The sequence below is a fragment of the Lepisma saccharinum genome, chromosome 20, assembly GCF_977018435.1.
Source record: "Lepisma saccharinum chromosome 20, izLepSacc3.1, whole genome shotgun sequence".
NCBI classification, from domain to species: domain Eukaryota; kingdom Metazoa; phylum Arthropoda; class Insecta; order Zygentoma; family Lepismatidae; genus Lepisma; species Lepisma saccharinum.
This window is the reverse complement of record NC_139248.1, coordinates 66,572,364-66,695,333: the sequence shown is the minus strand read 5'-3', so window position 1 is coordinate 66,695,333 and position 122,970 is coordinate 66,572,364. Positions and strand designations below refer to the sequence as shown.

General features: G+C 38.7%; 3 protein-coding genes across 3 annotated transcripts; 2 read left to right on the top strand and 1 right to left on the bottom strand.

Annotated features, from left to right (window-relative positions):
* Window positions 1-23,412: 23,412 nt before the first annotated feature.
* Window positions 23,413-39,407, top strand: LOC146003674 (uncharacterized). Its single transcript, XM_083142036.1, has 3 exons — window positions 23,413-23,543; window positions 27,599-27,915; window positions 39,138-39,407. Exons 1-3 carry the CDS (start codon window positions 23,420-23,422, stop codon window positions 39,378-39,380), a joined length of 684 nt encoding a protein of 227 aa, XP_082998162.1. The 5' UTR covers window positions 23,413-23,419; the 3' UTR covers window positions 39,381-39,407.
* Window positions 39,408-45,173: 5,766 nt separating this feature from the next.
* LOC146003308 (transcription factor A, mitochondrial-like) lies at window positions 45,174-67,680 on the bottom strand. Its single transcript, XM_083141565.1, has 5 exons — window positions 67,545-67,680; window positions 62,019-62,182; window positions 54,525-54,730; window positions 46,934-47,029; window positions 45,174-46,044 (listed from the first exon to the last, which is right to left on the bottom strand). The coding sequence occupies exons 1-5, from the start codon at window positions 67,631-67,633 to the stop codon at window positions 45,808-45,810; spliced, it is 792 nt and encodes a 263-aa protein (XP_082997691.1). The 5' UTR covers window positions 67,634-67,680; the 3' UTR covers window positions 45,174-45,807.
* A 294-nt stretch (window positions 67,681-67,974) lies between these two features.
* On the top strand, window positions 67,975-89,035 carry LOC146003673 (NFU1 iron-sulfur cluster scaffold homolog, mitochondrial-like). The gene is made up of 7 exons (XM_083142035.1): window positions 67,975-68,133; window positions 70,390-70,582; window positions 76,782-76,916; window positions 79,337-79,451; window positions 83,472-83,575; window positions 85,889-86,005; window positions 88,786-89,035. Exons 1-7 carry the CDS (start codon window positions 68,078-68,080, stop codon window positions 88,888-88,890), a joined length of 825 nt encoding a protein of 274 aa, XP_082998161.1. The 5' UTR covers window positions 67,975-68,077; the 3' UTR covers window positions 88,891-89,035.
* Window positions 89,036-122,970: the final 33,935 nt, after the last annotated feature.

The following is a 122,970-nucleotide window of genomic DNA, read 5'->3' as shown; positions in this document are numbered from 1 at the left end:
TGAATGGGGGGTACGTATACTTTTTTAGTAGTCAATTCTCACTTTTATTAGGAATACTGGGCCAAAGGAGGCTTACGACACCCACCAACCCCCTCTCCTTGGGCACGCCACTGCTTACTCCCCCCTAAATACGCACTTACACGACTCCATGATAGAAAATTCTGGACTGGAGCCATTCGATTTTCATAACGTACTTGGATCCGCAGGCTCCTTATGACAGACCCTGACTTGTAATCACAAACAAAAATAATGCTTCTTGCATTATATGATACTAGCTGATTTCCCGGCGTTGTCCGGGTATTTATTTATCCCAATCTTCTATTAGACAGGAAAATAATTAATTCTAACTATAGTGAAAGATGTAGCTAATTTTATTTACAGGTATTTAAAAGTATAAATACAGTATTCAAATTATAAAGTAAATCTTTTACAAATTCACTATAAAATTAATTTAACTTGATTATAAACAACATTTTTAGATTCACCTCCAGGAGCAAGAATAAATAAATTGAATGGCATTCGGAGTGTCACTATTCATCTTAGTGACCCCGAAAACTATGGATTCCACAATAATATCGGTCGTTTACATGTCACCCCCACCGATATTAGTATGGAATCCATAGTTATCGGGGTCGCTAAGATGAATAGTGACACTTCCAATGCCGTTCAACTCCAAGACACCCCATTCACACACCCCAAAACTTGGGATATGTTGAGCTTTGACGCAGATGACATCAAAGTCACAGATTTTTGTCTAAACGGGAGGTCGCAACAGGGGCAGCCAAGGTACAGATAAATAATGTAATAGCTGCTGTTCATGTTAAGTGAATTTATCCTTCACTAAAGTTGTGAGCAAAATAATATGTGCTATCTACCTTTTTACTCTTCTCTGCAAACAAATTATACAAAATAGTTTTACCTAATGTCAAGGGGGCTGACGGCAGTGTCAGGGGAGTTCAGCCCCCCTGGCCCCTGCCTGACTACGGGCCTGGGGGTAGGATTCCACTTTAAACTGCAGGCCCAGTCCCGATACTATCTGTGCATAAAGTGACCTCAAAACAAAAACTCTAGAATCAAGTCGTGTTTGTTAAACCTGGAAAATGTTCACAAAAAAAGATAATGATGATGGTGGTAGACAATATCTTCTTCACAGTTTGAAGGACGAAGGTACAGCTCGTAGATGGATCCACTATTCTTTCTCTATCGCCTCTTCCTCTTTTCCCTCTTTTGTTCATTCTTTCTTGCTTCCTTTCTTTTGTTTCTCTTTCTTCCTCTGTTCCTTCGGTTTTTTAAGCTTTTTCTGTCTTCCATTCTTCATTCTCTCTCACACACAGACACACACGCTTCTTCTGTTCCTCTATTTCTTTCCCTGTAAGTATTTTCCCCTCTGTTCCTTTCTCGCTATTTCTATTTCTGTCTCTCAATTTAGGGGTCCCGGGTTCGATACCCGATGGGGCAGGGGCGCCGACTTGTCAAAATTATTGGGGACTCTGATCGCTGAAATAAATTAATGAATGACTCACTCCCTCCCTTTCATAAGTTTTGGCCTCAGTGTTCGGAATCTTAAAAGCCATTGAATTTCACAAAAATATCAAACTTTTCATTCACAGTTCGAATGCAGAATGTCAATTGTTCACGGATGGATGTCACGAGTTTCGTCAACCATAATAGCAAAATATTACCAACTTTTAATATCTGCTACCACGGAGCGCAAAACAGATCTCCATAATATATGAACGATTTCGTTCTGAATGTGACGTGAGAGCCATTTGTAGCCCGTACTCCCATCCACTCCCCTAGTACATGCACATCGTCTTTTGAAACTCTTTTTAGTAAAAATGTTAACAATACTCATAATTATATACTTAGTATATAGTAATAAGTCATGTGTTTTGCTGTCTCTGGTAATAGCCCCCCCCCCCAAAGTTGATGGTTTAGCGGTCTCAACCCCCCAAAGTTGATGGTATTTCAAATGTGTATTTAAAGTTAGGTTTGTATGGCAAAATAATACAAAATAATACATTAGATCCCCTTAAGCAAAATTATTTGGGGGCTCCGCCCCCTCATCGTTAACATTGTGGGGGGGGCGAGCCCCCCCAAGCCCCATGGTGTCGGTGCCTATGCGGCGGGGGTACATAGTGGTTCGGATCCCACTTTAAACTGTAGGTCCAGTCCCGATTACCTTACTGTGCATAAAGTGGACTTAAAACACCAAATCAATCAATCAATCTGTCTCTCAATTTCTCTCTCTGCCCCATATTTAATTCTTTCTTCGTGTTTCTTTGTTACCGTCTCCATATCATTCCTTCTATCTTTTTCCTTGGTTAATCCTCGCTATTTAACCTCTCTCTCTCGTTTTCTCTCTCCATACTTTATTCCTTCTTTTTCTGTTTGTTTTCCCTATTACTGTCCCTCTCTTCATATTTTATTATCTTTCCTATGTCTCTGTTTTTTTCTCTCCACATATTTACTTCTATCTTTATTTCCCTGTTTCTTCCTTGCTATTTCTCTCTCTCTTTCTCTCTCCATATATTTTCTTCTATCTTTCTTCGTATATCCGCCACTCATCTCTCTCTCTCTCTCTCTCTCTCTCTCTCTCTCTCTTGTTTTTTTCCTGTTTCCCCATATCATTTCATCTATTTTCTTCCTCTCTTTATTACTTTTTCCTCGCTCTTTCTGTCTCTCGTCCCCCACCTCTCTCTCTCTCTCTCTCTCTCTCTCTCTCTCTCTCTCTCTCTCTCTCTCCCCTCCCATATCTTTCCCTCTTTCCTCCTGTTACATTGGTTTTTCTCGCTGTTTCTGTATCTCGTTATTGTATATCTTTTTCTTCTTCCTTTCTTTATCCCATCCCTAGACGTGTCGTACAGAAAAAGAAAATAACAAAATAGAAATACAGCTAACAGTCCTCAACAAGGACCTGTTGCATCACGGTTTATTTTTTGGTTTGGATCTTGTGGTTGTGGTGAGAGAAGGTAACATGCTTTCCGTGATCTGGCCAGTGCTAATTGGATGCTGTAATCTGAGTGTCCTTAGCTTTTATCACGCCACTCTCCTAAATTTACACTAATAGTTAAAGCATACGTAACAGCTGTTATATTTCTGAGTTAGCAACTGGTCTTTTGGAGGAGGATAGGTTGATAAGAATGCGTCATTGAACGAAAATAAACAAAGTCTACACCGAGATGTAGGAATCATGCCGAAGTGAGAAGAAACTTTGTACACTTTTGGCCTTGGCTCGAAACTAAGGTTAAATCCATTCAGGCAGTGGCGTGCCCAGGATTTTCGAAAGGGAGGGGTTACGTACACCTTATCTGGCAGTCAGCCGCCTCCCCGATGGCGCAGCGGTAGCGTCGTCGCCTTGTAATGAAGGGGTCCCGGGTTCGGTACCTAGTGGAGGCATATAGTGGTTCGGATCCCACTTTAAACTGTAAGTCTAGTCCCAATTAGCCTTACTGTGCATAAAGTGGACTTAAAACACCAACTCAAGTCAAGTCTGGTAGTCAGCCATCATTTCTTTTTATCTTTTCAATACATTTCCAATTTGCAATTGCCAAATTTTCGAGTTGTGTTAAATATGGTATAAAAGTGTATTGGTAATGCTGGAATGACGAAACTAAAGCTCTTCGTAGAAGATCAAATGAATCACGAACAACAGTAATACCACCACAGAATGGAAATAGGATAATACCAAGTAATGTCAGATCACACGTCATGTTGCTTTACGTATTCGTTTCTAATTATGAGGAGTTCTAAATAAAGCCTGTCATGACAGACTGTCAACCAATCAAAGAACTTAGTGTTCGGAAAGTTACTTTGAAAATATAGTTACGGTTACAGTTAATCATTTTAAAAAGTAACTCAGTTACAGTTACATGTACTTCAAAATTAACTGTAAGTTACTTTTACAGTTACTTTCTGCTGAAAATTTTCTTGCAACCAAATTAATAATATTTCTACAAAGCATGAAAATCTGGATTTTAGTCTGCCACTTTCCTTGTATCTAAAAACATTAAAACCAATTTTTGAAAAAGACTAGATATACATATGTGAATCCATTCTGCTGTGCATTATTTTCTATGTTCTGAAATTACTTTACCTTCTATGCTAATTTTTTAAAATTATTATTATTTTCATTTTTTTCCGTTCAATACTATGTAAAGGCTATGTTCTGAACAATGAATATACGTACGGTGAGTCACATAATTATTCGGACAGATAAGATTTCTGAATATTTACTGACGTAGTCGTGATATAATACGATGATAAATGTTTAATATTTATTTAACAAACAAAACACAATATGAGCACACTGTTAATTATCTTCAATTATATTTAATATAATATATTAGTAGAATATTTTCATTAAACAAAACAAACATTTTTTGTAGGTTAAACAAAATTATTCGGACACATGGAAGGAGAAACAGAAAAACACGCTTCAAAAGCAACGAACAGAAATGTCAGTATCTGGTAGGCATCCCTTTCATTTTTAACACCTCGGATAAACGATTTGGCATACTTTCTACCAATTTTCTGGTGTACACTGGCAATATGTTGGCCCATTCATGTTGAAGTCTCTCCTTGAGGTCTGCCTTCGAGGTTATAGGTGTCTTCCTCACTTCTTTCTCCAACTTACACCAGAGCAGGCCCGTAGCTAGAATTGATCTCTAGGGGGGGCTCACGGGTTATCAGGGGGGGCTTTGTAAACCAAGACTATTTTTCAAAAGGTTAAAAGTATTAAATGAAGATGTGTGTGGGGTGTGTGTGTGTGTGGTGGTGGGGGGGGTGTCATTAACTTATATAAAATTTATAAATATCATACAGATACTAGATTTTTCAACATCTTTTAAACCATCTCTTGGAGTGTTAATTGATTGAAACTGATACCATCCCTTACAATAGAGGTTCCCAAACTTTTTCGTTTCACGGCGCCCCTAGTGTTTCAAGATTTTTCCGCGGCGCCCTGGTCAGAATGTAAGCCTGTCTAGCACTTGCAACGCCCAATTAGTTTGGTTAGGTTGCTTGCCTTAGTTAAAAAAATTATACACAGCTTTCAAATTCAGAAACATTTTACATGTAAAAAGTACTAAATGAGCAAATATTTGGAACAATATAATCATTTCATTGAAAATAATGTAACATTTCGCGGAAACCCTAAAACCCAGCCACGTCGCACCAGGGTGCTGCGGTCCACACTTTTGGGGACCACTGCACACTCAATACAACAGATGATACAGACATGTATATCACACACAAAAGAACGCACAATATTCAATCACATTGCCTACAGTATACATTTCCCGACCGGCCGAAGCAATGACACTCCCCTTTGTTTCCAAATCTTGAGAACTGTTGACCTTTGATGCAGATGCGAAGGGAATTTGCATGACGACATCGAAGTCACAGATTTCTGTCTAAACGGGAGGTCGCAACAGGGACAGTGAAGGTACAGATAAAGAAGACCCCTTATGAAAGAACTTACAAAGTCTAGATAATCTTCAAAATATTTGCAGCTACTTAGACTTCTGCTCATAAACAAGATGAGCGAATGTAATAGCTGCTGTTCATGTTCTGTGGATTTATCTTTAAAATTGTGAGCTGTCTACATTCTCACTCTTCACTGGAAACAAATTACACAAAATAGTTTTACCCAATGTCAATGGGGGCTGATGGCAGGTCCAGGGGGGGCTGAGCCCCCCCTGGCCCCTGCCTGGCTACGGACCTGCACCAGAGGTGCTCAATGACGTTCAAGTCTGGAGACTGCGGTGGAGGATGGAGCACTTTTGGGCAGTTGTACAATAACCATTCTTGTACTACGCGGGAAGTGTACTTCGGGTCATTATCTTGATAAAACATAAAGTTACAAAGAATCCCCATCATTTCAGCACTAGTCTTTAGATTTGACTTCAGAATGTCAAGGTAACGGTACCTGTCCATTGTCTGTTCGATGAAAGCCAATTTACCAACGCCTTGGGCCGACATGCAGCCCCAAACCATTACGTGACCACCCCCATGCTTCACTGTTGCTTGCAAATTTTTCCCTCGGAGCTCCTCATTTGGTTTACGCCACACTGTTACCCTCCCATCTGACTCACAAATATTGAATTTACTCTCGTCAGTGAAAATTACCCGATTCCACCATGTCTGATCCTTTCCTAAGTGTTCCTTTGCGAACACCAGTCTTTTTGTCCTGTTTGGCTTACCTACAAATGGCTTTTTCCTAGCTACACGGCCATGATAGTTTGCCCTTCTGAGCACTCTTCGTATAGTTTCAGGATGACTATGCTTTCCACACTCCTCAACTACCTCAGCACACACCATTGGAGCACTCATCTTTGGTTTTTTTAAATTTTCCTCGCGATTACTGTCTCTTCTCTGGGGGAAAAAATTCTTGGTCTCCCTGTATGACCGTGGGACTCGATCCTGTCTTCATCTTTAAATCGCTTAATAATATCTGCAACTGTACTTTTTTTCATTTTCAACATTGAGGCAATTGCACGGTAAGTTTTACCCTTAGCGTGGTGCCATATCACTAACTGACGTTGTTCAAATGAACTTTCCTTTCCTCTTCGCCCCATTTCTACATAGAAAATGTTTTATATCACAACTTTGTTAAACAAAACGCGATTGTAATTCCTATAGAAACCTACAGGAAACCAGAGTTAATATATATGAACAGAGTATCAATCAATCCGTAAATCGAAATTGTCACTGTATCGCAAACTTACGTTAACATTTACTATGTGTCCGAATAATTTTGTGGCACTATTTTTGCAACGGTAGGGATTCATCCTTCGTTATATTGTTGCTGATGTTCTTTTTTTAACTTTTTATCGTCCAATTTTGTACTAAACATGACATTTTTTAAACGAAAATCAACTTCAAAGCTGTACACAGATTTCACTCCCTTCCCGCTCTTAAACGTTAGAAATTTACTGTGTGTCCGAATAATTATGTGACTCACTGTATATGTATATGGTTGAATGTATATATGTTTCTTTCCTGTAGTACTTCACTTATTATCTTGTGTGTATAAATGCGTTTGTGTGTGTGTGTGTGTGTGTTTATATGTAATCTACACTCTTTTATGTTTATTATTTGAATTATGTAAGCTTTCCTGTAATTGGAGATTCTCTCTGTAGGAAGCAAACAAATAAATAAATCATTAACAGATCTACACCAACAACAATATATGCTCAATAAAAGTGAAACGAGAATGCAATACAAATAGTATAACTATGAAATCCAATTCATTTATGTTAATAGAAAGCAAAAACTTTAAAAAAAAAAAAAAACGTGTACATAAGAAAAACTATTTCAACTAATTTTGAAATGTATTGACATCTGTAACCAGTTATTAAAGGAATTATACATCTCTTCCTCATTCCTTTTCAAGAACCTGTCTTGAAAGGAGTTAAGCAGCCAATTCAGCAAGCATATATATATATATATAAGTTGAGTTGAGTTCGAGTTAGCGTTTCTTAAGTCCACTTTGTTCACAGTAAGGCTAGTCGGGATTGGACCTACAGTTTAAAGTGGAATCCGAACCACTATGTGCCTCCATCGGGTATCGAACCCATGACCATGGCAATAATAATTATTATTGTTATTATTTCTACTATTCAAGTTTTATCAGAGGACTGACTCCCCTGCGTGGAATTCGATATTTTGTTTCGCTGTCTTTGGCGAAAATTGCGTTGTGATATTAGAATTACCTACAGTTCAATGATTCTTCACTCTCTGACAGAATGTTAAATAGCGCCACAATCGCCACAGGCTAGAGCAAGGATTCGTCATTCTCTTAACAGAGAATATTAAACAGTGTCACAATCGCCACAGGCTACACTAAACCTGAAATCCGAACTTAGGGACAGCAAAAACTACTGAACGCCACTGCAAGTCTTGTCTCGTTCAAGTGCAAACGACATTTCTGTGTCTTGGAAAAACTTACCAAAGCACAACACATCGTGTACTAACTGTTCTATTATTGCTGTCCTAGATTTCACACAAGCTTGTGAAAGCGGGTATCGTAGCAGAAATGTGCAACCATTAGAGGTTACTGTGTTTGTGCCTCATGAGCTTTGAAGATAAGAAAAACTCAGACAACGCTCTTGTATTTTCCAACCCTTTAGATAAGACTGTGCGTGGTCATCCGTCATCCATATATTGGCCCTGAAATTTTACAATCAGGCGGGTGCGGGGCCTGTAACCAGTGGCGTCGCGTGGAGTAAATCGTTGTGTGTTCACTGTTCACAGACAGCCTAATATCAGATAAAATTACGCCCCCCAAGACCGAGGGGGCTACAAACACATATAGAAATCAATTATTGCGTAGAGAAGAAAACGGCTAACCTAAGTGACATTGGTTATTCGAGAATACAAAAGGCGAAATTTTAGCCAAGAATCGAAGCTATGACTTATTTTTTTCCAGCGCTTTTGCCAAATGACGTAGAAAACAAACATAAAAGTAAAATTAAAAAAACGCATGTTTCCATCGAGGATTCGAACCTGGGGCCTTGTATTTGTAACGCATTGTACTAGACACCCCGCCAGAGCGCTCAGCGAAAATACATTTACAAAATACAGGTTAGTTTTAATTTTATTGCAAATTATCATATCCGCTTAACTTTGTTCCTGAGATCCCAGGAAGTTAACGCAAGTAACCATTACCTTGTAAATTTTAATCAACTTGAATATTTTGTCAGGTTAAAAGTGCCCCCCTCCCTAGCCCCACCAAGTTACGCGTGTGCTGATCAAGTTTCTAGCTATAAGTGGTTGTTTAACCAAATAATAATAATTCTTTGCTACCTCCATGGAAAAAAACCATCTAGAGTGTAATTTTGTCAATCAAGATCTGCTTAATGAATAGAGTTTGTGACTAAAACTTACAAACGTTAGAGATAGTAGTAGGCTATGAACTAGACTGGTTTTAATCGCATAAATGCAAGGATATACAGGGTGTCCGAAAAAGAATGTACCCAGGGCCAGATTTACCTCTTTGCCGCCCCTAGGCCAAACAAGCTCTGCCGCCCCCATACCGTTTATCAAGAATGAAAAAATCATCATTTTCTGTATTACTACTTTTACTATTAACGGCATACAGTATTAATTAAATGATAGTTACATACAAAAAATGTAACAAAGCGATATGACATAAATTATATAAATTACATTTTAACATTGTACATTATACATTGTTGACAGAACACACACTGGGCTCATCAACGGCACTTTCCTCACTTTTTACCTGATTACTAGAGACCGGATGTTTAGGCACTAAAAACATATAAAATAGGCAGGCAAATAAGCACTTATAATTTTCAAAATAGGCAGTAAAATAGGCATTATAATACAAATAGGCAATAAAAAAGGCAATTAAAATTAACTCCAAATAATGAAGATAGACATACAAAAATAAATAGGTGTTTAAAAAATATAGAAACATAGAAACATAGTTGCCTAAAATAAACCATGAGCTCATCATTAGAGAGAGACAGCAGTCCAATATTGTACTTAATAAATCACTGCAAACAGGAGTCACGTCAGCCCAAAATGTTCCATTGTATAGTGGCTACACACAATAGTCTGACAAAAGAAATTGTTGGCTACTTCCAACCAGTACGCAAATTATTTAAATGTACACTTTATCACTGCACACAAGGTTATTTCAGTTAAAAAAATTACACTATATATTCCACACAGCAGTTCGAACTAAGAATCTGTTTAAATGCATTTCAAGTTTGTACTGTACGGTTTGACAGTCTCTGAATAAGAAGCACTAATTGAGGTTGCACATCACAACAAGGTATTTCTACAGGTGATCAACCGACAAGTTATGTCTGCGATCGGACAACACATTTTTTAGAATTGAAAAAGATCTTTCAACCTCCACAGATGTTACCTGAGCATACTTAAAGCACGCGAGAACATGTGGATCTAACTCAGTTTGTATATTTTCACCTTTCAGAACTAGTTGAATTGCCCTTAATTTGTCCAAGTCCTTATTAGCTGCAATAACTCGCTAACTGTTATTTTTAAATTTCTTGGAAGCATCGGAAACTAATCCTGGGAACAGGAAATTGTATGCACCGAGTTGTCATGTCCCAATTTTAAAGAAAATGCCTAAAATAGGCAATATCTGGCATTTACGAAATAATATAGGCAATATCGTATGAAATAGGCAAAATAGGCAAAATTAAATTGCCTTTAAATGAAGCTAATCCCTCCCCCCTGGCCTTCGCAACATTCGTTTTCATCATATCTCTACCAGGAAAGAATAGGCATTTTGCCTAACATCCGGTCTCTACTGATTACGTTTCTGTATAAAAAAGAACTGATTTTCGGAACCTTCTTCAGAAATGCTTCCTGCTGTTACGTACCCAATAGGATCAAGTAAGGTGAATAGTTTGCCAAAGACGAATAGAGATGGCAGCACCAGGCGTGCAAGGTTAAGAATTGGCATAATATATGTGAATAATTTTATAAATAAGAACAAAGCAAATTGGAAAGATGAAAAACAATAGAATATATTATAAGAAGACAAAGAATAAATATGAAAGAAGTAAATTAATATATATATCTTATAAATCAAATCAATGATCACATGTAAGTTAATATGAAAATTAAGGAAGTCAAAGCACTGATACAAATTTGTGGCTTTGAACAGATATTGCATCTGTATGATTGATTTACTATTCCTATAGGGGAAATTATGTTTACATCAGTGGCGAGCGCGTTCTGATCGACGCCCCACAGCACTTTTTGGTTGCGCGTGTAAATCGTTTGCACCAAGTATACACTCTGTTGTACCTAGTTAGTGGTGGCGCGTTCCAATTGCAGCCCCAAGGGAGGATATTAGTATTATTCCCAAAGCTTAGAGGAAAAAGTTGGAAAAGGAATTCGTTAAATAGTCAAAACCTAAATAAATTAAAATCCAGAGGGAAGTTCACAGAGAAGATAAGAAGGAAGTCCCGATCCAGACCGTCCATTGAGAAGGAAGTTCCGATCCAGGCCGTCCATCAAGAAGGAAGTTCCGACCCAGAACGTCCATTAAGAGGGAAGTCCAGATCCAGACCGTCCATTGAGAAGGAAGTCCCGATCCAGATTTGCCCATTACGAAGGAAGAAGATTGAGATGAAAATTGACTGTAAACGAGAAAATTATATATATAAAATTATTATGACGTTTTAAACTTACCCCAACAAACGCACGTCGGACACTGACACACGCGAGACGCGACACACCAACTTCTTGAATAATATTCTCGTGCAACTAACATTAGGATAGTACGTACAGTCGTATAATGCGAAAGCCCTTTAATAATGCTTGCGCCGACAGTTTAATTCTCAACAATTCAACGCGAATCACATGCTTTTGATATGCGGCCAATGCTGGCAGTTACAAGGAACGGAGTTCTTTGAACGCAGCCAAGCCGGTATTGTCTTTCAAAAGCAAGCGGCAGGCTCCACGTTCTTTCCGTAATCGCCGACCCGGGTCAGCACAATACTGTGCATTCGAAACAACAACGTCCGTAATTAAAACAACAAATTAGTAAACTAGTTCCGAGCCGTATCTTCGTTAACTTATATTTTCAATACAACTACATTAAGTCATTCTATTTGTGTGTCCGGAGAAGAAAAGAGGCAATCCGAGAATTAGGTATTTCTTATAAATTTAAAACAAACAATCGTGCCGCCGCTACCGCTCTAAGCCCGGTTCTATGAGATCTATTGGGATATCCGGGCCTGAATGTACCATTTTCAAAAAAAAATATTATCGGCCCCATGAGGTGGTATGAGCATCTTTCTGCCTCGTAATTTCTCCAAGTTTGTAACCGACCTTGACGCACCCCTTTTAAAGTTAACCCGCCCTCGCTGGGGATAAAAGGGCGGCAAGAGACGTTAACGTCTTTTCTGGGGAACGGTTGATGTGCGTTGCAGAGAAGACAGTCCGAGTCAAGCATTGATACGGTTAGGATCCGTGTTACGTTGGTTATTGGTTTCGCGGGCTGTGAAAAACTGTAATTGAACTAAGGGCCATGATCTCTGCCGGAAAGAGAGATAGTGTCTAAAGAATAAACTGTGAGTGAACTATCGCCCTGTGCAGTATCTCTACCAGAACCTGAGAAAAGGTTACTAAAGAAGAGAGGCTACATGTTAATTAGGAACCAACGACAGGAGGATTAGAAGATTGAAGACGTCGAACTCGGTATCAGCAAGATTTTTGCTTTCCCCCAACTCCCCCTAAGTGTTCACCGTTAGTGTTTTTCAGCGTGTTTATCGCCAAGTGAAGTAAATACCGAAGTAGTTACATCTAAGACGTAAGTACTCTGTGAAATAACCTCTAAGAACTAAGTTTGGTCTAATATCTCAACAAATTCACACCGGAAGCTGACTAATCTGTTTATTCCGGAATCGTTTGTAAACCACAGATGTCAGGTGCCTGGGCCTTTAATAAATATTAATACTGTATTTTGTGGTGTATAAATACTTAGTTAAATATAAAAATTCACTGCTGGTCTCCTTTGTGTGGGTGACGTTGTTCGACGGCAGAATATAAATTGCTCTAATAATAAAAGCAAAACCAAAGAAAAAACGTTATAAGTTTTGTTAACATATGTTCCTACAGGTTTATTTTCATGCGTGGCAGAGTGGTTATTCCTGCATGCTCACACCAAAGACCGAGCGAAGGACTTTGTCTGGTTCAATGAGCGCGTGCACAAATTACACCTTGTAAGCCTAGTTACAAACGCTTGAAGAGCACATTCCATACTGTAGAGTGTAGCATTTCCAATTCATGGCTCGCTTTAAGACCGAGTTCCTAGAATTGCGCTATTAGGCTTGCCGAAGTCTGTCCGCTGCCTCCACCAAACATGATGGGCGACCATTCTGTTGCATTGTCAGCACAATTTTGCACAAACAGTTCGCATGCGCACGGAGAGCATTCAAGTGAAACGTCTTCAGTCTAGTTATAATCAGTGTCTCTCCGTATACTGCTTACTTAAAACAGAAGAGAATAAATAGGTACAATCTTTTCTGGACACCCTGTATAGCGTGTGCAACATTACTGCTTGTAACGGCATGGCGTTCCAGCAGCGTATTAAGGGGATGAACGAGTCTGACCCTGCCTCTTATATTTTTATTTTCTTATTTAACGCTGATTTTCTGCAACTTTTGGTTAATTGTGACGATGAGAATGTATGATGACCAGATCAAAAGATCAAATTGAGATACTCTCGATAAACGAACTTGGGACCTGCTAGGTCAACGTCGACAATAAACACTCCCTTATTTTGTTACCGAGCTGGAAGAATATACGATTGATGAGAGCTCTATCGTCATTCATCGCTCACCGCCACTACCGCGAAAGCATGTTCTGTTGTCACAGTCGAATCCGAACGAAATGCCATATTTGCGGCTGGTTGCCGGCTTAGACTGCAAATCGCTTCTCCCTTCCGGCTCTAACTCAAGAAAGACCCAAACGTTAAAATTCAAATTTCGAGGTTGCACGGGAGACAGCTCCCTCTAGGCGGCTTTGATTTCTCACCAGCATTCGCGAAAGATTTCCTCTTATCATTGGTGAATCCGGAACGAAAGGACTTATTTCCAGATGGTTGCCAGCTTGGGCTGCAAGTCGAAACTAAGGAAAACCTCACTCGACCCGGCAGTTTTGACACCAGGACATGGTATTAATTAATTATGAGTATTATTATTTAATTAAAGTATAATAAAACAATGGTAATGTGAATTTGGAGAAAGTTTTAGAAATAACCGCCCCCCTTGATAATATCCTGCGTACGCTACTGGTCAATAGTAGTCTTGCAAGACACCGAAGTCAAAAGGTTTTGTGCTAATTTTCCCAAGCTTAAGGTGGAAGGCTTTCTTGCTGACCTCAAGTCCTACAAATTTTTTGTCAAGTCGATGCTTGGTAATGGATTATATACAGAAGCTTACAATCCATTGTTGAAAATCTTAGAAGCTGACGTGAGATATTGCAAATTGAATAAATCTCTGTGAAGTTCTAACCATTCCCGTAACGACAGCCGGCGTAGAAAGGTTTTTTAGTGCTATGAATAGAATACTAACTAGTAGAATGCTACCAGGAACTTGAATGCATTGCATGATAATAAGCATTGAAGGACCTAAGATTCCAACTGATGGTTTTCTGGAGGAAACAGTAGATTTATATGCCACGAAGAAAGCTCGCAGGATAAGAATGCTGTAATTCTTCATGCCATCTTAAGTTTTGCATGATGTGTTTTATTGAGTTTAATAATTGTGATATTTTCCTGGTTCACCATTCTGGAATTTGTTCTGGGTGATAAAATATAAAAGTAGGTGATGTTTTGTAATTTACTTTTTATTATTGTAATGGTAATTGCAGAAGATAATATTTGTAAATGTTGGACAACAGACTAATAAAAAGAAACAGACAAATAAAAAAAAGATCTGTGTCTTTCCACATTGAATTACTAAGCCGCGCGTCAGGCTAAGTTTGCAGCAGGTTTTATGTATCAATCCGCGCGGGAACTGAGCACAGAATCTTCCGTGCCAGTCTTGCCTCAACCGCCGAGCTGCTTACATCGCAGACACTGAGAAAATCCACAGTATTGTCAACCGCACAACACATCAAAACCCGCATGCATGTCAAGCGGAATATATTTGTTTCTTTTTGTCTCCTGAAACATAACATTTTAGAAGTACTTTCGGCGAATAAATTATTTAAAAAAATGTGTCATTACTTAATATAAATGCGAAATATCTTCGAAACATGAGAGTATTTTTCCCAGGGGGCAAACAAGTCACATTTCCCCCAAAAGAGTATAGTTCCCTAATAACATTGCTTAAATTTGAATTTATTGTGTTAATGCAATAATTAACACATATTATTGTGGCTAAAATGAAATTATATGTGTGAAATACATAATTTTTGGTTGACTTTCATTTTCCAGGGAGGGAACGGCCCCCTTGCCCCCCCTTCCGGACGCCCATGAGCATGTGTGTATATTTCGAGCACGCAAAAATAAAAATAAACAAAGATATAAGTAAACAACGACAGGCCCTCTTGAATTTAATGACAAATTATTGTTTTTGGTTTATAAAAAAATACGTTTATGAAAACCTTTGTTACTGTAAGACACACGCACTTCAAGTTATACCAGCAAAAAAAAAAGTATGATTTGTTATTGTGGATATATACAATCAGGTGCATTGTCTGCTGCTATTATTCTGGTTACAATTTATGAATCACTTCGCTAAACCAGGATTCAAATCTTGGTCTGTCCATTTCTTGCTAATCATCCATCCCTTTCCTTGCACGAAACAGTAAATATATGCGCCTTCAACAAAGACGTCATTGCCGTCAGTGGGTGAAACAATAAGCCTCCCCCTTCCCCTCTCCCTTTCTCGTCGGTTTCTTCAGCCCTGGCGGTGGTTTTGCATGGTGATATATATATATAAAAAAAATCAATATAACGCCCACGCCCCTCCCAGAGTTAAAGCACGTCTGGTCCAAATAATAAACATGTTTCTTCTCACGGGGATATCTTTTAATACCGGGGACATTCTTTTGTAGTCAAACAACAAACAATCGTTTCCTCTTCCTAAACTCAAACCGCAAATCATTCAACACCCGGGGTACAGTTCGTGCCCCCATTGACGGCAAATCACCTCACGCCCTGTTTTACTTTGATATTGTTTCCGTAAGGAGGATTATGCATTTTAAACAACTTGCTTGATTTGAAGAGCTTTTCCTTCGGATGAAGCCCACAATAACACTCGCTGAACAGGAGACCTTGCTTGATTCAGCCATTCTCGCCGCTGTATAGCACGATTATTAATCACAATAAACATAGGGTTAAAATAGTGGGATGTGCAACACTGGTATCACGGATTCCACGCGCTCTGCAACGTATTCAGTCTTGCTCGACTCGCACTTGGGCTTCAGGGATTCCTCAGCTCAATACAAACTCCAGTTGACGAATCTGCGGATCCAAGTTCGTCTGCACAGTGATTGCAATGCAACCGATCAAGTCCACACCTGCTAATGGACAGGGGCGTGCCGTGACCTTTCGTGATAGGCAAGCGATGGGTGAATTTTTCGTTTCGGTTAATTATAACAATTTCAAATATAATATAGGCCTAGACACATCCCCATTTACAATAATGTGCTTAATGGTGACGTATCGGGCTTGAGTGTGTGATGTGCATACATACCGTAAAATCAAATCTTCGCTGCACGGTTTTTAAAGAAGGAAAACAGCCTTTCGATATAACTTTTAAATTCCAACCATGAAGAAAATTATGATTTACCTGACATTTGAGGGCAACTATAAATTAAATTACGTTCTTCTTTAACCCTTAAAATAAGAAACATCCTATTAGCATAAAGTTTTGATATTAAATAAACGGACGGGTTTCGGTTTCTTACTTGGCTAGAATTATGAATCATGACTTGTCTTCAGTTACTGAATGCAAGCGCAGATGTGATTCTGCGAACGTTCATGTCTTTGCACTGCATTATAAAAATTGCTCAAGTCACTCACCGTAGCCTGTACAGTTCCATCAGTGGCGTGCTCAGGATTTTCGAAAGGGAGGGGTTATGTATACTTTTTCTTGGTAGACAGCCTTCATTTTGTCATATTTTCCTACTTTTGACGTTCTTTTTTAGGAATACTTGGCGAAAACCCACATCAACCCTCCCCCCCCCCTTGGGCACGCCACTGAGTTCCATGGTCCTACATTTGTACTGAAGAAAACGCATGGCGAACAAAATAATTTATTAAGATCATTGCTGCCACATAACCAGATAATATTGTTGTACTGAGATGTTTTAAACTGCCTAATGAAAACTTTCCCATCTTTCTTAGTTGGTTTGGTTATGAACAATTCAGGACACGGTCGCTCATGGTTCACAAGCTCCAACCTTACACCTTATGTTCTCGAAGTGAATGGTTTTGAAAGAAGGCCCCTAATAATCAAGTCCTTACCTGCAACACTGCAAATCGATGGCTCGTCTGGTATGTCAACCATGGCGGAAATTTTCAATGTAGAATCATACTTTTACATCAGGTACAAAAACACTACACGAAGAACAGAAAAACACAGCACAATATCACAGTAAAAAACAACACGCATCCCAGCACCCACGCTTCTTCCGTTTCACCCTACCTGCAGTTGCAGTGTTACATACCCTCCATATTTCCGAGTAACTGACTACATGACGGATATGTTCAAGTACCGGCTGTGATTTTATTTCTTATAAATAGCACACGACTGGTGATCACTGGCTAGCTTCATAATGTAATTTGTTAATTACTATAGAGTTTCAAACATGAAAATCGTACCGCGTGAGGTGGTGCTACAGATGCACAGAAAATTCTGGAAGTTAGCAACACTTGTGGCTCGTGTGGACGAATTCTTTCCAACACCCTTGCCAAAGACAGATGCGGTCTTGGTGTTGCTTGCCCTCGGCCTTTTTTCTTCGTGAACGGGAATGGGCAGTGTCCATGCAAGAACTGCATAAGTCACTCGAAAAGCGGGGAGAAAGGCGAGCAGTCCTCTTCTTCTAAACGCGGTCAGTCGCAGGGGGTGCTCGTTCGGCGGCGCAGATCGTATGCGCAGTTGTCCGTGGATGCATGACGTCACCATCGAAACACTCGGCACGGAAAAGGCTGGTTCCTTATGCAAATATTGAGAAATTTGACAACGAATATCTTCTAAAATATAGTAGCAAGGGAAAAGTTACAACTTTTACTGTTAAGATTCATCCTTTCTAATCAATTTATCACAAAGTTGATTCAAATGTGTAAAATGGTTTTCAAGAAATCGTGTTACGAAGGAACCCCTGTTTTGTTCTCTCCAGGCTTCCAATGTAAGGGAGTTTTAACTTAAGCGCGTTGGATTTCTCTTTGCTCTATGTTTTGAAATAATATTATTTTGTTCTTGTCAACTGAAATCATGCCTAAATGCTATGGAAAGCTGTGGAAACTATTATCAGAAAACTAACGGAAGAAATCTAAAATATCACAGCTTGATTGATATAAAAAATGCGAGATTGCCCATTTTTGTGAAAAAGGCATTGTGCGAGATCTGTATGTAAATGTAAGGGTGTAATAAACGTGACTGCTTCCCAGGCACGTATCCAAGGGGGGAGGCTTAGGGGGCTCAAGCCCCCCCGAAAGTTTTCGGTTTACACTAGATAAAATGAATTTTTTTGTTTCTTGGGGTGTCAAATAAAATAATGTGACGTTAATTTAAGGAGAGAAATAATTATCGAAGCAAGACGGAGAATATTCCATAACCCTGTTATTGGTAACAGCTCGTATCCAAGGTGGGAATCAGGGGGCTCAAGCCCCCCTTCAGAAAATTTTCAGTTTACGCTAGATAAAATTAAGTTTTTGGCTTCTTGAATAATATGGTGATAATTTGAGAGAGATAATTATCTAGGCAAGACGGAGAATGTTCTATAAGCCTGTTATTGTTAATAGCGCGTATCCAAGGTAGGGATCAGGTGGTTCGAGCCCCCCCCCCGCTCCCCAAGGAAATTTCTTAGTTTACACTGATAAAATTAGGTTTTTGACTTCTTGAATAATGTGACGGTAATTTAAGGAGAGGAATAATTATCGAGACAAGACGGAGAATGTTCTATAACCCTGTTATTGTTAATAGTGCGTATCCAAGGTGGGGATCGTAACTCGTGGACTCCCCCACCAGGAAAGTTTTCATTTTACACTAGATAAAATTAGGTTTTTGTCTTCTTGAATAATGTGACGATAATTTTAGGAGAGAAACACTTATCAAGGCAAGACGGAGAATGTTCTATAACCCTAGATAATATTGCACGTAAACTTTTCTTACGCTTTCGGTGTTGTCGTAGCGAACTTGAACACTATGTAGAAGAGACTTGTCAGCATTTGGAAGCTGCACAACAAAGGTAGCGCCGCAGGTAGGGCGATTCGGATTCATTGTAATTTTTTAATATCTGGAAAGCGCGAGAGGGAACGTTCTTGAAAAAGAGGAGTCGAACTACTGGCAATATTTACGAATCGTGATATCTGCGAAACGTTCTAGAATATAATGAGGATATTAATACGCGGCTTCAATTTCCCGGTTGATCTGTACAACAGAATAGGTGGAGACTTCAGAGGTAAGTGCGACAATTCATACAGTCGATTAGTGATCAGTCAGTGTCCATTGGTTGCTTTATAAGATCTAGTGATTCGAAAATGAAATGGACTAAATACCGTAAAGTAACGAAGTCTACCACTAGTTCGCCCGACCCTGTGGCCGAGTGGTTAGCACATCGCGCTGCGACGCCAAGGGTCCCGGATTCGAATCCCGGTCCCTTGGTTGTTTGTGAATGTCCATTCATCATTTCATCACTCATCCCCATCTTCGCAAATTAGCCAAGAGGCACAAAACGCGAAGTAAAATAAACTAAATCAATCAATCAATCAATCTACCACTAGTTCCAGATCGGTCCCAAAGCTAAAGACATTGACGACAGCGGAACTTCGAGTAGTGCTACGAGTAGTTCGGGTCGAAAGATGAAGAGATCGAAGGTCTCTCTCTCTAAAGTGAATATTTCGGCAGTATCGGGCTGGGCATTGGAGCGATTTATTAAAAAAGAAATAAGCTGCACAGATCAACTGAAAATCAAAGTTTTGAGTGATGATTTGGTTGTACCAGGACCAAATTTTGTGTATGCAGTCCGAGAATTTCATGGCATAAAAAAATACTTTTGTTTAAGGCTACTGGGTTCGACACACAGTCAACAGGCAATTTTGGACACTTGCGAGTGCTTAGGCATGAATATGAACATTTTGGTGGATTTCGGCTTTTATAAGAGCTGCAAACATGGGAGGACAAGACACATTAGTGGTGATCAGGCTCGAATGAGAGAGAAATATTCGTGAACTGTCTGATTCCAGTTCCCAGCACACAGTTTGAATCTTGCGTTGCGAAGTAGATTGTGCATTCCGTGCATGTGTAATACCTTCGTAAAAACACTTCTGGTACATAGATGTTTTGATGCCTGATGAGAAGAAATGGACAAACATACATACTGAGATGGTTCCGACACACAATATTAATGCATGGAAACAGAGGAGTTGAGTGGTAGAAAATGTCCCGATTTCACGTTCTGATTAAAATGACAGCCTTAAACGCCACACCCCGTGGCCGAGTGGTTAGCACATCGCGCTGCGACGCTGGGGCTCCCGGGTTTGAATCCCGCTCGGGCATGGTTGTTTGTAAATGTCCATTCATCAATTTCATAATTTCATCCCTCATCCCCATCTTCGCAACTTAGCCAAGAGGCACAAAACGCGAAGTAAAATAAAACAAACAAACAAAGACAGCCTTAAACAGTGGCGACGATTTAGGAGATAGTTGCTCCCCATTCTTTTGCCTCCACACTATCACACTATGGCCTCTTAATGCTTGTCTCCTTGTCCACCCTCGCCCCCACATTTTGGAACCCAATTGCCACCACTGGCCTTAAACATACAATTGTGATACTCCTTTAAAAAATGGTGTTCAGCCGCCGCCCCGAAAGGAATTCCTGGATACTTGCCTGTTGCTTCCCGTAAAATATCACTGCACTCTCCACCTTCTTCTTCTGTCTTTTCTTTGGTGCCGTCAATAGCTTCAACACGTTGTTTTTTTTATATATATATTTGTCACACATTTGTTTTAATTAGTATTCTGCTCGTTCCGCCACCTGAACGCAGCAGCTAGGGTTCAAAGGGCAGTGTAGTTACACCGGAAGAAGGCTCGGAAATGGCAGGCTTCAGAAGTTAACTCATCCAAGTTAAATTAAACAGGTATGTGCTCTCTCTAAATTTAAATCATAGTTCACAAATAATTTGATTAAAAGTTTTAAAAGTATATATTTTACTTAATAGCGTATTAATTGGTGCATTCTTCTCCAGCATAGCCATAGGCAGTGACCACACTACGAGGGGGGGGGGGGCAGGAACGCCCCCCAATTCTCGTTCGACAATTTCTCTCTCTCTCTCTCTTATCTGCCCCCAGTAAAACGACGGAATAATAAAAATGATTGCCCCGGGAAAATATGATTTACCCCTCCATCTTTACTATTGCTCTGTCACATATTCCCACATATTTATTTTAATTTTAGTATTGTGAATCATATTCCACTGTGTTACCTCACGTAGCCAACCCCCCCCCCCCACACACACACACTCACGTACGACTTCAGTTGTAAGTTTTAGACTAAGCTTGTCAAATATCCACTTATATCTTTGTATTCTTGAGCCATTTAAAAAAAATCATTTCGCCCCTTCTTCTGGACTATTTCATAGGTATGTTTTCCCACTGGAAGCCCCTTTGCAGATCGAGATCCGGGGCTAAAGCCTTCCCAAGCCAGCGTCCCCTCCAAATACTCTCTTGGTCTCATGAAAGACAAATATATGTATTTCTACGAAATATTAATTTGACTTGGCAGTTTCTCTTTTCGAACAGGAATAAGTTTTAAATTTTAATAGCTTATAAATTTACACTATCAATTTTGAGTAAAGGTTTTTGCTTAACCCTAAAAGTACATTTAGAGACTGCAAGGTCAACTCTCGATATTTCAGATATATTAAAAATTTTCATCACAACGTCTTGTAATAATTATTTGTTACTTCAATAACCTCCTCGCAAATGTTTCTCGCATATTAAAACATAGATGCCAATTTCTGTTTATTTCCTTGTAATGCTGACCTCCGTGGCGAAGTGGTTAGCACAATGCTTTACGATGCCAAGAGCCCCCACGTTCGAATCCCCGCCCGGCCATGGGTCTACTTTCCTTTCTTCAATTTCATCATATCATCACGCATCCTCATCTTTGCGATTAGCCATATGTAACAGATAAGCGAAGTAAAATAAATTAAGTCTATTAGTCAATTATTTTTTTAAACTCTTTAATTCTTCTTTAGCATGCCACGTTTTTGTTAAAATTATATTACGATTTGTAAAATGTCGAAATTCTAAAGGAGAACACGCAAATTTCTTTGTAGCGCATCGGTCAGAAAGTTTCAGGAATATGGATTTTCAAAATACATTTTTTCACATGTACTTTGCCTCCTTTTAAAAGTAGCGCGTTTTCAATTATGTTACTAATCATTAAAAGGATGCCTCAATACCATCTTGGAGGATGACAATTATTATTTTTCCCCTCCTAAAAGTAATAATATACTTTCGCTCTCTGAATCTCCCATATAAATGCTAGGGGCCGTCTGCTTCAGCCGAGCTCACTGCTTCTCCGGCGACGTCACGCGTTCGTGCAAGATCGGCAATCTTCGGATGGCTTTACCTAATCTCTATATTCCTTGGGTCAGTCGTACCGCATCGCCCAACGTCGTCAAGGGTGCAGCCGGTTTATGTGTCAAGCCAATAGAACTGAAAATAGGGGAAATGAAAATTCTGCAATGTAAATATCTTATAGTAAATAAATTCCATTCTAAGGTATATAAAGGCATTGAAAAACACGGACTTAAGATACTAAAAGTGTTTTAAAAAACAACGCAAGCGGCGCTTGCCCCGCTTTTCCTTACCGCACGCTTCTGCTAATGGATGTATTATTTTGTCTGTATTTTACAAATTTAATAACTGTTTTCTTGCAAGTATGCAGTTGTGTCGGAATAGAACCCGTCTCAGTGGAACTATATTCTTGCGCGCACGTTTGGATCTACATATGCGAAAACCTGCTGCAAGGTTAACCTGACGCTTGGCTTAAGTATACTTAGGTCAACGCATCCTACTTTATTTTTGTTACTGTACGTCATTTCCCACCTGTAACGCTCAGCGTCAAGTTCATTGACGAACCACGAACGAGCACTGGTAATTCTCAATGTTAAACACACATATGTTGTATGTATTTCGCAGATGAGATTCACAACGCCCTCACGGATCTCTGGAATGCCCCACCGGAGCAAATTTTCTGAAAGAAACACTGTTCCCAATGCGTAGCCAATTTATTCTGCGAACACATAGGTGTAAACACAACTAGGGTAACGAATAAAATGTCTGAGCCTTCATAACAAGTAATTTGCTGAAGAGGTTTTCTCGGGCAATCAAGCAGGTGATTGCCCGAGAAAACCTCTTCAATTTTCGCCGCCAGGAAAGCTTCAAGAAGTAATTTTCCTGGAGAACGGGGAAATACTCCAATTACATAGGAAAAATACCCATCGTAGTTGCTTGAAACTTTCGTGCGCTTGAAATTCCTTACTTTTTAAAGATAATAATATTGTTCAATAACGGTAGTAACATTTCTGTACACTAAATACCTAAGTGAGAATATTAGGAGTGCAACTGCGCCCTCTTGCCCCCGTGCGCACGTCTGGCCAGCTCCATTTCGTAATATTTTCCGACAAGAAAATTATTAAATTTTCTCTCTATTACTACCACTACTAATGATAACAAACATGGCAGATGCTAAAGTTCTTGCACAACGCCGAGAAGCAAGACGTCAAAGAATTTTACAGAACTCGAATGACAGATTACGAAGAATAGCTAATGTTGATGCACCAAATAACAGTAAGTTGAAACGAGACGCACCAAATAATATATCTCCGCAGTATTAAATGAATAATATCGTCTGTTAGTCCCCTCATTTGCAACCATTAAAGTTGTAAGTTTCGTAGAATTTATGATGATAATTATTAACATGCAGTAAAGTGAACTCTTTGTAAATGTATGTTATGCATGTTCATTGGACACACTATTGATTTTGCATATTAGAAACCTGATATTTGCCACCTGTTGGTTCACGTATGCAATACCGGCGAATAATAAGAATAATTCATGTTTTTTTTGGTCTTATAGGTATAATTTAACAATACAGGGAATTTCTCCAATTTGTTTGAATTTTCGGTTACTTACTAATTTGGGTCTCCTAATCACGAATCTGCACTTAAAATTTGGCCTTATATTGCAGAAACAAATTACAACATACGAGGTGCATTCAAGTTATAACACCTCCGATTTTTTTTCTCGCTAACTACCAGGTGTATAAGCTTAAATCTGCTGTTTTGTAGTTAGGAAAAAAAATGGTTTGTTCATAGAAGGCAACAAGAAATTTATTCAAAGTACTTGCCCTCGCGAGATACACATTTTGCCCACCTCTCGGGCAATTTTTGGATACCACGCCAAAAAAAGTAATTCTCTTTCGAGGCAAACCACTCATCAAGCCATTTTCGGACATCTGCATATGAATCGAAGTGCTGCTCAGCGACGACGTGGCCCATCGACGAAAACAGATGGTAGTCGGAAGGGCCCAGGTCTTGTGAATAGGCGGGATGGGGTAGCACCTCCCAGTTGCGTGTCTCCAAGTAGTTTTGGACCAGTCTTGACGTGTGCTGTGGGGCGTTGTCGTGGAGGAAAATCAGCTTGCCATGTCTTTGTTGATAATCCGGCCTTTTGTCACACAGAGCATGGTGCAATTTCATCAGTTGTTGGTGGTAGCCGTGGGCAGGGACAGTTTCACCAGATTTCAACACCTCAAAGTAGACGATACCCTGTTGATCCCACCAAACACACAGCATCGTCTTCCGGCTGAAGCGATTTGGTCTCGAGGAAGATGTTGATGGTTGGCCGGGATCAACCCACGATTTCTTGTGTTTAGGATTCTCAAAATATATCCACTTTTCATCGCCACTCACAATCCGATGCAGGAAAGACTTTCTTTTATGTCTGGCAAGCAAGATTTCGCATGTGTTTTGGAGTCTCTCCAGCTGCCGATCGGTCAATTCATGCAGCACCCATTTTCCGATCTTTTGAACCTTTCCCATGGCACGTAGACGCATGGAAATGGCTGCTTGAGTAAGACCCAATTGCTCGGCAAGCATCTTTTGCGTTTGGGTATCGTCCTCGTCCAAAAGAGCATGCAATTGATGGTCCTCAAACTTCCTGGGCCGATTTTCACACTTCTTGTCCCTCAGGTCAAAATTGCCGTCTTTGAACCCACGAAACCAATCCCTGCACGTTGTTTCCGATACAGCACTGTCACCATAGGCCTCCACAAGCATTTGATGCGATTCGGCAGCCAATTTCTTCAAATGGAAGCAGAAAAGCAGAGCTTCCCGCATATGCTCTTTTTCTGGCACAAAACTAGACATGCTTACCACAGGAACACTGTCTGTTGTTGTCTGCACATGGTGGCGATGTGCACTGATTTGTGTTGGCAGATGTCCAACTCATACAAACACCAGGTATGGCGTGCCCATGGTAGCTTCATACACTCACTAACGCCATCTATGAGCAAACAGCAGATTTAAGCTTATACACCTGGTAATCACACGAAAACTATAAAACTTGTGTTATTTCTCGACGTAATCTCCCTGCAGCCGTACACATTTTTCACAACGTCGACGCCATGATTCCATGGCCGCTGCGAACGCTTCTTTAGGAGTCTTTCTTGCGACCACTGGAAAATCGCTGATGCAATAGCGGCACGGCTAGTGAATGTGCGACCAAGGAGAGCGTCTTTCATTGTTGGAAACAGCCAAAATTCGCTAGGAGCGAGGTCAGGTGAGTAGGGAGCATGAGAAATCACTTCAAAGTTGTTTTTACGAAGAAACTGCTGCGTCACGTTTGCCCGATGCACTGGTGCGTTGTCTTTGTGAAAGAACACACGTGTAGCCTTTTCCGGCCATTTTTCACGCAATGCTGGAAGGAGTTTCTTCTTCAACACATCTTCGTAGGATGCACCTGTCACCATTGTGCCCTTTGGAACGCATCTCCATCGCTGTCCCAGAACATGGCCACCATCATTTTTTCAGCACCGGCGCTTACCCGAAATTTTTTTGGTGGTGGTGAATCTCTGTGCTTCCATTGAGCAGACTGGCGCTTCATTTCAGGATTGAAAAACGGCATCCATGTCTCATCCATTGTCACAATCGATGAAACGAAAGTCCCATTGATGCCGTCATCACGCGTCAACATTGCCTGGTAACATGTCACACGCGCAGCCTTGTGGTCGTCCGTCAGCATTCGTGGCACCCACCTGGAAGACACTTTTCTCATTTTCAGGTCTTCATGCAGGATTGTGTGCACAGATCCCATGGAAATGCCAACTTTGGAGGTGATGTGTTCCACAATCATTCGGCGATCCTCCAAAAGAAATTTCTCCACTCGCTCGATCATGTCGTCAGACCGGCTTGTGTGAGGCCGAGATTGTCTTGGTGTGTCACACGACGTTCTGCCTTCTTTGAACTGTCGCACCACGAACGCACATTAGACACATCCATGACACCATCACCACATGTATCACTCACCTGGCGATGAATTTCAATCGGTGTCCCTCCACGCAAATGGAGAAAACGAATGATTACACCCTGCTCTTGTAATGAAAACGTCCCCATTTTAAGTATCCAAGACAGTCCCCACTCTGCCTGCTGCCACTAGAGTTCTATGTGCTGTACAGTGCTGCCATCTCTGTCATGCATGGACAACAAGTGTCGCGTATTGTACAACAAACCGCATGTTTCTATCTGCTTCCAGTCCTGCAAAAAAAAATAGGTGGTGTTATAACTTGAATGCACCTCGTATTGTATCTGAAGTAACAAGGAAAAGTAAGGAACTCTTGAATTGGGTAGCCCTTGAATTAAGTATTCAACAAAGATTTTAGCATTAAATAAATGAACCTGATTGTATCGCTGAAAATTTAGGTATGATTTAAGATGACCGGACCCCTCTACGATTTTCTTCATATTTGACATACTTACTAATTGAGGCCTGCTAATGACGAATCTGAGGTTAAAATTTGTCGGAAACGTCTAGATATTGCAAAATAATTGCGAATCATTGACGCTAGCCCCATGAACCATTGACGTGTGGTTAGGTGGTATTATCAGGAATATATATATTTCCTTGTGAAACAAAAAATTTTGTGAAAATCGACGGTTTCCATTCAGAAAACTAACGCTTTATTTTAGCTTATTTTGCAATTTCTAGACGTTTCCGACAACTTTTAACTTCAGATTAGTGATTAGGAGACCTCAATTAGTGAATATGCCAAATATGAAGAAAATCTGAGAGGGGGTCCGGTCATCTTAAGTCATTCCAAAATTTAATATATGTATTTGTTCTAACTTATGTAATCGAATGATGGTTTTGATTTAAAATATTAACTTCTCTGTTAAGAACAATTTAATGCTTCATGTTGCAAGATTTCGAAAAAATACTGTGCTGGGACAAATTCTAGGTAAAGTTAAAAGTTCCCCATGCATATAGCACCATATCATGAAGGCACATTTCATAACCTAGAACTTGACAACTTTTTTTTCCCAATACATATGTGCATTTTGATAATGAAATAATTCTTGAACACATTATTCATTGTACACCTCTACTTGTAGTGTTGGAATATCAATGAAGCACATTTGTGTGTCACACACATTATGGTAAAGAATGCTTTAAAAAAGGGTTTGGGGAACATAATGGTCCACGTTCGAAAGAGGATTTGTCAAGATGAAAAGCATAGAATAAAATTGTATTGCACGTTACCAATAACATTTGTTCTAATTTATGTTATCTAAGTAGATGTTATCGGCTGACATTTTGCTGAAAAGCAGGTATTCTTTTTCTTACAGGCAGTGAGGATAGCAGAGAAGAAAGTGCAAGGAATGTCATTGAGGATTCTTTGAATAACTCCGGCGATGCAGTGGGCAATCAAAACTATGCATCATCAGATGACATCAATTTAACTCAAACTGATTCAGAATCATCATTTGCCTCTCATGATGGGCATGTTCGTCAAGAGACACCCAGCACCGAGGGCTTACATAAGTCAAGTTCACAAGGTGTATTATCTCATAGTCTTTTGGAGTATGGGAAAATCCACATAATTCTTCTTGCAACTTTTGTGAGGATATTCCTGGCTTCAGAATATGGATCTTTGTTCAGTCAAGTAAGTTTGTATTTCTTATGCATGCATGGTGTAGCAGATAGACATGAAAAGTCGAGTAATTGTATTTACTAGCAGCATGTGTACACAAACATTCAGGATGCTTAGTAAATAATGGTCCAAACCTCAAGAGTGAAAAGTATGCACTAGTAGAAGCAAAAAAGTATCTGTAAACATGGGTCTTAAAATCAACCATTTGTGCGATAATTGGGAAGGTATGAATGTTTTGTTCGGATCCATCACTGATGTGTGTGTTGATACCCATGCTCATTGCGTGCTGTTCTCCTTGCACACTTGTCCACTACGTGCTGAAGGAATACCACTAGCACTGGTAAAAAACAACCAAAAATAAAAAAACAAAATGTATGCCACTGGTGTGTTTGTTGGGAGAGCCCAAATAAACAAAAACACGTACCTCATTAAAAATGGTGTTTATTAAACATACATTTTCAAGTGCACAGGATTGTACAAAGAAATGGATTGGAGTGTAGACCGCCGCGTCGGTGTTTCCGCTGTCAGCACTATACTGTCAGTGAATCAAGCATGCAAGTTTCCATAACTAGTTTGAAGAGTGATTTGTTTACTTACCAATTTATGAAAGAATGTGCTGAAACTGTTTGCCTTCGCTGTTCACACATTTTTGACACCTTTTGATGGAGTTACCCATAACTCGCAGCAGTTCCTGTTGATTAATGTTGGCAATTTCTTGGCTGATGTTACGTTTCAGTTCTTTCAGGGTGTGTGGATTTGACTTGAATACAGAGAGTAAATTGTTTGACAACATGGAACTTCGAATCTTGTTCCAAAACGTCCTTGAATTTTATGTGCTGATTGAGTTACACATATGAATTTAATAGTAGAAATTCTACTATTGGGACAATCCATGCAGGCGCGGTTGGCCCTATAGTGCACAGGATCAGTGAACCCCCAGTAATATATGTCATTTACCTCGAGAATGGACAATAAACAGTATATTTACCTTTTGACAATTTTTCACTAAAATTTCTACACAATAAGTCATGTATTTGTGTCGTTAACACAGCAAATTCTTTTGCTGAGAAAGAGAAACCGCGAGTCGGCCGCCCTCGTGCAGACCCTCACCTGAACCCCCTCAGAAGAGCTCTTGCCATTGTGAAGGTTCGGGCGGCAGGCAGAAGCTCGGGGTAAGCTATATGGGCAAAATATATCGCAGATGATACTGAGGAACCTCACTCTCCAACCAACAGTAATGCTCTCTCAGAAGCTGCAGCAGAAGCCAGAAGGCACCGTCCTCGCTGCGAGTGAGGCCCAGCTGGTTCCTTACTTCCAGTGTTGCCCTGTGAGGTTCAAGTTTGAAGCACATTCGTTACATATTTAAAATAGACGCGATGAATTAAAATAAAACAAATACATTACTAAAATAATTCGAGCGTGCATTCAGACTTTTTCCTTAAAGATGGAAACACTTCGTATATGTGAAAGTAAAATAATGCCACGATCTTAGACAAGAAAGGAAGACGTGATAAATCCTGTCGGTGTCAATGTTTCAAGTTTGTAAGTTTTCGAAGTGCTTTTATAGTTGTTGCAAAGTATTGATGCTCCGAAGGATGGACTATGTTACGTCATTTGATGCAGTGTAGGTGTTGCCGTCTGCGCAGGTAAGAAATGACCGCTAAAATGCATACAATTAACGGAAACAAATTTTCTCGTCTGTTGAAAGAAAATTAGAGATAAAGCGTGTGCTAGTCGACCAACTCCAAACTTGAAGATAGAAAAATAAAGCTGTAGCGTTTCAATGAAAGGGTCTCAGGTTTCTAGTACGCACATGTCATTGATTGCCTTTTCCCTTTAATAATTGTAGGACCATTGTGTTTAGTCGTTTTATAATTTCAGGCATGGCCATCCGAAGGGGAAAAGGGGCCACACCCACTGGAAAATTAATGTCTACCTAAAACTATTTATTACACACATATAATTTCATTTCAGTCACAGTAATTTATGATAAGTATTATAAAGGCGTTGCAAGGACTGAAGGAGTGTTTTTTGAGAGAACAACACTATTACAGGGAAAAATGTGCCTCGTTTGTCTCCCCTGGAAAAAAAAATGATCTTGCTTCCCATTCCTGGAACAAATCCTGAGGACATCCATGATTTTCTAATGAGACCCGACATTTCTTTCATCGAGGCACAATTTATTGTACTTAGTTTTAGTCCTAAATTTATTCGCACACCTCTACTATGAAACCTCATTCTATGAAAAAAAAAATGTGCCAATCTTTTAACCCCCCATGCCCCGATCCCTTTGTTTCGCGAAGAAAGTTTTTTGCGGAAACTGAATATGTGTCATATGACTTCGGTAATGCACGAGTCGCGCCTGAATCCATGTCAAGTGGTCCAATCCATGTTGCTCGACAATTTTTAAAAAATCTATTTTTTTCTGTGCAGTTACTGTACCATGTTGTTAGTTGAAAATAGTCATTATTTTCATTTTAGGGGCTGTAGGTTTCGAGTGGCAGCCATATTTGTTTTTCAAGATCCGCCATTTGGTGGTGTTGTAAGGGGTTACCGAATCTGAAATATCTCAGCCCCTAATTATCCTATTGATGAGGAAACAAAAACAAAATGATCAGCAAACTGTAAGCTACAAGACTGTGTATTAGCCATTGTTATATATGAATTATGAAAGGGTGAAATTTATGTTTCAAAAAAGTAGGTCATTGAGGCTAAAAGTCCTGATTTTAGCAGATAATATTTGCAAGAAGGGGAATGGTCAGGAAGTTGAGCTTTACTGGATAAAGAGCTCTGATATAGATGTGCTCATTCACCAAGTTTCAACCCTTAGACATGCCCCCCTTTTTTTCTAGAAATGATTAAAAAGTTAGAAAAGTGAAGAAGTGCACCTTTCATAGGTAGATAGATATCTCTGGTGGGGGACCTGATAAAAATATACAATCCCTCCCCATAACAGGTTGGTATGAATATATTATGTACCAAAAATTAGGATTTTCAGATTTCATTATAAGTACCTTTAATATTAACACAAAGTTATACTTACAAATAAGAATATGCAGAAGTACGGATAAATGAGAGTTTACTGTATATACATTATAAATCAATTGACAGTGGACGAATAACTCGCAAAGGGGTTTATCAAAGCATACAAGAAAAAGTTATATGAGGTAAATAGAATAGATATACATGACAGCAGTAAGCATAAGCAAGTTGCTCGTTCCAACATGCACAATCGTGTTCAGACATACGTCTCATGGGAATTCACAACTGGTGCCCCATTCAGATGCTTGCAGCTCAAGAGGAAGGTTGTGTTTCTGCAGTTCTGTGTATCATTACATCCAGTTAGTGACGAAATGGAAGTGATGTAGGTAAATTAACTGGTGAAGAATGTCAAGGATGTGTATGTCAAGAAGCATTAAGGCACTTGGCGACTTCAGAGGAAGAAAAGAGGAATCTTCTGATATTGAGAACAAGCAGTGGCATTGGAAACATATGCAACTACCATGAAGTGAAGTTTTCTCGAAAGTATCATCATCTTTTTGGTCAAATCGTGTTGCGACCCTCTAAAAATCCATAAAAAAGTCATAACTAAAGGACTTCCAGAAATTACGAGTGCACACCTACTAAAGGAAAAGAATTATGTTGTAGATCTGATTCCTGGAAAATCATTATGTGCTACATGCTACACAAGACTATTTGTTGTGAAGGAAAAGTACAATAACAGAAACAATGATGTCACCTCCAAACAGGTGACATAGTTGCGTGTATTTATGATGCAAACTGGTATATTGGAATTGTTGAAGAAGTCAGCATCGAACATGATGACCTCAAAGTTCATTTTTACAAGCCACAAGGACCACGAATTTTATTTCAAATTTCAAGAGACGACAAGACATGGGTGCCTTTCAAGAATATTTTAAGGTAGCTTACACTCATTGATCTTACAAATGCAACTGGTTGGTGTCACACTATCACTCCTCAGTTGTGTGATGAAATCTCACAACTTTTTGTGGAAAACACTGTTTAAGTGGTAATAAGTAATCCACTGTTGTTCTTGTATGCTTTGATAAACCCCTTTGTGAGTTATTCCTCAACTGTCAATTGATTTATGATGTATATACAGTAAACTCTCATTTATCCGTACTTCTGCATATTCTTATTTGTAAGTATAACTTTGTGTTAATATTAAAGGTACTTATAATGAAATCTGAAAATCCTAATTTTTGGTACATAATATATTCATACCAACCTGTTATGGGGAGAGATTGTATATTTCTATCAGGTCCCCCACCAGAGATATCTATCTACCTGTGAAAGGTGCACTTTTTTCACTTTTCTAACTTTTTAATCATTTCTAGAAAAAAAGGGGGGCATGTCTAAGGGTTGAAACTTGGTGAATGAGCACATCTATATCAGAGCTCTTTATCCAGTAAAGCTCAACTTCCTGACCATTCCCCTTCTTGCAAATATTATCTGCTAAAATCAGGACTTTTAGCATCAATGACCTACTTTTTCAAACGTAAATTTCACCCTTTCATAATTCATATATAACAGTGGCTAATACACAGTCTTGTAGCTTACAGTTTGCTGATCATTTTGTTTTTGTTCCTCATCAATAGGATAATTAGGGGCTGAGATATTTCAGATTCGGTAACTCCTTACGACACCACCAAATGGCGGATTTTGGAAAACAAATATGGGTGCCACTCGAAACCTACAGCTACTAAAATTAAAATAATGACTATTTTCAACTAACAACATGGTACAGTAACTGCACAGAAAAAAATAGATTTTTTACAAATTGTCGAGCAACGATTTTCTCATATCCTGGACCACTTGACATGGATTGACCCTATTAACAAATTGCCGAAATTCCTCAAATGGGGGTTTCAACCATTAAGCATTAAGAGGCATGATCAAAAAATGAAATATCAGATGGGAATGTTAGGTAACTGCGTAAGAGTGCGTATAGCAAAGTGAATAAACTTAACAATGAGTCTTTAAAACTACATTTGGAACTAAGCTCTATTATGGACGGGTGACCTGGAGTAGAATAGAGGAGAGGCATCATAAATATGTTGAAGCGAGTAAGAATGTACATAGAATAAAAATTCAGCACAAATTGGCTAGGATGAGGGGAAATGTGAAGGACGGTAACGGAACTAAGGAAGACTGGAGGGACGAGGAAAACGAAAGGAAGGATATTGTGCTTAACTTGACAAAGAAAGAACTACCCTCTGGTTTGAACATAATTATGGGAAATGGTCAAAAGTTTGCAGTTGAGAGGAGTGAAGTTGAAAAATAAGAATTATCATTGCAGCAGAAGGGACAGGGGCCATCTTGGATGACAAAGATGATAAAAGGGAAGTCAAGAAGAAGATACATCGAACAACAAATATATCATCGAACAAGAAATTAGGAAGGAAAATAAAAAGGGGTATGATAAAGGAGAGGAAAAACAAAGGAATAAGAGGTTTAAAAAGAAGTTAGATAACTTAAAGAAATGGGTCAAAGAAAATGATGTATTTCTAATAATGGTCCGACAAAGAGAATAAAATGGTTGTCATAGAAAAAGGGGATTACAAAAAAAAATTGGAAGAATGTTTCTTAAGTAACGACTTCAAAGAGGTAGACAAGGATCCGATCAATAAAATAAGAAGTGAAACAAAAAGAGGGATTGAAAACAGTATCACGTTAAGTAGGATAGAGAAAAAAAAGGATAATCGACGACTGTAAAAAGGGGATCATCCCAGTGGCTTTTGGAATACCAAAAATGCATAAAGAAGGTACACCGTTAAGGCCTATTATACCCATGTACAACCTTGGTGACAATGAAGTTCGACCAGAAAGGAATACGTGATTAAATGCACAGAGGCATAGGCGGTGGAATGGGTGACCCGCAGAAGTGACGCATGTGTGTAAGAGGAGGCGTGTGAGCAGGCAAGAATCGTGATCCCAGCATGTTGCACCCAAGGTCACGTAAAGAACGAAAATGGGGAACTATACGCGTGACATTGAACTTCGACCAGGCACCAGACCCATACGGGAAATTCCAGATAGTGGCGCATTCGACGGAAGCATGACGTCACGGACATGATAACGGAGTCCGCCGTATATAAGCGCGTGCTGTGCACCGAGGAACCGCAGTGCATCATCACCATGGCCAAGGGCAAACCTATTGACAACACCGTGAGGAGAAGAGTGGTAAAGTTCCAACGGGATGGACTCAGTGAATGGGAAATAGGGTGCCAACTGAACTTACCCAAGTCAACCGTCCACTGCATCATCAAACACCACCAAAATACGGGTACTACAGAGCCGGGTAAGGCGCCCGGTCGAAAACGCCTGCTGAGCGTGCGTGACCTATGGATATTTAGGTGCTATATCCAGACCAACAATCATGTTTCTGTGGCCGAATTACGACTGTGGACTCGTCCGCAGCATGCCCCGATGCATTGCCACAGTTATTCGCCGACGGGGCGGCGTCACACCATGGTAAACAGGATCCCCTCTAACAGTGGTCGAACTTCAATGTCACGTGTAGATGGACGAAAATGTTTTATTTTGTGTGGACACCATACATTGCTGCGTTGGAAATTTATGTTTTCCTTTGTTCCATGTAGCCTGCTGAATAAAATATGTTCAGCATATGCATGTGTTCTCCTTCTTTCACAACGCACTCCTATATTTGTGACTGGTCGAACTTCATTGTCACTAAGGTTGTATATCCATCCGGGGTACAAGTTTGCCAAAACTCTGGTTGCGAAAATTAAAGAAGTCAGGGATAACCCGGAATATAGTGTTAAAAATTCATGGAATGTAAAGAGGGAAATAGAAGAACTGGAAATTAACAGTACAGATGTGATATTGAGTTTTGACTTTGTCAACATGTACCCCAACGTACCAAGGGAAAAGGCCACCGATTGTTTACAGAGGTGGTTGATGGGGAATGGGATTGATGTAGTGACCGCTTGGGATTATGTAAGATGGTTTAATATATGTACGGGGTACAATTACTTCTGCTGTAACGGAAATAAGGTTAAATTCTATGGGAGATATGTCGACGATATTCTGGCTATCGGGAAGAAGGGAAGATTAGAAAGTTTATTCCTTGCATTGGGGGAACAAGAAGAAAGAGTCAAATTCACAAAAGAAGAAATGAAAGATAATAACATAAGTTTCTTAGATCTTGAGATTTGCAAAACAGACAAGAAAATTAGGATGAGCGTATATCATAAGCCTTTGTCAGGAGAAATGTATATCAACAGGGAATCAGAACTAAGTATAATGAATTCTTAAATTTCTTTGTACGTGCAATAAGATTCTGTAACTTTAAGGAGAATTTATGGAAAGAGATTGAGTGGATAATGAATGTGGGTAGAAAGAACGGCTACAAGGAGACGGAAATATGCGAGAAAGATGATAGCAAAAAGAGAATGGACAAGGATGTAAAAGAAGGGGGAGAAAGGGAAGAGAAAATTAGGTACGTAGGAATCCCATATTTTAGAGGATGTCAGAGAATGTGGAAAAAATAGTAAAGGAGTACGGAATCAAATTGGGATGAAAGCACCTAGAACCTTGGAGAAATATTTTACGAATTACAAAAGGGAGGGAATGGAAAAAGAAGATAATGAAGAATGGAAGAAAGGGGTATATAAGATTAGATGCCAATGCAATAAAGAGTATATAGGACAAACAGGTAGAAGCATGGGCATACGTTGGAAGGAACATGATAAAGATAAAAGGGAGGGGGTTCCCCGGACCGGACTATCGGAGCACATTATAGATGAAGGACACCAAATAGAAGTACTAGAAGTAATAAGGGGGCCTCGTATATTTCTAAAAATAGAGAGAATAAGCTTAACAGAGAAGATGGATTGAGATGATCAAAAAATGGGAGAAACGGGAATATGAGAAAATTGGATTTCAGGTCACCTCTGATGTAATACGCAAAGTGCAAGTTATACGCGATTTTGATCTTGAAATGACGTAACGAGGAGAAATGCAGGGGCAAAGTAAGGGAGGGGAGAGTCGACATGCCTGCAACCTCATGCATATGATAGGGAAAACACAGGCAGACTGCATGGGAATAGTGTGATTAGGGGGTATCTTTTCTTTTTTAAAAGTTTTAACTTGCACTGGTTTTTTAAGTGGAAGGTTTTATAGTGATTATTTTAACAAATAGCAGTCAAGTATGGGTCAAGCATGCAAAGGTTTTAGCATTTTCCAAATATTTTACCTTTACCATAATGTACCAATTCCTTTTCCTGATGAGTGTATGAATTGATGAGGCTATGGCAATTTTCGGATAGCTGAAATATAGGACCTGAAGAAGGGAACAGTGGTTCCCGAAACATTGTCTGTGGACAAAATAGATACTCATTTTACGTAGGTAATAAATAATTTTGTATTTTTAATTTTTAGAAATACGAAAGAATATACATATGAATCATAAATAAATACACACTGTTCAGTAGAAAATATTTGCTGAGCCATAGCACACTTTGCAGTTGAATACACTAGAAAAACACAATACGTAACAAGCACCCTATCACTTCACAGTCGCCAGACTAATATACAGGCCACACAATACAAAACAAGGACCCTTATCACTTCACAGTTTTGTGTCTACTTTCAGGACCTCCCCAAAAACCTGTTTCTAGCAGAGCTCGCCAGCTTACGTTAGTGGGTTTCTTAATAAAGATGTATTAATCAAAAATGTGTGTGCATTGAAGGCAACTAGTTTGAACACCTTGTTTTATAAATGTGGTAAGTGAATTACTTCTTAAAATAATTACAGAAACTGTTGTGCACTTCTTTCATTGACACTCTACAATGCCAACAAAGGGATGTGAGTGCCTCACTTGCCAATAATGCAAACACTGATGCTGCAGTCCACACTTCGATGGATCGCTCTATACATAGCAAGACATTGCATTGTGTCACAGAAGGTGTTCAAAATGCTGTCCTTGCATTGGCATGCAAGATTCTACTCTTCTCAGTAATGAGTTGCGAATTCTTTCAAACACACCCTGCCAATTTCTTGATTGGCGACTGACAACCTCAATCCAGTGTTACAAATGTCTGAACTGGAAAGCTGTACATTACCCCTTTCAGAACCCAGACACAAAAATCCGAAGGATTCAAGTCAGGTGATCTGGGAGGGGACGGTGCAGGTCCACCGTGATCAATCCATTGTTGACCTGTATTCAACTTCTATACAGTTACAGCAACATGTGCCAGTGTACTGTCTGGCAGAAACCACATCGGTGGCAGATCCTAATGATATGCTCATACATTTTTGGACCAATGTTTACAGAAACAAGCCCCTCTGAACATTTTCCTTTGAAAACAAATTTTACCTTTATATTCGTAATGAAAATACAAACTGGCCAAATTTTACACACAGTTACAGATACATCGGCAAAAATATAGGTAATTTTACCAATACACTGATATACCTAGGCAGCTGCCAAATCCCAGTGGGATGACATATTTTTAGAAAATAGAATAACTATTTGGAAGAGATTCACGGAACATAAGCCGAAACTTTTATGTCTACATAACTTCAATCCTATAAAACAAATATGATTTCAATCTTCATACACATTCAAATTATTTATTTAAATAATATTTAAATAAATAAGAACATACAAGCCTATGTGGGTTTTGCATGATATTCTTACATTACAGGTAAAATTAAAAGTGACATCTTTTTTTTTTCATTGTTGTAATATTCTTGTCTTTATCTTTTGTAACTTACATTTCATGTCATTGTATTATTGGCTCACGAAAAAGATGCACATTTTGTCGAAATGTGAGTATATTCTAGAATATCAGCCATCAAAGGAATAACATTTCTTATGAAAATATATTTACGAGTTGTGTGAGTTACTCACTGTATAATATAATCCATACAAAATAGTCTTTCTTACATGAGTGAGTATAGAATTTCGAAACTACGTTTCGACTGCCCCCTTCTTCAGGTTCTTTTTCTTGTAGGTACAAATCATATATGCTGCGTCAAGTGTGTTAAAAGGATTAGGTGAAAAGGTTTGGCTGAAAAACACGTTAAAAACAGGTCACCATTCATTTAAAACCCCCAGTTCAAAATCTTGCTATAAGGTGTTCTCTATTCTCCATAAAACCTCATTTGACTGCGATCCTATTAAATTGACTAAACACATTCCCTTGTTTTGCTTGCTCTGACGGTCTATTCCTGACCGAGAAGTCGTAGGAGAGGAATAACCTTCACGACTTCTCGGTCAGGAATAGAAGTCAGAGCAAGCAGAACAAGGGAATGTGAGGTTTTACGGAGAATGGAGAACACCTTATAGCAAGATTTTTAACTGGGGATTTTAAATGAATGGTGACCTGTTTTTAACAAGTGTTTTTCAACCAAACCTTTTCACCTAATCCTTTTAACACTCTTGACGCAGCATAAAATGATTTGTGCCTAGAAGAAAAAGAATTCAATGTTCGATCTAGCACAAACATATTTCTTCATTTTTACAGAAGAAACTACTTACGGAAATTACTTTCTATAGCATTGCGGGACATTGTGGAAGTGTGTAACAGTTTCTTTTTTCTGTTTAGGATACGTAGCCACACTGACCATTCACGATAGCTCCACAAACCATTCACATAGTGTTAGGTCAGGTTCGGTTAGGTTAGGCAAACATAGTAAAAAATATATATATATTCCACTAAAATAGCTTCCCAATGAAAGAAAATACCTTCAATAACTTGTACAATGCTATAGAAAGTATTTTCCGTAAGTACTTTCTTCTGTAAAAAGAAATGTGTTTGTGCTAGATTGAACATTTACCGAAAAAGAACCTGAAGAAGGGGGCAGTTGAACCCCGAAATGCAGTTTCGAAATTCTATACTCACTCACGTAAGAAAGACTAATTTGTACTTATGAAAATTATTTACAATGTAACATAGATATTATAACTTTGTAAACATTGAGACTACATACTGTGAGTTATTATACCTTATATTATATTCATATTGTGTCCCTGCATAAGCATCTCCAGGTCTCACCCAGCCTTTTTAACCAATCGGCTGGAGCATGGTGCTAGTCACAACACTTTCACTATGGTTAAAGAATGAGAATGTTGGAGCCTTACAGTCATGCCCCTTATGTACAGAGTTCAACTTGCTTATTATGTACAGATTTTATTTTTTTGATGATATATCTTTACCTAATTTGTAAATTCTTTCCTTTTTAGTCGATATTCATTCCGCTGTTCACTGTAGAAGTGGTGCAAATTTTGTACTTGTATTCAATCGGGAGGAGCAGATCTAGTTCGGTAATTGCAGGAATTCTCCTCCTATTGGTTGGACTTCCGCAGGAAAAAGTACTATTAATAACACATTTTGTGGGAACATTGAAAGCAATAGGAGTGGATCTATGTATTTACACTTTCACTTTTGTAATAGTGCATATGATATGGTCCAGTGCAGGATATTGAAGAAAGGGGAATGATTGTGTGTGTGTGGGTGTAAGTGAATATTTCATATCTAACATGGAAAGGGTCTGACGTTAGGTGGGGCCAGTTACTAAATATATATTAGTAACTTCACTTTGTTTTTTTTTTATTTATGTATCTAGTGTAAAAATAATGGAACAGTTTGTTACCAAATATAAACTTAGTCATTTTTTACAAGTTCATTGTGTTTATATGCATTTATATTGTTTGTACTCTAAATTACCTTATTCTAAACAAGAGTTTCTCAACCCGCGGGCTGCAGCTTAGTTGTCGATTGTACCGGGCCACGAGAGGTTCTCAAATTTGTCATATTAATTTGCGCAGCAATGTCTTATCATATTTTGTATTGGAAATATTCTGAAGAGAGTAAGGTCGGCTTTAGACGAAAGCTTTACGTAGCATTTTATGCCACGATCAAAATGTTACTGTGTAAAGTAAAAAATCTTATGGAATTTCTCAAGGATAGAATTGGTCCTAATTTTGTAGCATAAGCAACCAGAAGTGACCTCTAGGTCATGAGTGCAGATGTAATGGCAGCCGAGTGAGATGTAAACAACGTATCACTTCACATTTTTAAAAGCAGATAAGTATTCAACTGAGAGGAATAATGTTTCCTATAAAAAGGTATTTACATACAAATCAGTGGTGCTGCTTAAATACGTACATTATAGTGCATACAGTACATCTGTGGAAGAATAAATTAGTTGTTTCAATTATAAACACCAGGCACTGGCTCATCTCACATGCCTTTCGTGCTGTATATATTATTTAACATTCTCTGCATCGCAATTGCTAACTGGAATGTTACATGAAATGCTTCCATGTAAAGTATTGTCTGCTTTAAAAATTGCTATAAGATTTTTGGTAGCATTTATGCTAGGAAAGATACTAAGGGAAATGAGTTGAAAAACTCAGCTCAAATGTAGGCTGCCTAAATACAAGATCCAAGAACTTAGTTTCGAACACTGTTACTGCTTAATTTTTTTTTTCAAATCAACATCATTATAATCAAATTAATATACAGTTATCAGTCTTCTTAGTATAAGTTAGTCATAGATTTCCCAATTAGTATTAATTGGAATTTTTCAGTGCTCAAAATGCAAAATGTTATAGAAAATCAACACTTTCAAAATTAATGATGTTCGCGTTCGCCTAAGAAAACTACAAGATTTCATTAAGATCCAGTGGTTGAGAGAAGTATTTAAAACTAATTTTATATTGGTCAATACGTCTATACAAAATCGAACTGTTACTCTTTGATTATGCCATAATTTATTTATTAGTATTAAATTTCAATTGTGCATATTAATTAATAATGCATGAGGTTAAAAATATTAAAAATGTATTTTGGGATCTGAGCATCAAGTTTTAAAAGGTTTAGAACCATTGTTCTAGAAGACAAATGTGTCATATGTAAATAGAAAAACGGACATTGAAGTATGTTTTTCACGGGGTCAGATGTTGCCGTATTTGAGCTTCATAGAATATGAATGAAATGGCATAAAACTGACAAGTAAATCCTATCTAGGTTTCATTGAATTACCGAACTGAAACAAGGTGTGTGGGATTTGATTCTACTTGATAGCAGATTATCGAAGACTGTGAAAGACCAAAAAGGAAAAAAAAGTTTTGGCTTGATGCAGATGAAATATCCAGGATATGATCAAAATGTCCACATGTGCATAGCATTAATGAAAATGGTAGAGTTGTAGCTATGATGTCATGGATGCTGATCTCCCGTGGCACAGCACGTTCCAAACCCAGACATCACTTCAAAATCCCAAAAATTTAGCGAAAAAGCACCCCCCCCCCACCTTCCCAGCATTTTTTCTTTATTTGAACATTGTGATATGAAAGAGCCCAGTATATGCCACTGATGGAGAACCTCTCCACGCCGCAGGAAGTTGTTGGTGCAAACTTCATGAATACAACTGCTGCTGATTCCCATGGCAGATTCGGGCCACTCAGGCATAGTGGTGATACCACCACCTTGTAATGAAGAGGTTGTGGGCTCGATACTTGATGAAGGCACTTATTGGTTCGGATCGCACTTTATACACTGTAGGTCCAGTCCCATTTTAGCCTATCTGTGCATAAAGTGGGCTCACAAAAACTCAAACCGCAGGTAGGTTTACAATGGTCTTCACTCAATGATGAACAATCTCCATATTAGGGCATTTTTATTTCCGGGTCAAATCCTCTCTTCACCTAGACCAGGGGTTCCCAAACTCGTTCGTTCCACGGTGCTTAGTATTTCAAGATTTTTACGCAGTGCCCAAGTCAGAATGTAGGCCTATCTAACACTTGCAACGCTCAGTGTGGTTAGATTGCTTGCCGTAAGTTTAAAAAAATAAATACATATTTCAAATTAAGAAACATTGTATGTGTAAAAAGTACTAATAAGCACATATTTGGAACAATCATATCTCATACGAGGGTCACTATTTATATTTCGAGCCTTGGCAACACTTGATTGAAGTTAGGGGCGATTTGACGTTTGCACGGAATCGTCTGGCATTATTGACCATAACGTACTTCAAATGTTTTGTCATTATTGACCATAACGTACTTCAAATGTTTTGTCAATAGCTTCATTTGTGTTGTTTATGTTGCCTTGGAGATTGCGCGACAACAATAAAATGGAATTAACTTGTGAACATTTTCGTGCGATGATTTTTTACGATTTTCGACGTGTATTATCAAGACAAGAGTGCATCGATCAACTTACTTCCACATTTGGCGATGAAGCCCCATCCTTTGCCACTGTGAAACGCTGGTATAACGAATTTAATCGTGGCCGCCATTCGCTCACCGACGAGATTCGCGAAGGTCGTCCAAAATCAGTTGTTGTTCAAGAAAACATTGATGCGGTGCAAAACCTAATACTGCAAGATCGTCATGTGACATACTGTGAGATTGAGGCAACCATAGGCATTAGTTCCACCAGCATATATAAAATATTACATGATCATTTAGCTGTGAGAAAGGTATGTTCTCGTTGGATCCCACACAATTTTACAAAAACAAAAAGACGCTTGCGTCAATTGGTGCAAACAAATGCTCAATAAATACAATCGTGGTACTTCAAAAGACGTATATAAGATTGTAACAGGTAACGAATCATGGATAAATGCATATGAGCCAGAACGTAAACAGCAGTCGAATGTGTGGGTGTTTCAAGATGAACCCAATCCAACAAAAGTTGTTCGCGCTTGAAGCACATCGAAACAAACGGTCGCCTGTTTTTTCGGGAAAACTGGTCATGTGGCAACTGTGCCTTTAGAGGAACGTAGAACGGTCAACTCTGAATGGTACACAACAATTTGTTTGCCAGAGGTCTTTGGTCAAATACGGAAAACAAACAAACGTCGTCGGATCATTCTTCATCAAGACAATGCCAGCTGTCACACATCTAGTCTAACAACCAACTTTATGAACAGTCAAAAAATCGAATTGATGGGTCATCTGCCATACAGTCCTGATTTGGCACCCAATGACTTCTTGTTCCCTAATGTCAAGAATAAATTGCGTGGACAACGATTTTCGTCGGCGGAAGACGCCGTTGATGCTTTCAAAAACCATATTATGGAGGTGTCTCAAGAAGATTGGAAAAACTGCTTTGACAAATGCTTCGAAAGAATGCAAAAGTGTATTGACCATAAAGGAGAATACTTCGAAAAACAATAAAGCAGTTTTCAATGCCAAATTCCTGTTTTTTCATTGTTAGGCTCAAAATATAAATAGTGACCCTCGTAACAAGCATCATTTCAGAGAAAATATTTTTGCGGTGCCCCTGATCTAGACTGTCAATGGGGAAATAAATGAGGTGATTGGTCACTTGCGGAATTGCCTTTCCTACTTGTCACAGCAACCAATCAGGTGGTATTCTTGGAATCTTCCCGCACTCGTACACTGTTGGAGGCTGTGAATAACGCCGGCCTTACTTTAACAAATGAATGAGTTTGTAGCTACAAGTCCATCCCAAAACAGCCTGCATCTTTGTTTGGTTCACTTGAGGTCCCCTATAATCGCATTGGAAGTACAGCGTTCATCAATGGAGAATGCCTCATCCAGTCAGTTCACTCCACAATTTTCAAATTTCGTGATGCAGGCTGGAAGATGGCGGAAATTTGCACAGACACCGACACCACTTGCTGTTGCATTGCTTCTTTTGCCACTCACATTCATTCAAGGGTCTCAAACTTTTGTGGTGGAAATTAAGGACCATTCTTAATGAAAGCTATTGTTAAACTTACGCAAAAGGTTTAAAAAGCTTTAGGTAAAAATGTGGCTTTTAGGCATTTTAGTTCATTTACGCATTGGTAAAGTTTCCCATGATACAGCACTGTGCCATGAAGACACATTTAGAGTGTGTTGGGGTAGGTTATTTTAGGTCCTATAGAATTCCAGTCTCTAAATTGCATAGGTCTAGGATGTTGAGGAAAAAAAAAGTATGGAATTAGAAATCTATTCCATAGTCATCACGGAATGCGAGAACACCATGTCCATTTGCCAATGCTGGAAGTTAATTTCTCACAGTGCACCACAAAAATGGCACGAATTTATGGTTTTTCCTCATCTGAGGAAGAAAACGAAGCACCTTTTGAGGAGGGGGTGGCTTTAAGCAGTATCCAGGACAACACACATTATTCAACCAGTGATGAAAAATGGATCTGGTATACTCCTGTTTAGATAAAGTTGTAAATACCTCAACTGTCTAAACCTTAAAAAAATGTTCCACTTTATGTGAACCAGACATATTTTTCTTCACTGGCGACAGTTTCATGCAAAAATCCTATAATGTAATTCTAGTGCTATTGCTGATGTATTATTTTATCCTAATAATGTCAAAGTTAATATGTACATGGAAAATATTTAAAACATGATTCAACTGTAATAAGGATTTTTTTTATTAAATTATATACAAAACATTGGATTGTGTGGTTTCAGTCATGCACTATACAATCCTTACACAAGGTCTATATTTCAAGAAGTTATTTTCAGGACTTGTTGAAGAAAGGTAACTTATCTCACAAATGTAAATTTAATCCATAAAATGTAGCTTAGCTGTTGCTTCCTATCGAATAGTAATACTTTTTTGTTACCCAATTTACCAGTATTTTTCAATGTTACAGTAACGGACACTTCTGCATTGTGACGATTCTACTGAAAGTCGATGGTATCACCACAACCCAGAAGTGTGTGTGACAACAACAAATATGCTAAAATATACAGTGTACAAAACTGTATATTCCTGGTAGAAGAAAACATGTATACTACTTCCAAGTATTTGAATTGTATGGACTGATCATACATATTTGATTTTAGGATATACCTGCAAAAAGCAAGTTCAACTCTATAAAACATGTGCTGCGCATGATTGCAAAATATAATCTTCTCACTATATTTTCACCTTTCCATTCAACCAAATGTCAGGTTCACAAAGTATACAGGGTGAGGCAAAAGTCAAGTTACATAGGCAACCAGTGTCACCAGACCTAATGCCCCTGGATTTTCACTTGGACACAAAGACCATGCTACGAAAATTAAATGCCTGGACTAACTCAAAGAAGGATTACAGGTGTAATTTCCCAAAACAGCCTCCGCCTCACTACCAGACATCTTATGCAACTGGAAGCGTCAAATTAGCCCCGTCTAATTCGCTGCACTTTTTATTTTTACTCTGCATCCGTGCATCTAGTTGGCTACACTGTGCAACACCGACTCGCCTACTTCGTTGATTTGGTGTCAAGTAGAGTATTTGTAGTCTGGCACTACATTGCACAGCAGTGTAGTGTGTGGTGTATGGTCACATGGTGCATGCTAACTAATCAAATGGATGTTTTAAAGCAGCAGACAGGCATTTGTTGAATCTTCTGAACTTTAATACTGCTATTCGTGTACTTTGGTAGAATGACACCGGGATAGACCTGCACTACACCTAGTGTCAAAAGGTGCACCGAAGTAGATGGGACTATTGAAGCATGCATTCAAGAAGATGGTGTGCATATTGAACATGTGCTGCAAGTGCAACCATTTCATACGCGTATCTATCATCTGTATGTACTTGTTTTCCTATGTAACCTGACTTCTGCATCACCTTGTATTTATGGAGCTCACTTGTTTGCATTTTTAAACTTTTCACTTCAAATTCGTCCGACTTATGTTCTCAGTTTGTCTCCCACACAGCAATGTATAATACAAAATTATGTTATATTTCTTCAGCTCACGGACATGAGCTGCATTCAGGTAGCACTTCTTTCATTCACATCTTGACAATTGCACCAGACAGTTACAAACATGCAGATGTTAAAAAAAAACTGCATCATTACATTTTCTAACTTAGGACTCTTCTCTCTCACAAAATTATAAACTCACACGCACTAACGAGATTTTTCACTTGTTGAAACTACACGTCCGCCTGCTTTTTATTATTCTCGGTGCTCCCTAGTTTTTTACTTTTTGTTGGTTCAAGCAATGTTTGAGCACGTACCACATCAAAATTACCCAACCTGATCATCTTTTCTTCCCAATTCTTAAGTTCTTTCTTGTAGACCTCTGATGCTTTTTTGTAGGATTCCGTGTACTTCAACTTTTCTGCATCCGGTTTATCTTTCCACTCCTGTGTCACTTCCATCTGCCACTCCTGCAAAAACAAAAAGAGGCATTTCAAAACCTCAGTGTTACAGGCAGCAACAGTCATAGGTAAAGGATAGTTCCCCGTGCATATAGCACCACATGCCATAAAGGCACATTTAGGGGATGCGCCTCAATCTGTGCCATTTTGGAGGTGATGTGATCAGCAGCACATTCCAGCTGACTTTACTCCCTAGGTACCCAATGATTTGAGGCTGGGTGAGCCCCTGAGCCACTTTATGCAGACACACATTTACAAATGCTAGTTAACATTACAAAAAAACACACTCACAGTAGTTAAACAAGCTGGAGGCTTGTGAAACTTGGTATAGAGGCTATGGAAAGCAAATGCTGATAAAAAAAGTTCAAATTTTTACCACCAGGTGGAAATGTGATGCTATAATAGCAACCAGAAGTTGGCCATGCAAAACTTTTATTTTTTTTTAACCCTTTCAAAGCATAAGACAACATAATCAATGATTCAACAATAGGATGTTCTTCACTGTGCACCAGATTTAAGTGTCACATTTCCATTTGGTGGTGAAAATTTCAACTCTTTTTTTTTTTTAAAAAAAAATCAGATATGTGAAGAAGTTGTGTTTATTTTAAATAGACATCATGTGCACAAAGAAGTTAATTATGAGTGAACCTGCATTTATGTGTATCTCAACAACAAAATGTATGTTCCCATTGGACATCGAACTGAACAACCACCACAATTAAATATTCTAAAAAATATAAATTATAAAGTTTTACGCTGAATCAAATTATCTTCAGATTGTCCTACCACTACTCAAATATTTTGCATTGATTTTAAGCTAATGCAATGTGTATGTATGGTTACACCATAGATAAAAGTGTTGATCTATGAAGTTTTAAATATGAAAAACACTTCTTACCTTGAAGGACTGGGTACCTCTGTGTGGTGCTTTCAATTTCACGAAAGCAGCAAATGGAGTAACAGGCCTTTTGGGTTTTCCCAAATCTTTTTGTTTCTGGAAAAAAAAACAAAAAAAACAATAATCCGTTTAAGTCAAATGGGGGTGGGCTCTTACAACTGCAAGAAATGGGGAACTACAGGAATATGCCCTGAAGCTTTCCTATGAAGAATGAAGAGATTCTCTGGATATCAACCAGGTTAATTCTATAGGCTTCTGGGCTTTCCAGAGCTAATGGTGATGTTATCTCTGAAAAGCTCATACACTTATCCAGAATGTACCTGGCCGATATCCTGAGAATCTGCTCACAATTTAAAAGAGTTGGTGTACAACATTTAAGTTCCTAAGCAAAATCACTTTCCACAGCAGGGACCTGTTGATGGTTTCAACAGAATTGAACTCGTTGGGTATTCAGGGTGGCTACTCTAAGACCTTGATAAAATTCAAGTATGATTCCCGGTTTTCAAGGCGACTTTCCAAAAAATTCAAGGGTACAAGCACATGTTTTCTTTTTCAGCCTTACGCATTACCTCCTCTCACCATCCACACAGACACAGACACACACATACAAATATATTAACAATATGAAGAGTCTGTGCGATTCCAATTTATCCAAAAATTCTAATTCAATCCAGTAAAATGGTATATACATTTGAAAAATTTAATTTAAAGTGTGGACTTTACATTTGCCATTTCACATACTCTGACTCGAAATACATCTACAAACACAAGTCACAAATGTTACGGGATATATTAAACTATGACAAATTGTTAATTGTAAAAGAATTTCAAACTCAAATTCACCTATCAATTTCAAGATATCTTGCAATAATCTTCCATCTGTCAGATAGATTATTCTGCAAAGGACACTAACAAAGTAAGAGGGTTGAGAGAATTCAGTTTTATTTTCCACACAACTTTCTTTTCTTTTCCTTCCTCGACAAAAAAATTAAACTGAAAAACTTGCCTCAAGGCTTTTACAGATATGCATAAATTCAATGGAATTTTGATTAATAAAAGTTGCAATTTTTCACTCCTATGGAGAAAAATTCAAGTAGAATTTATGCATAATTCCCGGAGCCAATAATATTCATGCATAATTCCCGGTGTGTAGCCACCCTGGTATTTAAAACAATAAAAGTGATTTTTTGCTTTCAATAATAATAATAATAAAACCTAAATAGAATAGTTTAAAAAAAAAAAAGAATACTGAAGTACCTCTAAAACAACGACATAGTATTGAGCAAAAGAACATCTTACACTCTATGGAAATAGGGCTCCGTTGGACCTTCGGCAGATGTAAGCAAAACAATTTTCAAAATTTCCTCTCCTTTCAAAAACCACTATGATATCCCTAGTTCTGAAATATTACATTTGCTTAGAATTTCTTATGGAGCATTCATGTGAATTTTCACGTGGTTTGACTGCTTTATATATACAGTTGAGACTGCTTTATACTTCTCAGTTCTGTGTAATTCTGTTTGATATGTAAATTACTGTAGGTCCCCGTCAAACTATAATTTTAAAATGTGTTAATTAAACCTTACTTGTATGTAATTTGGTGTTAAACATACTCATTTTCAAAAAATATAGTTGATTTGTACAAAACCAAGGTCATCCAGAAAAAAAGGAATGTTTTGGTAAAACAAAAAAGACAAATTATGTGTGCAAAAAATTTATGGTACAGAAACTACATTCCTTACTCTACGCTTCTACATATTCACCTTACCCATTCAAGCACTTATTAGAGCATGGTATATATCGTCATTGTACTTGGTTACCACCAATATATTCAACCGTGAGTTTTTCAACCATGACACAGTGCTTTCCAAATATTTCTCGGTTGCGACAGGGTCGTCTATTCAACACCCGAAACCAAGCACCAGTCGATAGAGTGGCATCATACTGGATCACCTTCCAAGCCAAAAAAGGCCAAACAAACACTCCACATGCGAAAGGTTCTGGCAATTGCATTCTGGGACAGGAAAGGAGACTTATTCATTGATTTTCTGCCACGGGGAACAACAATAAATACTGAAGCCTACTGTCAATTGCTTCAAAGGATCTGTTGTGCCATACAAAACAAACGGGGTGGTTGAATACATTGGCAGCAACCGAGTATAATGACAGTATCAACAAGTTGGTATCATTCTGTAATAAGTGCTTGAATGGATATAGCGAATATGTGGAAAGGTAGAGTAAAGTTTCTGTACCATAAATTTTTTGCACACATCATTTGTCGTTTGTGTTTTACACCAAAACGTTCCTTTTTTCTGGATGACCCTCGTACAACAATGTCACAGTAGTATACATTTCTTTTCGTTACGAAAGCACAAGGAGAGTTTCAAAATGAAACAGGATAGGCAAGCATGGTGGCGATTGAGGTGCGAGAAAGACGAGTGTGGCATGGCAGTGTCACAGAGAAGCAACGAGAGGAGGCACGGCATGAAATCCGAGGAGAAAGATTTGCCGCAGCCGTTCAGTACACATGTTAAAAAGATGCTGATAGTTGAAGTTTGCCATGTTCCATAATAATAACAGAACAGCAGTTTCTTCAGTGAACGTTTATAGTTGCTGCTGGTTGGCCATGGAGAACAGAATGAGGAAAAGTTACACGCTTCACCAGAAAGTAAAATTTATATGGGAAGTGGATGTTATTCCACATAAAACTTAAGAATCAAACTTTTGGATTCATTACTTTACCACTTTATGACAGAAATAACCTATATTATGTATATATTGTTACTCAAAATAGAGACAATTACAGTTTTTTTTAATAATGGTATCTAAATTTGTAAGTAATTCTCAGTTATATGTATAATTTTTCTTCACATTGACAAACGTATAACTCAGGTTCTACTGTATTTGCAATAGTTTAATAGGCTTACGTAGCCATGAAACTGATGGGAATAACTAGAAACAGCTTAATAGGCTTACGTAGCCATGAAACTGATGGGAATAACTAGAAACAGCAAGAGTAAACCACATGAAGATTTATGTGGACGATTTAGAAGAAATTCTAGGCAGATGTAATTCCGCTCAATTTGAAATATCTTAACGCTTTTTCGAAAGGAGAAGTTTCGCTGGTGACAGCCAAAGACCAAGCTGAGCTATAACATATTCACTGCAAATTCAATAAAGTACAGATGGTGGACAAAATAATACGAACACCTGTGAAATTAGAGAAAATCTTTATTAATATGGGGTTGGACCACCCTGTGACCGAAGTACACTTTGTATGCGACGTGGGATGGATGCATAGAGGTCATGCACAATGTTTAATGGAATATGGTGCCATTCTTCCTCCAGAGCAGTCTCTAATTCCGAAAGTGTGGCTGGAGGCGGACTTCGAGCGTGCAGTTTGGACTCCAAATATCCCCACAAATGTTCTATAATGTTCAAGTCGGGAAACTGTGGGGGCCATTCAAGATGTCCTACTTCATCATCATGTTCTTCAAATCATGTTTGGACAGACCCAGCAGTGTGGATAGGAGTGTTATAGTCTTGAAAAAGCGGCCGCTCCCCAGGAAATAAAGTCTGGACAAAAGGATGGACATGATCCCCCAGAATGCTCCGATTGATAGGCGTTGACCTCCCCATGCAGAAAAACAAGTGGTCCCACACTGTGCCAAGATATCGCACCCCATACCATAATGGACCCACCTCCATGCTTCACATTCGGCAAGAGGCAGTCAGGATGAAAAGCATCTCGAGGTGCTCTCCACACAAACGTGCCCGGTGGTCTGAAATAACGTGAATGTTGATTCTTCAGACCAGATGACTTGTTGCCACTGCTGTGGGGACCAACTTCTGTGAGCTCTGCACCAATCACCAATGGCTTACGAATTGCCACTCTGCCATGAATGTTTGCAGCATGGAGTTCCCTTTTGACAGTTTTGGTTGAAATGGGGTCCTGGAGATGCTGGTTCATTTCAGATGTTATCTCGGATAACGATTGATTGCTTTCGGGCCACTGTGTGCTTCAACACCCTCCTATCCTGAGCAGCAACCTTTGCCTTTCATCCACTGTTGTGCTTTGAAGATGCCATCTTACCTTGTATTGTGCATGCTGTCATAACGGCTGATACTGTGCTCCTTGCACACCCCACAAGGTTGCAGTTTCCGTCACCGTAGCTCCAGCTGAACGAGCTCCAACAATCATGCCTCTTTGGAACTCTGTCAGGTCTGACATTGCAGCATCTCTTGAGAGCGTACGATAGACGAATGGACCACCAATGACTGCTGTTGACAGACTAATACCTTCCCCTTCACGGCCACTAGGGGCCAGACTTCAGTGCCAGGTGGTGCTGCTGTACTGCCGGTGTGAAATGTGTCATACTTTTTCACAGATGTTCCTATTATTTTGTCCCCCATCTGTAGTTAATACATGAAGCCTCATGTAAAAATTAGCAATTGAGAATATGAACCTGCTTTATGAATTTATGTTAAACCTCCTTCAGTGCCGCTTACGAGTAACTGTTGGTTCCTGGATGGTTGTAGGCGTCCAGTTCTCCCAGTGCTTGTGCTACAATGTTCTTCGTTTGTATGCTGACTGGCCAAAGCAGGGTTGGAGATGTCACTCTGCAGAGACATCCCTTTCCTTTCCATTGTCAGTTTACGGTGACGACAACCACACTGCTTTGGCCAGTGTAGCACATGCACTGGGAGAACTGTATAGTGTATGCCCACAACCATTCAAGGACAGACAGTTGCACGAAAACGGCACTGAAGAAGGTTTAATCTTTAGCAGATGGAGCCTTGTGTGAGGGTAAACTCTTTGAAGATGGGACATTTTCAAGCATGTGGCAGTTTTCAAACTTGCCTCAAAACCATATCTCGAGAACTAATTGTCCTAGTGAGATGAAATCTGTTTTGTTGTCTTTCTTACAGACAAGGCTTTTAGTGGAAATAAAACTTATACACTGCCTCCTAATAATCAGTGTTAAAGTAAAAAGAAAATTGAAATTTTTCAAAAAAATTGGCCATGCGCATGCCCCTGTGGTCCCCCTAATAGACCGAAATGAATAATAAAAAATATAGTATGTAGCAGTTGTACATTCCTACAACCATGTTAAGTTTTGATACGTCTCACCTACAAAATAATAACAATTTATAAGAGCAGCAGTGTTGCCAGCTTATGGAACAATATCTGGAATTTTACTTATAGCGTCAGCCCTTTGGATGCTGGATGGAACAAATTTAAATAGAAGCATGACAAAAGAGCACGCTTTGTGCCTATTTTTTTTTTTTTTAAAAAAAAGCATAATTTATGAACTTTGGGCCTTTGCCCCCACATCTCCCCTGAACCCTTAATTTTTGCACGTTGCTTAAAGTGTTGCTCTTTACTGATTATTTAATTATTATTATTATTTTTAATGCAGTGGTTGAGGAGTTACAGCCCTTTACCTTTAATTTATCCCTTAATCAGAAAAGGAAAACAAATGTATTTTTCAAACGGCGGTTGTTAATAATAGTAAACATAGATATAATGTTTTGTAATTCAAGTATGCCATATCTACCTACTGAAATAAAATGTGTAGTTTTGAAGAAATGGCACATTAACTGCTGCCATGTGGTGCTGGTCGAAATATCGACCGTCCATCCTCAATGGAAATCCCAGCACGGTCGAAATATCAACTGTCCACCACCTAAAGGTTAACATAAATTTTCAGGTTGATTACTGCCATTTCAACTCCCCTGACATGGTGGAACCTGGACCACCGCAATGATAATCCTCCCTGGCATTCTACACTTCAAAACACTAGACAAGGTGGAGCCTCGGCCACTGATATATCATATCGACACTTGCCTCAAATACACCGTGTGTTCAGGGACTACTTACTAATGACTAGGGCTAGGATTTTGATGACTTAACAATCATCAAAATATGGAAAATAAAAATGCTCTTATGACCTAAAATTTTAAAAATATGCCCTTACAGCCGAAGTGTTTCAAACATCAATATTTAACTTATGCTGAGATATTTTCACATACTGTATTTTTAGCCCTGAGTTGCAATCTATAATGAATACTTTCTGTAAATTTTCAAATAAAACTGATTGCCTATTGTCAGCCAGCAAAGCCGGGTACTGGAAAAGATTCTTTCTACTTCGGCTGACACACGAGAAAATTTTTCTCCCAATAAAATTTTTACAATAGAGCACAATGTATGATACCTCTTTTTTTTCCTCTTCTCCAAAACTTTCCTCAATTTCGATGACACTTGTCCCACTTCACCACAAGCAACTTGTAAGCTATTTACAGTTTTATTCACAACTTCTATCTGGCCCACTATTGGTAATACTGATTGTTCCAAGGCAGCTATAGCAACAGGAAGAAATCCAAAATTTGCTTTGATGTACGAAAGCTTACCAATAATATCAATAATAATATTCAACAATAAGCAAATATTTGCTCATTTATTTTGGGCCAAAGTCCATTTTCTGATTTCATTCCATCAGAAAAGGAGCCTGGTTTTCAAGATTTTATAGGAAATAAATGGGGACATATAATTTGAAGAAAAATCAACAACTTGAATGAACGTGGGAGTAAGTATGAATCCACTTTGAAAATGGTTGTATATTTCTTGAAAAAGCAAAAATATGCTGAATATGACCAAAAATGTATCAAAATATGCTCTATCGTATCGTACCCAAGGTACTGGATAGAAATGACAAGTCTTATATCATTCTTAGCATAGTAAGGAACAGAGATAGGAATGCGGAATAAGCAATGAGGCAAACTTGAGGTTATTGACTTGGGAGACGAGGAGGCTTGGAGTGTTGGAATTGACAGGGAGTGAGATCAGTTGGCGAGAATACGAGACAGAGTAAGGACAGATTGTGAGAGAGAAGCGAAGTGGAAAACGATTATTGGACAATGGTGTGTGATGAGATTGATGTCTGACATGGAGGTCAGACAAGTGACATTTGAGAGGACAAGTGTGGGAATAATCTTCATCTATTTGCAAGGCAAGTAATATCCTTTCCTTAACCAATCCATATCGGTTCAGTCATGGAGAGTACAAAACCTAAATTTAACTTAAGTTAATTTCTATCGCCATTCCTTTAAATGTAACCTCTTGCATTTATCACATTTAGGCCAAGCGAGTGATAGCCATCTGAAAGATGAATGAAGAATAACTACATTAACCAATACAAGGTTCATGGTTCGATCCCATCGCAGTTTGAGCGTTGCGATACGCTATGGCATAGAAATGGTCAAATATGCCGAAATATGCCCTTAAAAAGCACTTTAATTTAATTACTTTCTTCATAATATGACTTTCTATATATTTAGGGGAACACATTACCCTCACCAAAAAAAAATATGCTATGAAAATTCTAGCCCTACTAATGACTAGTTGACTAGTTACATACAAGTACACTACCCTGAAGATGGAGACAGAACATCAGTGGATTCATGTCCAACAACTCAACATGAATCAATCACCACTGATCAGCTACAAAGAATTGGTATAAATTTACAAACAAATATTGAACATTTTCATTAATGTCATCAATTTGTATGGAAGGAAGTTAATGGAAATTACTTGTTTCGTAATTCTCTTCTCTTTAGCAACTTTGATTTGTTCTTTTGCTTTACTTATCAGTTCTTTCTGTTCAGCAGTTAAGTTGTCCTCATACTCCTTCAAGTGAGATGTGTAGCCCTGAATTTCCTTCTTGTACTGAACGTTGAGATCCTGTTTCGACTTTTCGTCTAGCCTCTCCCAGTGTTGCGCCCCTAGACGAACAATGTCTGGAATCATAAAATATAGTAAAAAAACATATCAGATACACCATAATACCATGTGTTGTAAATAACATAATTTGTAAAAATCCTTATTCCATGTCAAAGTGTGCTTGAATCTCAAATCTTGAAATTAAATTAAATGCCAGCCATAACTTTTATCTATTTCGTGATTCAAAAATCTGGTTTTTTTAAACTTTGGATATGAGCCCTTTACCAGAACTAAAATATCACTATACCTGTAATGCCAAGAGCCAAAATATTCTTACTTGGCGCAAAAGCTGAGGCCGCAAAGGGGCACTCTGCACACATAAGGACAAAACGGTACCAGTTTCATAGATCGGACACACATTAAAATCGGATATTTTGTGTTTCGCATGGTTCGTACTTACCAATTGTGTATTGTGGAACATAGTTCAAGGTGCCATTATGCTTTTTACATGAAAACAAATGCATTTTTCCACATCCTAAGAGCTTTTTCGTTATTCCTTTCTTCGCTTCCGAAACACACAATATGGCGGGCACATCTTGACTCAAGTTGTGAGTATGCAGTGTTTCAACCTTCTGCACCGAAAAATATCTACTATCGTGTTCGTCACCGGTGGAAATTATACATTAGGCACGGGTAGCTGATGGATAGCCCCACAAACCATTCACGAGCAGCCCCACGAACCATTTCCGATAAGATAAGGTTAGGTTAGGTTTGGTTACGTTAGGCAAGCATAGTAAAAAAAAAGGGGGGGTTGAAACACTGACAGGGGCTTACGTCATCAAACGTACGCAGCAACTGGTTGTCGTAGGGCAAGCGAATGAAAGCAATGGCAATTTTGAGTCGGTGAGATATTTCTCTTGAAAAATACATGATTTCCCGGTCAAATATATTCCACGATGAAAGGAAATACCTTGACAAACAAAATCTTGGAGAAACTCATTTCCGTAAGTAGTTTCTTGTGTAAAATTGAAATGTGTCTGATGTATGAAACTGTAACCGGACAAAACACACACACACACAGCCCTACGAGGATTACACTGGCCGTAGCCAGAGCCTTGTTAGTCTGCAAAATGTAGTTCAGGGTGTACTACGTGGAAGTAGGGTTGACAATTGGGTGTACTATGTGGAAGAGTTACCCCTTATACTCCAACAATCTAAACTTGTCATTTGGATAAAAATTCAAGTACTTTACACAATAAAGTTAGAAGGTATTTTATATTGTTCATTTATTTGAACTTTTTGATTTACTTTAGTCTTGTATTGTGTCCCACCTCTGACAACAAAAGACAATAATTTCTCCTTTAACTATTTCATTTCCCCTTCAACTCCACTACAATAATCAAGGTCAATTTCTTTCTTTCTTTGTCTCAAATAATTTATGTTTCATAATTTGAAAATTAACAAGACTTAAAATGAATTTCTTATTAAACAAAGAGGCAGTGTGTCTGTCCCACCCATGACACAAAATTGTTCACTTACACCAGCCTCACATCAGATCTGACATGACGCGAAGAGTTATTTTTAATTTAACATGAGGCTCTTATGGGTGGCCACAGACTGGATGAAACATTTGACTTGAGTCACATTACGATGGTCCCTTTACAATCTTGCACTTTTAACTTTTCTCAGTGAGCTTTTTACACCCCTTGTTTTAACATTTTAAGAAAGAATTTTACATAAGGGGATATTTCCCCACATACATTGAAGGGTGCAAAATGGCGATATGTGCCGACGCACCCAAAAAAATTAATTCAATCAATCCATCAAATCAACCGAAGAACTTCGTTGCAATGAGATGACATTTATGGGCTGAATCTGCCAAATGAACCTTATATATTCTTCTTCTTCTTTTTCTCCTTCAAAAACTTGTTGATAAAACAAATTCAATTCTATACATGTAAAACTGTATTGATGTGTACCTGGTGCTTCAGAAAATGATTTTGTGACTTCCAAAAAGATTATTTAATCAGAAAAATAAGTTACTCAGATAAGTACTAGTTATAGGGCTGAATTCTCTGTTCCGTTACATACTGAATATTAAGCATAATATTTTGCATTAGGAGTGACAAAGTTTGTGCTAACATATTTTATTCATTTGTTTACTTAGTTCAGTGACCTTAATAATAATTGGCTGCATGAGAAGTTATATCTCAGTTTCCTTAAGGTGAGGTGTGACAATTTCGCAGCAGGCATGCAATTATTTAAATATCATCGGAATGGGCACTGCTACTAAAGAAAATCCACGCATAATTTGCGAGTATGAAATTCTCCGCATGTTGCAAGTGGAAGCGGTTTTTAAAGTTGATTATTAAGCTAGATACAGTGTTTGAAAAATACGTATGATGAATAAGTATTTACAGAATCCCCAGTATTCCTTATGGAGAGACAATTTCAAATTCAAACAAATGGGAATTTCGACTCTTTCTAGCGCAAATATCATCTTCAATGGATCCTCTACCCGCTCATGTTTTTTTTTTTCCGCCATCAGAAGTTTGATATCCCCAAGAAAACAAATAAAATAATTCCTCCATAAGCATAATGCATTTCTCCTTGCCTCCTACGGTCATCGTGTCAGTGTTGCCAAACCTGATGCACATAAAAGAGCTAAATTTCACCTTAAATTGAGGTAAAGTTGACTTTCAAGGAGCTAGATTTACGAAGGCTGGATAAAGTACCTCCCATGATAATTTTTAGTTGTCAAGGGGTGGGGGGTGATGCTATTACCAGTAACTTTAAAGTAATGGCAATCTATTCTTAGTTTTAACCATTTAGATCTGACGGCATCACCCATCTCAATAAACCACCGATGGTTGTGTGAATCGAAAATAAGGAATTAAGGGATAACAATATTGTCATCTTCACCTCAACCAAGGTGCTTTATAAAAGTAGCTGGGGAGGTAAGAGGGGGTGGGGCAATGGAGCCAACATAATATCACGTCACGTGCAAAATGTATACGCATGGCAAAAGTTGGTCTATGTGGGCCGAGGCTAGTGATGGCATCATCACAATGGGAGAGGTGCCACAGTTCAGAGCCAAACGAGTGCACAAAAGAGCTAGATCTGGCCACAAAAGAGCTAAGTTGGCAACAGTGCTCCCAGCTGCCTGAGAGAAGGACCTAGGGGAAATTGTCCCTCCCCCCCTTGACTCATCAGTTTATTTTAGAGTAGTAGATTGTACTACTTTTAACACTGCAGTTTCCAGGATGTAAGAGCTTTTATGTTTCATTTATCCCTGAAGAAGTCACATGAACTTCATGAAATATAGGACAATAAAAAGGGCTGACCCGATACCACTTTGAACTGACTGCAACTGTTATTGCAAGGTGGGAATCAGGGGGCTCAAGGCCCCTTCCTTCAGAAAATTTTCAGTTTATGCTAGATAAAATTAAGTTTTTGGCTTCTTGAATAATGTGATGATGACTTGAGAGAGATAATTATCTAGGCAAGACGGAGAATGTTCTATAAGCCTGTTATTGTTAATAGCGCGTATCCAAGGTAGGGATCAGGTGGCTCAAGACCCACTCCGCCAGGAAATTTTTCAGTTTACACAGATAAAATTAGGTTTTTGACTTCTTGAATAATGTGACTATAATTTAAGGAGATAAATAATTATAGAGACAAGACGACTATAATTTAAGGAGATAAATAATTATAGAGACAAGACGAAGAATGTTCTATAACCCTGTTATTGTTAATGGCATGTATCCAAGGTGGGAATCGGGTGATTCATACTCCCCCCCCCACCAGGATTTTTTCAGTTTACACTAGATAAAATTAGGTTTTTGTCTTCTTGAATAATGTGACAATAATTTAAGGAGAGAAATACTTATCAAGCCAAGACAGAGAATGTTCTACAACCCTGTTGTTGATAATATTGCACTTAAACTTTTCTTACGCTTTCGGTGTTGTCGTAGCGAACTTGAACACCATGTAGAGACTTGTCAGCATTTGGAAGCTGCACAACAAATGTAGCGCCACAGTAGGGCGATTTGCATTCATTGTAATGTTTTAATCTCTGGAAAGCGCGAGAGGGAACGTTCTTGAATAAGAGAAGGAATCAAACTACTGGCAATATTTACGAATAGTTTTATCTGCGGAACGTTCTAGAATATAATGAGGATATTAATACGCGGCTTCAATTTTCCGATTGATCTGTACAACAGAATAGGTTGAGACTTCAGAGGTAACTGTGACAATTCATACAGTCGATTAGTGATCAGTCAGTCTCTGTTGGTTGCTTTAAAAGATCTAGTGATTCGAAAATGAAAAGGACCAAATACCGTAAAGTAACGAAATCTACTACTAGTTCCAGTTCGGTCCCAAAGCTAAAGACATTGATGACAGCAGAACTTCCGGAGCCTCAGTGTAGTGCTACAAGTAGAAAGACTAAGAGATTGAAGGTCTCTCTCTCTAAAGTGAATATTTCGGCAGTATCGGGCCAGGCATTGGAGCGATTTATTAAAAAAGAAATAAGCTGCACAGATCATCTGAAAATCAAAGTTTTGAGTGATGATTTAGTTGTGCCAGGACCAAATTTTGTGTATGCAGTCCGAGAATTTCATGGCATAAAAAAATATTTTCATTTAGGCTACTGGGTTCGACACACACTCAACAATTTTGAACACCTGCGAGTGCTTAGGCCTGAATATGAACAATTTGGTGGGTTTCGGCTTTTATAAGAGCTGCAAACATGGGAGGACAAGACACATTAGTGGTGTTCAGGCTCGAATGAGAGAGAAATATTCGAGAACTGTCTGCATCCAGTTCCCAGCAAACATTTTTAATCTCATGTTGTCGAGTGGATTGTGCATCCCGTACATGTGTAGCACCTTCGTAAAAACACTTCTGGTACATATGTAGATGTTTTGATGTCTGATGAGAAGAAATGGACAAACACACATACTGAGATGGTTCCGGCACACAATGTTAATGCATGGAAACAGAGGAGTTGAGTGGTAGAAAATGTTCCGATTTCAGGTTCTGATTAAAATGACAGCCTTAAACAGTGTCGACGATTTAGGAGATAGTTGCTCTCCATTCTTTTGCCTCCACACTATAACACTATGGCCTCTACACACTAAGTCTTGTCTACCAAGAGGAAGTAAACTTTCCTTGTCCTCCCCCCACATTTTAGAACCCAATTGCCACCACTGACCTTAAACATACAATTGTAATACCCCTTTAAAAAATAGTGTTCAGCCCCCCCCCCCCCCCCCTGGATTCCTGGATACGTGCCTGATTCTTGTCATTTGGATTAACCTGGAGAGGGAGAAAAGTGATGTAAAATATGCAAATACAGTTATTAAAAGAATGTCTCTTTATACTGTGCTGTCAAGCATTCTCTGTCCTTTGCAATAAAAACAAGTTGCTGCGTTATTGGCAGCACATAAGAGACTTACACAGAAGGGAAGAGTACAAGAAGAAATTGTTGAATCCACAACCCTCCCTCCCTGTAGATAAAACAAATTCCACAGTGACCTTCATCCATCTTGCCAAGAACTCTGCATTCATCTGGCCCGAAAGGAGCCCAGCATGGTACTAATGCTGGTTTTAAAAATGTCCATCTTTCTTACCTCACGAGTTTTGGAGTAGGAATTGGAAATGAATGATTTATATTATTTCCACACAGCCTTTACAAAGTAGTTATGTGCCTTTGATCTTGTGAATCATCTGCTTCCCAGGAGGGTGGGGGCTTGTCAAGCATTTCACGGAACTTCTTCCAATCTGCCACAAGAAAGGGTGAACGAACCTTTGAAAAGGTCAAATTTTGCTCTTGGCCTTGGTTCCAATGACTCAAAATCAATGGCATCGGTGGGAAAATTACTGGTACCCCCACATAATAAACCTTACATGGTGTGAGCCAAGTCTTTAAAAAAAAAATAGCCCCATTCCTTAAGGGGGGAGTATGGGGGGCGAGGGAGTGTGAAGAAGAAAGAGAGTGCGATGGAGGGGGCAATCCTCCCATCCCCCCTTCTCTCTTTCAAGGTTAGTGGTCTGTGGTCTTCCCCATACTCCTCCTTCACCTCTCTCTATCTCTCTCTCCCAAGAGGGAGAGAGAGACCCCACCCACTGAAGAGAAAGAAAAAGAGAGGAGGTTTGTTTTCGCCTTTCTTCTTCTCTCTTTCTCTCTCTCCTAAAAAAAGAGAGAGAGAGAGAGAGATGTGCCCTCTTCTTTGCCTCCCCTTCCGTGACCGGGCATATTTGAATGAGGTTGGTGAGGGTCGCTCCACCCACTCATCCCCGCCACTGCCCACCACTTGACCTCTCTCTCTCTCTCTCTCTGAGGGAGGGAGGGGGAGAGAGGGGGGATAAGGCAACCCTAGGGGTGGGGGTGGAATTGAGAGAGAGAGAGCATCACACCCCCCCCCCTTCGCACCAGTGATTGATTGATTTAGTTTATTTTACTTCGCATTTTGTGCCTCTTGGCTAATTTGCGAAGATGGGGATGAGTGATGAAATAATGAAATTGATGAATGGACATTCACAAACAACCAAGCCCGACCGGGATTCGAACCCGGGACCCTTGGCATCGCAGCGTGATGTGCTAACCACTCGGCCACAGGGTCGGGCTTTCGCACCAGAGAGAGAGAGAGGAGAAAGAAATAAAGGGGAGGGAAAGCACCCCCTCCATGCAAGGAAAGAAGGAAAGTTCACCCCTTCCCACCCTCAAGGGTGGTTGGAGAAGACATAACACCTACAATATTTGATTGGCTTGTCAATTGAAGACATAGCACACTGTATCTCATTTTAAAAATATATACTGCTACAAACAAATAATTATTATACACATTGAATTACAAGAACATCATTTGAATTTCGTAATTTTGGGTGCGTCAGCACTTTTTCAGCTATTTTCCACCATTCACAATAAACGGGGTCCAGCCCTTACCAGAACTAAAATAACGTATCTGTAATGTCGTGTAACTAAAATATTCTGACTTCGGTTAAAAGCTGAGGCTGTAAAGGGGCACTAAGCATACATAAGGATAAAACACAGGGCCACACACAGAATTATACTGGCCATAGTGCCAGAATGTACTACGTGGAAGTGGGGTTCACAATTGGGTGTACTAAGTGGAAGGTCACCCCTTACACCTCACAAGAACATCATGTGCCAGAAAAACTGTCCTTAGTCCAAAAGTCATCAAACATCACAAATTGGAAGTTACCACTTAAATAACAATATTTAAGAAAAAAGTAAGTCTCAGTGACAGTAAAATTAAGGAACTTTTCTTAAAATAATAATAATAATAATTTAGCATTGCTTTGAAAACAGTAGGTATTTAAATGTTGCCATAACCTTACCTGTAAACTTTGCATTAGGATTTTGTTGGACCAAGCTTGGGCGGACTTGACTCAAAAACCTTAAGTATGGCGTCAATGGTTTCTTAGGCCTTTTTGGCAACCCCAGTTTTTCTTCCAGAGATTGTTTAGGAGCTGTGATTTTCTGGCTACTACTTATTGGAATCCTGGAAAAACAAAGTATAACCAAGTGATTTCTACAGACTATATTATCTTCACTATTGTAGTCCTTGACTGACTGCACAATTAGAACAAAATAAACTAGTCCTTTCATCTTCTGCTAAATGAGGTTCAGCCTAGGGCTGCTCTACCACCTAACCCAGGATAAGGTATTACAGTGCACATCATTGAGAAATTTGAAAATTTTTGAGTGGGTTGTGAAGATTGTGCTTCATATGAGCATTTGTTTTTTTTTTTTTTCTCACGGAGATGCATTATACGCGAGAAATTCACAATTTATGTGCTATGATTTGTGACCTCATGATGTTGTTTGCTGCTCAAGCCCCACCCTTTGTGTTCTTGTGTCAGAGTCAAATGCATTCGTTGTTAGGTTAGGATATCTTAGGATTTACACATGGCAATGGGGCTGTTCATTGTCAAGCTTTTCCGGTGGAGGCTCCACCCCCGTTGTGTCTCCTAAAGAATTTTGTTCGTCATCTGGTTGCCCTAAGCTTTACATTGTAGCGTGATGGGATGGCTATTCAAATGTTACTTTCAACGAAGGTAAGAGTTTCTCGTGTAAATCGATAATAAAAATATGTGTCATAAACCTTTAAGATTATATAACAAGTTTCAAGTTTCCGAAAAGTACATTCTCTTGAATCTAAGGATTAATATATTAAAAGTGCAATGGCAGGGTTGTGGGGAAAGGGGAAACGTTGTAGAAGAGGATGAAGAAATAAGGAGAATGTGGAGAAATCACTTTGAGAAATTGCTGACAGAATGTAAAAAAAGGAAATGAACAAGTGAAGGAAAAGTGAATCTCACATGGAAAGATGTGGAAGAAGCCCTGAAGAGAGGTAGAGCACCTGGAATAGATTAAGTGTCAGTGGAAATGATACTAGGAGCAGGAGTGATTGGTGTGCGGCGGCTGTACAGAGTGATGAAAACAGTGTGGCAAAGGGACTAATAGTTCCCATATCCAAGAAGGGTGACAGAAAGGAATGTAAAAACTACAGAGGAATAACACCAAGTTGCCATTCAGCAAAGGTGTATGAGAAAATATTAGGAAGAATTCACACCGAAGAGACATGGCAAGATGCACGTGTCTCTCGGACTGTACTGTTTTCTCAATACTGTGCACTGTGTCGCCTCAGTTTGTTCGTGTATGCACAGTGAATGCTGCACTCCAACGAGCAGACCAGAATCTATGTTGATAGAAATTTAAGCCTAATTTTTTAAATTGTGGGAGCATATGTTATGTTTAATTTCTAATTGTGACATTAATTGCACAATTCTTTATTTGTTGCAGAGAGCTGAGAGATCCCAGTATCGTATAAACTGATTTTTGGGGGTTAAATGTGTGGCCATTTGCAATGAACCATCTGTTAATGGCATGTAAATCTTTATTTTTGATTCTCATCTTTGTTTAATTTATTTGTTGGTGAGGATGATATTGTGAAAGAAAGAATTTGGATTTAAAATTTAGGGAGCATCGCACTTAGGCTAGTTTGCTCCCGTCACACTATACGGGGGCCAGCCCCTTACCATTACATATAACAACTCTAACGTTGCATAACTAAAAATCTTAAAATCTTCTGACTTCTGTTAAAAGCTGAGGCTGTAAACTGGCACTCAGCACACACAAAGACAAAAAACAGGACAACACATACTGGCCATAGTGCCAGTCGCCAGAGCCTCGTTAGTCTTAAGTCCAGGGTGCACTATGTGGAAGTGAGGTTGACTTTTGGGCACCTATGTGGAAGGTACCCCTTACACCCCGGATGATATTGTGAGTTGTCTACGTAACAATAAATATTACAATGCTTGATTGCGATTGGTACGTCAGCAACATATAATTATATAACAGGGGGGTATTTTATTATGGTTTTCATGAATATAAAGGTATAATTCACATATTCTGCTTTGATAAAATAAATATAACTGCATAACTGTTGCTTTTATGCCAGAGCTGAAGACAACAGTGTGTGCACGAGGGGTTGTGAAAAAAAACATTGGCAGAGCTTTCTGCTCCACTGTTGATAGGTTTGGTTTGATTTGGTGTTTTAAGTCCACTTTGTGCACAGTAAGGCTAATCAGGACTGGACCTACAGTTTAAAGTGGGATCCGAACCACTATGTGCCTCCATCGGGTAACGAACCCAGGACCCCTTGATTACAAGGCAACGACGCTACCACTGCACCACTGTTGATAGGGTTAATGACTTCTGTATATTATGGCTTTACCTTGCTGACACGGTTTGGCTCACAACAGAACACACGTGAGATATAGGAGAGCTGTTTCTAGCTGTGTTATAGTGCTTCTGGGAGATTTTGGCATGGAAGATCAGTGAGAGATGGTGGTGAAAGTAAAAAAGTTGTTAGAGTTGGAATTTTAGGAACATTAAATTTAGCACTATTCAATTCAATCATTCTCTAAGGGCGAGGTTCAGCCTGCAGCTGTTCTACCACAGGCATGTTTTTTATGGATTTCTTGGTGTGCATACATATGTAGATAGCTATTTCATTAAAAAAAACTTGTGAAAATGTTCCAGAATAGACGGAATTCGGCAAATGTTGGTTACACTTCAGGGCTAAATATCTTGGTTATTTGTGCTTTCCCCGTTTTGAAATAAAATTTAAAGGTAAATATGCAATATAGCCCGGACGGATTTCTTCAAATTTACAGGACAAAGTACTTACTGAAATGAGTTTCTTTAGCATTCTGGACGTTCTTGGAGGTATTTTCTTTCACGGAAAGTAAAAACTTTGTAGTTTAATGCTGCCGAACAAGAATTAATCACTTTTTACATAAGAAATTGGCATTGCCTGCCACATTATGCCGTTGTTTCCATTGTGTGCATGCAGATGGCGAGAGCGTTGAAAGTCACGCGATCTCTGCAGTGTTTCCAAACGTGCCTTCTTTTTTCTATTTTTAACTATGTTTGTCGCGCTTTCTTTTTTCGATGAATTTAGGGGTGAAATGAGTGCTAATGGAACATAACCTAACAGGCCTAACCTAACCTTGTGTAAATGGTTTGTAGGGCTACCCATGGATGGATTTTGGGGCTAACATCAATGGTTTTTGGGGCTAACGTGCATGGTTTGTGGAGGTAAACATGATAAAAAAAATCGAAATAGTACGTAATTTTCCATCATGAAGGTTTGAAACACTGCTTGCGCACTGAAAATCGACAAAACACAAGCTGGCACGTCATGACGCGTGATGATCCATTACGAGTGCACGGCATATTGTCTATTACAGAAGCGGAACAAGTAAGACAAATAATCAATCGTAATATGAAAAGTTGACAGTATTTTATGGAAAAAGGCATAACTTCACCTTCAAGAATGTTCCGCAAGGCAAAGTAGGTAAGTACCAGTGGTAAAATTAAGGAAATAAATGAGTGAAAGGTGTCCGGGCATTATCGCATATTTACCAATTTAAACACTGAAATCTGTCAAAATCTTTTAGCAAGTTAAAATTTTCAAGGGTGTACATTTGTTAACCATGTCAATAGAACTGGCACTGTAGGGTTTGATCAAATATTGATGAAACCTTGCTTATGTATGTGTGTAGTATTTTTGGTAACAGTTCATTATATCGGAGACACTTTTCATCAAATGTACAGGAGAAACTACTTACGGAAATCAGTTTCTGTAGCACTGTCAAAGTTCTTCGAGGTATTTTCTTTCATCTTTCAATCTATTTCAGCCGGAAATCAATTCCCGTTGCTTCAATTTAAGCGAAAACGTAGCTACGCCATTTTTTAACTATGTTTGCCTAACCTAACCTTCTGTGAATGGTCCGTAGGGCTATCCGGGAATGGTTTTTGGGGTTATTCGTGGATGGTTATACGAGGTAAGACTGCAGAATATGGGCTGCTTAGGAGGAACGCAGTTCATAATTTTTTGGTAACGTTTTGTAGTTAGTAATTGGGAAAAGTAAGTTTTAAGGTGCGGGAAAAAAAAATCTTTAAAAAAAAGCAGAAAAACGTGTCCAGGTTGAGCGGTATTGAAATCGTACAATGAAGGAAAAGGCATATTCCTGCACAAACCTAGTGAAAGCAAAAAATGCCTATGTTGTTAGGTAGCTAGGTTTAGTTCACTTAGCCTAAATAATAATTAGTCATTGTATTTATGCTAATGAAACCTAACCTAACAGGCATAACCTAACCTTGTAGGCATTCCTCGAAGAAATACTGAAAGAAACTGTGCGTAAACAATATGGACACGAACAAATGGAGAAATGCAATCCTTCGGACACATTTATTTATTTTTACAGAAGAAACTACTTACCGTAGTAAGTTCCTGTAGTATTGTCGAACATCGGGAAGGTGTTTTGTGTAATGTGGGAATGTTTCATAGCTGAAATTCATGTTGTTTGTTGAAAATTAATTCTCCGACGGAGAATAGCTAGCCCCACGAACCATTGGCACGTGGATAGGTTAGTTCTGTTAGGTTAGGAAACATAGTTAAAATTTGGTGTCGTGTTAGTATCAGGATCTAGAAATTGGAAATAATTGCGCTAGCCCCACGAACCATTGGCACGTGGTTAGGTTAGTTCATCTCAGGCAAGCGAAAAGGCCTATCAGAAAGACGTACTGGTAATGTGAAAAATTGCAATTAATTTCATCAAAACAACATAAGTACGAATGTCAAAAATTGACGAAACGAAAAAATTAGAGGTGTCCGAAGGATAGTAAATTTTTACCATTGCTTTTAGTAGCAGGAAAAACATTTTTTACGTGCAATAATATAATAGTAATCGTAAAAGGAACACCGGAAAATGGAAGTAGAAGGTACGTACTTTCAGGGGATATAAATTTTGTTAGTCTATTTAGAGGAAAAAAGCAGCCCATGTTCTGCAGTGAGACCAGAAAGTGTTTCTGATCGTGTGAAAACCTTAATGGCACCTTCAAATATGATCCGCAATACCCAATTGGTAAGTACGAACCATACGAAACACAAACTATCCGATTTTAAAGTGTCTCCGATATAACGAACTGATACCGTATTTTTATGTATTTTAACATATGTAATTACTACAAATGATAAAAACATTATAATAGTGTGTTGTTACTTGTAGAACATGTATCATGTTCATCATACTGTAATAGTTTTAACGTTTGGATCTTATACTGTATACCGCTTACGTAAATGCATAAGGTATCATTGATCTTCGATATATATATATATTTTTTATGTAATTGTAAATGGTTTGACCTGTTCAACATCATGTACATTTCTACACATTATGATCTAATGAGGGAAAAATAAATATATATCAAGGTGTACGAATGATTGCACAGAAACATTCCAACAAAAATTGCATTGCACTGTACTATTCTACACACATGATAGAACATACTTGCTGCCCCTGTTAAATAAACTCCTTAAGTTTCCCATTGAAATGGAAAACCTACTGAAGTTCCGCTGTACAGCCATTACCAATGCCATTACGAAAACACGAGCTCTTTTTCGTTTCTGGTGCACTCAGCACGCCACGAACAAAACAAAACGCTGCCTTCTCAGCGTTGCCAACGTACAGTAAAAAAAAAAATCACATTATGAGAAGGTAAGCATTCCCTCCCTCCAGAGTTCCACGTTTTATTGTTACTATTGAATTAAATTTGATTTGAGGAATACATTAAATTAGTTTAATCAATAGCATTACATGTGAAACATTCGTACAAGCATTTGCCAAATTTTAGGCAGATGTATTTATAACAAAGATGGCAGCAGTTTCATGATGAATGCAAACAAAATTAAACAAGAGTAAAGGTAACTGAAAACAAACAAACAATATCATATCAACATGCGCGAGCGCGAGCAGGAGAAAACCGCGAGGACAAGGGTTATTTTGTCGAACACAAAGAGGTTGTAAAAAACCTCTTTAAAATTATGGCAGGAGTAATTCCTCGTTTGAGTCGAAATTATATAACGTTTGGACGAATTTGGTATGTTGCTTGAAGAATAAACTTTGTAATACATTGTGTAGATAATTGTTTTGTAATGCATTCTGGTTTCAGTGACACTTTGGGTCCAATTCATTTTTGTTGTGTGTCAGTTTTCCGTGTGTCTAAGTTAATAAGATTCTGGTACTTAGAACTCCTGGTTTCTTAGCACTTCACGCTAACAACTTCGCCAAAGACCCACTCAGATTTTTAGGGCCAGGTTCTGCTTGCATAATTCCGAAATCGTCATGATACATACGCGTTTTCGACAATTTTAATTGTCTACAGGTATACAGTTAACATTTTTTTGTTAATTATTGCGTTTCTTATGCGTGTTGTGTTTTTTATTTCTCTTCCGTATATTTACAGTAGTAAGTTAGGTGGGTGCAGTATGGTGCTCTTGACATTACAACTAAATCTGGTAACACTTTACTATACCTGAGACGGATTCCTTCAAATTTACAGGAGAAAGTACTTACGGAATTCATTTTCTGGAGTGTTGTTGATGTTCCGGAATGTAGTTTTGGTCCATTTTAATGTGAATCCATGTGGTTTTATACGAAAATCTATTGCTGCTGCCGCCACGATGTTGTCCATATATGCTAAATTGAACGAAAGGAGTGCTAATGGAACCTAACCTAACAGGCCTAACCTAACCTAGTAGGCATACCTCGTCCCCGTGATGGTTCGTGGGGCTATCGTGAATTTTTGGGCTAACGTCAATGGTTTTTTGGGGCTACCCGTGGATGGTTTGTGGGAAATAAGGAACAACAGTAAGTACACGTTAATGTAAGAAATATACATTATTTTCGTTATAAATTCATTATTTCACCTAAAGAAATGTTCCGCAATGCAGAATAGTACGTTAGCAATGTAAAAAAGTGCGAAAGAAATCATTCCCAGGTGTCTCAGGTATAGTAAAGTAGAACCATTTCCAAATTTTCCCCTGCACATGTACACAAAGTTTCATGTAAAAAATATCCTCAACTGCAATAACGTATGGACACCACTACGGTACCAGTTCGATCTCCACTGAACACCTCTCGCTCGTTTATTTTGTCATTTTTAACATTCGTACTTGCCTATTCTTCATTGTGAAACATTCTTTAAGGTGGCATTTTGCTTTTTTCACGAAAATAATTTCAATTTTTCACATTAACAGTAATTATTGTTCTTCCTTTTTTGGCTTCTGTAACACACAATATGGTGGGCACAGCTTGAGTTGCGTTGTGGATCTTGTGGGTATGCAGTGTTTCCAACCTTCGTAACCGAAAAATACCTGAATAGCCCCACAAACCATTGACGGATAGCCCCAAAAGCCATTCAGGGATAGCCCTGAGAACCATTTCCGGCAAGGTTAGGTTAGGCAAGCACAGTTAAAATTTTGTTCGTAAAACAATGCGATACAGCTTTAAAAAAAATCACCTGTACTTCTTGCAAAACAACGGCATGGTTGGAAACACTGAAAGGGTGTTACATCATGAAACGTACGGAACATCCGGTTGACAAATACAAGCAATGGTCATTGTGCGTCAGAGAGATATTTTTCTTTAAAAATAAATGAATTCCCGGTCAAATAGATTCCACAATGGAAGAAAATACCTCCACGAACTTTCAGAATGCTACAGAAACTTATTTCCGTAAGTAGTTTCTTCTGTAAAAATGAAGAAATCCGTTCGGCGGAGATCGAACTGTTATCACTACCACTTGTTCAACTTAATGTTTACGAACTTAGTTTTCACAAATGAATAACTTTTGCATCTTCAAAATGTGCATATCATTTTGTAAATACTTCAAACTTACTTCCATAATAGTTTCCAGTATTCCAAAGGCATTTCTCATGCTCCTCTTAAATTTGTAAAAATCATTACACATTTAGAACTATGACAAATTTCTATATGAGACTGTGGCAGAGATGATGTTCTGTTTCTATCGTGCCCATTAATATGCACTCTAAAACTGATTAAAAGATATCATGATTCAAAGGAGAGGGTATTAATAACAGCCTTAAAAGTGTTATGAATTTTATTATGGATATGTCCGTGTGGCAGTGAGAACGTAGCAATTTTGGAGCATCCGAAGTAGGAAAGTAAATATCTTCTGTTATTTGTATCAGAAATTATTTAATGAATGCTCTGTAAGTCTATGTAATTATTCAAGCATTCACATCAATTTATTATTTTTGTTGAACGACGTTTTGTACTTAATTATTTACTGTGCTTACCTGTCCTAATATGACAACAATACATTTTGTTACAGTCTCTTGAGAACTACAAACTATTCTCAAAATGAAAGATTCCTGGCATACCTTGGAACAAATAGTTGTCTGTCAAAGCAAAACAAAAGTCTGTTATCTAGTAAGGATGCCAATGTTTTGCAACAGAGAAGTATGTTCATTCAGACGATGGAGACTCCTAACCCAAACAGCTTGAAATTTATTCCAGGCGTAAAGGTAATACAGTTAAAAATGTTTAATTATATATCTTTGTTAGTCTGGATTATTTCACCGTATAAATTCTAGCGTCTGTATTGCAAGAATTATTTCCCTCCCTGCTAATCTTTAATACACAGGGTGAGTCAAAAGACAGGTTACATAGGGATTTGTGGTATATCTTCAATGTGTGCAACTTGAACATCAATGCATTTGTGCATGCAACATTTCCAGTTCTCCAGAATGTTGGCATAATCATGTCTGCACAATGCATTCCTCCAGATGCTGAATGTTCTGAATCTTAACATTAAATGACCCCAAAGGAAAAATAAATCCATTGGTGTCAGGTCTGGACACTGTGGTGGCCACTTATCCATGCACCAGTAAACTTCATTCAACCATTAACGGACAATTAACCCATAATGAGGAGGGGCACAGTCTTGTTGAAACTTCCTATGCAACCAGATTTTTCACTCACATTGTAATGTGTTACATCTGTAGATAACTATGATTTTATTATTAACACTCTTTTAACTGCCATGTGTATCATATTTATCAGTGGCGTATCGTTATAGTAGCCTACGCCCGGCGTTCCCTGATTTAAAATGTCAAAAATGCTTAAATGCTGTTTAAAGTAAATCTTCACTAATTTCATATATGTTTGACCTTCATGACATTATAATAGCTATTTTTCACGATCCGCTTGCAACGCTCCACTAACAACACTCGTTCTAGCATTTTTTTCAATGCCTTTCCTGGCTGAATGCCGGGCAAGTTCGGCGTAAAGGACTTTCTATATTCCATGCTGTCTATCTGGAGGGAAAGCTTTGATCTCTACAGCACGCGAGCAAATGCTCTCTCGTACGCCAGCGTACGGAGCAGAGGGCTACAGTGATTGGTTCATGTGTCCCTTCCTGCCTTCTGAAGCAGACGACAGTGGTAGAATTTCTACCCGGTTCTTTGCGCTCGTGTCACTCGTGCTATGTGATGCTACAATACGCAATATTGACTGACGTAACTTTACCAAACTCAAATATACCATTTCTTAATGACCAGTGCATTGTATAATTTATCGCACGAACAGCGATGTGCATTAAAAACTAAAAAATCAACATAGTTTTTGTCAAATTAGTTGGTGAAGTCCTCGTGGTAGAAGTTCAGCCTGTGCCTGCTCTACCACTTAACCCGCAAAACTATTATTTTTATTATTATTATTATTTTTTCGTTAGTATCTAACTGCTTAATATTGTGTCAATGGAAATGTTTAGCATTCATTTGAAAACTCTTAACATCGAATGTTCTGTGGACAAAATTATTTTAAAATGTTTATCACCATTCCAAGATGCAGTAAACAGTGGTCTCAATTACTAATCGGCACTGTTACGTCAGTAGAGTGTACGATAGTTGGATCATCCACCCACCTGCGTGTCAGAGTGTTTTGCACAGCGCGCCAAGACGACAGAGGTCCCTGGTTCGAATCCCAGCGTTAGCACGGGTGTTCTTTATGAGTGTCCCTTCATCAACTTCATAAATATCACTCATATTTATATTCACGATTAAAAAAAAGTGGTAGAAAAGCGAAGTAAAATAAACCAAATCAATCAGTAGTTGGATAGCCCACAACAATGACATCTACTGTTGTTCAGAGGCGCTTGTGATTCAGGTAGGTTTTCTAATGACTTGTGTCTTACCGAAAAGTATAAAACACCAGAGTTCAAAACATTTGTTGCATAGTGCGGCATCTCATTTTCTAGCTAAAACATGCATGGATGATGTTTTATTTAAAACCCAGCTGACTTCAGGCAAATAAACAATACCTGTGGTGACTAATACCATAAGTAAATTATTAAGCAAGAAAAGGCCGACCCTTCCTTCGGACTTGGCGTTCCCACCCGAAATGCCCATACTACGCCACTGATATTTATACATAACTTGCAGGCAGAGTGTATAGTTCTTATACACAGTTCCTTTGAAAATAAATGTGTGTTTGAGGTGCCCTGGCCTCCCTGAAAAGTTGTGCAGTCTTGATTTCTGAGTTAAGAGTCACATTTTGAAAACAACTAAAAAGTGTATTACACAGGCCGTGTACATAATAATTATACACAATCAATTTGACTCCAGTCTCCTGCAAGAAAATGCAAAATTCGACTTGGCAGTTAAAATGTTATTTATAAATTGTTTCCTTGGTTCATTTTGTTTTATTTTTCAATGATGTACCATATTTGCTGAGGTATGAGATGCCTTTTTTTGTACACATTTTTGAGGAAATAGCTTTATCACTGAATTAATTATTAATTTACAGTATTGACAGTATTTCAAATATGAAGTAATATATAAGTCCACTTTCAACAGGTGACTTACATAATCTAACTAGGAAAGAATTCATTTTAATTTTTGTCACACACTGCAATGAAACAAGGAAGAAATCATCTAACTCAGAACAGATAAATTTCCGAAAATGGAGGTAATCAAAAACGGACTATCTGCGTATTCGACGCACCCTGTTTTTTAGACCTATTTCTAAAGCAAAAAAAGTGAGTCTTATACACCGGCAAATACGGTAATTAAATATTTTATGACAATAAAGTTAATATATTGTCGTATTAATATTTGAAATGGTTAGGCTAAGTTCAGACTTCCACATTTGTGCAATAATAATAATAATAATAATAGTTTTGGTCATTGGATTATTCCAAATTTATTCATGCTATGCAAATAAATATTTGTGGAATTTCTATTTTAACCAATTTTAATAAATGTGATGTTTCGAAGCCAATTTGAATATTAGGACAAATTATGATATTGTGCGATATTTTGAATTCATATTTATAACACTTATTGTTTTACTGATAATATGAAAAACAATATCTTCAAACATATGTGTTCTTGCAAAGAAGCAAGAGCAGATACATTCATAGTTATAATTAATTTTATTGAAATTGTGTACATTTGCATTGATTTCATCAAGGTTTATACACAAAGGTCAACTCTTCAATTGTTTAAGATTGGTCAGTGTATAAATATGATGTAATTCTTCGTATTTTGTACCAACCTGCAAAAAATGGTAATTGTAATTGGGAGATAAGTATATTGTTTACATTGTTAAATTAATGATTGAGAGCAAACATGTACATGTAGATCACAAATGTTAAGGAGGTTAAGCACTTAACGCTCAGAGCATAAAACAATTGAAGGTGGCACATGCTAAAAATCTTTCTGGAACTAGTTGTCTGTGACATTGAAAAAATCTCATGATGGAAGAAGGGATTTGCCATTTTGGCATGTGTTCGGCTACGAAAGTTTTTGGATCGTGATAGTATAATCTGGGTTAATTTCATAGTTGTTTAGTGTCCGCTACTTGCGAGTTATTCGAAGTGATTTGATATTTGGTTTTATCAATTTAGTGTATAGTTCGTAGAAAGGAGGACACAGTGGTGCATACAACAAACTGACTGATCTGAAGGACTCTAACCAATACAATGGGGGAAGAAGCAACACTGTGCTGCTCACACACTAATAGCTTTAAGCTCTAGTAAACCTCCCGCCCTTCATCCAAAACAAATCATCATTAAAATATGATCAGGATGCCAATATGGCAGGTGTGAGGGAACAACGTGCACAGAAGAGATTGGCAGATGATTCTGAAAATACCCAAACAGACAAGGCGATCCGATCGGATGATTAGGAAAGTACCCAATCGCGACAGTACATGTATGACTCCTCACAACCAGGATCATATATAGTTAGTTCTATTAGAAGGCATTGGAAGAAACACAGGAAAGTTATCCAGGAGCAGTCTTGGAAACAAATTTCGTAAAGCGGGAATAGAAGTTTATTTGATTGAACAATGTGGAAAAAATCGAGTACGGCTGACTTTCCCAAGTGCAACAGATGCAAATACATTCACCCAAAAGGAAATGTATCTTTAAGATCTACAGGTTCATTTCTAGAATCTCTCAATCTTTAGTGCAGTGTGACGGCCTCATATTTTAAATTGATTCAGAAATCAGTATCAGTACATACCCTCCCTCACATCTCTCATCTAAAAAAATACAAATGCAAGATTTTCAAGATATTTTGAACAATATTCCAGGCCCCTTCATTTGGGTAGGAGATTTTAACGGACATCATCAAATGTGGGGAAATACATGTTCAGATCGATTAGTTAATATTTTAGTGGATTGGATAGAACGTAATCATTTTATTGTACTAAATGATGGTTCGACAACACACATTCCTCGATCCGGGAATAATCCTTCTGTGATAGATTTATCCAAATTGTCTGATATAATTTTTCCCCAACTTACCTGGTCTGTTGATGAAGACATGCGGGAAAGTGGTCACTTTCCAATACACGCCCAAGGAAATTTTATGTACAATTCACCTGTCTTTCACAACACCCCACTACTTCAACGATGGAAAACAAATCTTGTTGACTGGTCACTTTATTCCACAACCCTGGATTCTTTAATTTTATCAGAAAATTTGCTGTGTAATACCGACATCACATTCTCACAATTTATACACAGATGAACACGTCGATCAGCATTCACCATTTCATCAACATGGGTAATGTTGTCCGGTGTCAGCGAGGAACGAGGCTGGCCCGATCGCTCATTGTCCTCCACATTTTCCTGTCCATTTTCAAACTCCTTGCACCACCACTGCACACTTTGCACTGATAAACACTTGTCCCCATACACTGGCTCCATTTCCCTGTGGATATCTGTGGCTGTTTGTCTTTGCACCATAAAAAACGAATAACACTTTGCTGATCATATGGCGTGGACTTCCTGGAGCACTCTGGACATCTTTGCCAACTGGTAACAGCACCGTGCCGTGGATGAAATCGGAAGTTACAATAGGACCGTTCCAAGAAAAGCCTACTCGTATATCTTGCTTTTGTAATAACACTTATAACAACCTATAAAAAAATTAGGCGCAAAGACTTTACGATTTGCCCTCGTATATAAATGAACAACAAAGACAGAACTGAATTATCATCTGCAGTTTTTAAGAAATGACATGTTAATTACTTCCATGTAGAGGTGGTTTAGTTTCAATCCAGCCATTTGCTAGAGGTTAATGACCTCATATTTTAAATTGATTCAGAAATCAGTATCAGTACATACCCTCCCTCACATCTCTCATCTAAAAAAATACAAATGCAAGATTTTCAAGATATTTTGAACAATATTCCAGGCCCCTTCATTTGGGTAGGAGATTTTAACGGACATCATCAAATGTGGGGAAATACATGTTCAGATCGATTAGTTAATATTTTAGTGGATTGGATAGAACGTAATCATTTTATTGTACTAAATGATGGTTCGACAACACACATTCCTCGATCCGGGAATAATCCTTCTGTGATAGATTTATCCAAATTGTCTGATATAATTTTTCCCCAACTTACCTGGTCTGTTGATGAAGACATGCGGGAAAGTGGTCACTTTCCAATACACGCCCAAGGAAATTTTATGTACAATTCACCTGTCTTTCACAACACCCCACTACTTCAACGATGGAAAACAAATCTTGTTGACTGGTCACTTTATTCCACAACCCTGGATTCTTTAATTTTATCAGAAAATTTGCTGTGTAATACCGACATCACATTCTCACAATTTATACACAGATGAACACGTCGATCAGCATTCACCATTTCATCAACATGGGTAATGTTGTCCGGTGTCAGCGAGGAACGAGGCTGGCCCGATCCCTCATTGTCCTCCACATTTTCCTGTCCATTTTCAAACTCCTTGCACCACCACTGCACACTTTGCACTGATAAACACTTGTCCCCATACACTGGCTCCATTTCCCTGTGGATATCTGTGGCTGTTTGTCTTTGCACCATAAAAAACGAATAACACTTTGCTGATCATATGGCGTGGACTTCCTGGAGCACTCTGGACATCTTTGCCAACTGGTAACAGCACCGTGCCGTGGATGAAATCGGAAGTTACAATAGGACCGTTCCAAGAAAAGCCTACTCGTATATCTTGCTTTTGTAATAACACTTATAACAACCTATAAAAAAATTAGGCGCAAAGACTTTACGATTTGCCCTCGTATATAAATGAACAACAAAGACAGAACTGAATTATCATCTGCAGTTTTTAAGAAATGACATGTTAATTACTTCCATGTAGAGGTGGTTTAGTTTCAATCCAGCCATTTGCTAGAGGTTAATGACTTCATCATTTCTTTGTTTCAGGTTCTTGGTGAAGGGCAAACAAAAGATTTCCCTCATGGACAAGAAGCATATTCTTCACCATTAGCCAAGTTGCTATTTAGGATTGAAGGAGTAAAGTCAGTTTTCTTTGGACCTGATTTCATCACAGTCACTAAGGTAAGGGGGTGAGGTGGTGTTTATAATTTCTTGGCTTGCCTCTGCAGTGGAGTGCTTAGCACAACATGCTACAGGGTGTTTCACTTACTCCCAGCCCCTGATTTTTGCTTATAAAAGTCAAATTATTGGTCATAGTATAATGAAATTTGCTACGGACATACCGTGGTGTATGAGAAACATGATGATGTTGCAGCGAGTTTTCGAACTGGTCGCCATTAGTATCAGTGCATGTCTGCACATGCCTAACCATGCCACCAACACATCAGGGGTCACAGCTTCAATTTCCTGCCAAATGCTGTCTTGCAGTTCCATGAAAGTCCGTGGCTTGTTGCAATAGACCTTTCCTTTCAGCATGCCCCATTGGAAGAAATTTGTTTGGGTTAGGTCAAGCCAAAGTCCTTTGGATGACATGATCTTCAAAGGACACAATTTCTTGCATGTTGACGTTGGAAGCGTGGCAAGTGGTGTCATCCTGCTGAAAATAGCCATCATGGAGTTCCTAGTCATCCAACAGTCCAAAAACTCAGACTGAAAGCACATGTCCGTGCGATTGGCATTTAATGGCAGAATCACCCAGACATACGCCCATGCAAGGACTAGAGAGACTTTGGAGCCATATACAGTGACGTCACCACATGTTTCTCATACACCAAGGCATGTCCATAGCAGATTTTGTTACAACCCATAGTTTGATGTTCATAAGCCGAAATCAGGGACCGAGAAAGAGTGAAACACCCTGTACAGTCACGGACACTTATGGGTTGTAATGATTATATTTAGAGTCGATGGGTTTGTTACAACCCAGAAGTGTCCGTGACTGTACAATGCCAGGAGACCCAGGTTCGAATCCCAGCCTGGGCACAGGTGTTCTTTGTGAGTGTCCCTTCATCAATTTCATCATACATCACCCATGCTTATTGTCATGTATAGCCAAAAGTGGCAGAAAGCAGCACTAAATAACAAGATTAAATCATTATTTCTTGGCAAATTAACAGTAGAAAAAGCTTGTGGATAGCAATTTGAAGATTTTCATACAAAATCATCGAACATTGAACTACTGTTTGGTCAGTTACACTTTTCAAAATTGTACTTTCAACAGGATTATTGTAATGTGAAATGTTAGAAATGTGTTTGTAGTTCTGATTTATAGAATGTGATCCATTGAAGTGCAGACCGCCTCGTCAGTGTTTGTGGTATCGGTAAGCGAGGCACTTGCGGCCATTTGTCAGCATTGTAGAGTGTTGATGAAGCAAGCACACAACAGTTTCTATAATTATTTTTAAAGAATAATTTATTTACCAGATTTATTTAAGGAGGTATTCAGACTAGTTACCTTTGATGTGCACATATTTTTTATAAATCTTTATTGAAGACACCTACTATCGTAAGCTGGCGAGAGAGGCTAGAAACCATTTTTTACGGAGGTCCTGAAAGTAGACAGGAGACTGTGAAGTGATAATGGTCCTTGTTTTGTATTGTGTGGTCTGTTTACTAGTCTGGCGACTGTGTAGTGATAGGATGCTTGTTACGTATTGCGTTTTTCCTAGTGTATTCAACAGCAAAGTGTGCTATGGATCATCAAATGTTTTCTACTGCACAGTGTGTATTTATTTATGATTCATATGTGTTAACTCAATCAGCACGTGAAGTTCAAAGGCCATTTCAAACAAGATTCCCGGGTGTAAAAGTTCCATGTCATTAAACATTCCACTCTCTATGTACATGTCAAATCCACACACCCTGGAAGAACTGAAACGTAACATCTGCCAAGAAATTACTAACGTCAATCAATGGGAACTACAGTGAGTTATGGGTAACTTTATGAAGATGTGTCAAAAATGTGTAGACAATGAAGGCGGCCAGTTTCATGAATTGGTAAGTAAATAAATCACTCTTTAAACTAGTTACAGAAACTTGCGAACTTGATTCACTGACAGTCTATAGTGCTGACACATGGCCGCAAGCACCTTGCTTGCTGATAGTGCAAATACCAACACAGCTGTCTGCACTTCAATGGATCGCTCTGTACTTTTATCTGAACAAAACTTCAAATACTTCATATACTTATATGAATGCTATTTGTACGTATGTACTCTGACTCTCCACTTATATCTCCTGTTTTGCATTTATATGTAATAGTGCTGCTAGCAATGGTTTGGCAGCTTTCACTTGAGTTTTAAAATTGAATATGATAAAAAAAATGTACATTTCTTGATGATATTACAAAATAAATATCAAAGCTCATTTCAAAATCGCATATGCATCTTTTTTGTTTGTTAAATATATATATATGTGTGTGTGTGTGTGTGTGTGTGTGTGTGTGTGCGTGTGCGTGTGCGCGTGCGTGCGTGCGTGCGTGCGTGCGTGCGTGCGTGCGTGCGTGTGCATGAAGCCTCATGTCTTTATTTACTACTGTCCAGGTGGATGAGGAAACAGAATGGAAGTTATTGAAACCGGAGATCTTTGCCACTGTTATGGACTTCTTCACTAGTGGATTGCCTGTCTTAATAGATGCTGAGCCTTCAGCAGACACTCGTAAGTATCTAGAGCTGCATAACCTTTATGTAGTGTGCTGACCTCTGTGGCAGAGTGATTAACACAACACGCTATGTCCTAGGTTCAAATCAAGCCCGAAAAAAATTATATGACAGACAGACTGTATGCAAGTGAAATTTACATCTGGTATCAACTGTTATGTACAAAATGACCTCAAGGGTGCAACACTGATGAAGTGAGCTTCACATCACTATTTTCATCATTTTTAAAGATGGCGCCCCCTTCTCATACTTGCACCAGCGAAGAGCAGCGATTTCTTGCCCTCTGGAAGCCTAAAACTTATAGAAATTCTCTGTCAAATGAAAATTCAATATCTCTGTGCATGATTACCACACCAGCAAGTTTACGAATGGAGGAAGAAGTATGCCAATGGCTTCAGTTGGCAGGCAGATGGGTGGAAAGTCCTTCGCAATGGGTTATAAATGAGTGAGTGCGTGTGCTTCCCAAAGATTCTTCTGTCTGACATATAGGCACTAACTCAAGACTGATCAATATATGTGGATCAGCAATACATGCAGAAATCTACTAGATAAAAAAGAAAAGCAACTTATGGTTTTCATTTTGACTGTCCCTTGTATCATATTGTCACTCGTCTTCATTTTTGCGATTAGCCAAAAATTGCAAAAAAGCGAAGTAAAATAAACCAAATGAATCAATCAGTCTTCATGTAGTGGCTTATGTTGTCACTAATTTTTCAATGTGAGGAAGAGGGTAAGGTTACTATAATGTATCCACAGGGAAAAGAGCTTGCGCAGACCCATTACTCCTGTGCATCGTCCTCCCACGTGGAGGGAAGGGACAGAGTGGAGCATGCTTCCCTATGGTCTGAGTTAAACCGATGGAGCGGAAGGTGCACGGAGACTTTTGGCCGAAGGTTCTTTTCCTTGTGGTCGCTCTATAGTTAGTAAGATAATTCAGAAAGAAAAAGGAGAGCGTAAAAGTGTGTGTGTGTGTGTGTCATTACAATGGCACTTGGGAGCAGCAAAACACACAATCGGGCTTAATACCATTGTTGGTGGTGTGAACGTTAAAGAGTGGCTGTTTTGCACATGTATGTGTGGGACCCAACATAGCATTTGATAATATATGTGACATTGCTTCCTTTCATGGAACAGCACATGCTGTTTTGCAAGGATCACATAGTACTTCCAACCACAGTATGACCCCTGGTGGAGGCACATTGCACGTTTGGGTCCTACTTTAAACTGTAGGTCCATTTCTGATTAGACTATCTAAGCATAAAGTGGACTTTGACACACATCTTCTGCATTTGGGGCTGTAGGTTACTTCATATACAACACCTTATCGGACTTCTCAAAGGCATCAATGGGTTTGTAGGATCAAACCCTTGCATGGTCTGTGGTGTAGGATTTGTTTGTTCTTACCTGAAGTTATTTGGAATAAAATATTATTATTCTCTCTTCTTTAGAGCTTTATTCAAGCTTCTACCGATATGCATAAACTTTTTCAAACGGACAATTCTCCCGATATAAGTTGTACGCTGAAACCTACTAGTAGGGACGTGAAGTTTTTGTTTTATTTTTCCCTAAATTTCGATGTTATTTTTTACTGCAATTCGGTGTTATTTTTCGTGGTTCAGGGTAAAATTCGGTGTTATTTTACATGCATTTTTACTATCCCTTCTATGCTTAAGATTTTCACATTGTTTTAGTTCTGGTATATTGAGACACGTTTTAGTTTTCATGACAAAAAAATATAGCCTACCTTTGTGTGAGAAATGGCGAAATTTCTCCCATTTGGAAAAACAATTTCATCTCATCAGCCACTAAATATGAAATGTTTATTGAAAGGTAACACCCAAATCTTTGAACACAAGCATACACATCCCTAGCCATGCCCCAAAACCTTCTGCGACCCCAAAATACCATTTTGTGCAGTCGAAATATAACAGGTGTACTTCTCTCTGAAAATTTTCCCACTCCAACAAAATTTCCCTTCTAGGAAGATGACCTCCCCCTGAATGAATTCTAATTTGGGACAAGGTTAAACACTGTCAGTCATGTCTGCGCCAAACTGCAATAAATGAAGCATGATAATCTCTTAGGAATCGAACTTTTACCAGCTAGACTCGAAATGACAGATCTAATAGTGCTTTAGGTAGTTCTTTTTGAACAGAAGAAATGTTATTCCCAGTTTATATTGCATATTTCGCAGCAGGTTTCATGTTAAAGTGTAAAATTCGGCGTTATTCTGAAAAATTGCATAATTAGAGGCACATATTTTTGGTAAATAAAAAAGCAAAATTTCGGTGTAAAAACAGTGTTAATTTCGGGTTCAAAAGCGGTAAATAAAATGAAATTTCCCTGTTATAGCAGTGAAAGAGCGGTATATAAAATGACATTTTGGTTTTAAAAATGTGAATATAATCCCAAATTTGATTTAAAAACTGCACTTACTACACAAAATAAACATATCCCTTCTAATAGCACATTAAATCATTACGAGAATATTCAGTTTAATCCTGTATAAAGGGGTCCATTTTTGCTTCTCAAATATTTACAGAAGAATTAATCAATTTTCCGTGAATTGCATAACTCACAGGATACTTCAGACTTCAGAAACTGTCCCGTCGGTATATAAATGGGAAATTTCGTGTTTAAGAGTCTATTTCGCATTTTGCAGTTCATTTCGCATCATTTCGTGACAAAACAGGGTAGGAAAATGCACCTCACAACTTTCAGAAACATGAAAAATTAACATCACAATGTGTTATTTCACATCATCACTGGTCTTTTGGTGATGCGGAATCTGGATTAGCCAAAGCTGCCTCAAAGAGCACGACAAATATATTTCCCCAGACATTCCCTGAATCACCAGCCTTTCAAATACCAGGAGAGTGTCCCCAAAGTTTATAGATTTTTCCCCTTTTATATGGAGAATGTGTTTACATTTTTTCAAGATGACACTATAGTTGTTTATACACCCTCATAGTTACAGAACTTTTGCAAAATGCCAAAATTATTTATTAGTTAGTAAGAAATCAATTAGAAAAACTTTTACATATATTAACAACCAAGTATGTTTTAAACACCTTTTTAAAGAAAATGGAGTTGACCACAGATGACTCAATTAGCATTTTAAAAGCATGTAGTCTACTAGGTTTGCATGTCTACCTGTTGTAGAGTTATCACCCGTCTCAGAAAAATAGGACATGTCTTTGTTGTATGTATTCTAATTCAGTGTAGCATGACATCTCTGATGACACAATCTCACCACCAATGGTCCAAGGTTCGAGTCCTGGCAGGTGTATGGGTGTTTGTTTGTGAGTGACTCTGCGTCAGTTTCATCTGGTCAGCATTCATCGTCAGGGAATTTTAGTTTTATGAAATTGTAGACACCCTGTGCATGGCACTGGATAATGTGAGGTGGTGAGTCCTTGTGACACTAAAATTTTGGAGCCCTTCCATCAAAGGCAAGAACAATAACCATTTGGCTACACTGAAGCTCTGTTTATGTGTGTGTGTGTGTGTGTATGTTTATTTCAATATAATAAATATTCTATGCTGTAAGTAATTCCTTTCCTTTATTGTGTTCAAATATGTTACAATTTATTTGTTTCTTCATCAATTTCATTAATCCCCATTCATCCTCATAATTATGATTAACACAAAGGGATAGAATAACAACAGAAAATGAGGAAGGGGAGAGATTTCCTCTAATTATTTTTAGACAAATGTGGAACAGCCATGATAAGTATGCAATGTAATGTCCATGAACGTTTTACTGCAGTTATTCAGAATAAAATTACAGTATGGATAATTTTTATGTTTGGGAACAAAATTTTAGCACAATCTTTGTTTAATTCTCATACAATTGTCAGAATTCCGGGAATTCTTGGTTAGTAGACACCCTGTAGCATAAATAACTATGCTCCCACAATGCATACACTTTTATTTGAAATTCATAAACAGTTGTATTTCATTTAACTGCAAATTACTGGAGGAAGTATTATTTATTTTGTTATTTTTGCTTTTACAGAGCTATCAGAAGATGATGATGAAACTGTAATGATGATTAAGGAACTTCTTGATACGAGAATCAGACCAACAGTGCAAGAGGATGGAGGAGATATTGTTTTTATGGTAAATGGATTTTTTGTGCCTTAATCATTTGCTTAAAATTTTATAACATTGCATTGTCCATGACTGTACAGCATTCGATTAGTATGGATGGAAAATTCCAAGCAAAAACATGCAAGAATTCTCTCATTGGGCCACTTTAAGCCACTTGAAGGAGACATAAAATGACTTAATATTTAGTAATTGATGTACAAAATTGGCAAATTTACTTTCTATGTCCCATTAAACATTTATTGTAACTATATAGGCTGATTCAAAAGTCTGGTCCCACAGGATAACTTCATTGTTTGCATCAATGCATATAGTGAAATTGGAAAAAGGGGAAAGTTGTTTGAAGTATGTGGGTTTCAATATCAAGTGTTTGAATTTTCAATGTAGCATGCACTGGTATGAGTCTCAATGGTAGCTGAAAAAGCCATAATGCCATGCATGGGCGTATTTTAAGTGGGATTCAAAAGGTCCAACCCCCCCCCCCCCTCTTTTTGGTTCAGTAAAATTACCAGATTACCTGTTCTATCTGCTTGTTCATAAACATTTTTTCGGACTTATTTTATTTTCCTAAATTCGAGACATATAGGACGAGGTAAGGATGGGAAGGAAATTATGTAATTCCGCACACCAGATGGGACTGCAGACCAAATGTCTGAAATTTCCTGAATGTTTCGGAATTTCTGCGATAAGAAACTACATTGGTCAAATCAGTTATCATTTTTTTTCCTTAAGTCTTCTTAAATAAATTTGTTTTTTAAAAAACACAGTGCAAGAAAACCAGGAAAACATCGTAACATTCTCAAGTTGTTTGACACAAGATGAACAGAAAAGTAAAAAAGTAAAGTGCTCCCCTGTGCATAGCATGAAGGCGTATAGGGGGTAACGCCTCACACTTTCTTGATCCATACGCCTACGGCCACATGCTTTGTCCAGAATATTGCACGTCATCGCAATATCACATTGTAGTTGTTGATTTGTTTTATTTTACTTCACTTTTCTGCCACACTTGGTTATTCGTGAAGATGAGGATGGATGGCGATAAGATGAATTTGTTGAAAGGGGAATCACGAACACATGAGCAGCACAAAACACAAGCCTTCTATTGTGGAATATATTGGCTGTGAGTCCAGCCACCACTCTTGTCATTATGCAGCATTGCAGTTACTGGGGTTTCCTACGTAGAAGAGAGGTTGGTATTTGCATTTCGATGTCGTTCGCTGTTTGTTTTGCTGCAAACATTTGACATTTCAGTTCATAGCTATCCTGCTTAATCAGGGTGACTACTCAATTACTTGAATTCCAGGAATTATGCAAGCATTATTGGCTCCGGGAATTATGTGTGAATTCTGTTTGAATTTTTCTCTGTAGACATGAAAAGTTGTAACTTTTATTAACCATTGAATTTATACATATTTATTAATGACCTGAGGCAAGCTTTTCATAGTTTAGTTTTTATTTTATCGAGAAAAGAAAATCAAATATAACAGAATTCTCTCCATCAGTTTGTTTTGTTAGTGTCATTTGCAGGCAGATGGAAGTTATTGCAAGATAAGATATCTTGAATTTGATTACATCATTTTGAAATTCTTACACAATTAAAAAATAATTGTATATTACTATATCCCCTAGTCAGGGCCGTGGTGCTGATCACATCACCCCCAGCTCGGCCTAGATCAAGAAAGTGTGGGGCCTAACCCCCCACCCCCTATACGCCTTCATGGTGTGGGGCAAAGCACAGGGAGCACTTCACTTTTACTATATCCCCTAACGCTTGTAACTTGTATTTGTAAGATGTACTTTGAGTCTGAGTATGTGAAATGGCAAATGTTAACTCCACACCTTAAATTAAATATATATACCATTCAAATTGAATTAGAATTTTTGGATACATTGGAATCACACAGACCCTTTATATCGTTAATATATTTGTGTGTGTATGTGTGGATGTTGAGAGGTGGTAATACGTAAGGTGAAATAGGGAAACATCTGCTTGCACCCTTGAATTCTTGGAAAGTTTGCACTGAAAACTGGGAATTATACTTCAATTTTATCATGCTCCTAGAATGGCCACCCTGTTACTGGCAAAACAAGTGCTGTTTCTTTGTTTTTACTTGTCCTAGTGTCTTATATTCTGTGCATTTGCTAAATTGACAAGATGAGTGTTAATTTTTGCTATTTTCACTTGTATTGAAATTGCTTTAGGTATGCAATAATTAAGAATAAATAAGAATAATTAACTTTACATAACTTTATATCTCTATCACTTTTCGTCGTTGAGAATACCTTTATATGTAATGAATATATATTTTTTTCTTTTATATATAGGGCTTTGAAGATGGGGTAGTAAAGTTGAAAATGCAAGGAGCTTGTACCAGTTGCCCCAGTTCTGTTGTCACCTTAAAGAATGGTGTTCAAAATATGCTTCAGTTCTACATACCTGAGGTAAGTATTAGTTTTATTCACACTAAGAAGGGAATAGTGTACAAGACGAGCCTCAAAGAAATAGACAGATTAAACGCTTTATAAATTGGAAACTGTTTGCTTTATCAGGAAGCATTTAGGCATCATGTGAGCTCCATTGACGTCAGTCGAGTAGTATCGCAGCTATAGCCAGGTAGAAAAGGCTTTGCATATGCTTGAATTTGCAAGAATTGTTTTACCATCGCACAGCATCGTTTTATGGCAAACAACTACGCACAACAGCTGCTGTGACTCTTGACTTGTACATGCTGAGACTTTTTTGGGAGAAATGGACTATTGCATTGATATCTGTCACGTTACAAAAGGGTCACACGTAGAACATTTGTAACTTATCCATGTAAACTTCATGACATACTCTTCCAATCATGTTATTAAAACTCTTTCTGTAAAATTTTGAAACTGTCTATTCTTCTAGGCTCACCCTGTCTATTTGTTAGGGATGGACTTATATGCCCATGCCAATGAATGCTGTTTTCCATATCCAAAGACAAAGTTTCAACTGTTCTGTGTAAAGAACTTGTATGGTCCGTTCTTAATATTTAGTACTTTTCATCTGTAATCCTCTGAGGATGGGAGGTTTTCAAGTATGCTCGTTTCAAATGTGTAGTGCTATGCAAAAGAATTCGTAGAAAGAAAATGAATTATCATGGACAGTGTGGGAAGGGGAATTTTTGTATCTCTGTCCCAAACACACAATTGAAGGGCTCGGGAGTTACAAAGTTAAAAGAGCCATCCATCAATTTTCATGTGTAATTGCCATGTCATGTAATTTGCATTGGATCCATTGAACACAACATGAAAACAATTTGTCTGCTGTATAGCTTCTAATATCCTTTCTGCTTAAGAAACTCAATAATGACAAAAATGCCACTTACCATGTCTTACCCTCGAGCCCTTCAATTAGATGAAGAAGAAATTTACCAGTTGCCCCAGTTCTGTTGTCACCTTAATACACACATAATACCTTATTAAAAAGCTAGCTCCACTCCCTTCCTATAAACGTAAGAATTTGGTACGTTAGTGACCTGCAACTTCTAATCATTCAATAGTTCATGGCATAAAATATATTTAATTGTATTACCCTAGTTTAGCAGTAGCCTGGTTTTATTGCAGGTACACACGAAATTTTTTATGTATTACATCTCCTGTGTGTGCCGAGACATAAAGTAAAACAACAGAAGCAAACATGGTTGAGTTTTTGACACAGCTTAACTGTCAAAGGTGCCAGATTTCTGTTCCTGCCAGTTAGGCATTTCATCTAATCTTCATTTGCACTTATTGTCACCGTTAACCTTTAATCACTCAGACTGCTCTGAATTTCTGTTTTACTTTATTTCTTGCACCCCTCCAACCACAAGTGAACCCTTCTTCATACTTTCAATTGGGGTCCTGGCTACATGTTCAAATCTTATTTAATTCTATTTTTAGCAAGCTAACGTACCATAGTTACATGTGTTTTTTGTTACAGGGTCCTTCTGGTGGCTCATTACTCATTTTCACTTTCAGCAAAAGATTATACAGGGTGGTGCAAAAGTAGGTTGACAGTCTTTCCTCTGAAGACATTGTGAACTGTCAACCTACTTTTGAAACACCCTGTATATTATGTAGATTTTCAGCCTGTATATTACTTTGAACTCCTGCTCTTCTGACAACATAAAAATAGAAATTTTAAGAATTTTGAATTTAAAAAAGTAAAGAAGTCATTGATGCAATTTTTGACTGATTTTCTTCCTCTTTGCATAAATTATGTTACATTCCTTTAACTAAACAATAACAATCGGAAACTACTTTACATTAGTCTTCTGTAACCATGTCAAGTCATGTGAAATGCATCGGAAATTGAAAATAGCAAAACAGCTCATTCACAGTTCAAAATCAAAACAGATGTCTGGCAGACTCCTCCATAGTGATTTTCAACGTCCATAGTACTTAAGGTAGTGACCAAAAAATAGAAAATTTAATACTGTACCGTATCATGCCGAAGGCGTGACTCGAACCCAGGACCCCTGGCATCATAACTCAATAGACTAATCTCTTCGCCAAGGGGTCCGATTGAAGCGCTGGAAAGAGCTTCTTACAAACACATAACACCGGCAATCTTCAGCGGATCTTGATAGAATCTGCTGACACGGATTCTACCGGAAATTGTACGAAAAATAAGTAAACTAAGCCTTATGCTAAAAACACCGTTAACGGCAGACGTGGACTTGCCAATGGCTCTAACGATCAGAAATTTGAATCTCTCATAAATAGTTCGAGAGGACATTTCTCACCCCAGCTGTACTCAGAAATTTATCGCGTAAACAGTTGTTGTCTCCGATTTACAATTGTTCCGTAAGGAGTTACCACAGGGGTTGCGCTTCTGAAAGAAGTTTATTTCAGGACCGTGCTTTGTCTACTGAATCAATGAGACCATCAACGCTACAAGACACCAGAGGTAAACAAATGTTCCTTTATCCCCCTTCTATTAATCTCACGACCTTGCCACACCAGTCAACCGAAGTGTTAATAACGAATGTTAAAGTGTTATTATTTCACAGGGGCGAGCCCCCCCCCCTTCACTTGTACAAACGTACCTCTCACTTAGGGAGTAGCTCTAGGCTAGCATAGCCTAACTACAATCCCAATAAAAACCCATGTGGGCTTTTATGCGATACCTATTAACATAGTAATTGTATGTGTCCATTGCACTCTTACTTTGCCTGTATTAATTTTTCTTTCTTTTATGGACATATTCATAGGTGGTAGCAGTAGAACAAGTTGAGGATGAGATTGAAATAATGACAAAGCAACACTTTGAAGACTTTGAGAAGAAACTGATGAAAGAAGAAAAGCAACCCAAATAATTCGAATTTGTATATAAACTCTTCATGTAAATATTGCAATAAGTTAGTTATCTTATGAATATATAGTATATAATGTGTGTGTATATTGATGTACAAAGATATGAAATGTAAGTACTGTTATATTTAAATAAAATTTTGAAAGTAATGTTTCATAAACTAAGTTCTATAGTGGAACCACAAGCAAAGAAACCTGCGCCGACCTGCGACTCCTGTGCACCGTACTCCCACATGGAGGGGAGGGAGAGAGTGGACCTAGCTTCCTTATGGCCCGAGTGGAACGGAAGAAGGGAAAGTTGCGCAGGGACTTTTCGTCCAAGGTTTTTTCCTTGTGGTCCCTCTATACCAGGTAGTTTGTTAGACTGCAATACAGGACATGGAATTTAATTTACCACTTTTTTCATTTTCTTGCTAGATTACTACTGCTCCTTCATATCTAAATAGCTTGTACTTGGGTTTAAGGCCAAATCACAAAGAACTGAATTTTCAGTAGGAATGCTGTAGTCAGCGGGAAATCTAGCCATGTGTGATTCAGGCATTACTGTGTTCTGTAGCTACTAGATGTGAAACTTGATACTTATTTCTCTATGGGTGGTTGCACTATTGGGATACATTGGGCTTATCTTCTACATAAAATGTATGAATTAATGTATTTTACTCAGTGACGTGCACTGAGGAGTAGCTAGTCTAGCAGAGATAGATCAATCAATCTCACATCTTGAATTATATTCAAATCACAATATTTATTGTCTTGTTAAAGCCGCAGTTCATGTGTAACACTTCCTTTTCCACGCGCTTCTCGTCCATCGGTGTTCTCCGCGGGCAAAGCTGGCTGGATACCCTAGCTCGCTATTCTTCCGCCAGACCAGTTTCCAGGTAGAAACGGCCGCGCTAAAGAAAAGGAAGATTTCTACCTCTACCTCCCTTGCCCCGTCGCTCCCCGCTGCAATGGTTGAAAGCCCAGGTTTTCAGGTCCCCCAGTCTATCTCCTATAGGACAGATAGGGGATTGGTTTCTCATAGATTTTTTTGTAAATCCTCTAAAGAACTCAGGGTAAAATTTTCTGCAGTACCTATTTATGTTCTCTGCATTTACACAACTACACGTTGTACAATATGTACGTATGTATAATATGGGATGTAGTTTTATTATTTATGAAATGGGAACGTGTTATGTGCAGACAATAATGTTATGCTTTCTTTCTTTTCTTTCTTTTTTTTTTTTTTTTTTTTGAAATATGGAATATATAATGATTAAATTACAAATATGTGCTTGGGCTCTCTCTCACTCTCGTTTTAGTAGTGTTTTATTTAAATATACTACTCTTGGCCTCTAACAGTCATAAATACGGATGTACTTATTTGGGCAAGAGAACGCGTGTTCATATTGTTGCTGGTTTGGTTTATTTTACTTCGATTTTCTGCCACATTTTGGTTATCGCGAAAATGAGGATGAGTGATGATATGATGAAATTGATGAAGGGACCTCATATGAACAATCCAGGCCAGGATTTGAACCCGTGATGAGTGCGCATTTTTGTCCTATGTGTTATACCCTGCAGTGAATAATGAAATAATTTGGAATGAAAAATGTATCTCAGAACTCAAAAATCCAAAAGAATATTCTTGAAGAAACTACAAAAAAGTGTGTTTTGTTACCTGTTTTGTTTCTGTGCATGAAGTGTACTTAAAACACCAAATGAACCAACCGTGTGGGAGTGGTTATCACAGCACGCTACGACAGCAGGAGTTCCGGGTTCGAACCCCGACCTGGGCATGGGTGTTCTGTGTGTTTGTCCCTTCATTAATTTTATCGTATCATCTTCGCAATTAACCAAATGTGACAAGAAAGCGACGCAAAGTAACAAAAATGAAATCAAATCATTGATTGATTGCTTGATTTGATTAATTTTACTTCGCTTTTCCGCCACTTTTGGCTACTCGCGAAGATGATACGATAAAATTGATGAAGGGACACAGACAAAGAATACCCATGGCCAAGCAGAGATTCGAACCTAGGATCTCTGGCTTAGTAGTCACATCAAATAGTTTTTATTTTTGAATGTGGGTGGGGGTTACGTGTACTTTCTTTTAGTACTCATTCATCATTTTGCAATCTTTTCCTGTTATTGACATTCTTTTTTTTTAGGAATACTGGGCCAGAGGGGTGTGACCGACACCAACACTTTTACACACAGATAGGTTAATTGGGACTGGACCTACAGTTTTATGTGAGATACGAACCACTATGTGCCTCCAGCAGGTATCAAACCCTGTATCCCTTGATTATAATGCATCGACGGAAATTCTGCTAATGCTATCTCCTTAGAATCGAAGGGCCCTGGGTTCGTTTCCTGGCAGAGGTACATTCTAGGATGGATTATACGTTGGAGGTTCAGTCCCGATTAGTTCATCTGACCACAAATTAGACCTAGAACGAACCCTTGTAATTGTATTGATGTGAATGACGTGACTTGTCCAGTGGGAGTATGTGCTGGTTATATAACTCCCCCTTGGATAAGTATTCCTAAAAGAAGAGGGTCAACGGCAGGAGAAGATGGCATATGAGAACCGGCTACTAAAAAGAGTATATACACTTCACCCCCCCCCCTCCTCTTCGAAAACACTGGGCACACCGCTGATATAAGGGCACTTTTTGATGTGTCGAATAAGTTGCAAATCTGCACATTATATTTCCAATATTACATAATGCTTACAGCTATTCTGTGCACGTCGCAGAAAAAAAATGTAGACCCGCCTATTACTGTCGAGTCGTAGAGCTGCTGCTGTGCAAAAAGAATGGAGGGACAAAACAATAAAGACATAACAAGACTTTCTTTGCAACTGTACGAGTGGTTTGCGAGCATGGCAATGAACACGATTTTGTCTCAAACGAGACAGTATGCTGAGAAATGTGGAACAGGCCTCCCCGATTGCACAGTGGTAACGCCCTGGCCTCGTAATCAAGGGGTCCCGGGTTTGATACCCGGTGGAGGCATATAGTGGTTTGGATCCCAGTTTAAACTGTAGGTCCAGTCCCAATTAGCCTTTCTGTGCAAAAAGTGGACTTAAAAGAAAGAAAACACGGCCAACGTACACAATAAAATGGACAGCAAAACGTATGACAAGTATATTCGGGAACAGTTATTTGCAAATCTGCCTCCATGGACCGTCATTACTCTGTACCACAGCCGCATGAAAGTACAGCTTCCCATCAAATCATGGAGGAAGGATTTGCATTCTTGTATTGAACAGTACCCGTTCCGTTGATCACTAACTTTTGTTGCGGCATGTACTACAGCAGACGTTCGATGCGCGCCGGAGCCTTCTTCTACTGCGCACTATGCGGCAACACTGTTGCCATAAGCCCCATACTGAACTCTTAAGTTGGGCTCACCAATAATGTGATTGGGTTGGGTTGCTTGCTTTAATTAAAAAAAATTAACACATATTTCAAATTCATAAACATTTTATATGTAAAAAGTACTAAATAAGCACATATTTGGAACAATCATATCATTGACTAACAAGTAAGTGTCATTTCAGTGAAAATATTGGATCATTTTGTGGCACCCCTGTAAGTCAACCATGGCACCACAGTGCACCCTTGGGGAACCACTTCTCTAATCAGTGGGTACATGGGAAGGATTAAAAGCAGGTTGAGCATGATGCCCATCTCATCACACTCAGTGTGGTCAAGATCGAGAATGTGTGGAGCATTCGCCCACACTCTCTATGTGCCTCTTTTACAAGGGTGCAGTGCAAAGGCGATACCATAATTTTTTCTCTTATGTATAATTTATGTTAATGGAGCATACATTTTTATTGGTTAACACTCTTGGTAATGCAAACATTAACCTTGATGAATACCTAAGTAATGGGGAAAGAAAGAGCTTCATGCAGTTCTGAAGTTCCTCCTTGAGATTTTACTTCAACATTGTGATGTACCAGATGCTGATTGTTGATGTTCCATGGATGCTTTTTAAACAAATGTACCAAACCAATCTATGAATACGTAGATATTTCAGCGAAATAATGATGACTTGATGAGGGCCCGAACCTGGGTCTCTGGCATATCGTGCCATTGCTCTACAACTGAACTACCGAGTCAGGCTGGCTTCACCTGATTTTTTGCTACCACTGTTTTACCTGTGTGAAATCTGTGTTTCAAAGGCAACAGATTCCATTGCGATAGCACTAGCAGAAACAATTCCACACAGGTAAAACAGCGGCAGGGAAAAATCAGATGAAATCAAGGTGGCTCGGTAGCTCAGTGGTAGAGCAATGGCACGGTATGCCAGAGACCCGGGTTTGAGTCCTGGTTGAGCCTGCATTTTTTGCTGAAATTTCTATGTAGTACAACTCCTGTGTGTGCCTAATATTCAAGAATTAACATTTCTACACTGCTGGTAGGAACCAGGAGAACCTAGAAATTTATACGGGTGCTTTGGAAGTAGTATTTTTTCTTAAAGTGCACTAGGAAGAAGTTACTTAATATATAATGGACAACGTACATGCATGGAAAAAAAAAAGGTTGATAAAGATCTGGTTGTTGCCATGATATTGTTTTGATTAGTGAAAGCTTGAAGTTGAAGTGTTTATTTTCATCCTCTTAAGAAATATATTCAGGTTGAAACACATTTATTTATATGGATAATAGGTTTATCCAGCGTAATAATCAACTTGCTTACAACAGCAATATGAAGAGAAATTCGTAACTCAGAAATCAGTTTCTATTATTATTTTATGTAATACAAGTAATTTGACAGAATTGAAATAAATGCATGCTTTACGAAAAACTGGAGCCATCGTCTTATTGGTAGGACATCTGACTGACACGTGGGAGACCCAGGTTTGATTCTCATGGTGTTTGATCTAAGGACGGATTTTTTCCGACCCCCTCTCTCTCTCTCCTCCCAAGCGGCTCTGAGGTTCACCTAGCCTCAAACAAGTGATTCCTTGAGGGGGAGGGGGGTAAAGGCAACCGGAGCATGGTGCTGATCACATCACCTCCAAAATAGCAGACATAGTGAATGTATGAGGCCCTATCCCCACATTCTGTACATATGCCTTCATTGCAGAATGCTACATGCACAAGTAATTTTTCCTACCTTTATTTCAGTTTACACAATGCGTAAGCACCTCTTTGGATGGCATGTGCCCTTCCCCCCTTGCTAATGGGTTGACACGGATACTACAAACACCTGCTCTAGTACCAGGCCAAGGATAATACAGCCAGGCTGTCTTGAGACCATTAGGCAGTGGAGTGCCGAAGTGGAGTTGGTGGGGATCATGAACCCCCCCCTCACTTTCAACTTTAGCCCATATTCCTAAGAAAATAACGTCAAAGTAGGATAAGATAGCAAATGAGGACTTAACTACTAAAAGAAATATATGTAACCCCGCGCTTTCAAAAATTCTAGGCACGCCACTGCCATTAGTTGTGTCCGGGATGGAAAATTCTCACGATGTTTGGCAGGGAGAAAATTTGCTACTTAACAAAGCGGAACTTAGTTAAGCAGGGCCTTGGTGGTACAACATGCCCTTAAACTTGATCATTTGGAATTTTCCCGACTGTTCAGCATCCCGTTCTGCTGCAACAAGAAGGATGTTTTTCATTTACCAGTTAAATTTGAAGTGAACGTGTAAAATAAATGGGATATCAACATATCATAAAATATGAGATCATGAAATTTTTGTGAAATATCTCCTAATAAACGTACTAACTCCTTTCAAATCTAATCTTCATTTGTTTCTTTGAACATGAATCGTCCCACATTTGATTCAACACACAAATTTACTTGTAATGGTCAGGATATAATAATTTTTAATTTGTGATTATAATTATTCTTATTACTATGAATAAATAAATAAATTTAGGGCTGGTTGCACCATCTCCGCTTAACGTCTTATCCCCCACTTAACATCATTTTGCTGTTGCTCAATGTCTGCCTAATGTTACCTAGCACCAGTGATGTGCGTCTATGCGTAAACAACGATTGTCTACATTCTATGTGCAGACTATGTAAACTGTGTAATCAACGTAGACAACATGGCGCTCGGCGTTCTTCGTGCAAGGCACGTTCATCGTTCTAGAAGCAGCAACCAGCATCACCAGGTGGAAATAGAGAGCTTGAAGTATTCCACTGTCCAGAAATAAGTGTTTAAGTATTTATTTATGTTGCACCAATTCACTAGGTATTAATTTAACTGCAAAAAAACTTGTCGCGACATACCCAAAAAATGCGATGTCCGTAGAATGTCAAGATTTGTTTTACTTCTAATTCCACAATTTCACACGTGCAAAAATCTGCTTTAAAGACATGCACTTTCCTATGCAGTAATAAGACAAAAAAAAATTTCTAGCCTTCGCTTTTGTCAGTGTAAAAAATGATGTCAGTTTTCACTATGGCTGTCATTTGTTTTTCTTCTGGTAGTCCCTTTTCCCCTCGTTAGTGAAAATTTGATAACTTTGATTATGTCGGATGGTCTTAAGTTGGTTATAGGTCCAGATTACAGACATGTTTGAGGAAAAAAATACTTTATCTTTCAAAGAGCACTGGTATTTCTTTCTTCCCTATTGTTTGTATGTATTGTCTACAGTAGACTATGTAAACTATAAGTCAATGTAATCTTCCTGTAGATTACACGTAGACAACGCATGTAGATGTACACTTATAGTCTACGACACATCACTGCCTAGCAGTTAGAATTAGAATTTCTTTATTCATGGGTGAAGTTCAGCCTGTGGCTGTTCTACCGTGTAACATAAGTGACGGTCGGGGCTCCGCCTAACACGTTAAGTGCCAGATAAACATAGAAATGATCGAAATTTCCAGAAGTTTTGGAAATCTCAAATTCTACACGTAATTTTCACCTAAAGTGATTGTTTTTGCATTCCTAGCACAAAAACTAACAATTTACGATAAGTTCCAGACATTTACAATGCACAAAACGTCTAGAAATAACGACTTTTTAAAATGACCATTCGGTATTTCCCCGACTCCTCGGGATCCCGAAAAGTCGGGAAGCCATTTCCCGAAGTCGGGATCACGACGGGAAATTTTCTTCCCGATCCCTGTCCCGACTTTTCAGGATCCCGCAAACCCCTACTGTGCAGCCAACAGATATGTGTAGTACCTAGTATAATCTGTATTTTCACTTTTATAGTTGATAGACCGTGTTAAAAATGTAAACATAAACATTGGTGAGGTCTTGCCCGGTCCCCCCGGAACTTCCGGTTTAGGCCAGTCCCCGTTGTTGCCAGTGCAGATTCACCGGCATACGAAGTAAGAATTAAGCGCTTGTTTTCATCAGTTGTGCGAGGATAGTCAAGAAAGGTATTTGTTAAAGTTCTACTATGAAGGAGTGGACGTCTAGAATCCGTCGGATGATCAACTGCAGAGCAGATTATTAAAATATGACGTGTCTTTGTGGCCGCCAGTTGTATAGCATACTACATACAAGTGTCTCATGTACACGCACGACGAACTCAAAACGTAAAAAAGTTTAGATATATTCAATTATTTTGTAAATGGAAAAGTGAGGGAAAGATAATTGTATAAAACTAGTGATATTATTATATTATAAAGTAAAGTAGAGTAAAGTAAAACTTAAGTGAATCTTTGCCAACAAATCTGCAGAAGTAATGACACATAACAAATGCTAAAGTAAATATATGTGCTTTCAACGTCGCCTTTCCGCCTGAGGGATTTAGGGAAAACCAATGATATGGCATGCCACTTTCACTTGCACGAATATACTTCAAACAACAAGGGAGTTTTCAGACTGAAGCGACAAGCGATATCGGGATTTCGTACAGAAGCATTGGATCTAAAGCAAACCATTCACCAGCCACGCTTGCGCAAATAACAGACCGGGGCAACACAATGCACGGTATTGATAAAACGGCCCAGTCCGAGCGACAAGCGACACCTCCAATTTGTCGTATCGCTTTAATTCAGAAGGTGTTTTTTTTATTTTTGAATGTTGTTTCCAAGAAACATGTATCGCTGCAGTCTGAAAGCTTCCTTTCGAACCAATTCATCACGAGAAAATGCACGTGTCGCTTGGACTGGGCTGTTGTTTTGTCAGCATCATGCATCGTGTCGCCTCGGTCTGTTGTACTCGCATGCAAGGTGAATTGTTTCCTTTAGATTAAAGGGGCTGTTGCTTGTTGCTTCGGTGTGTAATCTCCGTGTCACTTAAAAGTGAATCCTCAGTGATCAATGAAATTTTTCGAACCGAAGCGACACAACAAGCTGCACGTGTCGCTCAGATTCCCAATGGCGTGTATTGTGCCACCTGAGACTTGATTTCCCATGAGCGGTAAATGCTTATTTATAGACTAAATGGTCCTGTGTTGCTTGTCACTTCGGTACGAACCACTGCTGTCGCGTGTCGCTTCGGTTTGAAACCTCACTAAGAGGCATGCTTTTCACCACAACACAATACGCAGATAAAAGATCAACATGCTGGAACAAAATGCAAGTCGTACAAATCTTCCGGGTACCAATCCTTTCTTTGTTCTACTTGTATCGACAGGTTTCGTCTCTCTACGTCCTTCGGAAACCTACGAAGTGATACTTGACTCAATAAATTTGTTCCCGATCGAACTGTGAAACCATATCCTACACAGTTGACACCCTATTTCCTTGTAAAAGAATCTCCACCTTGCTCTTTCATATTAACGTCCATAGCACCTTAAGCGTAACCGGATGTTCGAGGGGGACCAGACGAGTGCGCATGCTCCGCAGTAGCTCCGCCTTTAACACCGTCTATAAAATGGCAAAGTCTCAATCAGCTGTTGTAAATTGCGAACGTTGCATTGTAAGTGTCTGGAACCTATCGGAAATTGTTAATTTTTATTCCAGAAATGAAAAATCAATCACTTAAGGTGAAATGACGTTCGAGATTTCCAGAGCTTCGGGAAGTTTCGAACATTTTCCGTGAATTTTTTCCCCATCCCGACCAAAAAAATTCTGTCCCGCACCGCACACCCCTAATGGTTTCCAATCTGCATTGTGCAACACTGGGCCCATTCCGAAAGTTGCACGAGTTTAACGAATTATGGCAACTGGCCGTTCCATAAGTGCATCCATGCGTTTCGTGAGGTTCATTATGCTGTCCCAAAAGTCGCATTCCGTGCGTCTCATGCAAAAACGAGATTCACCAAACGCACGGGCCAGGAGACTGGTTTGTTCAGTGATAATCGCGTGCTGCCTGCAGACACCGCGGGTGCATGATGGCTTCAAACTGCACTAGTTCGGGAATTGTATTATAATTTTAACAGAGAGCGATATGAAGCAACATGCACAAGATGAGTGTGCCTCAACTGTTCTTACAATGTGATTAAAATGAGTAACAGATCTGCAGTAGAGTTTATTTCCGTCAGAAGGAAATGCCTTCCGCTGGACGCCATGCGAAATTTTTATGAACAAAACGCTGCGCCTGCACTTTCGTCTAGAGCGTCCCATAAGCAGTGATGTGCAGTAGACTATAAGTTTACGTCTACATGCGTTGTCTACACGTAATCTACGCGTAGATTACATTAGGTTGTAGTTTACATAGACTACGTAGACAATCTAAAGTACATTAAAATTAATTTTCAAGGGTTTCATTAACGGAAAATGATATTTTCAACTATATTGGTTCCTAACGAAATGAATAGAATATTATTTACAACAAACTGTCTCTTCTCTTCTATCATCAACTATGGAAGAAGATAAATAGTATGCAAAAAACAACAACAGATGGCAGTCGTGAGGCAAGAGTGGTCTTTTCCCCATAAAACACTAGAATATTTCCTTTATTAGGTTTCTTTGTAGGTGAGAAATTGTTCGAATTTGGAAGAAAGAGTATGAAAAGTTCTCTTCACACATCAGCAACTGACACGCAGTATAATTTTGTTTTACTTCCACGGCGCTCTTTGCTAAGTTATCACCTTTCGCCATGTTGTTTACATAGATTACGTAATCTACGTGTATAAAATAGTCTATTTGTAGAATGTAGACTATCGTTGTTTACGCGTAGACGCACATCACTGCCCATAAGTGTAAAATAACTGGTTTCACCAGGTTCACGAGCCCAGTTACTTTCGTTCGTTAAGACTTTCGGAACGCACCCATTATCGCACAGATTTGAATATAAATAATCACGCATAGTTGCATTAAGATGACATTCAAATACAGCGTGAGCACAGAAACACTCCTTGGTTCAAGGTTATTAGAAGTATAGGTTGGGCCAATCCGTTGTTTACTCGTGATGACGAAACGACGGTAAGAAGTGAATTTATCAATGAAATAAATTCCAAATCTATGCGCTAGTGTTGCACTATGCAGATAGGAAAACCATACCAGAAACTGAACACACGAAATCGAGTACACAAATGAGCATTTCCACCCATTTACATTTTGTGGCTTTAGACAAATTGAAAATAAATATCGATAGGTACTTATTGTTATGCGGGACAGAATATTATTGATCGGAACGGATTTTTTTTTTTAAATCTCGTCATTCGGGACGGGAAATATTCGCAATTTCTCGACTAGTCGGGAAATTTCAAATTCTACACGTCATTTTCACCTTAAGTGATTGTCTTTGCATTTCTGGAATGAAAACTAACAATTTCCTATAAGTTCCAGGCACTTACAATGTAGAAAAGAAAAGAATTAATACCGTTTTGAAATGACCATTCGGAATTTCCCGACTGCTCGGGATCCAGAAAAGTAGGAAAGTCATTTGCTGAAGTCGGGATCGGGACAGAATTTTTCTTTCCGATCCCGGTCCCGACTTTTCTAGATACCGCACACCACTTGTTATTATTATTTATTACAAGATACATCTTCCAAGTACGTTGAACATAATGTACTGTGTATACCAGAAAAGACAAGTTCAAATGAGCATTTATGTACACTATATTTACACTAGGCTATGCACTTGTATTTTTTTCTTCAGTGCACAACATGTTTCCGCGAGTATATCAAAGTCTGCTAACATGAAATGTAATATTGTATAACTTTGCTTTCACGCAAACTTGTCATAAAGTAATATTTCATTCTCACAGGCAGTGGCGTGCCCAAGCGGGAGTTGGTGGGGGTTATAACCCTTCCCGTTGGCCCAGTATTCCTAAAAAGAAAGAACGTCAAATGTAGGAAAAGATGGCAAAATGATGGATGACTACCAAAAATAGTGTATGTAACCCCTCCCTTTCGAAAATCCTGGGCATGCCACTGCAGTCTCAGGTTAACATGCAAGGGCAGATTTTTTCCACCTTTCGATGTGTAGTCTTTAATTTCTGCAGTAGAAACCAAGTGTGGCTTCTTACCGATGTGTAAAATGATTAATACAACTTTCGTGTCGGTATTTTATAAGCACAAAATATACACGAAGTGTTGTTCAAAGCTATGTTGCGTTACTGCGAAACCGTAATTAGATTTTGATCAGCTGTAGGAGTTTAGCTTAATGGTTTAATTTTGCTTTGTAACTTGGCCATGAAGCAGAATTCAGTTGCAGAAGTATTGTATTTTTTAATATCGATTATACGTTCTATGAAATAAATGTTAATGTGTCTGTAATGGTCTTACATAGTAGTATACATTTTTTAAGAATACTTCAGTGAATTGAACACGTTGCCACAAATATTTAAAATCCTATTACTAATTTGTATAATACATTTTAAACTTCTGCTCTATAGAATCCTTCAAAATGTCACCAGTATTTTTTTCATATAATCAAAAGAACATCACGTTATGAATCTCCTGCATGTGATTGCAGAGTAATCAAACAAACGCCAAATTATCTATTCTTCCATTGCACGTTAAGGAACAAACACAGACACGCCCTTTTTAACAGACTACACAGAGCCAAGATACCATTTCCTGTATCATACACTCCCTGTTATCGTCCCCCCCCTCCTGGTTTAAAAGATATCATAACAATATGTAAATCTCTTTTGTGACCTACACTGAACTTGAAGTTTAATTGACATGTGAAAGCGGAAATTTAGGGTTCCTTCTTCCTTACGATTTCTAAACAACGGAAGAGTATGGTGAACGTAAAACTACTTATTGTTCGCAACAACGATATATATTATACAAATGGTCTCTAATCAAAAACCCTATTACATCACAGTAAGTGATTTTTAAGACAATTCAGTAGTCACTTTAAAACCATTGAGTGCCACATGGTGGGAAAGCAGATTCGATGCCTTAACTTTGTTGAGACGTCAAATGGGAGAGGTCTAGGATGCGCTCCTTCAAATAATTGGCGACAATAAAACTGTCCAAATGGTCGCACATGAGGTTCGGTGTATTGCAAACTAGTTGTGTGGCTTTACATTTCTTTGCTCACTAGTTATATGGTACGTATGACTTCTTATTCCACGTTTTGAAAAAAGCAGGAGTGATGAAAATTTCAAAGTTTCTTAGACGCCACTTGGCAGCCTGGTAGGACTTCCCTCCCTCCACTCGTGGAGGCGTCGGGGGGGGGGGCGACCTTCGAGTCCAGGTTGATGAATTGGCATCGAATTTAGATATAAATGATCCAAAGATAGGCAACACTGTACAGGGCCGAAATCGAAAGGAGAAGCAGTCTCAGTATGATGAAACTGTTGAAGATCCACTAAAGCGGTACAAAGTTGATTTTTATTACCAGGCCGTAGACGATTATTTTAGCTCTAAGAGAAAGGTTTTAGCAGCTTAAACATCATAGTGAATTTTCCATTTCTTTTATGATATTAGTAAGCTTAAAGACATGCAATCTTATCTTTGTTTGAAAATTGTAGAAAACTCCAGGAATGTTAACACATGAAAGCTATTGAATTAAAAGATGAACGAAAAGCGTTTTTGGCTATAAGAAAACAATTACACGAAAGGAGATCTTAAACTGATAAAGAGTCATGATTTTGCACCTAATGTGAGTGTAGAACTTCGGATTTATTAACTTTGTCGGTAAACGTGGCAAGTGGCGAACGAAGTTCTTCTTGGAAATTAAGGCTAATAAAAATACTATCTTCGGTCAATCATGTCTGAAACACCCTTGTTTCTATTTTATGCAAGATAGCTTTATACGAAGAATAATATTAAATGCAAAGGTAAAGTTCCCTGTACACATAGCACCATGTCATGAAGGCACGTTTAGGGGATGTGGGGGTAGGCCCACACACATTCTCGATCTCAGCCATTTTAGAGGTGATATGATCAGCACCACTCTCCGGCCGCCTTTACCTCCCAGGGTTGCTCCCATGATACACCAATTCATTTGAGGCTGGGTGAACCCCAGAGCCGCTTTATGCGGGGAAAACGCAGGAAAGAATTCAGCCCTTAGATCACCCACATTTTAAAAATCCAATCATGTATCACAGACCTACAACGTTAAACATATGAAGTCAAGCCTTCATTTCTTTCCTAATACTTGTTACATTTAAGATACATTTAAGAGAAAGAGAGAGTTTTCATAAAATATAATAATAAGTCTAATATAAAATTAGTGTTTAACTGTGGTCGAGCGAAATATCCTTTTTTGGTTAATAGTATAATAAAATTATTTATTTTATAGTTTGATGTTTTACTTAGGAATATATTAATTTTCAATTTCCCGTTGCTACGTAATGACGGGAGGGAGGGGGGCTTTCGAGAGGGAGTGGCATCTGCCGCCACCTCCCAGGGCGGCAAAATTACTAGCGCCGACCCTGGTGTACAATGTATGTAACACACCTTATTACTGACTTCCTTGACCCTGGATGTACAGGGTCAAGGAAAACAAAGAAATGAGCATAATTTTCTCTACGGAGAAGATATTGAACCTAAACCAAAAAGAACACAAATAATAAACTCGACAATGTAATAAATTGATGAGATTTAGTAAATCATTTAATGAAGTGACTAATCGCAAAGGACATAATCAGCTCAGATCCTATTACTTCTTCATGGTATGTGACGTAAAGTTCCCGCCCAACCGTTTGACGGTGTTAGTGGCTATCGCATCTCCTTTTCCACAGCCTGTAGTACACATCCTCATCTAGACATTGTTCTTGTTCTGGTGTTTAATATCTGCATACTGCAACACTGTCGTTTTGTCATTTCACGTGACTTTACATTGAAGTGATGCATTCACTTGGCCGGTCACACGTCATTGCAAGCAAAAACTTCAACCGTTACCATGGTTTTGGGCCAGGGCTGCCCTGGTTTCAAGATGTCATAAAATTAATAGTTACTTGAATATTTTGATAAAATTGATATCCAAAACTCAGTTAACTCAAAATATTTTAATATCTTTCTTTTCAGAATCGCTAGTTGTGAATTCGGTAGCTAGAGGGCAGTAACATCGAGAATGGCGTTCACTCCGCAGCAGAGAAGCTGGTGCGTGTTAGAATTTGTCAAAACAAGCAGTGTTGTGAGAGTGCAGCGTGCATTTAAACGGAAGTTTAATGTTGATCCACCTACACACAAATCCATTCTGCAGTGGCATAAAACATTTGTTGAGAGAGGATGCATTTGTGATCAAAGAAAAGAACATTCTGGCCACCGTCCATCTCTGAGGAAATTGTGGAGCGTGTGCGAGAAGCCTTTGTACGCAGTCCCAGAAAATCAACACGTCAAGCCAGCAGGCAGTTGTAGGTGCCACAAACTACCGTAAGCAAGATTTTACGGAAGCGTTTGCATTTTCACCCGTACCGGCTGCAATTGGTTCAAAAGTTATATCCACAAGACAAGGTAAAGCGATGTGAGTTTTGCGAGACTATCCACACTTTGATGGAGGATGATGAAACCTTTCTGACAAAGATCATTTTTAGTGATGATGCGACCTTCCACTTGAGTGGAAAAGTGAACAGACATAATGTTAGGATCTGGGTAAGCGAGCATCCGCATGCCACTCTTGATGTGGAACGTGACTCACCCAAGGTGAATGTTTTTTGTGCAGTGTCAGAGTGTCGAGTGTACGGTCCGTTCTTCTTTGAAGGGCCAACAATCACAGGTGAAAGCTACTTAACAATGCTACGTGACTGGTTAATTCCTCAACTTGCTGCAGAGAGAGGTGACTACATTCTACAACAAGATGGAGCGCCCCCACACTGGCATCAATCTGTACGCAGCTTTCTGAATGACAACCTCCCACACCGCTGGATAGGACGAGCTGGACCCAATGATCAAAATCTATGCAAGTGGCCCCCACGATCACCGGATATGCCAGTTTGTGACTTTTTCCTTTGGGGGTTCGTGAAGGACCAGGTCTATGTACCTCCACTACCCACAACCTTGAATCTTCAGGAACGCATCAGTACAGCTGCCAACTTCATCACACCGGATACACTTGAGAAGGTGTGGTTGGAACTGGATTATCGTCTCGATGTTTCCCGCGTAACAGGTGGCGTGCACATTGAGCATTTGTAATTCCAATGAACACCACGAAAACTTTATGAGTTTTTACAACTACTGTGAACATTTCTGTAGAATACTACTTTTGGTATTAAAGTTATACCCTTTCAAAACCAGGGAGTGTTTCTGTGCTCACGCTGTATAATATGATCAGGTGTTCCTTCAGTTGCACCACACTGACAGATTGGGGATTGAACAATCTTCCTAGTGTACAGGTCTTTAGGGGCTAGGGTGTAATTTAGCCGACATTTAAGAAGACATGTTAAAGAGTTTCTTGAAATGTTAATGTCTTGATACCAAGGTTCTTTAGGTATAATTGGTTGAATTGAATAATATTTTTTCCCATTAGTCTTCCCTGTAATTGTCCATTGTTTCTGCCAACTTTTCAACAATTCTGTTTTAGCATGCGACTCTAGCGCTTTTGCAGAAAATTTAATCCGAAGCGATCGGTGACTTGATTCTTCAGCTGCTTGGCTAATGCGTCTGCTATGTGGTTCCCTTCTATGGATGTATTCCCAGGAGTCCAGACAAAAGAAATACTGTATCCTGAGTTGGTTAGTTTGTGATGCAAAATTTTTATGTTAACAATGTACCAGTCTACATAGTAATCAGCTGTTATCGATCCCAGGGAGTGTAAGACTGACGCTGAATCAGTGGCGATCACTACCCTCTTGAGGTTTTTCTGCTGTGTATATACAACAATGCTTGACGAATAGCATACGCTTCCGCCGTGAATATTGAAAATTCTGCTGGTAATGGGTAGATTTTGTATTCCATTAGGTTATTGCAATATATTGCAGCTCCAGTTGCTACGCCCCTTGTGGGTACGTACTTACATGTTATTTACCACGGCTACAGATATCTTAATCTCAGGGGATAGGTTCTTTGTTTGAGAAATCCAAATAAGAAAGCGTTTTATAGCCAAGAGGATATAGTTAAATGCGGATCTATATTCTGAGAACTATACAAGATACAGAGAAAATATATAGCGACATTGAAATATATATGTATATAATCGAAAAGGCTTCTTCTTCTTTTAATGTGGAAAAGGCTTCTTCTTCTTTGATATGGAAAAGGCTTCTTCTTTTTGATATGGAAAAGGCTTCTTCTTCTTTTTGATATGGAAAGGCTTCTTCTTCTTTTAATATGGGAAAGGCTTCTTCTTCTTTTATTATTTCTTCTATATACAAGAAGTCCAATTGCATCGTCTAGCTTCTTCTTCTTTCTTCAATTTCCACTTCTTTTCTTTGGTAAAAGGATAATCATCTTTTTCTTTCTTCTACCCTTTATGGCAATCTCTTTCTTCTATTCACAATAAATAGTCATCCCCTTTTATTCATCGCTGTTCTTATTTCCTCTATTCATATCAATTCTTATTTCTTCTTTCAGCAGCAATTTTTATTATCTTCTATATTCCGCCGAGATATTCTTATATTCTCGATAAATTCTTCTATTTATTCTTTCCACAGCAAATTCTTATTTCTTTCTATTCTTCTTTGCCGCTGGAAAAAGTCTTATTCCTCTCATTTATCGCAAATATTTCTCTTTACCATATCTCTACTCAATAATATAGACAAATCATTATGCTGCATTCCTTGTAGAGAATTGAACCAAAGCTATAGAGGATTTTTAGGAGCGTCTAATCTGACAATAGCGCCTCCTCCTAAGACAACAACCAAAGGGGAATAACCAGGATCGCTAATCACAAGCGCTGCCAATGGCCCAGTGCGACTAAAAAGAAGCGCAACCGTAAAGTGCTTCGGGGCGTCTAATTTGACACAGCGCCACCGGGGACAAGCAACCAAAACATGGCGACGTTCTCCTCGCCATAGGATCAATAAGAGATCGAGAGATGCATTTCTGAATTTCATTTACTCACTTAATAACTTTCCTAAACGTTCCATATGCGGCCATATTCTTAATTCTTTTAATTTACTATATACATCATTCTATTTACTTATTTTATAGTATTTGAACTCTTCTTTTATATATTTCTCAATTTACTATAATATATATAATCCCTCTTCTCCGCTCTTAAGTTTTTATAATTTCCTTCACTCCTCTATATATAGCGTGCTGCCATCTCTTGTCGATTCCGAGAAACCATTCCTCCTTGCAACATTCATTGTGTCATCGAAACTGGCACGTGACACAATATCCCCCTCCTTGAGGATAAAAAATTTATATATATTGGAAAATTCATTTGTAAATTTATAAATTTTTTCCTCTTTCTATACATCTCGTTTGACTTTTCTCATTGGTTCTCATTTCTACTGCTTACATTGCTTTTCACTTTCACTGTGAAATTGTATCTCCTGGCATGCAGCATTTTTCTCATCTCTCGATTTATCTCTTCTTTCTATTTTCGTTTCTAGATATCTTTTCACCGTTCCGAAAATATTCGTGACATCTTAAGTTATTTTTAAATACAAAAATATAATTCTTCAATATTTCATCTCCTGCAAGTCTACTTGTCTAATTTCTCCAAGATAGTCTTTACCTGACGATGTCTTGCCAAAATAGTAATTTTCGTTTCACCCCTTTCTTCTTTCAGCAATCTCTCTACAGATTATCAGTTAGCTCAGATTTTTCCGTTTCAAAGAACTCTCTCTCTTCTCGAAGTTGACCATCTACGTGTTTCCATCAGCTACAATAATTCTTCACATCAGCTTTAATTTCATATCAGCATGTATCTAGATATATTTATTTTCTGGGATTACAACCCTTTTCTCGGAATACAACCGATTCTTCTTTAACTTCTGGGATTACAACCCATTCTCGGAATACAACCGATTCTTCTTTAACTTCTGGGATTACAACCCATTTCATTTGCACTTTTCTAAATACACGATGACTTTTCGTCGTCTAAGCTTACAAAGAATTCATTTTACTGATACTGTTCGATCTTCTATATTGTCTTCTCCTTTTTCCTGAGAGTTTTCTTCATGATTAACTTCCTTCTGTGCCTAACTGTTCTCTTCTTTCTCTTCTGTTCGTACAATTGAAAAGTTTACATCCATTTTCCATATTACTTTCTTTGGCGTCTCTTCTTTTACAGGTTTGATCTTTCACTATCAGTCTCATTGTTCAATGGAGTGGTGACATAAATTAGCGTTCATTATTCTTTTTTAGATATAACTTGCAGAATAGATTTTCCTCCAACGATGACTATCATATCTATATATCTTCTTACATGAACTAACATTAAAGAACTAAAATTCTCTTCCTTCAAATAGATCACGAATAATTCCACGAATTTTTCTTCTGGTAAACTGGAACTTTTTCAGAGAACTTTATTAATTCTAGAAACGTCTGCTTGCCAGTCTAAATAAGTCATAACATCTCCTTCCTTTGCGCTATTCAGTCATATTTGTTTCTTCCGATTCTTTCATATACTCGTTGCTTGTTATTATCTTATTTCTCTTTTCCTTCCTCTTCTTTTCTTCTCTTTCTTTTATTTTCTTTTCTATTCTTCTCAAGATCCTTCTTCCTCCTCTTCCAACTTTCTTCCAGTAAAGAACTTACTTTCATTTCTCTCTTCTTCCAATCTGGTTTCTGCCAAGATTTCATCTTATGTTCTACATCGTCATCAAATGCATGCTCTCCTTGTCTTTTCCGTTTTGTCTTCTTCCTCCTTCTCTTTGGCGAAGTATCATCAAAATCCATTTGATCTATGTTGACCCCTTTTAGCATATTATTAACTTTCTTCAAGCTCTTTTCTATTTTTAATTTCTTTCTCTTCTTCTTCTTCCATGTCTTTACGTGAATATATCTAAATTTCATTTTAGTTTTCTTAAATCTTTGTTTACATCGATCTATGTCAACCCCTCTTGCCATATTCTTAACTTTCTTCAGGTTCTTTTCTATTTTTAATTTCTTTCTCTTCTTCTTCTTCCATGTCTTTACGTAAATATATCTAAATTTCATTTTACTTTTCTTTCTTCTTTGTTTACATCTTCTGCTCGGCTTATGCTTATTTTCTTCCTCCGTCAGAGACTTGTCACCGGAACTTTCTTCTTTTATCTTCATTTCGACATTGATCTCTTCATCATTACAATGACAACTAAATTTTTCATCTCTTTCTATTCCTCTTTCATCTTCTTCTATTTTCTCATCTTCCTCTTCTTTGACCTCTTTAAGTTCCTGAGTGTTTTCTTCTCTTAACTTTATAGCTTCTTCTTCTATCTTGCTGTCATGCTCGTCATTGGAACTTTCCTTTGTCATCTTCCAACTTCTATCTTCTATAAGGACCTTCGATTCTTCTATCTTGTCTTCGTTTACTTCTATTCTGGAAACATCTACTTCTGTCTTGCTGTCATTTTCTTCTGTTCTTGAGACAACTACTTCTATCTTGTTTTTGTTTTCTTCTATTCTGGAAACATCTACTACTGTTTTGCTGTCATTTTCTTTTGTTCTTGAAACAGCTACTTCTATCTTATTTTCGTTTTCTTCTCTAATCTTTCTTCTATTCTCTTTTAATTCTCTGTTATACTCTTCCATTTGCATCAATATCTTCTGGAGCATTTTCATCACGGTCATTTCTTCTTGTTTTTCCTCCACTGTAGTTTCTCCGTTCTCGTCCTCGACTTTATTTTCTTCCTCCATTTTGGCTTTCTCTCTCTTCGCTTTCTCATTTACAAATCTGCTAGCCGCAACGTTGGTCGCCACTAATGCTACGCCCCTTGTGGGTACATACTTACATGTTATTTACCACGGCTACAGATATCTTAATCTCAGGGGATAGGTTCTTTGTTTGAGAAATCCAAATAAGAAAGCGTTTTATAGCCAAGAGGATATAGTTAAATGCGGATCTATATTCTGAGAACTATACAAGATACAGAGAAAATATATAGCGACATTGAAATATATATGTATATAATCGAAAAGGCTTCTTCTTCTTTTAAAAGGCTTCTTCTTCTTTTAATGTGGAAAAGGCTTCTTCTTCTTTGATATGGAAAAGGCTTCTTCTTTTTGATATGGAAAAGGCTTCTTCTTCTTTTTGATATGGAAAGGCTTCTTCTTCTTTTAATATGGGAAAGGCTTCTTCTTCTTTTATTATTTCTTCTATATACAAGAAGTCCAATTGCATCGTCTAGCTTCTTCTTCTTTCTTCAATTTCCACTTCTTTTCTTTGGTAAAAGGATAATCATATTTTTCTTTCTACTACCCTTTATGGCAATCTCTTTCTTCTATTCACAATAAATAGTCATCCCCTTTTATTCATCGCTGTTCTTATTTCCTCTATTCATATCAATTCTTATTTCTTCTTTCAGCAGCAATTTTTATTATCTTCTATATTCCGCCGAGATATTCTTATATTCTCGATAAATTCTTCTATTTATTCTTTCCACAGCAAATTCTTATTTCTTTCTATTCTTCTTTGCCGCTGGAAAAAGTCTTATTCCTCTCATTTATCGCAAATATTTCTCTTTACCATATCTCTACTCAATAATATAGACAAATCATTATGCTGCATTAGTAGGTGTGCTGTGCCGGTTCTGCAACCGAAAATGGAGCTCTGTGGGGCTCACAGTGTTGCCAACCCCTCACTCGAAAAAATCACTAAGGTTTTTGTTTTTGGGTCTAACCTAACCTAAAGCAAGAAGCTGGCAACACTGTTTGAGGCTTGCCTTGCAGCGTTGCCAACTCCTCACTCGAAAAGTCACCAAGGTTTTTGTTTTGGTCTAACCTAACCTAAAGCAAGAAGCTGGCAACGCTGTTTGAGGTTTGCCTTGCAGCGTTGCCAACTCCTCACTCGAAAAATCACCAAGGTTTTTGTTTTGGTCTAACCTAACCTAAAGCAAGGAGCTGGCAACGCTGTTTGAGGCTTGCCTTGCAGCGTTGCCAACATCTTACTCGAAAAGTCACCAAGGTTTTTGTTTTGGTCTAACCTAACCTAAAGCAAGGAGCTGGCAACGCTGTTTGAGGCTTGCCTTGCAGCGTTGCCAACACCTTACTCGAAAAGTCAACAAGGTTTTTGTTTTTGGGTCTAATCTAACCTAAAGCAAGGAGCTGGCAACACTGCAAGGCAAGCCTCAAGCAGTATTGCCAACATCTTATTTGAAAAGTCACCAAGGTTTTTATTTGGTCTAATCTAACCTAAAGCAAGGAGCTGGCAATACTGCTTGAGGCTTGCCTTGCAGTGCATAAAGCAATTTGCCAACCTACTGGTATTTTTGCCATAACTTTTTACGAGAGACAGAGGAGAGAGAGGGGGAGAGTTAAACAACCGACAATGTTGCTAATATTTACCTACAGGAGCTGGCAATACTGCTTGAGGCTTTACAGTGCATAAAGCAATTTGCCAACCTACTGGTACTTTTGCCATAGCCTTTTACAAAAAAAAAAAGAGAGGAAAGAGGGGGGAAGAGTTAAACAACCGACAGTGTTGCTAATATTTACCTACAGCTTTTTTTTACTTGGCAAGGGCTACCTTGCTTGAGGTTTAGCCAATTTATACACTGGCGTAACATACATACACTGGGCAAGGAGAGCCGGCAACAAATATATACTGCCGTAAAAGAGAAAGAGATGGATGGATGGATGGCAACACAGTATGTGCGTGTGTGTATAATATGTAGCATTATTAACTAGAGTGTGTTGGCAACCCACCTGCAACTAAAAAAGATAGAGATACCAATATTGCTGTAAGATAAAGAGAGAGACCTAGAGCTGGTATATCGTGACCTTTGTAAACCTCTCTCGCGGGAACGATGTGCTGCACATGCATATGCGCGCGCGTGCCTCTTATTATTTTCGTATTGTGAGGCAAACAAACAAATAATAATTGTTGTTTTTTAGGATGCCTGGCCCCTAACCCTGCCAGGGTGCGTGGTGCCCAACCAAAAAGGTTCTAATGGCTGCGGTTCTAGATAGCCGCACCTCTGTAGAGTTTCACGTGTTTTTTTTTCCCCCCAAACTTCCATGAAACTCTACAGAGGACCTCCGTAATGCATGCAACGTGTACTAACGACTCTAGTGTTATTTTGATGTTGTAATATTTTTGGATATAGAGTTTTATTGTGAGATATAGATAAAAATAATTATGTTTATTATAATATTTTCTTGATGAAGATGGAGAATGTATGTGTGTGTGTTACAAATAAAGTTGCATGCTTATTTTTTAGTGTGTGTGTATGTGTATGTGTTTTTGATGTTCGACAGCATCTGAAACGATAAAAAAAATTTTATTGTTAATTTTCTCATGTAAAAACAACAACAACAAAATTTTTGTGCAAATTTTCTGATTGTTTTGTGCTATAGTGCAAAAAAGATATTGTAACTGATAAGTGATGAAATTGATATTGTAATTGATCTTGAACTAGTGAAATTTTCGTATTGTGCCATTGAAACTGATTGTGCTAGTACAAAAATTTCTTATTGTGCAAGAAAAAATGTAAAAAACTTGTTAAAACTGCTCTGTGACCCTCTCGTTCTTCACGTCGTGGACGAAGGACTTCTCGGCGACCAGGATCACACTGCATACGGTGTCCTCGGGCAACGGACTGTTGAACTCGCAGACGACCTTGATGTTGGTTCGATCGTTGACCACCACCTGCTTCCTCTTCGTGGTATTGATGACGAACATGGGTCTGCGGGTTTTGAATTCGCTGGGCGTGTAGTACATGTCCATGCTTCCCTCGGTCACGCGTTTGAAAGAGGTGTAAGCTTCGTAAAGTTTGAGGTAATCGTCTTTGGTCATGTCGAGGTTGTAATTCTCGCGCGGGAAGACTTCGTTGCGTCCATTCTTCAGATAAATGTTTTTGATCTTGCAGTCGTCGAATTTGCTGGAATCTTTTTCCTGGTTGTTATCGCGACCGGTTTGAAAGAGCACTACGACGAAATCTGGCATGTCGAACTGTATGTTGTTGAACTGTGTCGTCACGTCGAATTCCATGTGACTCCCCGATGCCATCTTCTGCACGCACTGGTAACCGTGAAAGTGAATCGGTACCTGCGGACTCTTCAAGATCTCCGCTTTGTACTTGAGGGCGTAGTTTGTTTCGTATTCCACGATCGGCATTCTCAATTCCATGCTCCGGATGACGCACTTGGCTGCTTCAGGTAATGTGTTGGCTATCGGCGTGCTGTCGGCGTTCAAGTTGGTGTATCGCATCAGTGCGTCGTTGTCGTTGGCCGCTCTTCGAAACGTGACGCGCAATCCTCCCTTCCACATGATCTCCTTGTAGTCCGAGAAGAATCCCGGCAGCAGACGCATGGGAAAAAGCACCGTGTGACTTCTAGTCGATATTTTGGTCCCCGCTTCGAATCCTCCCGCCTGGTAGTATGCTGCGTCCGTTTTGGATAATTTCAATGTTCCCACTGCCGTCGACGTGATGCCTGGATAGTCTATTCTGTCTATGACGGTGTTGTGTTTCCTCACCTCCACCTGCGAGAATAGGTGAGGCACGAAGTTGTCCACGAGTATCAAATTTGCATTGGGTGGAAATGCGTCTCCGCTTTCTTTCTTCACCACGTCGAATTGAAGGTAGAGGTCCGCTCTGTGAGGATGAACGAACCCGTCGCCTACGTCCACGTCGTATTCGATCTCCCTGTTCGCTTCGTTGAGATTGGCGAACGTGCGACGGTTGGGAGGGAAAGATTGCAATTCGTAACTTTCGATTTGCTCCATTTTTCTCTATGCGTGTTATTTATTATACGTTGATCTCCACGATGGCAGTGGTTGTTGCACCTGCGAAATCCACCACGTCTCCTTTCTCGTTTGTCACCACCAACTCTATGTCGTCTATGCGGTTGCGACATACTGGAAAATAGATCGGCGAAGAGGGCGTGTAGATGATCGGTTCCATGAATTCGGAACTGGGTTTGAACGTGGCTATGATTCCCGTCTGCTTGTGACTTCCCAGCAACTCCCCGTCCGAAGATTTAGTGATCATGCCTTCCGCCACGTTGCAGTGAACGTTTAGAGTCTCTATGGCTAGAAATTTAGGAATATTGACTGCTGTGTGCTTGATGCCAGCTTCGAGTTTGGTGTTGTTCTCGAAACCTAAAAGTTCTCCTATGGTGCCCAGGTCCACGGTCTCCGTCGCCGATACGATTTCCACTCTGTGCGTGACCGAATTTTGAGAAAGGTACGTGCCTTTGGGTAATTGAGCTTGCAAAGTGGAAAGATTGTATTGGCCTGGCGTGACGACGATGTGTTCGCTTCCGACGCTAATTTTGTTGTTGTGTTGCGTGACGTTAGGTATGAGGTACATGCTGTAGAATGCACGCAGAGCTACGGATTTAGGATAGACGATGTCGTCGTGCAGCGTGAGTTTGAGGATCGAAGATTCGCTCGTGAGATGGAACACGCCCATCGTGTTTCAGGTTCCACAATGCTTCCTGAAAATGTTCTACCGACGGGTTATTTATTTTAGACATGTATGCGAGAACGGAAAGGCATAGGTGGCCACAGTTAACATCGGTGAAACCCTGGATGCGTTTGTCATTGTAGTAGAGGTTGGCAACACTGAGATACTTCACCAACCTGGCAGGTGGTGTGCCACCGAACGAATCGAAAACAAATGCATTGTTATCGTCAATTTTGAGGTAGCATATCCAATGTGTACCAGGATTTTTGTAACTGTCCAGGTTGACCACGCCATACTCCTTTTTCTTCACAGCAGAGGGTAAAAAATCGGACATGAAAACACCCCTGAAGTTCCTTATTCCCAACGGTTCGATCAGAGATTCAATATCGAAGTTGGACAGGGCTTCTTCTTTTTTTTATATTTCTTCAAAGCATCGAGGTTGCTTTTTTGTTTTTTGGTTATACCTTTCCCCTTCTTCTCCATAGCCAGGTTGTGACGTTTCTGTTCTTCCAATTCTGCCTTGTTCTTCTTCGAGTCGATGACGGTTTTCGCGATGGCGGCGCTACCGCCGGCCAAACTTCCAACGGCCCCCAATGCTGCCAGGATGGCTGGGATGCTGAATATGAAACCTCCAATCTTTTGCTGTTTCCGCGAACGCTGCAAGCGTTTCAATTGAGGTGTGCTGAGAAGTAATTTCATTCCGTGTCCTTTCGTCAAGCAAGAACGTTTCTTCTCGCGTTGTTTCTTGGTGAGTAAACCATCGAGGGCACCTAGATTTTTCAGATTGGAGTATGGTATCTGGTACACGACACCCTTGGGCTTCATGTTGATGCTCTATATGTTATCTTCACGGTATGTTATTTATATATATGTTCTGAGATTTTTTTTGTTTTGTGTAATTTTTTTTCGGTATGTTATTTATATATAAATGTTCTGAGATTTTTTTTGTTCCGTGTAATTTTTTTTTCAAGGATATACTCCGCGCAGAGCTGTTACACAAATTCTATTACGTGCTTTGTTTTCTTACCAAGAAGTTCCTTTGTACCCTTGTACACGATTCGAGTTTTGTTCTCGATTAAAATAGCTAGCTTCTCGTCGGATAACATGTTAGCGTATCGATCTGGTAAAAATAGACTGTATTGTGCGATGAGCAACAGACGCGCCTTGGGACCATACTGGGTAGAAACAATTGAACCGGAAGTTATCGTGTAAGGTTTGTCCACTTCCAATTCCTGAATTTTTACATATTCGATTGATGAATTTAGCATTTGTTTTAATGCTTGGGCGTCTAGTGATTGTTTACTCATTTTTTTTATAAGATGGCAAACACAACTGGAGTTTTTTTTTTTTTACGTAGTGTTATTTATATACCGAAGAAATTTTTTTCACGGTTCGAGAAATTTTTTTATTTCTACACACCCCATCCAAATTTTTGTTTCGTGTTCATGGCGATGGTGGTGCCCAGTGCTGCAACTCTTTCTCCCAGCGAAGCGTCTCTGCTAACGAATCTTTCGAAAGCTGCGTGCTCTAACTTTCTGTCTGCCTCGTGACGTGCATCCAGATCGGTGCGAGTGGTGTTGTAGGCGATGTCGTGATCTTTGCATGCGGCGTCCAACGGATTCACACCCTTGTCTCCTCTCTCCAATCTTTTCTCGAGTTTGGTACCCGGTCCGCAGTACTGGTAGCCGGGTAAATGCATCTCGAAAGGTAACTTGTTGATGATGTCGTTCACGAGTCCTTTCCTTCGGCCACGTTCCAGAATCTCGGCGGCAGCGTGTTGATAATTTTAATGAGGTAACCTATGCCCTTGTCGTTGTTCACGATGAAGTTGGAAAGTTTTGTGCTGATCATGTCCACAATTCCTACCTTCTCGTTGTAGAAATTACGATTGCCTGCATTCTCCTCTCCTGCAATAACCAACAATCGGTCTATGAGCTTGCGCACGTCGTCCACCCACACAAACTCTTTGGGCAGGGTGTTGTAGAGTTTGACGCCGCTGCCTGTTTTCACCTGGTTCCAAATCGGTTTGATGAGATTTCTGTACTTCTCGCCGCTGCTCGATTTCACCCTATTCTGCGAGGCGTCGTTGTTCTGGTATAAGGCATCCGTCATGATCAAAATTTCCTTGTAACTCTGGTAATCTTCGTCAGTGTAATCTTTCGGCTGCTTTTTGGCAACGAGTTCCCACAGTCCCACCGTACCCGGATACCTGTTCCAACTATCCTTCTCGCCTAAATTAACTTTAATGTCGTTGCCTTCGAAGCTCACCTTCGATTTTCCAATCTTCCAAACCACACCGCCGCCTTCGTTGCTCTCCATGCTCGGATACAATCCGAACACTTCATCTTTGTCGAATTTTCCCGTGCTCAGGTAGTCTCGTGCCAAAGGTCCTAACTCGATCTTATCCAAAGACGACGGCGTGCTACCTATAGCTCGACGTCGTGCCGGTACGTCCTTCAGTTCGAACGGCGTCGAAGGAATGCTCGAAATGGGCGTGGGTACGGTGTAACTTTTAGCTGCAAGTGGTACGAGTTCGTTGATCAAATTTTTATTTTGTTCCGTGACGCCTTTAATTTCTTTACCTAGATCGCTGATGGCGTCGATCACAGGTTGATCTTGTCGTTTCTTCTCTTCGTAGAATCCGCGATTCTCGGATTTCCAACCTTTGAAGCGTTTCGCGAGGTAATCGCGAAGCTTGAGATTTTCGTCTTCGATTTTTCGTTTCGTCATACCGTTATTTATACACGTCGTTTCTCACAACGTTGCAACGTTTAGAAAGTCGTTGATTTTGTTTCTGTATTTTCCGTCGTTGGGTTTTCTCGTCATGTCGATCGTCGCGAATCCGAAATCGTCACTGTTCCAACAGTGGGAGCAGCAGCGTTCCGAAAATTGATTGTAGTTCATGTCTCCGCCTACGTAGACATCGTACGCGTGCTTGAGGTTGGTGTGATCTTGACGAAACAAACATATGAAATTAGCGTTGTCGCGTACTAACTGTTTTGGAATTTTGGAAAACGTTTGAGCTAGGAAGAAGCAATCTATTCCTTTGTGACGACCTTGCGTGAAAAAATTGCGAATTTCATTTTGATTTTCCAGGATAACATCGTCGAACACAACGACTGAATTTTCACGACAATCGTCGAGTGGTTTTATTTCCGAAGAGAACGTTGCAATGTCCAGACCATCGTACAGTTTCATCAGTTGCTGGTATTTGGATTGCTCCAAACTTTTCGAGAACACGTACAGGTGCCTGTTCTTCCAATCTAACCAATTCGGTGCGAGGAGAAAATTGTCCACGAGCAGTGTTGTTTTCCCACACCCCGAAGGACCTACGATCAGACAGCGGATGCTGTTGGGAAGCAACTCGCCGTTCTTTTTTTTCGTTTGACTTTCCGAATCAGGTAGACGTTTCACGACATTCCACGCACTCATAGTGAGACGAACTGACTGTGGAGGGTTTATCCAATATTCTACCGCGTGATAAGGAACCCCTATCTGTTTCCCCAAACTTGCCCCTTAACTTCCAACTAAATACCGAACCGACAAACCCGTCCCTATTCGCCTCGCCAGTAGCATAGGTAGCTATGACAAGTGAGCCACCGCTGAATATTTTCCAAAATTTAAAGTATTAATTGTGAAATTTACACAACCTGCCAATCCAACTGAACCTTAACTTTAATCTATCATTACTATCTGGGACACCCTATATATATATCTCACACGTGTGCCATTCCTTAATTATTCTTTAATTGAATTGTCAATACCAACGATTTTTTGCAAATATTACTAAGTTGATAATCTATGAAGATTTCTGTTTATTTCTAAAGAGGATAATTAATTATGATCAGTGTGAACCTGAATTCCCCCTCCTGGAAGAGAAGACAGTTATTAGCACACAAATTATTAAATCTCTTTACACTGATAAATTATTTAGGTGAATGTGTAACACCACTGTTTCGAAATGCACATTTATTAACAGAGCAAATAATAAAAATAATGATCACTTTCAGACATGATTTCCTTTGCAATAGGAAAATTAAACAAAAAAAAATGGATAGATTTCAAGTTTAACTAATTTATGAAAACATGTCTACAAACAGCTTGTTTAACACATAAAAGCTGATAACAGCGGTGATAGATTCCACACTTCAACTATAGGTTACTCATATGTCTTAGAAAAGGTCACATGACTTGGAGTGACAACCACAACAATTCACTTTTACAATTAAGAAATATGAAATGTTAATTTTATTCTCATTATAGGTCCATATTCATATCCTTTCCAAATATTATCGTTCAGCAAATTCCCGTAATCGAATTGTTTTCAATATGACGAAGCCACATCCTTTGTTATATTCCTAGGTTCGTGACTCAAGAAGTTCCAATATAATGGCCATAACACCAATGCAAGCATGCTTCAATGACTGATACGTTATGTTTCAAAGCTTCTTCAACAACCATCCAGTTGTCACTTCAATACTAGAAGAATTTGGTACTTACATTATAGTTCCAAATACAAACCATGTGACTCTGACAGCCAGCAGTGAATTTCACTTATCCTGCAATCTGACAATCGTTCGTCTCGTTACATGATCATGTCCGTATTTCCCGAGCTCTTGCGCTTAGAACTTGATATCAATAATAGCTTGTACTATCTTTACAAATCCGATATCCTTTGATTTTTCACCGCTCGTATTTACTTGCTACTTTCTCGTTCTCCATCTTCTTTTCGAGATCCTTCCCCCGCGTTCCAAAGGTCCAGTTCCGGTCAACACTTTTTTCTTCTTCTTCTATTCCTGAGAGATTTTATGCACACTAAATCTCATTAAAGTCAATTACCATCTTTCAATTTAAGCACCCATTAAAGACATAATCTTTCAATTAGTTACATAATTATCACTTTGCCGTACCAGTTATCGCGATGACCAAAAAATGAAATAAAAAAAAATGAAGTAATCAGCCTTAATTTTACATACCAATACACATCATCTATGCATCGAGAAACCGCAAAGCCCATCTATTGAGCAAAAAATCAAACTATTTGCGACAGCGCTGCAGGCTACTGCCACCTAGTGAGTAATAACTGTACTCATTCAAACAACACGTAAACTATTCACATCGAGTCATATGAAAATTACCTACACTTTTGACATGAATTATAAAATATTAAATACAGTCTGCATTTTAAATAGTGTTTATAACAATATTCGTTATAAATGGCGCCCAACAAGGGCAGAACCCATACAAAACACCTCACACAATATAAATGAACAGAGCATTCTAATATAGAACAACGGTATATACAAAACATAATTATTAAGTTACCTTATTTACACCAACATTATTCATTCTGCACAGTCTATTCATTTGAGATCTTTTCAGAGAGTGGGAATTCTCAGTTCACACTGGTCACTTCATCCATGCATGCTCTTTTGCATACTGACTCAGGAGTAGGACATCCATTTACAAGCTAGCCCGCTGTAAGGTTGCACCCACTTGACAAAAAGCCCGCCTCTGGTTTAACTATACTTGGCCCAAGTAACGGATATAAGTTCCTTTACTCCTAACCATTATCCTCTAGCATCATTTTATTTATAATCTTCAGATTGGCACAAAGCCAATAAATTAGGCGTGATCCTTTCAACAATTGCCAAACCCAATTCAATAACCTATGCATTTCATCCACTAACTTATCAATACCCTTATTTCCATGAAAGGAACAATTTGTGTTCACTTCCGTACTCCTACAATTAGCAATTCAAGCACCCCTATTTGGAATAGTTTACCACCACGTGTCGGCCCGACGCAGTCAAACCTACTTGACAAATCGGTCCGCCGCTGGTTTAACTTCACTTGGCCTTCGCAATCCCAAACCTTCCTTCACCATTAACCCTTACAACTGAACTACATCTTTATTACAATGATAAGTTTTGCACAAGTCTAAAAGATTAGGCTTAATATCTGTAATAATATCCAATCCCATAGCCATAACCTTCTGCAACCAATATTTTAATTTCTCCTGAGTGCAACTCCACACTTTACAATTTTCAATGGAATGATTTTCCAATATATCTCCAGTTATGCAATCTACCAAATTCAACGTAGAATCATTGGTATTTTTTATACATAAGTACGGTCCTAAGTAAAGTTCACAATACTTTTTTATAACCTTGTCACTCAAGTTGCCAAGTTGATGGTTTTTAACAAAGACTAAATTCCCCATTTTAATAGCTGGTCTGTTGAATCTTCTCTTATTGATTTGATTGAGCTTATGTCGTCTTTTAGAAGAACTCGACCAACTTGCCATCAGCAATTTTGAATCCCAAGTGCCATTCCCAACATCGTTAAGTATAGGATGAAAGTCTACAAGTTTTCTACTCACATTCAGTCTCAGTTCAGCAGGAGTGAAACCTGTTTGCGACGATACTGAATTATTCAAAAGGAAGAGAGCTTGCTCAATTCTCTCAGGCCATTTCGCATGATTATCAAAACATAAGACCCTCATAAGCCTATTTAGTTCACTATGGTAACGTTCCACCATATTTGAGGAAGGATGATATGTTGGAGTATATGCAACCTTTACTCCCCGCTTCTCCATCGCCTCCTGAAACAACTTTGACCTAAATTGTGGTCCGTTATCTGTAAACACCTGCATAGGTATGCTAAGATGAACAAAATAAATTTTTATCAATTTCGCGAGGACAGTTTGAGCATTACTATTTACAACTGGATAAGCAACTAAGTATCTGGATGCGGCATCCAAAACCGTGAACAAGAATCTTTCCTTTTTAGGCCCCGACGCGAACGGTCCTTGTAAGTCTAAAAACAAAGTTCCACCTGGTCTATCAATTATATGAGACCTTGAAACAAATTTTGACGGATGCTTATTGGGTTTCGTTCTTTCGCAAACATCACAGTCCCTAACAAAATCTTTGATATCATTCTTCATGTTCTTCCAATGAAAACTTTTGAAAATCAGCGCGAGAGTTTTAGCTACGCCGAAATGTCCCGAGTTATCATGACAATGTATTAAGATCCTACCGATCAAGTTTATTGGTACACAAATCCTCAATTTACTCGGATCATGAAAATCCTTGATATATAAAATTTCGTCCTCTACAACATAAGTTTGGCCCCAAGACCTTGAGCGAGACACACTGGACTGTACCTCTCCCAATACGTGACAGATAATTTCTTTCAGGTAGGGATCTTCCCTTTGCGCCGAAACCAATTCCTCCTTGGTTAAGTTTAAGCTACCTAAGGACTGAGCACCTGAACAATTAACGTTAAACTCTGAGAGGGTCACACCAGGAAAACTACGACTAAGAGTATCAGCCACAACGTTTTCTGATCCCTTACAGTACTGCACCACAAAAGAATATTCTTGTATCTGTATAAACCATCGGGTGAGTCTGGCGTTCCAGGTATGAGCGGTCTCGAGCCAGGTAAGTGCCTTGTGGTCAGTGATTACTATAAACTGCCTTCCTTTGAGAAAGGAGGAGAATTTTGATATCGTAAAGAGTATGGCCAAAACTTCTATCTCAGTCGAAGTATAAGATTTTTCGTACGATTTCAACAACCTGCTTACAAACCCCAGGGGTCTGATATGTTCATCTACCATCTGATAGCAGAAACCCCCTATCCCCATTAAAGATGCATTGGTCTGAATGTAAAATTTCTTCTCAAAGTCCGGATAAAACAAAGTAACCTCCCTTTTGACTACCTCTTTTAATTCTTTAAAAGCAACATCTGCTTCAACACTCCATTTCCACTTACTTTTCTGTTTGAGAAGTTCATAAAGGGGGTTTGCCAACATTGAATAGTTACGAATATACTTGCTCAACCAATTGAAGCAACCCAGAATCCTCTGTAATTGTTTTAGGTTCTCCGGTTTTGGTAAATGTTCTATGCTTACCACATAGGCTGGATCTTTATGATAGCCTTGAGTGGATATGACATGGCCAAGAAACTTTAACTCTTGCACCACAAATTTGCACTTTTCCACTTTCAATGTAAATCCTGCACGTTTCAATCTGGACAGCACTAACCTTACATGTTCAAGATGGGACTCGAAATCTTGGGATTTAATGATTATGTCATCGACATATACAACAGTGAAGTCGCTAAAGGATCCAAGAACACGGTTCATCACATCGACAAACACTGAAGTCCCATTAACTGACCCAAATACCACTCTCTTGAACTGGTATAATATCCCATCAAACGAAAAGGCCGTAAATTTTCTACTGTCTGGATCGAGAGGAACCTGCCAGTAGGCATTTCCCAAATCAAGAGATGTGAAGTATGTGCACCCTTGGAATGATGTCAGTAACTCGTTAATCTTCAGCGGTGCAAGTTGCTTGAGTTTGACATGCTGATTGATCTTTTTTAGATCAACACATAACCTGATAGCACCATCGGGTTTTGGAACAACCAGCAAAGGTGAATGGTACTCTGAATCAGAAAGTTCTATTACGTTCCATTCAAGCATCTGATTCAACTGTTCCTTTACCTTTGCACGATATGCATATGGAATGGGATAGTTTTTTCGTACAATGGGTTCGTTCGTGTCTAGCTCCATCCTATGCACATATTCCTTGCATAAACCCGGCACTTCGGTAAACATGTCTTGAAACTCTTGTAACATTGCAATTAATTGCGAAGAATGAGATTCGTCTAGAACTAAGGATCGTTTAATTTGGTCGCCGAATTCAGAAAAACATTTGCTCGAGGAGTCTTGTGAACAATAAACTTCTCTTATACTTAAATCTTGAGGATTTGGATCGACCTGTTCTAGTGGAGTAAACCTCAGGAAAACCTTACCATTGGGTGTATTATAAAAAAAAGCATTTAAATCAAAATTTAGCTCACCGTGAATTTTGTAGATAACATCTAAACCCAACAACAAAGGTACACTTAAACTCCTTACCACCACTAATTGAACAAATACGTCATGCCCACCTAAACTAATCATTAACTTAGTGATTCCATCTACTGCTTTTGATTTAGTTCCAGTATAATCTAACAACCTGATGTGTGAAGCAGGCTCCAATCTTGGCCTAGAAATAATGGAAGACAATTCTCTCCACGCATCATTGGACAGCAAGCTCAGTTCAGCCCCACTATCACAGAGTGCGGTAAATTCCCTATCAAGAATTTTTACTTTTATCAGGGCAGAACCTTTTTTATGAAAATCTACATTAATCGGTATTTTAGAACTAATCTGATCATAAAAATCTGAATCAGAATCACTATTGTACATATTTACAAAATGAATAGCAGGTACTAACATCTCACTCTTCCCCCCTGCGCGCTGAGAAGAGATCCGTTGAGGTTTTCCGAATCCCTATACCTGATAGAACCTCCAGGCCGTTCTCTCTCTGCATGAACATC

Bases quoted from the DNA above. Each gene is read 5' to 3' on its own strand.
- LOC146003674 (XM_083142036.1), top strand. From the start codon at position 23,420: ATGATAACAAACATGGCAGATGCTAAAGTTCTTGCACAACGCCGAGAA. The intron at 23,544-27,598 runs GTAAGTTGAAAC...TTTTTCTTACAG, and splicing joins TGTTGATGCACCAAATAACA to GCAGTGAGGATAGCAGAGAA. The intron at 27,916-39,137 runs GTAAGTTTGTAT...TTTCCTTTTTAG, and splicing joins ATGGATCTTTGTTCAGTCAA to TCGATATTCATTCCGCTGTT.
- LOC146003673 (XM_083142035.1), top strand. From the start codon at position 68,078: ATGGCAGGAGTAATTCCTCGTTTGAGTCGAAATTATATAACGTTTGGA. The intron at 76,917-79,336 runs GTAAGGGGGTGA...ACTACTGTCCAG, and splicing joins ATTTCATCACAGTCACTAAG to GTGGATGAGGAAACAGAATG. The intron at 86,006-88,785 runs GTAAGTATTAGT...ACATATTCATAG, and splicing joins TTCAGTTCTACATACCTGAG to GTGGTAGCAGTAGAACAAGT.
- LOC146003308 (XM_083141565.1), bottom strand. From the start codon at position 67,633: ATGGCATTGGTAATGGCTGTACAGCGGAACTTCAGTAGGTTTTCCATT. The intron at 54,731-62,018 runs GTAAGGTTATGG...TTATGATTCCAG, and splicing joins TCCTAATGCAAAGTTTACAG to ACATTGTTCGTCTAGGGGCG. The intron at 46,045-46,933 runs GTAAGAAGTGTT...TTGTTTTTGCAG, and splicing joins GAGGTACCCAGTCCTTCAAG to GAGTGGCAGATGGAAGTGAC.